Here is a 121,896-nt window from a genome sequence, read left to right on the forward strand (position 1 = left end):
CAATATAATACTGGACCCTGGTAGATGTGACTCAGTGGATTGAGTGCTGGCCTGAGAACCAAAAGGTCGCTGGTTAGATTCCCCACCAGGGCACATGCCTGGGTTCTGAGAGCAACCAATCAATATTTCTCTCCTGCTCTTTCTTTTTCCCTTTCCCTGTCTCTAAAAATAAAATAATTAATTAATTAATAATCTTTTTTTAAAAAGACAATATAATATTGGCTCAGACATAAATCATATAAGCAATGGAGAACATGATAGAAACTAGGAATATATGTGTGAAACTTTGGTATATGAGAGAGGTGACACTCCATCATTGAGAGGAAGGAAAGATGCTCCCACCATCAGATTAGGACAATTTGTTATTCATATGAAAAAAATATATAAAATTCCTACAAAATGCACCATTTTCAAAAGTTAGTTTTAGAGGTGTAAAACACACATGAGAGGCAAAATTTTAATTTTTCTATAAAGAAATATTGAGAATTAGGTTGATAATGTAACTATATAAAAAGTATTTTTAAAGATCTTATCATTAAAAGACACCATTAAGACAGGGAAAAAATATGTTACAAACTGGTAGCAAATATTTACTATATATAACCAATAAAATATTTTAATTAAGAATGAATTCTTAAAAAGAATGACTACTACAAAAATGAACATTAGAAAAATAAGCAAGAGATATTAACATACATTTAAAGAAGAGAAAAACAAATTATTAAAGAAAAAGAAAGATGTTCAAACTCCAACTTTAAACTTTAAACTTTAAAAATTTTAAAGTTTAAACTTTAAAAATTTTTAAAAATTTTTAAATTTTTAAACTTTTTGCACTGAGGTGTTTCATTCATGAAAATATTATAGCTCTCCAATTTTTCAGTTCTTTTTTATGTTCTTCAATGAAAGTTTTAAAGCTTTCACTACATATGCCTGTCTAATTTTAAACTTTCCTGATCCTAGATTGCAAAAAACACAAGAAATGGGACATTGCCAAGTATCAGTGAAAATACACAGCCACAGAAACCCTTACTAGTTGCCAATGGAAGTGTAACCCTTTGGAAGGTAATTTGGCATTATATATCAGAATTTAATGTAATGCATACATTTTGACCAACCAACCCTCTCAAAATCAAGGAAAAGCAAATAATAATGATGATGATGATGATGATGTGATGATGATGTTAATTATCAAGAAGCTAACTCAGAGGATGTACAGCTTCAGCCTCTGTTGTATGGAACTTTATTTAGTAGCTAAAGGTATACTAACAGGCAGTCTCTCACTTAAATACAAATGAAAAGGCAAAATTTTTCTCTTTTTTTGTTATTATTTAAAAGGGCTTTGGAAGTCAAATAAGATTCTAAATGCTATGTTGTGTTATAAATATTAGAAGGAGAAAGCATATTGTTATTATCTTCAGGCATGATTATCTACAATGAAAAATTTTAATCGTGAGTGGAAAATTTATTTTAAATTATAAACCCACTTAACAAGGTAGTACTGTAACAGGGAAGGTTGGCTCAAAGATTACTGGAAAGTAAGGGACCCCAATTCAAGCAACGGAACCCCAAACCCAGAACTAGAGCCTGCTCCCCATCCCAAGAAAAGGCAGGGAGACCAGGGGAGAGCTGCTGAGACTGCAGATTCAAGCAGGCTGCCCTCTCTGAGGCAGGGGAGAGCCCATGGAATAGAGGACACATTGCATGACAAAGGCAGCTATCAACTCTAAAGGACCTAGCACGACCAGACAACCAATGCCTTCCTACAGGGAGGGGCTGTGGGGAGGAAAGTCCTTGCTAGCAGCCTCACAGGAGGGGGAGCAAAAGTGGCCCAAAAAAGCCCTCAATTGTTGGAAATCTTGACATTCCCACTAGCTTCCAGAGTGTTTGGGATTATGGGAGAGAGGACTTTTAAACAGGAGGTGAGGAGAAGCTCACTCTCTTGGCTCTTGGTTCTTGGCTTTTGGTGCTTTGATTTGGGACCTTTGGTGACAGGTGCACTTGGATGCTCTGGGTCTCTGGCCCTTGCTCCTGGCACAGATGGGAGCTCTTGTGGGGCCTGCAGATGCCAGGGCCACCAGGGGCTTAGGTCCCACATGGTTGGAGGTCTGCTCCTGGAGGCAGGGCCCAACACTAGGACATGTGCCTCACCAGGCTCCAGCCTCTGGGACACTATGATCCAGTGCAGCATGGCACATGGTCCTGGGCTGCTACATGGAGACCGAGTAGCGCACCCAGATCCTGAAGCAGAGAGCTGCTACAGAAATATGACCACTCTGAAACCCACCAGTGCACATTCCAGAGAGGATGGAGATCTGTTTGTGTGGCCGCCTTAAGCGTCAAAGGACAGATAAGGAAATGGGGGATTTCTGGCCATGAATTTGGCTTGTAATCTTTTGGGGGGAGCAAGGGAAGTTCTGGGCCTCATGAGAGAGAAGGCTCAGAGCAGGAATGCTTGCAGCTCCCCCAGAATTGGAACCCTGTTAATAAAAACCTGTTTCTTTCTATCTGTTTCTTTCACACAAATCTTCAGGTCAGGTGTATACAAGGCTACAAGTGGCTGAGCCCCATGCTGCACAGTTACAGTACTTGTCCAAGACAAAAATAAACATACTAAAATGGATAGCATTTCTATAGTTCTTTAATAACCAGCAGGAAAATTTAATGAATATTTAGAAATAAATAGAAGAATCAAAAGTCCTCCAAAAATGTATAAAGTGTAGGAAAATAACACAAGAACTGGGCAGAGACATACTTGGCATGTTTGTGAGAGGACAGAATTAGTGCTGCAGAGATGCTATCTTTTCCCAAATGCAAGACAATTCAAATCAGAATCTCATTGCCTTAATCCAGCAAATTTATATTAAGTTTCTTCTGGAGGACAACAAAGAATGAGAATAATCAAGAAAATTTTGAAAAATATAGTAATGGAGAAAGACTTAACCTTTTATATTGTGAAATACACCACAAATCCATTGAATGATAACAATCTGAAACTGGCAGAGCAGTCGATCAATAGAACAGAGATAAAGGATCCAGAAACAGAGCCTCCTCACACGCAGGAACTTCCCTCCAGTGCTGGGTAAACATTAGCCAGGAGCTCATCTTCGGTGGGGGCTGTTTTCCCTGAGAGCCTGCGTACCTGCACTGTACATGGTGGAGCTGAAATTTAAACTAAGCACATCTAACTCCAAAACCGAAATAATCAAACACCACACAGCCCAACCCCTGATAAATGTGTGAGACTAACTAGTATTTTAGGGGGGAAAGGTAATTAAAAAGAGTCTACCAGACATCAAAATATGCATCTAGCTACAATAAGTAAAATAATGTGATTCATGTATCAGAACCCCTGGATCAGAACCTGGCACATTTTAAAGACTCAATAAATATTTGTTGAACAAATGAATTGACCCATCTCCCCACCTAGAATTCATTTAGCCCCGAGGATATAGACAAGTGTTTGTCAAACATTTTTCAGTGTGACCAGAATTCAGCTGGGGTGGTTAAAATGCAGATCTCTGCCCCTCCCTTCTCCTTCCCACTGCCAGGAGGCTCCTTCCATAGGATCAAGGCAAGAAATTTGAACTTTCAATGAGCTCCCAGTGATTTCTGATATGAATGGTCCCAGAAACACACCTTAAAATATTATTCTAGATTCAGGGCACAGGCAATCCAGCGGCGGTGAATATCTGCCAGACTGAGAGTTGTTTCATTTCCCATTGTATATACATATTAGTCACTATCTCCCACTGTACATATTGGTTTAAATTTAATAGTGTACTTGCCCCTCTGTCACTGCTTCTTTTCATTTATAAGTAACTAGTTTCAGAGAAAGCAATAAAGTAATTTTCCCCTACTCTCTACTCTTTGAAATTTCATCTTCTAGATTAGAAAATGTAGAGATTGTGAAACAATCGCATCATTCTTCTTCCAGATCCATTTACCAAAGACCCACGATTCCCTTCTGGCAAAAATGACATGAGTGACTGAATTAGTAGAACTCTGACTCAGGACCATTTATGCTCACTCATTCTCACTCTCCTTTTCACATGAAAAATATATTTCACTCTATTTGTTAAAGGAATTTGACCCATTAATTGATTATAAAACTAATTTAGTGGATCTTGAACAACATTATTTTTTCAAATGAAATAAAGCAGATTAAAATAGAAAATATATTACACTGCAAATAACTACAGTGAATTTTGTTTTAATTGCATACATACGTGAGTTGGTATGTGAGAATGTATGTGAGTTTGGGACAGGAAATGTATTTCTTGTTTTGAATCACTGTTAAAAATGTATGAAAACTTATGATTCAATAAAATTAGATGAATTTTGTGAGCTGCAACAGTTCTTATTTTCCTCTAACAAAATTTATATATGATTAGAGGGCTATTTCTATTGGTGGCTGACAACTTTGTCTCACTAATTTCTGATAACTTGATCATTTTCATTTAAAGCCCATCTCTTTTTTAAGTAGCCTCATGGCCAAATTCTAGGAATTCGTATTCCCCTGGAAATTTCTCTCCTTTCTTTTCCAAGGTAATCTAAGCTTAAGGGACTTTGGATATTTCCCTGGCATTTTAAGAAGGATGCCTGGTCTGTCCGACTTTCTGTGTCCTTGCTGGGGATCCACTGAGGTTGACTACCCCGTCCTTGTCAGTTGACAGCTTCTCTTGAAAGTTGTGACACCCACAAAGACCCGTTCTTACAGTCCGCATGCTCTGCCCTATCCAGGATGACTCTCAGCTCACCACTCATTCTTAGATATTTTAATGCCCTCTGTGGATGGAGGGGAAGGGGATACACTCTCTCTTTCAACGAGGCTTGAATTTGTAAGTCAGAAGGCTTTCAGATTCCTACATTTGTTATTTGCTTACAAAATGTATTCATAAATGTGTTCTTAGAGGCCAGCACTGTCTAGTTTCTGTGACAATGGAAATGTGGTGTGTGTAACTGCACTGTCCTATAAAGTAGCCATTGTTCACACGTGGCTCTTTAGCTCTTGCCCTGTGGTTCATGTGACTGAGGAACAGAATTTTGCATTTTATTTAATTCTAATTGAAATTCAAGTAGCCACATGTGGCAGGTGGCTTCTAACTTAGGTAGTACAGTGCTGGGCTGGATCTCTGCTACCCCTGATGGCTATTTTATAAAGAAGATATATCCTGGGGTAAGTGTAATGCACACAAGAAAAGGGAAAGGAAATAAACTTTTAATACCTCTCCGTATAATCTTGCCACATTAACTTACATTTTTCATCAGTTTTATTAAACCACAGATACAATTTACATATAAAAGATGTACCCTTTTTTAAATATATTGGGGTTACATGCATTATAAGTTTCAAGTTTACAATTCTGTAAGGCATCACCTGTTAGTACATTGTGTGTTCACCACCCTAAGTCTAGTCTCCTACCACTACCACATATTTGTCCCCCTTTACCGTCTTTAACCTCTCTCCACCCCACGGGCCCTCTGGTAACCACCAAAGAAAAACAGGACCCATTTTAACTGTACAGTTCAAAGAATTTTTACTAATACGTCTGGTAATGGTCATGTACAATTGCACATACAATGTACAATTGCACGTACAATGTACAATGGTCACCACAACTGAGATAAAGATTTTATTACTCCTAAATGTTCCTGCCCCTCCTCTCAGCCCCTGTGAAACATTGATCTGCTTTCCATCACTACTGTTTTGCCTTTTATGAAATTTCAAATAAATACAGTTATACATACACAGTTTTCTGTGCTTAGTTTCTTTCAACCACTATAATGATTTGAGATTTGTTGCTTACATATAGGAGTCTTTTTCTTTTCTTTTCTTTTCTTTTTTCTCTTCTTTTCTTTTGCTAAACTTATATTCCTGTGTGTGGCTATAATATAATTTACCCATTCATAAGTTGTTATAAGTTTTCTTTAGAATTTTGCTAGTAAGTCTCCTCAACATTTTAGAAGATTTTAATAAGCCTTTTGGGGACCATGTCAAATTAAAACTTTGATTATAGGTCAGTAAGCTTGTTAAAATTTTTAGCTCCCAAGAAAATCTTTAGAAAGGACTTTCTTACCTTAGTTATTTTTAAAGTGGACATATCTAAATTTCTACTGATTCAAGGATGGACTAGACACTAAGCATAAGGAAAAGAAATAAGAAGGCTCTTCACAAGCGATGCCTTCCGTGGTGTTAATGGATAAGGGCAGTGCTCGGCACAGCGGCACGACTCAGTGGTCAGCAGGACAGTGACCAGGCCAGCTGGGCCTGGGGTCCTGATTCTGCTGCCTGCTTGTTCCACCCCCTTAGATAACTTTCAGCCTGTCCACGCTTCACTTTCCCCACCCTTAAAGTGGAAATAGATCAATTACTTGATAGCATTGTAGAGATTAAGTGGAAAGTTCTTAGAACCGTTCTAGGCACATAAAAAGCTCTTCAAAAACAGACATTATGAAAAAAATGGAGATCTAGATAGGTTAGTGACTGTTTTCTGGTTAGAGAGCAGAATGTCTAGGATTCGAACCCAGGTCTCTGAACTCCTGATCTACAAGCTCAGACTAGGGTTGCTCATTGCTGCTCCCCAAAACTGTGTGACTAATTGTCGTGCTGAGTAATTAGTGAAAATTAATTTGGCACCTCTGCCAAGTCAGAAAGTTTTACTGAAAACTTTGAATGAGTGTTTGTTTGTTTGTTTGTTTGTTTGTTTAAATAAAGGGTTTGGTGGGGTAAGTGAACTCTCCTGAGACATTTAAACTTGTTGAAATAGGAAAAACTGCAAATGAGCAAGGGCCTGACGAACTGACTTCAATACTGGGACTCATGGATCGTTCTTTCAGGGACCCATTTTTCCCTCCAGGCCTGGAAGCCTTTGAAGGGCTATACTGGCAGCCCATGCTATTCATAACGTAGCAATAGTTTCTGTCTCGGCAAATTGATAGGCCAACAAGCAGAAAAATAATGTTATTATCTTTACTTTACTGCACAAGCCTTTGGGTCTCAGCAAAACACTTGCTGACGAGTGACTGCTTAAGACCCCACTGGTCTCCTCACTGGGCCACCAACACCGTTGTAGGTTGCTAGTCTTTATTCCCTAAAAGGGAAAGTTGGTTGTGACACAAACTCTTACTCAAACAAGACTGCATTTTTCATTGCTACCGGATGAGACAAGTAAACAGCAGACGTGACGGAAGTCTGGACGCAGCAGCACAGAGGGGAACGTAGGTTCCGGAAGATTCCTCCTTCAGTGACTCACTCAGGTGGGACCCGGCCGTCCACTGTCCCAGGCCGGCAGTCGCAGCCACGGTCCCATCGTGAACCCGGCGACTGATTATCTGAACAGTTCCACGTTATTTCCTGACCCTGGAGAATGCCCACGAGGGCCCCTGGGTCTAGTCTGAGTCTCTGTGACTCATTTTCCCACAGGTAGTTTTTGTGTAAAGAGAACAAATGAATCTCTAACAAACGTGTTTGATTTCCATTCACCCCACCCATCCTAACTTCCCAGAAAGCCAGCCCAACCTTGGCTTTGGTGATAAGTGAGCTCTCCAGACATGCTGACTATTCTGACAAAATCTGAGTAAGAGTTTGGGCTGCTGTCCCTCCACCCCAAAGAGGGTCTGCTTGACTAGAGAACTTGACTGATTACACCATTTGTTCCTGGACACAGCTTCCCTCTAGATAAATGATACATTCACCTGGGAAGCACTTTTTTAAAAAAGTCTGTTTGTCAGTGAAGGTAACCCAATCCAACAGTAATTACATATCCTTATCAAGGCCCAACTAACTAGATTCTACATCTTTACCTTGTCTCTCAAGTCACCTGTGTAACTGTTTACTAAGGATTCTGCCAGGAACAACCACAAGGTGTAATGTCCATAATTGTTGTTATCTATAGAATCCAAATAAAAATGATTGAGTGCTTAAATTATTTAAAAGTGAATCAAAGATTTTTCTTAAATGGGACTGTATTCACATAAAAACATAGGCGCACAAAGTCAGTTAGCTTAAGCACAATGCAAAATAGTACTGTTACAATGATGTAGAATTCACGAATAATGACAAGGGCTGGGAATTCTTTGGGAGTCATAAGAATATATTAAAATTCATACTTTATGGAATTTTCTATGATATATAATCAAAAAATAATATAGATGATTGAATGTATATCATTGAAAAATCATACATGTTATAGGAAAATTCCATAAAGTATAGAATTTAATTACAAAAAACAACTGATGTAGAAGATCTTTTAACCATTCAATTCTCTTAAACTGCAGACTTATTGTTACATACTTCACATTTATTCCCCATATCGGGGGCAGCCATACGTTGCTGAAAAGGACAGGCTTGCGGTCTGCCCTTACAGAGTTTGCAGTCTAGTGGAGAGTTAGTCAAGTTAACAGGCAATCCCATAATCACTTAGTACATGCTATGATGTGGGGTATGCACAGAGGACTCAGGGAACACACAGGATGCACACCGTGTGGATTTCAGGGGGCTCACTGAAGAGCAGAAGGAAACTCTGGGGAGGGTATAGAAGTAATCGGGCAAAGAAACCGGAGTGAAGGAAGGGGAAAGCTGTGTTCCAAGAAAATGGAAGGGCAAACACCTAGAAAAAGCAGATAATCAAGAATGCCTACACAGAGTCTCAGTTCAAGCCCCAGAGCAGTGGGACATGACCCACAAGATCACAGTCGCAAGAGAAGCAGTTGGAAGTTACTTTCTTCTGAGAGCGACACTCTTCATCCAAAAGGTTATCAGCACCAAGTGTTCTAATGCCGGGGACTGTGAAGATGCAGAGGCAGAAGTTAGGCATCTCATTTGAATGCCACTGAAGATGACACACAAAAGTGGCCAACCCCAAGGTTACCTCAATGGGTCTAACCCTCTCGGTCAGATGTCATGTACAAAGGAAATGACAAGATTCTTCTGAAGGGCGTTTCATGTATTTTCTTTGTTAGCTTAAATTTCCTGCTTCCCCAGTCACTGAAGCAACAGGTGTTATTGTGCACATATGACAGATAAGAGGAAACACGAAGGGATTAGGGGTCATAGATTTTGACCCCAAAGGGGATTATATTTTTCTTTGGAAAGAAGTTCAATTGACATAAGAAAGAAAGCAACTAGTTAATGTGTTAGGTCACCAGTTAGAAACCACTGTATCTGCTCTACAGCCTGTTGGTGTCTGGTTGCTAGTGACTGAGTTATACATGTTTTCCTTGAAAAAAAACTTTAGAACGAGGGGAGTTTGGACTGGTGGGAGAAGGGAGGCAGGAGCTGGAGGCAACACTCCAGATGAGGACGACAGAGCCGAGCTGCAGAGGCAGGCAGGGTTTGGCGCACACGTGCACCAGGGAGCCTGTCTGGAGCCCAGGAAGTGTGTGAGGACTTAGCAACCAGTCGCTTTGAATCCATAGGCTAGAATGAGATAGTGGAAAAGTCTGAAAAATAAGAGGCATACAGTTTGATACTTTAAGGAAAACAACATTGAGGAGTGTTCATGGAGGAAGTCTTTACTAGCTATTCTAGCGATATAGTGAAAGAAAAGTTAAGAAGAAAAGATTTCATAGCCACTGAGGTCAATGGAGAACTATTTTTTAGTCAAACGTGACTCAGTGGTGAGATCTTGAATGTGACATAAAAAAAGCAAGCATCAATATTGAAGGCATTTCAAAAGATAAAAATGAAAAACTCATTTGAGAATACTGGCTGCATAAAATAAGGACATGTAAGGTAGAACTGACTTAAGAATGATACTAAGTAGCTATGCAAATAGTGACTTCAGTTGGTAGAAGTAGGAAATAAAGATGGAGTAAGAAAAATGCTGTTTGATTTTTTGCCATTGAGTTTAATAATAACACATTTGAACAGAAATGTTTATTTACATGGTAAAAAAATCCTTGTACCTGGCTGGTGTAGCTCAGTGGGTTGAGCGAGGACTGCGAACCAAAGTGTCACAGGTTCGACTCCCAGTCAGGGTACATGCCTGGGTTGCAAGTCACGGCCCCAGCAACCACACATTGATGTTTCTCTCTCTCCCTCCCTCCCTCCCTCCCTTCCTTCTCTAAAAATAAATAAATAAAATCTTTATTAAAAAAATCCTTGTAGATCAAGTGAAATGACAGGTTTAGAGTCATGGGAGATATTGTTACATAGGTATCCTAGGGAAAAGGGTACACTAGAATCCTTTTAACTTTTTGTGTTTACTGCAGAATTCTTACTTCAAACAAAACCTAAACCAAATTCCAAATCTTTTTCTTTTTATAAACAAAAGAGAAAAACACTTTGCATGAGAGAATGTTCTAGAGCTTCTTTCTTCACAAAATCCGTTGCTTCGTAGTATCCCAGGGACTTAGAAGTACATGTAGGGGAACATCTATGGGAAGAAGTTGAACCAGCCCAGGAGAATGTCCTCACTGGAAGTAGGTGTGGCAATATGGAAACGAGGTGGGATCTGCCCAGAGAGAGCCCAGAAAGCAGAAAGCGCTGAGTGAGCAGAGCAGCCAGCCAGCACAGGGATGGGTTGGGCTCACTTCAAACGGAGCTGGCAGTCAAGAGTCCAGTGAGCAGTCAGCCTGAGTCACCATGTGCAGGTAGGTCAGACGAGGCAGTGGGTCAGAACCGGAAGGGCAGTGTGGAACCAGGACACCCAGGCTTGGCGAGAGGGGCACTGTTGGCATTGGTAATTAGTTCCCAGGCCACTAGGACACTCATTTATTCACTCATACCGAAAGGGCATCCACTGAGGGTGCTCTCCGCCAGGGGCTCTGCTCGCCTCAGAAACCAAGGGGAGAAAGAAACGGGCCCAGCTCCTTGTCTTCGTGCACTACTTACAAGGAAAGTGGTCAGGTCCAGAAAATTCTGCTCTGGAATTCCTCCTACCTCCAAGACACTTCCTATGACCTGCGCCTATTCAACTCCATGCTGTGAATTATACACTTTAAAAGAGTGAATTTTATAATATGTAAATTATGTATATTTCAATAAAGCTTAAAGAAAGCCCTAGCCTGCTATTTTCTAGCTGTGTGACTCCGGATAAGCTATTTAATCTCTGCATGCCTCAGTCCCCTCATCTGTAAAGTGGGGACAGTAACAACACTTGCCTCACTGAGTTGTTGTAAGAACTGAGTAAATTAATATGAGTAAAGGGCTCAGAAGAGTACCCGACACATTTCAAGCACTGGATACGTTTTGGTTTTAATGGTAACAGTAGCAAGAGGAGGATGGGACCTTTTACTTAGATGAGAGCACACAGTAAGTAAAATTGCATTATTAACATTTCCCATAACCAAAAGCAATCTTTGTGTCATTTTAAAAGATATGTCTTATTTTCTCAACTATTCCTCTACACTTAGGTCTTTAGGTTGTTTCAAGTTAGCAGCTATTTAAGTCATGCTGCAACAAGTATGTTTGTGTGCAAAGGTTTGTTTTTTAAATCACTCTCTTAAAACAGTCTCAGAAATGGAATTACTCTTTCAAAGGTATGACATCTTAGAGATTCTGTGTAAGAACTGCCCAAGATTTGTTGAAAACGTTTGTTCTAATTCAGTCTGTACAGGAATGCCTGCATAACCAAATGGTCGCACAGGCTGAGTGACCTCTGCTTTTACAGTTTTTGCTAAGTGTATCTCACTGTTCTTGCACATGGTGCTCAGCTCATTGTTACTGAGGTTGAATATTTTTTCAAACATTTTTGGTATTTTTTTTTGACCATTAACTGCCTATTCTTAGAAAAACTGAGAAAACTTAAGGTTTTTTTTCCCCCTTGGAGCTCCAGGAACTCTTTATACACTGGGTATATAATATATACCTTGCTATTTCACAGAATGCAACTTGAATTAAATAAAATACTTGGCATAAAAGTGAGTACAGAGCAGCTAGTTTTCATTCATGACCCTTGTGGTTTTTGAGCTGCTTATAAAACTGCAAGTAACTATTTTCCTCTTAAAAATCAAGTTCCAATTTTTTACTTTGTTGTCACTGTTCTTCAATAGAAAGTTCTTGAAAGATTAGACAATGCCTTGTTTGTGAGAAATTCTAATCAACCAGAAGTAAATATTGACATTGTATATGATGTCTTATTTTAATGCAAATTGTACCTGAGGAAGTGAGAACATTGTGTTTTTAGAGTGACATCAGATGCCTTTTAAGTCTCTTCTTTCCAAAGGCCTCTGCCTTTGCCGCCAGACGTCCAGGGGCAGGATTCCAGGGCTGCCCCAGGACTCCAATCTCTCTCTCTCTTCTCTCATGTTTTTATAGCTGTGTTCCCAGGGATCGTCCTGGAATGCGAGGTGAATACCCTCACATTTAATCGCTCTTCAGATAAACTTCATCTGGCTTGGCGGTTGTCATTTTAATGAGCTTGTTTGTTTTAACGACTGTTTTATCACTACAAAGGCGAGATGTGTGAGTAGCAAACTCTCTGTGATATAGGGCTGCACCCTTTTTTGTTGAAACACTTGCCGTGTTTTATTAATCAAGGAATGTTTGTTTAGCAAATCAAGGACTTTTATGAGCTATGATACATGTTTGAATGTAATGTAACATTTCTATGAATTTCTAAACACAAAGTCATCATTAAAGCAGCAGAGGTCCCCAGGTTTGTTTGGAAGGAAGAGTAATTAACTCTTAACCCAAGGCAACCTTGAACCAGGGACGCTCTTTAGGAACAAATGGCAGTTCCTTTTGTTGGGAATGATCAGCTGATTTTTTTTCTTTTCTCTCATTCTTTTTTTTAAAACAAAGTTGCTTTTGGCTTTGTTTTCTCTGCTTGCTTCATACTGAGTCTGTCCACGCTGAAGATATGGGTGGAAGTGAGGGAGGGTCTGGGAGTGGGGGAGAGGGCACTGGAGGAGCCATACATTGTTCTGATGACAAAGGTGGGCTAGTTAGAGCACTTGCCCAGGCTAAAGGAAAATGCAGTGCACTCCCTTTTCACAGTTGTTGGAGAGGAGGGTTGAACCGAATTTGAAATTATTTAGGTGTTGATATAGTCCTGGGTGTGAAGAAATGGATATTAATGATTTTTCAAAAGCTTAGCATCTAGGAACAAGAAGTCATAAACCCACTTATCCACTTGACCTCTACATTGTAACTACACGAGTCTGGCATTGTGCAGTATCAGGAGGATTCAAACATGATGAAGACCAAGTTGTTACAGAACAGGGCCAAGGGGGGTATGATATACTATTACTGAAAACACTCCCCACTAGGTTCACTATGCCCACCGCCAGAGGAAAGACGTATCTCAATGCCAGAGATTTGTGAAAAGGAAAGAAAATGTTTATTTAAAGCTATACAGACTTAAAGTAGTGACCCAATATCTTCATTAAAATATTAAAGTCTTTTAGGATACCTACAAATGCACAGAGTCCTTCCTTCTCCCTCTGCTCTAGTCTGGGGTACCGTATGTCAGGAAAAGAAGCAGAATTCCTTGATTCAGGCTCCCAGCACCAACAGCTGTGTTGCCGCCACAATCTCCAGTTAATCCAAAGCCATGTGGCACCTTTTCATGGCCCACCAGCAAGAGTCCTTTCACCCCTTTTCTTCCAGGCAAAGTCTCTTCTGCTTTCTAAGCCATGTAGCAAAAGGGAGCACCCCAAAGCCACGTGGTCCTCACTCTTTCCAAAGCTGCAGGGGGTCCCCACTCTGCCAAAGACGCATGGTTCTCTCTGCCGCATGGTTCTCTCTCTTGCATAGCTGCTGAGTCTGGGTTTAAATGCCCACGCCAACCTTCCTCTGCAGCCCCATCTCTGACTCCTCCTACAATCAGTTACACCTGCCAGCATTCCTGTGTTCTTCCAGGTTTACGGGGCTGCCATCATAAGTCCGGGCAGGTGTGGCCCCATGGTGTGGAGCCAATCTTCTCCAAGCTCTCATGCAGGCACCATAACCAGGGGGAGCTGCCCCTAGTTACATCTTGGGTAGAAGTCACTTTATCCCCCTGGCTGGAAGCTTGGCCACAGCTATTTAACATATCTATGCAACCAGTTAAAGGTTATAGGTATGTTAAATGACCGTGCCAGAGGTTAGCTGCAAAGCCCTTGCTGTGCAGAACAGCTCTGCATGTTCCTGCTCCATGTGTCCCTTCCCCCAACTCACACCTGTGGGGAAAGGAGGGGTGAGGGCATCCTATATATCTTTCTAATATTTCCTAGACACCTTGAGTTCTAGACCCCATTCCAAATCCCTATTTGGGCCCCCCTCTGGGCTGTACCCTGTTACGAAGTTACTTTCAAATCTACTGCTTCCTTCTCCATTCCCTTCCTCCCTCCCTCCCTCCCTTCCTTCCTTTCATTTACTTTCTATACTAAGAAGACAATTATAAGAGAATGACATAAGGACTCTGGCAAGATAGGGGAAGATGTTCCCATAAAACCCTAAACTCCTTTGGCCTCAGTTTCCTTAATGGTAAAACGGAAGTAACAATACCCAACACATAAGGGTACCTGAGAAATAAAGGAAACGCCTTCCAAGAGGTCTGCTCACACTAAGCACTCAATAAATGTAGGTTTAAAAAGATGACTTTCATTAGACAGGAAAGGGAGAAGGGTGTTCCAAGCTGATGTCCTGAGTAAAGGTGCCAGGACAGGAGATTTGGTTCAGAATCATCAGTGTTTCCTTACAGCCCTTGCTCAACTGGGAGGTGGTACGAGACGAATATGACACAGCAGGCAACTCTTACAGGCTTCATTTGACCTGCTGAGGAGCTTGGCTGTGATCCTGAAGGAGGAGGGACTGAACCAGGGAAGCTGCGTGATTCTGCGTTCCGGAGGCGAATGAGACTGCAGCCCGGTGGATCGGTTTGGGGTTCGCGAGAGGAGTGAGAGGCCCTGAGAGATGACGCTATGACAGGATCAGAAGGGATAGAGGGTTATGCGCTTTCAAGAGAGAAAAAATCACCCTTACAGAAAATATAGACGTTAAACAAATCTTATTTAAAGAAATCCACAGACGACCAAGAAAGGACTGAATGTCCAAGTCGCCCCCCCAACCCCCGCACGGGAGCTCCCCTGCCCCTTCGCCATTTCACCTCATCTCAGGGGAAGCTGAGAACTGTGAAAGGTTATTAGTGTGTTGGCTGTTTCACCATCTCCGTTGAGAAAGGTTGGTTCCTAAGATTCCACTTTGATTACAAGTATGGAATACAATGAATCCCTTGGGGTTTCTATACGAAAAGGTTTCAGCTTGGCTGGGCACAGCAAGCCTATGTGGTAGATGTTATCGGTACCAGCTCACAGATGAGGAATTTGAGGCTCAGAGAGGTTTGGTAACTTGGCTGCGGTCACCCAGTTAACAAGTGACAGAACCAGAATTCAGAGTCAGAGCTATGTGACTCCAAATGTTAAAATTTCTCCATCGCAAGGTACTATTTCAATATAGTCAAAGCCTTTGGATCCCAATGATGGCTGAGCATCAAAATCATGAGGGGATTTTTTTTTAAGCAAAGATGTGTAGGTACCATCATAGACTTACCAAATCAGGAATTCCTGGGAAAAGTAGGGGTGTATATGTTTTTAAAACATCTGGAGAAGTTCCGATGTGGAAGCTAAGTTGAGAAGTTAATCTACAGAGTTCAAGTGTGGCCCACACTGGAAAGTTAAATGAAACGAAGAGATTCACACCCCCGCTCATCACTGTCTAGGCCTTGGGTTCGCCCTCACAAGCTGACCGTACAGGGTCAGAAATGGTCAACTACGGACAGAAGGAAGTCTCACACCTTCTCATGCCAGCTTAGCTGACGAGTAAGTGTGTGGCATAGTACTCTGATCAATTTCAACTCAGACAGAAACTGATAGATGGAAAGGATGTCAATGTTCCAAAGAGACATACAAAACAGAAATGTATTCTTTGTTAACCCCTGTCAGTAGATGCTATAGTACGTTTATTGTAATTCTTTGATTGATTTCCTCTTTATCAAGGATCTAAACCAAAAGCTCTAAGTTTGGACTCAAGATTTCTCCCCTCCCTGTACTGTGCTCCCCTTGGCTCACTCCTGTTCACCCTTTATGAATCAACCCAGAGCAAGCCTAACCTGACACCCATACTGTTTCATAAGCCTCTCTTTCATGGTGTTGGCCCATAGTGTTCTATGTCTATTGTTATCGTGACTTAAACACACTACAGTGCAGTCATTGCTCGTATTGCTTGTCTCTGTCTGTAAGGTCCCTCAGGGTAAAGGCTGTTTCATATCCACCTTATATCTGCAGACCCTAACACAGAGCCTAACACAGAATAAGTGCTTGGCAAGTATTTGCAGAATGAATGAATAAAAGGAAGGAAAGGAGAAGAGGGAGGAGGGAGGGAAGGAGGGAAGGGAGGGTAAAATACAACAGGTAAGAAAGGAGGAAAGAAGGAAGGAAATCAAGTGGGCAACAAAAGATGAAAACTAGAAATTTCCTTTGAAGATTATTGTCAACAACTCTCCAACCTCAGCTGCTGCAAGATGAAAAGTATATTGCAAAACAATCGTTATAATAATTAAAATAAAGAAGCAATTGGCAAATCTACTATCTTAGGTCCCTAGCAATGTAATAAAGTTGAGCTTTCCTACAAAATTTCTTTTATTATTGCATATGAATTGCCTTCTATTCCAGCTAAATAACTTGAAGACATCAATGGGTAAGAAAAGGCAACAGTGCCCCCTACAGGCCAAAGGCAGGACCCTGTGAAACAGTCAAGATTCTTACAGGCGGAGTGCATAGAGGAGTCTATGAGGGAATGGCTGAGATAAAGGGCAGGCTCTGCAGCATGGAGGTGGAAGGGAGGGCATAAAGCAGTATACAAAAGGCTACTCTTCTCACATTACTTGTTTGTGTCTAGGGCACTAACTGCAGTTTAGTAACTCATAGAATACAGCCTCAGGGGTTGCAATTGAACAGCAGCACCAAAGATAGGACAAAGACCTGGATAAAACAAAAATATTTCACATGGGGTACATATTACACTAGTTGTTTAAAGTTACTATTAGACATATGGTAGATGTATGAGGTGAATTCCTGGGCCCACATCCACAAAAGTATTCACTTCGTGCAGGTGAGGACTGGCTTATCTACTTCTAGGTCCTCGTGGACTGTGGGAGTGCCTGGCATAGAGCATTCAGTAAACGAACGGTCACTGAATGCGTGAATAAATGAATGCATGCATGCATGCAAATGCATGCCTATATATGTCATTAAGATGAAACTAAGGCATACAGATAAGTGCTCTTATTTACCTGACAAGTAAACTGCTTCAGCTAAGGTACACCCCGATTTCTCTACTGGGAGACTTCCTGCTGAGCCTTTTCTGTTCTCAGCATCCCTGTTGATTATGTATGCTTTCTTATTCACAGGTTAAAACAGCAAAATAGCATTAACCACAATTATCCTTGGAAATAAGAGTAAGCCCAAGCACAATTTAGTGCTTACTAACAAACAGCTCATGAGGCAGACAGGAGTCATCAACACTAAGTAGCCCATTAGGTCCAGGGCATAATTGTGACAGAGACATCATCTCCTCCCCTGCCAGGTGTTAGTCACCTACTGGACTCCCGCTGTCGCACTCCTGTTAGAGGACAGTCGGGAGCTCCACTCCCTCAAGTCTCACACCCAGCCCTTGCTCCCTTCGGCTCAGCACGCAACCTTAACATTTACCTCTCCACAGAAATGCGGGCTGTCAGGGATCTCCTCTCCTCCTCGCTGTGCCCGACAAACGCGTCTTCTCTGTCCCTGTTTGTCCCAGAGGATGAGGAGCCCCTCCTCGACTGAGCTGCACACACTCAGCTCCAGTGCATTTGTTCTCAGTCCCAGCTCTTTTGGCTGCACTGGCTCATTCCTCAACAATACCTCGGCTTTCTCTGTCCTTAAAAATCTCTCCTTGACCCCTTGTCCTCACCTAGCTCTCTCCTCTCCTTAAATTTTCCAAAAGAGAAGACATCACAGTAGATCTCCTCTCCTGCCCCCTCCAGCCTCCCCCGAATCCTGGCACCCTGCATCTGTGTCCCTCATTGCACCAAGAGCACAATGACAAATGTTGGCAAGGACCCCCCTCAGCATCTATCCTTCCTGGCCTCGCTGTCCATGGCCCCGTGGCTGCTTCCCCGGCAGTGTGGTGTTCGAAAAGGGGACGCACACAGTCTCCTGCTCTCCCTCAACCCTGAACTCCCAGACAGAGCTGCTTGCCCTTATAAGCTCACAGATTTCTACTTACACACTTCTAAACTACACATTTCTTTGTATCTCTGCCCCTCTTTTCAGATGAGGAGCTTCTTGTATGCGGAGGAAATGTCTATTTATCCCTGTCTCACCAGTGCCTGGCATAGTCATACGTGGCACGTAGAAGGTGACCCACAGAATTTTAACAAAGGAAGAAAGGGATTAAACAGGTATCTAAATATATCCAGAGGATTTATGTAAATTCATTGATTTATAATGTTTGCAAACAAATAGAAGTACTATCCTATACCAGAGATGGCTTTGTGTTTTAGACATTACAAAATTTCAAGGCATGAAGTTACCTTAAAAATAAAAGTGAACAAAAAGAGTGACAGAGAGTTAAGGTTATCTGATAAAACCCACAGAGCTAATTAGTGGAAAAACTACATCAGGGACCCACAACTCCAAATCCAATACTGTTATTATTACATTACATATTTATTTCCTTAAATATTAATTGGCTAATTAACTGAGTAGTAAATATTTTAAAATATTGGTTGAATGCTTACGAAGTGTCGGCCTGTCAAGCATAAGCTGGGCATCTGTCCTCTGTGCCTCTCCACCGAGGCCCCAGTTCACAGTTTACTGACTGGGTGATTTCTAGACTAGGGTTTGGATGATAGAAACCCCACTATCCTCCCACTAAAGAGAAGGAGAATGGGAACTCACAGCAAGGCTGTGCACTCTACAGGGAATGCTCTTTACCAGTCTCATAGCCACAAACAGGCAGACACTTGCCGTCATCTCCCACCCTGTCTAAAGCCCTGGTCTAACTAAAGTGGCCAAAGATTTTGGATGGGTTCTCTGTGATCATTTTCTTTGAAAATATACATAGAAAGCGTGGGAAGTCAGCCTCACACTTTGATGCCTATTTGCACTGATGCTTTCAAGTACCTGAGTAAGTGGTGGCGTGTCCGCGGGAATCAATGGGGACGGCCTGTCTGCTCCTTCCAGGACTGTGTCCCGATGAGAACTATCGTCCCTTGCACACCTTTCAGGACCTGCTTCCTTTTCCTTTATTTGCCCAGTAATTACCAATTTTTATCAACCTATTTACAGTAGCTAAGAAAAGAACTAACTACAAACATATCCTTCAGAGCAAGCATTGTGTTTAAAAGGTGGTTTGTAAAAGAACATCATTTCCATTTACCTTTATATTCTTATTTGAAGTCCTCTCTGTATCTGCCCGGTGCTCCCTTTGCCCAAGTAATAGCTGGAATTATTCCGCCCTCTTGTGGTAACGTCCAAGTCCTGCAAGTGGGAGGACTTGCCGTCTGGTTTCTGTACCAGTTCCCATCTATATTTCACTCCTCTGAGTATGTTGGGGTCTACCTTATATATTCATGGTGAGACCAAACTTCAGTGATATAAGTTTTCTCAGTGGCATGATTTAAATCTGTATGTTTCATGTAACTTTTTAGCATTTGAAATAAACATTTCATCTGACATTAATGTTCACATCTCAGTTCAAAAGCCATTGCATGCATGTGCAATTTATCTATTGTTGCTGGTATCTTAACATTAAAAAGTAACCCATCCTCCGTTTTCCCAAAAATGCTTAACTTTTTATGAAACCTTTTATTCTGGGGTAATTATAAATTAACATTAATTTGTAAAAAATAACAGAGATCCTGTGTGCCTGTTACTCAGTTGTTGCCAGTGGGAACATCTCCAGAGCCATAGGACAGCATCACAACCATCACTGCAGAGACACAGGGACCTGTCATCAGGGCACAGGCCCTTCATTCTGCCCCCTCTAGGCCAACCCATCGCCCTCCTGCCCACGCCATCCACTCTCTGCAAGCCACTAGTCTGTCCTACACTTCTATAATTTGTCCTTTCAGGAATGTTATTGTGTAAATGGAATTGCAGTCTGTAACTTTTTGAAATTAACTTTTTCCCACTCATCAGGCTGGTCTGGACAATTGCCCAGATTGCTGTGTGCACCAGTCTGTCCTTGCTTCCCTTCAACAGGCCCTCATCACATGTGCTTTAGGGGTTTGGGGGTTGTTTGGGGAGTGCTGGGGGATTAAGTGTTTTCTTATTTTCTGGCTCTACAAGATGCAACAGGCTTCTCTTGTGTAATTTCTACCCCAGTCCTAGGATCAGCCATTTCTCCAATAATCCCTGGATCCTTTTATTAGAAAATGTTATTAGAAATTGATATTTAGGTGTTGAGTATGTTCAACATACTGTGGTCTTGTTGCTGCAAGCCCCTGTCAGCTTACAGAGCAAGGTCATATATGTGCATACATGAACTCAATGTGTCTGCATTTCCATAAATATTGCCGTGTGCATCCATCCACATCGATATCAATGCAAACAGGAGTTCTTGCTGAGGTCTCCGACTCTAACTCATTACTCCGTGCATCCTTCCAGCCTTCCCCTTGCCTGTCTGCAGCTTCTACTCCAACAATGAGAAGCGGGGGTGGACTTGGAAGCAGGGAGCAGCACTCTCCCTGCACCACGCTCCGAGTGCACCAGGGAGCTACCGTAGCTAAGAAGTCCTGCAGCAGGCACTTCCTAAGATGGACAAAAATTCACATCCTGTCGAAGTACGTGGAATGACATTATTTATAATTACAGTCTTTAAGGCCGATTCTTGTGATGGACCACACATCGAGCCTTCTAAGGAGCGCACAGAGGGCTCCTGGCAGCGGTGAGGCCAGGATCCAGGCTGCGATTCTGGCAGCCGGGCCGGAGCAGCCGAGACAGCCAGCTGAAGCAGGTTCTCCTGAAGAAAGGGACTTTCACAGAAGAAATGAGAAATTTCAGATGCAAGAAAAGACAACCTGCTGCTGTCTCTACTTTTGCTAACTGTGGACTAAAAATACCAAGTGAACATCAACAAACGCACGCGCCTCATCCATCTCTGTCCTCAGAGGAATGCCAGCAAACCTGCAAACCCTCCGCGAACAGTCTGACCAGAGACAGCAGGACTCCAGGGAGCCGAGTTGACAGGGAGGGGGCTTGGAAATCAGCCCAGACTAAGATTTTCAATGGAAAAAAAGGTTTCACTATCAAGTTTTAAAATGCCCTTTTAATTGAAAATCTGCAAATACTTATGAAATAGGTGTATTTTCAAAGGCATCTCTATAGCACTTCATTGAAAATAGAAGACAATTTATGGGCAATTTCAGAAGCTCTCAGCTTACCAGGTGAGGCAATAACTTTGGGGGGCACTTGCATACACATGGAAACATTAGAAGGGGTTTCGCTAAAGATGGCAAATGTGGGGGCTCCACAGACCCACAGTGGACAAACCACTAGCCATCCATCCTTTCGATGCCTTTCAATATCAAATGCTTACCACGCACAGTGCGCTCTTTTAGTCACTGCCTATACTCTGCTTTCCTGCTCTGGAGCAAAGCACTGACATGTAAACAACATGCAGTAACAGGCGTCTGTGCCCAATGTAATTGAAGAGCACAGGCATAATCAGTTCTGCAGGAATGGACTTGGGGAGGCTGTGCCACGTACAGCTTTCTTTGAAACATTGGTTTCCTTCGCAGGAAAATTCAGGGGCTCTTCACTTGCTGCCTGAATTGTACTCACCTTTCATACCCAGGTTATCTTCCATTAATTCCCATAAACAGTAGTTTAACCATATAGGAGCTTATTTTTGCCCCATAATAGTTAAGTGTGGATCTGGAGCAACTGCTTAATGATGGTGTAGCGACTCCTTCTACCTTCCTATTCCCCCCTTCTTAAATTTCACCTCCACTGTCGGCAAATGGCTGCCACACCTTCGGGTGTCATACATCTAGTCCAGACAAGAAGAAAAAGGATGGGGTCAGGCAAAACAGATGGAAGGGCTGAAGATGATGTTAGCCAGGTCTGTTCCTTAAAGGCCAATATTATTGGCTTTAAGGAAGTCTCAGCAGTAACTCGCACTTATGCCTCACTGGCCAGCTCAGGTTCACTCGGTTGCCCCAAGCTGCAAGCGTGCCAGGGAGGGTGTGTATTTTAGCTTTTCCAGCCTCAGTGATGGAGGGGGTCAAGGGGAAGAGCATGGTACATAGCCTTACCTGTTCCTCTGGCTACCTGCCACTCACAGAGGGCCTTCTTGCTAATCATTGAACATGATTTCCCCTTTTCCAGGGGAGACCACTCCACAGTCCCATCCAGTTAGCTGTCAAAGACTGCCCTCAGAAGGAAAATATTGCTTTGTGGAGACACAGCAGAGTTTACTTACACCAAGAGGGACAGCTTCTTGTCTGTGCCCTGTGACCTTGGTGACTGGCTTTGGAGCTTCTGACTACACCAAAATTCCCTGTATTAGTCAGGGTTTTCCGAAGGGAAAGAACCAATAGGATATACATGTATACATAGAATATAAATACTAATATAATATGTAAAACAAAGAATTATCTCACATAATTATGGATGCAAAGAAATTTCTACAGTCTGCTGGCTGCAAGCTGAACACCCAAGAAAGCTGGTGGTGTAATTCAGTCTGAGTCTGGAGGCCTGAGAACCAAGGAGGCCAGTGGTGTAAATCCAAGTAAGTCCAAGGGCAAGAGAAGATGAGATGTCTCAACTCGCCATGAGTGAGGAATAAAGCGGCAAATTCTTCTTTAATCTGCCTTATGTTCTATTCAGGTCCCCAAAGAATTGGATGATGACCCTCAACATTCAAGAGAAAACTTCCTTTACTGAGTCCAGCAATTCAAATGCTCACGTCTTTTGGAAACACCCTCACAGACATATATGTAATGTTCAATCAGACATAATATTCCATCTGAGCACCTGGTGGCCCAGTGAAGTTGACGCATACAATTAACCATCACACCCCTCAAAGCCTGTTCTTGTGGTACATTCATGGAGAAACCATACCAGTGTGAAGAGAGGCTTCCCAGTTTAAGTACCCCACCTTCTAACTCAAATAAAAGAGACACAGTACAGCTAAAGCATATTCCTAGGCTTCTTAACAGTATTTTCAAAATCTAGTTAAATGCTGTGTTTATGTGTAATATTACTAGATTTTTATTTGATAACATTTATGAGAATATTAGTTCAGAAATCAGTTCCTTCGTGTTCCCCTAACGGAGGAATTACACTCCCATTTAAAGATTATATCAGGGCAACTGTTCTCAAGTGCAATAAAGGAGCTAAGAAAAGCCACGTGGCATCCTTATGTCAACCTACAGGTTACACTGCCTTCCACTTGGATTGTCGTACCCCATGTAAGAAGCAAGAATAAAAGAAAAGAGAAGTCATTTCCAACTCTAAAACCTCCAACTTCCTACTCTAACAGTCACGGATTGTCCACGAACATGGACTGTTGATTTTATTGCCATGTATTTTGAACATTCACCTCAGGAAAAGTTTTATCACATAATGGATGCAACGAAATTGTTTAATTAAAGCTTTTATGACTCAGAAATGGAAAAACCCTAGATTAGAAAGCCTCACTTGCATTTCTGTGTCTATCTACTGGTGCCGTAAATGATTTCTCAAATGGACATTTACATTCCAAGCTGGGATTGCTCTTGGAGAATTCTGAAATGCTTTCTATATTTGGTAGAACTGTTCCAGAAACCAAAATATGCACATTTAATTAAAAAAAAAACATACCATGCTTTGCATGTAATTCTAGCTCCCTCTTCCCCTTATATTTTTCTTCCACAAGGGGGAAAAATGATTTTAAGCTATAGTTAACATTGGCCATTTGGCTGCAAACCAAAAATCTCCCACGACCTGTGGCTTCCTGGGAAAACAAGGCCACAGTCACCAGATGGCCTGGTTCAGAGGGCGAGGCACACAGAGTGACCCCGTGATGGGAGGGCCCTGGAGTCAAGATTATAATTTCTTCCCTCCCCACCTCATCGCCATTCTTAAGAAACACTCACACAAAACAGGGGCTGAGTAAATATTTAAGAATTAAGCAAATGTGCAAAGACTGCTAATTGTCTCCTAGTATCAACCCCCCTTCTTTGCATAACTGCCCTTCTGCAAGCTATTTCTCCCACTTCGATGAGCTCCTGTAGCCAGCTGGCGGCAAGTGGGGTATGAGTGCAAGTTATTCCTCAAAGGAAACTGCACGATCTCCAATTCTCCCTCTTCCTTTGAACTGAAGAATTCTGACCATGCTGATGAAGACAAATGTTTAGGAGGCAGTAAAGCCACAAGATGAAGGATCTCGGCTCCCTGAATGACATCATGGAGCAAAGCCCCCTACTTCTAGGATGTTACAGAGGAAAAAACTAAATCTCTGTTTTGTTTGAGTCACCATATTTGGGGGTTTCTTGATGGCAGCAGTTCAATTTGTGTCCCCACTTACACCTAAAGCAATTAATTCAACACATATTCCATCATCTTCATCCTCTGTGCCATTGTGCTATGCCTAGTGGGGAATAAGGAAGAAGAAAAAGCATTGTTCTTATCCTCAAGGAGCTTAAAAAGCAGCAAAAAAAAAAAAAAAAGACACAGACAGAAGGAACTCCAAAGCAAGGAGGACACAGTAGTGGTCGCTCAAGCTGCCAACCAACTGCGCCTCCTGAGCACCCACGATGTGGAATGACGAGCCATCTCCACAAAAACAAGAATGTGAAGCTTATTTTAACTCTTCTTTCCTGCCTGTTTTATGTTCTTCTCTCACTAGATGTTCAAAGAATTCACGCTGCTACAGGCCTCCCCTAAAGAGCCCCATCAGCTTCAGATGCTGCCCTATGTCCATGTTCTCATCAAAACATATTAGTCCGGTGTCCTTGTTCCTTGGGTTCTTACTACTTGGGTGACCTAAAAGGAGTCGGTATGAGCCCAGACATTAAAGTGTAATGGCTGCTTCTTCTCTAGTAATAACAGCTAACATTTAGTAAACACGTACTGTTCTGAGATGTTTATACGTAACTCATTTAAGATTCACAGCAGTCCTATGAGGAAGGTGCTGTTAATTAGAAAATTAATGCCCAGAGAGTTTCAGAAACTTACCCAAACAAACAGAGGAAATAAGTAGTCAGCATTTGAACCCAGGCAGTCTGATTCCCGTGCTTCTAGACTCTGTGCTTGTAACCATCACATTGTACAGCTTTTTAGCATTTTATCTGTCACCTTTGGAAATATTAGAGCTTTGAATACTAAGTGGTGTGATTGTAGGAGTTAAGGTGGCTTTGGCAGAGCTGTCAGGAGAAAGAATTTGGTTTGAAAAGATCCTCATATCAAATCTTACAGATAAGAACTTATAAATTATGTGTCAAACCAAGCCCACTGCCCCCTTTCAAAGTTAAATGAAGCCTCTCTGGGAGATGAAAGACAGCTTCCTCATCTAAGAACTTACTACCTGAAGGATACTTGCAGCATTTCTGTCTGTTCTGTGATGATCTGGTGATCCTTTAAGGAATGGGAGGGCTCCTATAGATGGAAGATAATTGGCTTAGGTACCGTTCTATGGGATGGTCATGTTTCCCAAAGTCAGAGAAGTATTTTGCTCAACTCCTCTTCACTCCGCTGGTGAGGGAAGCATTCCCTCCCTAGGATTACAGGATGGTTGAACATACAACACCTGACACTGGGTAGATGAGATCACAGCAGTTTATTATTGGCCGTACACGTAGAGCCAGGGGGTGGCAGGGAGAACACTGCATGCCACCTGGATGGTTCATGTGAGAACAGGATGAAAAAGCAGGGCTGTGGGAGGCAGGCTTTGCTGTAGCGAGTGGGTGAGGTGATCCCTGGTTTCTGTGGAAGGATGTGATTCTTGTTGTAATGATACAGCAGGCAGGCAGGGAACTGAAGCCTCTCACTGAGGAATAAGAAAGCACTGTGCTTGGCCATTGTGATAAGGAGGGTTGCTTGGCCAGGGGCCTTTATCCATAGAGTGGGAAAGGGGAGGTTGTGGTTGGCCATTCAAGGCCCTCCCAGTTTTAGACGTCCTAGCAGCATATGACAGGAGATCTCAATTTCAGGCCTTAGCTGCAAGAAACGAGGGAGGTCACGGGGGAGCAGGAAGATGTGTTCACATACACACCCATAATCACACTGAATCATCTGGTGAAAAAGTTACTCCCTTTCCAGGTCTTATTCAATCCTCGGATGTCGTCAAGGAGGACATTTGGGGTTAGTGCCAATGAGCATTTACCACCTCTCTAATGCCTACTCATGTCCCTTTCTAACAGTAACAGAGCAAGCCCAGCACCTACTTCTTGGACAGCTAATACTGTCTAGACAAAATTTAGAAATATTACTGCCTTTTCATTGCATTATTATTTGTTGTTGACCTCCTACTTTTAGTAGGTGATACTGAGTTTCCCATTCTATGGTAGTTGCCTTTTAAAATAAATATAAGTTGAAAATTCAAGCATTAAAAATATCAAATAAATACTACTACAGACAATAGTACAGACGGAAATAAAACTATTAAACACAGCACCAACATTTGGGAAATACTTCTGTAAAGGAGAGAGTGGTCTGTTCACTCTCAGCACAGTGCTAATGATTATTAACATTAACTGAATCCATCACATTTGGGTATTAATCCTCTTTAAAGAAGTTAATTTTTTATCATCTATGCTTGCCTTAATTCAATATATTGACTAAAAATATAGAATATTTTTGTATTTTCTTTACCTCTTGTTTTTATTTTTATTTATTTTTTAACTTTATTTGTATTGTTGGCACTATTATAGATGTCCCCCTATTTCCCCTGTTTACCCACATCCACCTAGCTCCCACCCCTTCCTTCTCTGAAGAAGGTATTTGTAATTCAATACGCTCAAAGACTAAAGACCACAAAAATGTTTAGTTGCAAAAATCAGAACCCATACTATGGAATTATATTATAGCTCAAACTTTGTAGCTGGACAGACTTGGGTTCAAATTCTGACTGACTACTCACTTGCTGGGTTACTTTGGGCCTTTCTGAACCTAAGTTTCCCATCTGTGAAATGAAATATCTCAGCCTTTCTGAACCTAATTTTCTCGTCTGTGAAGTGAGAACTATGCCTCATTTGAAGAGATGTTGTGAATATTAGAATGAATTCTTGAAAAGTACCCAGCAACCACAAATCCCTGAGAGGTGGCTGACACAGCCAATTGCTCAAAGTCTGGGCTGTAACGTGGTTCACTGCCTAGACTTTAGTCGACAGCATGTGCTTTGTTCTCTGTAATTCTCTTATTTGCTGGCAAAGAGACATGACACACAAGGACCCTATAGGAAAAAATCTTCTCCTTTGTTAATGCTCTCCAGCAAAATGCCTCTTAGAAAAATGCCTACTCCAGGTACAGTTACTGTGAGAGTATTTCTGTCAATCAGCCTGGCTACAGATAGGGAGAAACTCTCTCTCCTCAACTTTTATCTGTTATGAGCAATGTGCCCAAACTTGAAGCTTCTGAAAAGCACACAAGAAGGTTTGAGACTGGGAAAAAAATGTGTTGGTACCAACACACAAAAATAAAAATCTTACTAAATCAGAATTGATAAAAGTTAGTTAAGCAATGACAAAATGTAATATTATACTGTAATAGACTCAGTGTTAGTCCCAAAGACAATCAGATTCTAATCTTTAGTAGCCTATAAATACCACCTTATTTGGAAAGAAGATCTTTGTAGATATGAGTGAGTAAAAGATTCTGAGATGAGGGGATAGTCCTAGATAATCTGGGTGGTCTTTAGTAGGTTTTAAATGTTATCACAGATGTGTGTATAAAAGAGAGATAGAAGGAGATTACCCACCCAGTGAAGAAAGCAATGTGAAAATGGAGGCAAAGTTTGGAGTGATGTGGCTACAAGCCAAGGAATGCTGGCAGACTCCAGAAACCAGCAGAGTCAAGGAACAGATTCTGCCCTAGAGCTTCCACAGGCAGCATGTGCCTGCCAACACCTTGACTCTAACCCACTGAAACAGATTGGGGTTTCTGGACACCACACCTGTGAGAGAATACATTTCTACTGCTTTAAGTCATGCAGTTTGTTATGGCAACTACAGGAAACTAATGCATATGCCAACTTGTCATCTGCACCTCAACACTCATATAAACAATTGTGGGAGGAACTCCATCTAGTGGAGCTCTCCTGACTGCCGCAGATGAGAAATAAGGTGTCCCAGACACAATCTTCTTGTTCTCTGGCAGGAAAGGGGGTGGCTATTCCCTCTAGCAGGGAACGCCCTGAGCCCTTCTCCCAAATGACTTTTATTGGGAATGGTGTATGTAGGGGTATACAACATACCTAGCTCATCAATCAATGACAAAAGGTTATAGTCATACAAAAACAGGTATTATCTATAGATAACAATTGAAGGAACACAGAGATTTGTCACAGGTCAGGGTCTGCTAGTCACGCTGATGCCAGATGGTCTTTAAGACGTGTTTCATGAGATAAAGAGTGTCCTCCTTACACCTTGAACTTAAACATCCAGTTTATATCGACATGGCTATACAAAGCAAAGCAAGCTGCAATGGACAAAATGTATTTATCAGGTCTGATTCCCACAGGAACCCTTGGTGTTAGAGTTGGGTCACATCTGCTGCCTTAGTTACCTGGTTTTCCAGGGAGACTTACTAGCCCCTTTCAGCACCTGCATTTGAGGGGCTGCAATCTCCAATACCACACAGGGTGATCCCCAGCAAACAATAATAAAGTTTAAATCATAAGACCATGAGTTTTTAACAGCACCCAACTTTGTAAAAGTCATTTTATAAATTTTATAGTATAAAGTGGTATGTAATATTGTAATAGAGTAAAATGTTCTAACTCTCTGACTCCCCTTGTTCAAGTCTGTTTTGTTCCCAGGGCCTTCAGGCTTCTAGCTTCTGCTAGTTTTGCACAAACACATGCTAATTGTTGGAAGAATTTTGCTTGCAACTGGAGGAGATAAGGGAAGTATGTATTATTTGTCAACAGTGTTCAGGAACCCCATGACCAGATTCACATAAACTATTACAAACTTCCTTGAACCCCTGCTGGCACCCAAAGGTCAGAGGGGGTCAGACACCTCCTGCCCCTCCCATTTTCTTTCTTTGACATAAGAAAAGCCTAACTTCTGTACTTTCATAAAATGGAATTGAGGATTAGGTCTCCCATCTTCTTGGTTGGTGCCTTCCTGGTCGATAAATCTTCTCTTCAAACTCTGACATTTTGAGTTTCGGCCTTTTGAAGGACTGGGCACACAAACTTCCAGCTGGTTACAATATCAAAATTGAATTATGTTAATATGTGTGATACGGTGAAAAACGGAGTTCCTATGAAACTGAGCATCTGAAATGTTCCTAGATTTGAGTCCTGAGAACTCCCTAATTATTCAGAAACACTTCAGTGGCAACTCTCATGATAAGTAATCGGTATAAAAGGCTAATTTACTATTTAGCTATAGATCCCTTTCCCTCCCTCTCAAATACCAAAAAAAGGAGATCAAGCACATGGCTAGAAAAAAATAACAAATGTACTTTGGATGAGAATAACATCTGTTGCCTAGCTTCACTATTAATTATTTGTCTTATGAAGACTCTGTTCAAGTTGTAACATTCCTTTAGGTAATCACAATCACAACAGTTCAGGTTTCATCTGGAACTTAGAATATGTTTTCTTTCTGCAAGTTGTTGTTCTCTGAGACATCTTCAGGATTGGAAGATTTAATGATTTCTCCGGAATGATCAGAAGACAAAGTAAGTGAACACGAGAGGCGGAGCCACGCTGCGCAGAGCATCCTGGGTGAGCGGTCAGAGAACTCGGGCGCACTGTCTGCCAGGGCTCGGAGCAGGCTCGCCTGCCTGCACACGGTCCCCGCCTGCCAAACGAGGGGCTGGCACGCTGATCTCTAAGGATGTCCTTCCCGCCAAAAACTCCAACTCTGGTGCTTCAGAAACCAGTTTGACATCACCTCTGGCTGATAATAATGGATGATTTTGCCCATCTTACACCTTTTTGTAAACTTGAAATTTTTGACAATGAACAATATTCTCCTTTAAAGTCAGAAAACAGGAGTCAAAGAGGCCCCTTAAACTGCATTCAGTTTGCGTTTGTGTTCTAAAACGGAAGCCTGGGCCCTGGTGTCTTCACTTAGGTGCTTACTGACCATCAAAGTCTCCCTCTTGGCATTGACTGAGTCCCAGACCTGGTCCAAGGTTCGCTGGCAAAGAGCCTGTCTGCACAAGTGAATTCCCCTTTACTCGGCATTGTTCCTCTCTCCTACAATGGGAGCTTTACAGCATGGCTTATGAAAGTCTTTACCTGTCGAGATGAAACTGAGTGAGTCAGCACTGAAAGACAGGTTCTAACAACACCTGCCATTTACAGAGTGACATCTTTTTAACTGAGACTAATTTAATTCTTAGTTTTCCTTTGACTTGTGAGTTGATGACCCAAAGAAATTTGCTTCAACTCCAGATGATTGTAAATAATTACAAATCTTTATTATTCTTATCCAGCCCTCGCATGTGACCTCTTACTCAGGTAGAAACTAATCTGCAGGTTTGTCAGCTTACATCTGGAGAAAGGTAATTTACCTTTCTAAAGAATTTCAGTTTTACCATCACAAGCACCATTAGGCTCACCTTGTAATGAAGGCAAGGTTCACCCAGCTAATTATTCAAAACTCAGATGTTTAGCTTTGTCCTTTCTCTCTTCTCTCCCCTGCCTAGGTGGTTGAGAAACGCAAACCCCCAGACATATTCGGAAGCTATCACAGATCTTTGTCTACTATCAACTGCACCGAAAAGCACTGTTGCCATGGGGACAGATTCTTTCTGTACCTTTCTTTTCAACTGAAGCCTGACTAGAATAATTTTAGTGGTGGATAGCAAAATCTGTTTATTAAAATTTGTTATTAATTTGGGCAAACAAATTTCTGTGGGTTTAAAGCAACTGTGAATCACACATACCCATATTGACTAAAGGTTGTTTTTTCTTTATCTGTTACTAGATCATATGTGAGTTATTTCCTTCCAAAGCTAATTACTGAAGGAAATGCCAGGATGAAAAAAGAAACAGCCAAGAAGTAAGAAAAAAAGAAAAAAGGAAAAATGGGCTAAGATTTTTCTTGGGATCCAAGAAACCTCCATCACGTAACCATGGTTTTTATCCGGCTCTGAGAATAATGACTTTCACTAACTTAAGGGAGCTGCTTCGGAAGAGAACCGGGTTCTTCAGTCAGTGAATCACGATTGCCTCTGCCCCCAGTTCTCGCAGCTGCAGGTGAGGCCTCCAACCAGCTGGCTGGTCTCCAGGCTGCACTCAGGCATTTCAGGGGGCTCTGAGCACAAGCCTCAGGTGCACTTGGGGTCCCCACCCTTCAACATTAACCCGCATAAGATTTTGCTAGAAAGAGGTAGGAACCAGGGGATTTTATTATTTGTTTAAGAAGAATTGAAAAATGAGGCTGGTTGATGGTAGTTGTAATAACATAATGTATTGTTTTACATTTTATGATGCTTGGCCGCATCAACTCTTCACATCAACACCTGTCAGTTCTAATCTTCACAACAACACTGCAGGAGGTGGGGTATTATTTCCTTTGTACAGAAGAGACTGATGACCACTCCCCACCACACACAGTCCCCTTCCCTCCTCATATGCTATTCAGAATGCCTCAAGCTATAGACAGTGAATAGCAAGTAACCCATCTCCATGACCAGCACCTCTATTTTCCCATATAATTTCCTATATACACACACGTATATATGTGTGTATGTATATGTGTGTGTGTGTATATATAATTTTACTGCTTCTCTCTTTCAAGAAACTTAGGATACATCCCCCTAGGACTGATCCAGAGACCCACTGCCCAGATTAACTCCCCTCACTAAGTATAAATCATTGACCTAAAACAGACCCTGCATATGCAGATTCTCATATGTCAAATAGATATTTAACAGTTATTCATTCCAAAAAGACATGGAAGATATAGGTCTCTGTATAGATATGTAGATATATAGAAATATATAAAACTAGATATCGATATATAGAGAGAAGTAAAAATATAGTTATAGCTCTATAGATATAGATACATAAATGATGTGCTTCCAAATGCTATTTAAACATTCCTCTATATACATACACACACACACACACACACACACACACACCCCTCTAGCACATGGGTGTGGCATAAGATGCCACCTCTTGAGATGCTATCTCTTTTCTGCATTAAAGTTGCCATCAAAAGGGAGAAAACTGTACTTGAACAATGATTAAAATAAAATTTAAAAAAATTTGAAAAATAAAGTTGCCATCAGCTCTGTAGTCCTGAACATTTCATCTATGAATTGGCCTCCACTAGACCATAAAATAACAGTTAGAAATGTGAATGGCCTGACACTCCTCCCAAGTTCTAACAACAATGTCTTCTGAAAGCCAAGTCAAAGTTCCAGAATGGAAATAAACTAGTCAAATAAGTGATAAAAGGTACATTAATTCAATTTTTTATGACATTTGTTAGTGATGGTTCAGAAATGACATATCCATAGTCATGGCACCTTTAAATATGGAAGGGTTACTAATGAACTGAAACCAGTCCCTTCAAGTCACAGACAAGGAAACTGAGGACAAAAGAAGTGCCTTGCTCAAGGTCACACCACTAGTAAGGGGCAAAGCCAAATTCAAATCTAGTACTAGATTAGAGTTCTTAAAAAACACACACAAATTCTATCTCCTAGCTCCAGAATCCTTTAAAACTACTGTAAACTTCAGTTCCATGAAACATTCAACCATGGTAGTCTTTCTCCTGCCAACTGGTTGAATTTTATGAAGCATCCAAATAGCATGAATTGTGTTTATCATATGTTATCACAATATTGTGTGAGGATAATTATTTAAGGGTCTTCTCCCGGCACACCCATTTCATGAGGTTTTGCCTGCCGCCTTTACTTTCCAAGTCTTAATCCTTTCTAGACTAGGTACCTGTATCATAATGGAAGCTGACTTTACTGAATATACTCAGATTAAGTTTGGCCAAGCTACAAGCTGAGTGCCAGCTTTAATATTTTTAATAGTCAATTCAAAAATAGCTTAGACACAGACCTTCAAATGGGAAACATGAATATTTTACAGCATCTACTTTTTAAAAATTTTTATTCTATTTTCTTCATTACCACTCAGTCCCCTTTTACTCCTCTCCCCCTTCACACTGTTGTCCATGTCCATGAGTGCTTTTTCCTGTTTGTTCAATCCTCCCACCCCCTAATCTCTCCTCCCCCTTAGTTGGCATCCTGCTCTCCATCTATGAGTCTGTTTCTATTTTCCTTGCTAGTTCAGTTTGTTCATTAGATTCCACATATGAGTGAAATCATATGGTATTTGTCTTTCTCTGACTGGCTTACTTCGCTTAGCATAGTGTTCTTCAGGTCCATTCATACTATCACAAAGGATAAAATTTTCTTCTTTTTTCTTTTTATGGCCAAGTAGGATCTATTGTATAACAAAAGCTATAATCTTGAAATTGTACTTTGATGTAAAAATATGAAAATAGAAAGAGTAATAGAAGATTATCTATTTCATACAATTTATTTAAATCAGTTATGTTAAATTGTGTCTGTTTTGATGGAACAATCCCCAACCAGGAAAGCCTGTTTTTGGACCTAGCTCCACCACCAATAAGCATATGAACTTGGACAATCTGATCCTCCATGGACGACCTGGCATGTGTGTGTTTTATTTCTGCACATCAAGAGAAAAGGGGACTAGAACTGATGATCTCTCAATTTCCTTCCAGCCCTAAAATGCTATGTCTTGTGAGTATTACATACTGTGAAGAAAAAAGGAGAAGGGAACTGCCGGGGTCCAGCCTTGGCAGGCTCTCAGAGTCCCAGAAGGATGCACGGCCCAGGCGAAGAGACTGAAGCGAGACACCCAGTGGGGTGCCGGAGAACAGCCAGGCTTTTTGGGCCCAACTGACTCACCGAGAAGAATCAATCTTTATTTTTATAAGGGAGGTTATACAACATTCAATGCATAGTGTGATTATTAAAACAGAAACAGTTACCATAGAAATAATTTAGAAAAATATGGAAGGCTTCACAGATCAATCATGTTAAACAAAGAAATAACCAAAAAGTACAGGAGGTCCCACAGATCAACCATATTAAACAAAGGTTATTTTGACCAAGAGGGTTATTAATCAGATAGCCAATGAAGCCATATGGGCACAAACTTTCAGGTGCCAATTAGTAACTAGATGTCTATTAAGATTCTAGGGATTGGTCTAAGTTAAAAGGGTGCAAGGGGTGATTTATAGGTATATAGAAATCAACTATTGTCCGTTGAGGTTAGATTTGTCTAGGTTAGGTAACTGGTTTTTTGCCTAGGTTTTTTGATTTATACATCTTGGGGGGGGGCATGTTTTGTATTCGTTTCCATGTATTGAGATTATTATTTTCAACTAGAACTCCTTGCTTCTTTACACTCCTGTCCAGGGTATGGGAGGGGTAGTAGCTCTAATAAATCTTAAGCTTTTAAGTGGTGACTCCTTAAGAAACATTCTTAGCAACAGCTTCCTCCAGCGTTCTGGCAGTTGGTCTGCCCATAGTTTAATTTTTGTCCTTAACTTCCCAGGTGGGGGAAGTAGGCAGCATTAGGGTTGTTAGGGATTTCTGTTCTGTGGTCAGCAAATCATTTCACACAGAATCAGAGGCATCATGCAGAATTTTTGTTATAACACACAGGTATCTAAAAATCCCACCACCTACTGCTAGCAGGGACAGGCATACAGGAAGAGATGGACAGGAGATCTGGCCACAGTCACCTCTGCTGTGCAGATGCATCTCATCAGACCTGACAGTGTCAAGGGTCAGCTGTTGGTCGGCTCCCAACAGGGAACCTTATATGTATTCAAATGCTAAAATGCAAAACCCAACTCTGAGCCTAAACCCCAAATATATTTCTTTTTTTTCTTATGGTATTTTTTGTGTTGAATAAAATCTATTTGTGACCCTTTTTGTCACAAACAGTAGGTATATATGCCCAAATATAACAAGCGACTAGAAAAATAAATTGTGTATCAGGACAGCTACCTGCCCTCAGGAAAGAGTACGACAAATGATCTTCCCCCACTATTAGTTTCACTGCTTTTCAAATTAAAGCCCTCAAAGAAGTCCATTCACATCCCTTGAGGCACCTGTTAGCACAAAAATCCTACACCTTTTTTTTTTACCTAATCAATCAAAACATTGGCTAGAGTAGGGGAGGGAAAAGATGTCCTATTCAGCCCAGGCTTCATTAACAAAATGCCATAGACTTTATGACTAAACAACAAAAATTTATTTTCTCACAGTTCCGAGGTGGGGAAGTCCAAGATCAAGGTGCTGGTCAATTTGGTTTCTGGGGAGAGCTCTCCTTCTGGCTTGCAAATGGCAGCCTTCCCACTGGGTCTTCTCATGGCCTTTCCTCAAGGCATGTGCACAGTGCGAGCTTTCTCTCTTGTCCCCTCTTCTTATAAAACCACTAACCCGTTTGAATTAGGACTGCCATCTGACCTCATTTATCCTTAATTGCCTGCTAAAAGCCCTATCTCCTAATTCATTGGTTAGGGCTTCAGCATACAGATTTTGATGGGACACAATTCAACCCATATAGGAAAAATCTCCAATTTTAACAAACTCTCCAGGTTATTCTTTTGCACACAAATATCTGAGAACCACTGACTGATGAGGCTCCAAAAAGAATTAATTTATCCTTAAACAGCAAATTTTGAGATCATTCATTCTTTCCAATTTCTAGATCACAATGAATTTTTAAAAATTGAAAGAGTAAGAGAGAAACAGGCAAAGACAGTGACAGGATCAGGGACAGAGAGAGAATATACTAAGTTAAAATGAGATTTATATAAAGCTTGTCTTTTAAAAGCTTATGAGCAAATGAAAGACCCCACAATGAAGTGGCCATGGCAAGGGGACACAGGGGTCCCTTGAAGGAGCTCCTGCGGCCGAGATGGAACAATTTAAGCAACCCAATGAGTGAGCAGGGTTGTGTTATAATGCAAAGTATAAAATAAATACTCATGAACCCATACTAACATAAACAAGTGATAATAAATAAAGACTAGACAAACACCCCACATAGAAGAATTTTAAAAGAATGTATGTAGATATTTCACCCTCAGGTTGGAGGAGCATTAACTCCCCACCCCTTATGTGTGGGGATCACATAGTGACTTTCTTCCACAGGCCACACTATGGAAAAGGTAAAAAGAGAAGTAACTTTACTGTGAAGAAACCTGACAAACACCATGTCAGCCAGATGACCAAGGTCAACAGCAACACTGAAAAGTCATATTGATAGTATGTACCCTTGACACAATGCCATGAAAATGGCACTTTACCTGGGTGGCCTGCTGACAGCCCATGATCCCAGTTTAATCATAAGAAAAACACTAGACATGTCCCAACTGAGGGACATTCTACAGAACATCTCAATCCTTTACTCTTCCCAGATCATTAAAAACAAGAAGGCTGAGAAATTGTCACAGCCAAGAGGAGCCTAAAGAAACATGATGATAAAATATAGTGTTTTATGCTGGATGTCAACCTAGAACAAGCAAACAAAGAGACATTAAGCAAAAGCAGAGGCAGTCAGAATAAAGCATGGACTCTTAGTTAATAATATATTAATATAGATTCATTAATTATAACAATTGTACCTTCCAAACTAATATAACATGTTAATAGTAGGAGAAACTGAGTGTGGGAATATATGAGAATCCTCTGTAGTATCCTCACAATTTCTTTGTAAATATTTGTTCCAAAAATATTTTATTTTTAGAAGTGATTTAAATAAATCAGACTCAAAATATGAAGAAGTTTTAAGAATAATTTAATTAATTAAATTTGCCTAATTCTTAGAGAGCTCTTGGAATAGGAATAAAGAATTGTATATAACAAGGGAAAAATAAGCCTTAAGGAAAAAAAAGTGTAATGCCTCCTTAACCTGAAAAGCAAGAAAGCATACTAAATTGCAAAAGTCAGATAAAAGTATTCCCTTTATATCAGAGAGTATATTGCAAGTACATTTAAAATTATCAAGGCATAACACTATTTCATTGACATCTGTCTTCCAAAGAGCTCACAATGTTTGAGCATCAATGAAAATGATGCACGTGAAATATTTCATGAAGTGAATTTACTTTGAAATTTCTGCCTGTGAACTCTAGGACCTTGGGCAAGCTCCCTGAGGGCAGATTCAGACCCTGTGTCCTTCTCTGCAGAATAGTGTCAGTATAGGACCTGTACCATAGAGTTTGTATGAGGAACCAATTAGATTTTATTTATAAAGTGTTTAATAATGAATCTAAAACATTAGTAAATACTTAAAAAATGTTTTCTAGTGATGGTAACAGCCTGGAGCCTGACTTTTGGGTCCTGGATTTGCCACTTAAGCAGCTCCTTGATCTCGAGCAAGATACTCACCTCCTATCCTTCAGCCTCCCCTGCAGGATGACACTAACCACCTGGGCAGAGGGCTGCTGGGAGGATCCTGTGAGCTCCTCTGTGAAGCATTGTTGCGCGTGGGTCACCGGCCAGCAGTGACCACGGAACGCTGTGGATGGCTCGACAATAAACACGCGAGAAATAACAACATGCACAGAGACAGACTAGTTTCTGTGGGGAAGTAGGGACAGAATGGCCACCCCCCCTAGTGGGGAGCGCGCCGATTTACAGTCCATACCTGCTTTTATTGGGCTCATTTTGCATAATAACTCAGGTAACGTACAATACTCATTAGGGGAAGTAACAAAGAACTCTGCCGGTCTATTGAGTTGGGGGTCAAAGAGCTGTAAGGCTGAGGAACAAACTAGCTTCCTCCTAAGACCCTCCTCATTCAACTGAGAGCGTTCTTAAACAAAGAAGGTTTCACAATAATTTACATGTTCTTTCTTAGGCCTGATCACCCCGGGAAATCCCCACTTCCCAGTACCGAGCTGTACTTCCCCGTCATTGTTTCAGGCTTAGGTGGAGCGCGGGAACTAAGGCCACCGAGAGATAAGGAGATTTTCTTCCAGACGCTGAGAACTCAGACTTTGTCAAAGCCGAGGAGTGAGGGTCCATCACTCCCTTTTGCTGCAGCCCCCCAAGTCCTTCCTTTGGGGGGCCTCCCAAAGTGATCGTGCCTGGCTTGGGTTGTTCCCCCCGTGGGGAATCTTACCCGTCTTTGGCTAACCGACCAAGCTTTTTGGGGTTCAGTCATGAATAAAGCAGCAGAAGCAGCATTCCTGCCAGGGAGATAAGCTTTTGTCTCCTTGCTGGCTCACGGTTCCAAGGGCATTCCCTTAGCCTTAGCTATGCGGGGGTTTCAGCTTCTAATACCAGTCAGGGCGGTTCCCAACAAAGCATAAACATGGCATTCTGCACATAATGTGTGCTACATGAATGCTAGCTTGTAGTGAGAACAAGGAAACCTCACAACAGTCCAATTAGGCTTTTATAAACCACTCTATGTCTTTTAAGTAAATTGAGACTTAAAAAGTGTAAGGAGCTGCCCAAGTTGACTTAATTAACAAATTCCATGATCTGAAATTCAAGCACACAATTTCTGACTCTAACCTCACTCCATGAGGTTTCCCTAAGGTCCAGTAAAAATCACCTTCTTGAAAACTCAAGGAACATCTCCTGACTATTGACATAATATTACCATTGCTAATAATGCCTCTTGGTCCTTTCCAAATCAGTGAAGATGAAATTCCTGAGAAGTTTTTTAGCTCTGGGGAAATAGGCAAAATTCTTGTCATTTTGGATTACTTTTATAAGAATACTTCAGCCATAGCACTAAGTAAATTATGTTTATTAACAGGAAATAAGTCTCAGATTTGAATATGAGTAATAAGAAATGCAGAGAAAAATTCACTGGTCCTTGAATCACACTTCATCTTTTAAAGACAAACTGAGAGCTTTTCAACTTACAAAATAAATTGTCAAGATACCTAACATAATAAGAGTCTCCCATGTCAAAATGCTGATGAGAAAACACCACCACAGAGCTGAACTGCTCACCCAGTCCTGACTCCAAATCCCTTGTCCTGTCCGCCACTCCCCAGTGCATGCTGCTACCAGAGGTCCTGTGCAAATTGCTGTTTTACAAGCTTTTGGAAGAGAGAAGAGCAAGAGGAGGGGCTGGTAAAAAAGCACTGAAATGTACAGACGCACAGGGTTAGGCCCAGCTTTGGGACTCGCCTGGTACATCTCTGAAAGGCCACTGTGGTCCACATTGTCACAGACCGAAATGTTCAGATCCGCAAAGGTAGTCACTAAGGCTACACAAATCCTTAATATTTAGCCTCATCTTTCTATTCTCTATTGGCTTGGTTCCCGTAGCAACCTACATTTACTGAGCAACTTTGTGTTTACTTGCTGAAGGCAGGTGATAGCTTTTGCTCAACTTACCCAGGAGAAAGCAGTCTGAGAGACATCCTTCAGAAGAAAACATGACATTTTGTGGGAACTCTCTGACCAAGGGCTTTGAAATTAACTGAGTCAATTTCTCAAGCTTTGTGGAAAGATTTAGCTGAAGCATAAATTAAATTAAAATTAATTGTAAGAAAAACAAGAAGTGGGGAAGGAAAGAGAGAGACACACACACACACACACAAAGAGGGAGAGAAGATGAAAGGGAGGGTGGGGTGAGAAGGAGGACGGGAATAAACAGGGCTGTGCTGTGTGGGTATTCTCAGAGGACCCAGGCCAAGTTCTAGCCATTTTCACCACTTGCCTGCACACTCCCAGGGCACTAGTGCCCATCCTCTCCCCGCCTTTCTCAGCCTTCTGCAGCCTGACTTCACTCCTGTCACTGCACTGAAGAGACAGGCGGGCCGACTTGCAGGGAACCCATGTCCACACACCATCACCACCATCTGGTGGTCAGCCCCGCAGATCCAGAAACTCCACCTCCCACCTCAGTGCGTCCAAATCTCCACCCGACGGCTTTCTGCACATGGAGGGGGGTTGCTCTGCTTGTGAGCGGGACATCTGGAAAGCACAGGAGATGTAACATCACCCTCAGTGGTAGCACTCAATCAACAAGGGGCTGGTGTCTGCGGATAAAATCTCTACTTGACACAAGCCTTGGTGGAACACTTCTGAGGGGCGCTCTACATGGTTCCTCAAAGGAACCCCAGTGGGAATAAGCTGAGTTGTGCAAAGCCACAGTTCTGTCACTTGCCCACCTTTCTGGAGCTCCTCCCCTTCTCAGTGTCGTTTCTCCTCCCCTCCTACTTGTGTACCTGGACCTAGTTCCCAGCTAAACACTTGCTCCCAAGTACTTGTGTCAAAGTCTGCTTTTAAGGGTATGGAGCCTAGGATACTAAGGTATCCCCTTCTTGGTGTCAACATATCTGGAAAATAATATTAATAATTAATATTAACTATTGTTAATAATAAAAGCAGACAGAAGTAACATTTTTGAGGCTTTCTCCTCCCCAATTCCTCATTCTTGGATCCAACAGAGAAGTAGAACCTGCCTGGGTTTCCATGTTGGAGGAGTTGTACTGTGGGTATCAAAGGCCAGGAGAGCCACTGCCAGAAGCACGTGAGTCTCAGGAATGCACCTGAAAGCCACTGCAAACCTTTCAACTGCACCCGTCCAGACATAAGCTTACAACTGCCATCCGCTGGGGAGTAGCAGCTTTTTTCTTCTACCTTCTGAACTATGGGCAGACTTGAAGATTCTCATCTAGAAGTTTAAGAGGAAAAGGATTCTTAAAACCAGGGTCCCACATCTGTGCCCTAAATGCAGGTGGGAATATAGAAAAGGAGGTGGTCATGCTAAGGCTATGGCAGACAATTCAGCATGTGCAGACGCTTGCTTTCCAGGATGCCCTGCAGAGGCCGGAGCTGACAGCGGGCTGGGCTGGACAAACACCGACACACAAACTCATGCTACCCAGTTTCTTCTCTTGCTGTTTCCATGAGGACCAACACATGTTATACCTTTTGATGTAATATGATTAAGCAGAGAGGTTGCAGTTAACTAGATAAATCAGAGACTTTTATAACAACAAGCCCGTGCTAAACTTATTCGCCAGTCATGCTGGTTTCTCCGAAGTCTCTACCTAGGGCTCCCAGCTAAGCAGTCACAAAACAACTCAACATTTACAAAACATCTTCCAAATCTTAAATCATTTTCACCGCCCTGTCCCACTGTGGCCACCATCACCACTCATGCCTGCGTCCTGCTCCTTCTCCTGGCTAAGTTAAAGCAGCATATTAAGTATACACTTGTGCATATTCCTGAAGTCATCTAATCAGGGTTGACTCTGCAAGCTTTACTGCATGGGGCCCATGTGCAGTCGGTGGGAAACTGCAACTTCCAATATTATCTAGAAAAGAGATTGCCTCTGACCTGTTGAAGCCTCTGGTTTTCCTCAGTTCCATCCTGTGGCAGACGCCACCACGGGGCACTTCTCAGTTCATTTCCTTCCTCTTTTCCTGTGGTTTTTCTTCCAGTGCACTTTCTTTGTTCCCCTCCCACCTCTGCCTTTCTTTCTGTCCTTGGCGGGGGCCCCTCTTTCTTCTCATTTGCTTACTCCATTCAAGGCCTTACCCAAACTTTTCCACCTTTATCTCTGTGGGGTTCTTAACTCTTAAGGGCATCAGAGATCACCTGAGAGTCTGATAAACCTAAAGACCCTCAACTGAGGAACATGCACATGGTATGCAGTGCAGGGGGTATTCGTTTTAAACTTTAATTTTCTTTTCTGGCTTTCCTGAGTATACAACCCTGCCCTAGTCTTCCCTGGCCATGATAGCCACCTCCAATCAGGAAGCTTAGATTTCTTGCTGCCTCTGATTTTCTGGTCTGGATGCTGACTGAGAACGAGAACCCCTGCCTTCACAGGGGCCAACGCAGCAGAGTGAGATGACACCGGGGAGGCCTTGAGGGACCACTGGTCAGCGGCCAGATGGAGGCTGAGGGGACAGAAGCCAATAAGGTACGAGACATCAAGTCAGCAAGGACAGGGTGGTCCCTGCTCCCTGGGATCATGCCTGGGCCAGAAGACAGGACCATGAGGCCACCTGCCTCAGAATGCAGCATCCAGGGCCAGCACAACACAGAGTGGGTGTGCCAGGAGTCCCTAACCCTGATAGCAGTGGCTGCTGCCAGAACAACCCAAGGGTCCCCAGGAGGCCTAAGCCCCCTTCCTCACCCCTGCTCACCACCTTTGTGAGAGAAACAGGAGGGGGTGGAGGCTCTCAGAGACCCTGGGTTGTATATTCCTAGGAGCCAGGAATTTCAGGAAGAGATTCTTTATATTACTTACTTTGGCTAAGTTTAAATCAGACTGGGCCTTTAATTAGTTTTCCTGCTTACTAATATACTATATGAGCATTCAGGAGAGAAAAACTAATTAGTAGTAGACTCTATTAATTTATCAAGTATTTTCTGCATAACCAATTTAGAGTGTGAGTAGCATTTTTTCACTGAAACACACACATTTCATTTCTTTTCAAGGACTTCACAGAATCTCTGAGGGTGAAGACTTCTACTCTATATCTATACCTTCAGAAATACAAATCATGGGTGGGGCTCCACCACTGTTTATGTATATACATATACACATTCATCCCTTGCGTATAATGTATGTATTGCAACCACTAGTTAACTTAGATATTCCATCGGCGGCCTGAAACTCAGCGTGCGTGTGGAAGAACCTGCCTCATCTCCCTACAGTCAGCCCCCGTCTCACCCTGCTCTTGCTGTCAGGAGCGTGGCATTTCCGTGTTCCTGTCCTTCTTGCTCATGGAACCAAAGGTACCTGTCTATGTTCCCCCCTTTCTTAGTCATTCTCAACTGCACCTAGTGCCAAATCCTGCTATTTTCCCTTTTGAAGTGGATCTAGGTTTTACCCCTTATCTCTCCAGTCCCCCGTGTACGTTAGTGTTGCACATGAAGGCACTGCAAGTCAGGAGACGACTTCTCCTCACGACACAGGCTCTGGGCCCTTTGGTCCATCGCCAGTACTCTTGGTGATTCTTTTCAAAGGTGTGATTTCATGGTGTCTGTCCCTGCTCAAGGCTCTTCTTTTTTTGACCTGGACTTTTCCTGAACTCCAGGTGCACATTCACAATTGCTTCTGGATCCTCTGCATCACAGGTGGCAAACACAAGGCCCGTAGGCCAAATATGGCCCCCACCTTGATTTATCTGGCCCCGCACCTTGTTTCTACTGAGCTCTCGCTTAACTGTAGGGAGTAGTTACATTTATACAGTCCTAAAATTACATTCGCAACCATGAGGCTGATGTGGCCCCCCGGTGAAAATGAGTTTGACACCCCTGCTCTACATAGATATTGCCAAAGTTCAAATGTCAGGGGTTTTTTTTTTAAACCAAAGTCATTATCTCTACCACCTCATGCAGTCCTTCACCACCAGCCTGCTCCTGCACCTCCGATCCACATCTCAGTTCCCACACCAGGGCCTGCCTGGGTGCCAGTTTGCAGCTGTCAGTCTTCTCTGACTCTTCCCTCTCTCGAGTCCCGGGATTCAGCACATCACAGAATTATGCTGATTCTTTAAACCGAATGTCCTGAGTAGTTCAGTCTTTATATTTCCACCTCCCTGTTACACATCCTACCATTTTTCCTGCCATTTTCTCTCAGTTTTTCAATTTAATCTTTACAATGCCTGCAGAGTTTTCTTCCTAAATGACATGCCACATCACTTACCTGCTCAAAACATTTTGTGTTCCCCATTCAGCAAATCCAAGGATTCTCAGCACGGCTTTAGCTGCGCTGTGATCTTGTCTTGCTCCCACCTGACAGCCTCGTCTTAAAATCCATTCCCCGTGATACCCTATGCTCCACTCTTCCATCTAGGGTTGTCAGAATTAGCACTTGAACAGCAATGTGTGAAACATATTTATGCAAAAATGTCATTCTCTGACTAGGTGTCTCTCTCTTATCTGGTAATATTGTTCCATGCCTTTTCCAAATGTGCCTCTTCCTTATAAATCCATGTGATCTTATTTGTAATGATCGTGCACATCAATTGGAGTTCTTCACCCTGCTCCCTCATTTCTTGGTCTCCGAGTCCATCCTGTAGGTCTCTTACCAGTAGAAAAGATGTAGATTTTTCCCTCTGGGACATGGACATTATCTTAGCCCTGTGGTGGGGTGAATTCACTTTCCCCTCCTCTCCCCTAAGATGCTCTTTATTAAGAGAGAAATCTTGGGGAAGGAGCAGCAGGCTAGGGGTGAGAGGCAGGAATGCTTGCACAGCATAATAATGCCAAGGTATTAGTTTTCAAGAAATAGAGTAAAAACTTTGCTTATAAAAGGGACACAGATTTCTTTTGGAGGGGCATGGTGGAGAATGGAGAAGTTTTATTGGTAAGGTTGGCTTCTTTAGATATTTAATAAAGAAGTAGTAGAAGCCATCCATTTTTTGCCACCTTGCCTAGGGACAGGGTGGAAAAGACAGCAGACCCCAGACAAAGCCCATCCCCTTTTGTGAAAAGACTCCTGCATCTAATGACTAAGGCTGATAAACCTGTGGGACTCCAGAAAGACCCAAGGAGACTGAGACTTGATTAGGAAAGTGGAACGGGATGCCAGTGGAGACAGAGGAGGGAGAGCACCTGAAGGGGAATGCTGGGAGCAGGGAAGTAGAGAGAAGAGAGTTAGGGCCTGGGAGCCCTCTGAAGCACTAGGATGACCTTGATGGGATCTGAACTCTTCCCTTCTTCTTCTTAAATTGGATGGAATTGGAACAATCACTGAAATCTCTTTGAAGAGTAAATAAGTACCCTGTGGAGGTGTTTAATAAAGATTCACTTTCAGAGGAGGCAGCGTGCAGACAAGGAAGAGTTGACCACCCTCTATCTAGGTCACAGGCTGACTGGCCACCTCTGCCAGGTGGGCTACTGAGATTACTTTGAGCATTTCCACCCAGGCAGTGACCCAGCAGAGAAAGGGTTAGTTTGATCTCAGCTTGAACCTTGAAATGTCTTCTGGCCTATATTGCCTATCACATCCCACTCATTCTTCCAGGCCTAGATAAATGCCACCTCTTCGTGAAGTCCTCTCCAATTCCTTCAGTCCCTAGTCCATACTAGCAAGGTATTATGTGTACATGTAAACACTCATCCTCTCTACTAAACGACAAAATTCTTCAGGATATGGACTAAGTCTAGTTCATTCTTCTATCCAGAGTTCTTGGCACTATGCTATGCATAGAGTAAATGCTGAATATGCATTGGACGAATGAATGGACTTATGACACTTTTTATTATAGCTATTATAAATGTCTTTTCTCTTACTTAAAAAATTTCACCATCTCTTATTCTCCTCTCTATGCTCCCTGCCATTTGAACACTTTTGTGTGTGTGCTCATTGTCAACATTCAGTCATATTTAATTAGTTGGCTTAGAATCTGAAGGTAGTTTACAAAAATGATGAATTTGATTTCAAACATGTAACTGATGTCACCTACAGTGATGATATTACCATGAAAAAAGAAAAGATGCTGCTTCCGTAACATAATTTTCAATGTATTGGAAAGGTTTATAACACTGATATTTCTCCTATGATTTTTAAAAAAATACTCTTTCTTAGTTATTGTGAAAGCAAACATCTACCCACATCCGTGCTTGAATGATGACAAGCCTGGAGCAGTGTGTTTTAAGTTAATGAAGTTCCATTAAATTCAAATAACTTGAGCAATGTGGAGTTAATTTTGGTTATCAGAAAAATATTGTCAAATTACATCCATTTGTATAAAACATTACCACTTCTAAAAGCTTCAGGAGCAACAAAATACTTCCCAGGCTATTTATCTTCTCATATCCTCTGCTGTTAGAAAAATTATTTAGACCTCACCAAATTAAATACTCCCTAATAAGAGCATGACACTAAGTCAGTGTGAACATGCCACATTGCTCACTTTGTGTACATTTTCCGAATGCCCTTTTCTCCTATTCTCAGGTATTGCAACCTCAGAAATACAGCTAAGACTGTTAATCTGACTGAAAGGTTGAATTTTAAAAACAAAGCACTCATCAGCTGATTGCTACAGAATGCTCTTATGTTATTTCTGTTCAGCTTTTTTTTCTTTTAAAAATGTTTCAAAGCTTTGTCAACCACATAGTCTTAGCTGTCATTTATTTAGCCAGTTGGCAGAGTCCACAACAACATATTTCTGTTTTCTTTTTTGTTGTTTCTTTTTTAATTTGGAAAGAAAACAATTTCAGTGCACTTTTATTTCTAAGTCTAAGATACCAAAGTAAAGAAGCAGATGACAATGCTTTACTAGTAATTTGGTGTGTCAGGGTACCTAAGCTTCCTGAGCCTAAGGCTTACCATCAAGTGAATGGGTGTGATAATTCTTACTGCACAAGCATATCGCACATAACAAATATGAGAGATTATTCCTGGTTTCTGGCCAAAGCTGTTTTTGACATAACCAATGATGTTGAGGCCACAGGTAGTGAAGTCAGACCCCACCTCCCAAAACAGCTAACTTATCTCAGCATAATTAAAAAATTATTTGGTTTTTAATTATTTTCAATATCACTTATTCTTTAATTTTCTCACTGGGTACTTTCAAGAAGGGAGTAGGGAAGGGAGAGAACAAGATTATAGAGAGAAAAATTAAGAAATTTTATAGGGCCCATCATAGAGTTGGAATTCTTTATCTAACCATGGCTTGTTCAGAAAATAATAGAAAAACATTATTTCCACAGGGATCACAAATCCCTAAAAATATAAGGAACTTTCACCGCATCAGTGGAGTGACTTAACCTAGAAACTAATTTCTTGTTTTCCATGAGACTGATTAGAGAACATTGTGATCATCATCATCATCATTATCATTCTTATTCTTGATACTCCTAATGATAGCTAACATTAACTGGAATCTTATCTAGAGAGGGCTTTAAGTATTCCAGGTGCTGTAATTAACTCATCTAATCCACCCAGCCCACACTGTTTATTATGTATTTTCACCTTGTTAGTGAGAACAGAAGAGGGGTTCAGTGACTTGCCCAGGGCCTCCCAGTAAATGACAGACCTGGGACAAAAGCCCAGATCTGTCTGAGTGAAGATTCTGTGCCCATTTAGCCTGTGCATTATAATAGCCCAGCAGCCAGTTCCTCCCATTCCTACACCATTTACAGAGTGATCAGGAGCACTGGTTTGGTTGAGAGTTCAGATACTGCTGGGCATCTAAAGTCAGGAGGCCGAGGGGTGGTGGCAAGTACCCCAGACTAGATTAATGTTAAGAATAAAGCCAGCCAGCAAACAAAACACACTGTGTAAGTAAATTTTTTAGAATTGCTAGTTCCAGTTCATTGAGTAAACAAATGCTCCTAGGTTGTTAAGAAATATGCTAGAAATAGTTTTATTAAAACTTGACACATTGTAATATTTTAACAATGGTTTTACAGAGCGAGTAAAGTAAAGGTTCCCTCTCACTCATCCCTAAAACCCAGCATATGACAAACTGTCACTCAGCTTGGGTTACAGAGTTTCAAATCATTTTTTATTCTTCACATGTCTCACAGGAATAACTACACTTGCCACAGCCAGCAATGTTGAGCTCTGTGCTTGTGAGAAATTCGGTTTGTTTAACTTTTTTTAAACAAACTGAAGATGACAAAAAAAGAAAACACCTCTTGAGGTACCCCTGTTGTTGCACAGTTTTTATTTTTTTGTAACTTAAACAAGTAAGAATAATAAAACTTGGAAGAAAAAGTCCTTAAAAGTACTTTTGGTTAACATTTATTTATCCTACAAGTACTGAGTGTAAACATACCTAGATATCCACATTTTGAATTTTTCAATAGCAGAAACATTCCTAACAATTTCTTTTTTGAATATAATGGCTGAAGTCATTTTTGTTCTTACATAGTTTATTTAGCTTCTTAATATAGAATTTCAGACCGCTTCAAACGCCAATGGCTGACAGGTCCTGGGGAAGAGTGAGTTCATAGAAGTGCCAAGTAGATGGCATTATAAGATACACATTCCCAGGAACATTAGCAAACAGGCAAGAATAGCCTACTGCACGTTATGTTCTGGCATTAACTAACACTCGGCTGCCAAAGCTGATCACATGGAACAGGTTCCTTTGCAGAAAAATGCTTTGAAGCATGAAGGATTCGCTGAAGAAGAACAGACGCCCAAATGCAGTACCCACAGTCATCAACCACAGCAAAAAGAAAAAAAATGCATAAACCAAGATTTTTACCCCAAAGAAACACAGTTAGCCTTTTTTGCTCTTGAGTCATTACTAAAATACTCGCATGTAAATTATTTTGCGTCCAGAGAAACCTGCTGCTCCCACCACACACTGAGTTCTCCTGTGAGTGCCCATCTGGAGTTCCAGTCTCCAAGACAGTGGGACAGGTCAGAAGTCTGGTGACAAAGTCCTCTGGGCAACAGAACTTCTTGGACAAGCCTGGCTTAAGTTCCATGCTATGAAAGGTTATATCCACTAGAACATGAGCTGCATGAGGTGACAGATTTTTTCACCATTTTGTTCATTGATATAGCCCCAGTACCTAAGGTACTTGGCACTTAGTAGGTACTTAATAAATATTTTTAATGAATTCATATCCAGGTATAAGCAGAATATACTACAAGGAGGTTCTCCTTAATGTAATAGCTAGATCTTAAAGCCATGAGCACTGAAATATGTCCTGGACTTCCTTCACAAAATGTGGTGCAAACCAGGGCCTTATCCAAATAACAAGTTATGTGGTACAAGCCAAGTCATTTACAAATCAGACTGGTATGCATTATTTAGATATAAACAAGAAATAGTGAGGTGTGGGAACACATCTAAGAAAACCAGGAGAGCCTCTGGATATGTTCATTAATCTGCCAGATCCATTAAGAAATGTGTTCGGTATCTGGACTGCAGTTCAGTTTCTTCAAGTATAATTCAAAATTAATGTAGTAAGCCAGGCCATTTCCCAGGTCTGCCCAACTGAAGCTCTGCTCCAAGCCTGGAATTATAAAAACTGATTTTTTTTTTGCCATAAAGGAGGCAAAATGCAAAACATATCTTTTGATGTTACAGCTAGAAGGAATCCTACAGATTCCTTCTGGTTTTGCCGAGACCGGCGCAGCTGTATAGGTCAGCTTTTTAGTGAAGGTGATGGGGGATTGAGAAATAAAGAGACAGAGTCAAAGCAGGGTCAGGTGGAGTCCCTTCTCTGGGATGCAGAGGAGGGAACTGTTTATTGGTCAAGTCAGGCTGTATATATTGAGCCAGCTTTGAAACAGAGGGTGAGAAAGAAACACTGCAAGGCTAGGTACATTGTATTTTTTAAGAACATTTGCTGCTCCTTCTTGGTACAGTGATATAGCAAGCAGCCCAGTCATTGTTTTCTTACAACAACCTATCAGGCAGCCATCCGTGGCCTGGGGCAGCTGTGCTGAACCCGAGGCCTGCTTCCCACTCCCTTGGCACGCATTATCCTGCTTGGCTCTCCCCGGGTTTAATCCTCTAATTTTACAGAAAATAAAATTAAAGGTCTAAGATGTTAAAAAAGTGTCCAAGGTGTCAAAGATAGTCACCGGCAGAGCTGGGACAACCATTAAAGGCTCCCAGGAGCTCCGGTTTTCGTCCATGAAAGTCGTGAAGAAAGGAGCCGTGAGACGCCCTCTCCGGGTCGGTCCCACAGACCACAGGTGCTGAATGTGTGGACGAGGGTAGGAGACTGGGCTGGCCTCTCCACACTGGAACACAGCACTTGAAGGAAACGCCCGTTTAGCATGCTACCTGGCAGTCCTGGTCCGAAATAATTTAATGGGTTTCAAAAAAAAAACCTACTTTGAGTTTTGTACCAAGCCACTCTGTCTCAGAGAAAAAGCAAGGTATTTTTTGATTTCCCAAAGTGGTGGTATATAATGAAAATTAAAATTCAAGGACAAGCCTGTGATCATCTTTTGTGAATTAAATTTATTACTTTAAATTTTTCAAGAAAAAATCTTTTTGTTTCTATCTTTCAGAGTTATTCTGCCATGATATGGCTTGAGAAAATGTCTTATTTAGCCTAACAAAGTCATATAAGAAATGACTGACTTTGGGACCAAATAATTGTTTTCTTTGAATTAGGAGATGTATACAAATTTCATCTTAAATTATAGTACTTCTGCTCATTAAAATGAAAAATATCATGTACCTTAAGTTTTAATATAAATAAATACTTCAATGTAAATTATGGCAATCCTAAGAAAGTGTTTTATTGAAATCAAGGCAAAAAAGAGTCAACAGGATACCTACCATTTCTCAGGTTTACTTAAAATTAAATTGAAAACACTCACTGACAGCATGTGCAGACACCAACCACCAGAATGATCAATGTCACCACAACTGCTGTCAAAGAAATCACCCAAATCCGTCCTGTGTCTCCTTGTAGGTAAAGAAGGTCACCTCTCTCACATCTTCCCCAGAGTAGCCCTCATCACAGCTATAAAAATGAACAAGAACACAAGGTGACAAGGGCAAAAATTTTAGGAATCACTAGTATTTTTTAAAAGAAACTAATGACATTTTCACTACTCGAAATTAATAAAAGACACAATTCCTTAAAAAAAATTTAAGCTGTACACCACTGGGTTCACGAGTAATTTCCTTTTCTTTGCTTTGCTGAAAACCTATCATCACTTGAACATTATTAACAACATGTCTAACATAAATACACTGAGATGTTGACAATTTACTAAACTTTAGTTTGAAATTTTAGATTCTGAGCTTTAAAGAAAGGGTGTAAAAATTTCCTCCACAATGTTCTCAAGCCCTTAAATACCTGTGACAAGGAATTCAAAATCCTTAGGATTTCCCATTTTATCATACAGCAATATGAACAGTTTCAGTGCACCCCCAATCCTGCTCTCTTTATTTTTTAGTTTTTTTATTGTTGTTCAATTACAGTTGTCTCCATCCCCCCCCATTATTTCCCCTGGCATACCCACCCCCCACCTCCCACATTCAGTCCTCCCCCACTGTTGTCTTTGTCTGCATGTCCTTTATGCATGTTCCTCGACTTGACCCTTCCCCTTCTTTCCTCCATTACCCCTCTCCCCACTCCCTTCTGGCTACTGTCAGTTTGTACTTTATTTCCATGTCTCTGGTTCTATTTTGCTCACTTGTTTGTTTTGTTGATTAGGTTCTACTTATAGGTGAGATAATATGGTATTTGTCTTTCACTACCTGGTTTATTTCACTTAGCATATGCTCTCTAGTTCCATCTATGCTCTTGTGAAAGGTAGGAGTTCCTTCTTCTGTTCTGCTGTGTAGTATTCCATCGTGTAAATGTACCACAGTTTTTTTATTCACTCATTTACTGATGAGCACTTAGGCTGTTTCCAGTACTTGGCTGCTGTAAATTGCGCTGCTGTGTACATTGGGGTGCAGAGGTTCTTTTGAATTGGTATTTCAGGGTTTTTAGGGTATAATCCCAGTGGTGGAATTGCAGGGTCAAAAGGCAATTCCATTTTTAGTTTTCTGAGGAAATTCCATACTGTTTTCCACAGTGGCTGCACCAGTCTGCATTCCCACCAACAGTGCACTAGGGTTCCCTTTTCTCCACATCCTCTCCAACACTTGTGGTTTGTTGATTTGTTTATGATGGCCATTCTCGGTGTGAAGTGATATCTCATTGTGGTTTTAATTTGCATCTCTCTGATGGCTAGTGGTGCTGAGCACACTTTTATATGTCTCTGAACTCTCTGTATGTCCTCCTTGGAGAAGTGTCTATTCAAGTCCTTTGCCCATTTCTTAATTGGGTTGTTTGTCTTTCTGGAGTGGAGTCATGTGAATTTATTATATATTTTGGAGATCAAACCCTTGTCCCAGGTACCATTGACAAATATGTTTTCCCATATGATTGGTTCCCTGTTCATTTTGCTGATGTTTTCTTTAGCCATGTAGAAGCTTTTTTAATTTGATGAAGTCCCATTTATTTATTCTTTCCTTTATATCCCTTGCTTCAGGGGACTTATCAGTGAAAATATTGCTTGTGATAAATTATCTTATTATAATTTATTTTAAAATTATATCCTGCTTTGTATGATCCAACATGGTAGTGTGTGTGAAAGTTCATGGACACCTGACTATACTTAGAAAGCTTAATAAATGTTATTCAACAGGATTCACTTCAAAATACCCCCACCTCTCTCTCTCTCTCTCTCTCTCTCTCTCTCTCTCTCTCTCTCTTGCATCCATCAGTTCTAGTCCCACTGATTGCAGGTGTCACACGTTAGGTAATGCTCTTCTGTTGCTCTTCTAGTCACTACCTCTCCAACTACACCCCTCCACAGAGAATAAGAGAGACCTTATTCTCTCTGGTCTCTTTATCTGATCCTCTAAGAGTGTATAGCCACATCCTCTCTAATCCTATAATGACTTCCCTTTCTCCATGGCCCTCATAAAATTCAGTGACCAGAATTCACCAAGTTTTCCCAGTGGAGCTAACTCATTTTCTCAACTATCAATACAGTCTCAGGATCCATCTCAATTCAGCTGATGCCCCAAGTCTGAGGTTAGAGTTTAGGGTATACTTGACCAAGCCAAGGCTTGCCTGAGCAAACTCAGTAAGCTCAAGGGTCAGTGATACGGGGACAATCTTTACTATTCTCTGAAGTGTGTCAGACACTTAAAAGTACAGAACAAGTGTGAGGACACTTAAAACCAAAATTACATGTAGTGATAGCAGTGTCTTTGAATTAGGAAATTTTTTCTCCTCAGATTCATTGAAAACACAAAAGAGTATTGGTCATACAGATCGTTATTTAAATGTGAAAAAAACAAGTTCTGTCCTGACCTGGGTGTCTTGGTTGGGCTTCAGTTGTCCCACAAAGTGGAAGGTCACTGGTCAGTTCCTGGTCAGGGCACATGCCGGGCTTTAGGCTCATCCTAGACCCGGCGTGGGCAAGAGGCAACCTATCAATGTCTCTCTCACATCAACGTTTCTCTCCCCTCTTTCTCTCTGTCTTCCCCCCTCTCTGGAATCAATAAAAGAAAAAAGTTTACTTTAAATAAATAAATAAATAAATAAATTCTGCTTCTTGAAGAGATTTCTATGCAACCTATTTCATTTTATTTTGTTTCGATTTGTTTTTAGCTTCTTTTAAAGAAGAAATCAACTGTCAGGTTGTTCTATAGTTGATGTTTGACAAGAGCCAAGACAGTTCACTTCCACAAAGTTTATATTTCACAAATAAAGAGATCCCTTAATGCCAATATCATAGCAGAAACATTGCTACAAAAGTAAACAACCAAACAAAAGCAAGCTCAGCCACAACCATGAGTTGAAAGGTGAGGCTCAGTGCAGGCACAGAAAAAGACACCTAATGCCACCTACAGCCACAGGCCCCCAGTTGTAGGAGAGAAAACTGTTTCCTGCAGGAGAGCTAGTTACATTCTCTGCAAAATTAAAACAAAAGGAATAGAGCTTATAAATATCTTGAAATGCCAGAAATATTTTGCACATAGAACTGGACCTGGGGGGGGGGGGGGATCACTTTTAATTGCATATGCAGTATAAAGATTTTATAATGAGTTTTTTATACAGTCATAATTAAAATCTTACAAACACAGTCTCTTCCAATTAGCTTAAATGTTTCTCTAACAAGTTTACTAAATGTGGCATTTGTAAACAATAATTTTGCCCATTGAATACACAGCAATTACTTGATGCTCTTTTAGAATGTTTTTCTAACTGTAAATTTTGGGTTCTGTGGCTTAACAACACTTTAGTTGAATTTCTCAGTGAGCAGTACTTCCTGCTCACTTATAACCCATGAGCCATGCTACAGGGTGAAGTCTTACCAGTTACAGTGGCTCTCATGTTATTTCATTCTCATCAAATCAATAATGTGCTAATAATTATTTCAATGGGAGAGAATGAGGCAAAGGGTACCAGTTCCTGGAAGATGCTTATTAAATTCTGAATAAATAAATTTTTATTTCATAAGCATCAATCAAATAAAATCTAAAATAAATGTTAAAGATGCTCATGACCCTTATGGACTCTACAAAGTCAGATTTGAGAACACTGTTCTGAAATCATCAACAGACAATTTTCCAGGAGATTTATAACTATTCATTCAAGTGATTCTTAACCTTTGAGGCAGGTCCAATTATTAATTCATTTTACAGATGCAGAAACTGAGCTATAGAGAAAGTGAGTGAGTGGGGCTGGGACTCAAATGCAGGAAATTAGCTCCCAAGTTCATGCCTCAGCCTACATCTAATACCGGTTAAGTGAAGTGTGCTGCATAAATAAATAAAAATCATGTCTCTGGAACCAAATCACCCGCATTCCAAGAAAATACTGAAGAGGCTAATAGAGGATTGAACTTACTTGAAACACACTGTGGTATTTATCTAAAAACAAGAATCCACAAACTCTCGTGATTCTAAGCAAAAGGAGATATTTCTGATTCTCACATAGTACATCACCACACGCTGGACAGTTTTGCCTGAATCCGTGCTACTCCAAGTCACCTAGAAGGTGGTTGGGTTAGGGGGCATTTATATTTTTAAAACTCAATATACACTCTAGTAAACAATTCATTTTTTTAAATGTTCACTCTATCTTTCCCAACACACACACTCACAGGCCCATTTTCCTTATTTCCTTACATTAAAAAAGCTTATTCACCTCTAAGAATTATCCACACAAATTTATTGTTTAATTTAAATTTAAATATAAGTAAATTTCAAAGAAGTTTATGACTCTTAAACTTTACACTAAACTAAAGTTTGGAATCACCGCTCTGAGATGCTTATGAAAAAATGTTTAGTAGGCGACTTACACAGACTGTAGAGATTCTGTGAATTTTAGTTCAAAATTATGCTTAAAATGACCTTGCTCCTCTATGAGGTAAGGTCTCAGAGCACTTTAGAGAGACATCTCCTTAGATGAAAATGAATATTTAAATTATGCAGAAATATTACTTGTGCCTGAGTGAAATTAAACTTGGACTCTTAATCTACTAACAGAGGAAAAGAGAACTTTTTTCCAATTCCCTGCCCCACTAAATAAGCTTTGCAAATCTCTTTATAAATAGGATTCATTTCCTTACACTTTGTTGACATCTGCAAAAGTAACTATTTTTTAAATATTTTATTTATTTTTAGAGAAGGGAAAGAAAGGAGAAAGAGAAGGAGAGAAACATCAATGTGTGGTTGCCTCTCACGTACTCCCAACTGGGGATCTGACCCTCAACCCAGGCATGTGCCCTGACTGGGAATTGAACCGATGACCATCTGGTTTGCAGGCTGGTACTCAATCCATTGAGCCACACCAGCCAAGTCTGCAAAAGTAAGTTTTAACATGACAGAAACACCATCATATTTAAATTAGTCACACACCATAAACTAATGCAAGAAGAATCTGTTTCCATAGAAACACAGGAGAGATGAATTGACCTATTAAAAACATTAACACTGGACAGAAGCAGTCTTGCTTGGCTAGGGCAGCCGAGGACGCAGCCCTGCATACAAGCAAATCTGGACACTCTGACATGGGTCAGTCTCTCCATAAGCAGCCTTTGAAGGGGCCCCCAAACAAGTCACTGGGGCAGGGCCAGGGGAATCGTGAACTGCCAGCAGCTTGATTGCCTCCCACTTTCCAGTCCTGCTGAGCCCCAGGCCAGCACCATGCTGCTCCCCCTTGCGTACAGGCTCAGGGCCTCCACTTACAGGCAGAAGGGTGTCTACAGGGCCCCCATGAAGCAGCATCGCCCATTGATGCAGTAATGCTCATATCTCTTGGGGCATCAAGAGTAGTAATCGCTGCACTTTGTGTGGTGGCAGGTTAAAAATGGAAAAAATTTAATAAATCTTCTCACTTTAACTACACATTCGTAAGTAAAATCATAATCCTAACTTTGCTGCCAGGATTTCTGTAGAATATACTCTCATCTCTGCTTTTCCTTCCCTCTGTACTAGGATAAAAGTCATCCTTTTGTGGCCCCAAGATAGTTCTAGAGACTGGTAATGGGGATTATCATGAGAACATTTCATATTTTAATTGGATTTATGTCCAACCTACTCTCAGAAATGCTGGTACTATTTAAAGGGTAAAGCATAGGAAGAATAAGAGAGAAGTCTACCTTTTGTGAAGATTGTCAGTGCCATGGGCTGCAGGCATTAAAAAGATAGCAATGTTTTCTTTCATTGCTTTTTTTGTTTAACTTACACACTTACATTGCACCCACTGAGTGCCAGGTGCTGCTCTGTTAACTTTATACATATTAATTCATTTAATGCTCATAACAGCCATGCGACGTCATCACCATTCTAACACCTTGCTTATAGAAGAGCAAAGCACAACCCACCGAGGCTAAGGCACTTTCCAGAACCACACAGCTAGTGCGGGGCAGGCATGGGACTCACACTCAGGCCCTTCTGCCCCAGAGTCCTTGCTCTTGGCCCCTCCACGCTGGCACTCCATCACCCAGCTGTGCGGCAGGTAGCTGCCACTTGCTCTCAGCCTGAGGCCAACGCATGCCTCCTGAATGGCACACCCTCCCTCGAATTTGGCCCCCAGAAGGTTTCTCATTCCCTGAAGGAGAAAATTCTGAAAGCTCAGTATCTAGGATTTCAGTCCTGCAATGCACTGACCTTCTTGTCTAACCTTTCAAAGTAGTGGCTGCCTAATTTTTAGCTGGGGATAGTAACATGTAACAATTTCCTTGCCATAGAAAGTGTTAATAAACAAGGATTGTCCAGAGGAACAGTGCAGAAACTCTAAGCAGCCATTCCCGGAGTTGGTTCACAACAGACAAGGGGAGCAGCCCGCGCCCAGGGAAAACAGCTGACCAGCAGCACCAGGCCAGGGCGGGCTTGCTGCCTTCACGTCACCACCAGCAGCTCGCAGGACTCACACACCTGTGCAGCCAGAAGGACCACAGTGTGCACTTCAGGAGGGCATTCCACACTAGGTGTGGTGTGGCACCTGGCACCCCGATGACATCAAGCAATCCCTTTGATTGATAGCAGCAACCACTAAACTTCCTTCATATTATATAATGAGTACACATAATTGCTCAAGGCCACCAGAGAGAGGAATTGCAAAGGGCTCGGCATGATCTGCACATAGCACATGCCGGTGATGCCAGCTCACAGCCTTCGGGTGGCAAAATGTTGCTGAGCAACTGGCTGACCTGGTTTTGCTTGGTGACTTAATGACCAGCCGTGCTCACTGCTGGTCTGTGCTAGATATTTCTGCACGCATGCCAATCAATGGGACTTTTGTTGAAACTGCTGCCAGAAATAACTGCAAATTACCTCAAAGGCAAAGATCGGTGTATTTTGGCAAATAAATTGATCAGTCAGCTTTCATTTGTCAAGTACTTTCTATTTCCAGAGCCCTGTGGTAGGCATTGGAAAATATCAAAGAAATAAAGGATATTCTATCTCTCTCTTTAAATTGGTACAGTAAAACAAATTCAAGACAATAATGAGCAACTGACAAGCAAAAACAGCCATAGCAACTGTATAAACAGTTGTGGCCTTCTGGAAACCCTGGAAAGAACACTGCATTGGGAGGAAGAAAATTAGTGTTTAATTTTCAGCTCTGCCTTTCGTTATCCACATATGTCTGGGAGGAAAATTAAGCTGCCCGAGCCTCATTTCCTCATCTGCAAACTGAAGATGCTAACATTTACCTTGTTCAGAGGCTCTAAGAGAAAGTACATGTGGAATTCCAGCTCAGTGCCTGGGCAACAAAGTCCTCAATAAATGAGTTGATTCCAGAATCTTCAAAACTTGGTAACTCTAAGAAAATTCTTATATCAGTGCAAAGGTGCTTATTTAACTAAGGAAAAATTTCTGGAAAATGCAGATTTTTAAAAAAGTTTACAGTAGATCGGTAAGCAATTAAGGTATGAAAAATGTCAAGATCAAAAGCTCAGGATCAGGTATGTACAAACTTTATGTGAGGGGCAGATTTAATGGCAACAATGGAAGAGACATGAAGGGGAGCAGCCAAGGAGGCTGTGAATGGAGGTTAGAGACCTCAAATTGTCAGTGGGCTGAAGAGTTTACACTGAAACTTAAGGCAGCAGAGAACTGAAGAAGGTTCTTACGGATTAAATGGAATGGTACATGTAACAGCTGAACTGGAAAGCACTTTATGAATGTATGAGCTGGGAGAGAGCAGACTGGATCAGAGAAGGAAGATGACAGGTCAGGGAGAAAACCGAGGCCCCCTGAGCCTGGCAGACACATGTGTTGTGCGCCTGGGGGAGGGGAGAGGGCAAGGAGAGGTGTTAAAGAAGAAACAGGACTTGATGACAGATCCACTGTGCTCCTGAAAGGTCTTTCCTACTTTTCAAAGCACACCTGACTTAAATATAAGCTGTGCTCCCTTAAACGTCGTCAACCTTCCATAAACGCCCACAAAGCAGGACTCCAAAAGCAGCCTGAACCAGCAGCTGCTGGCTGCAGTGATTGTTCAGCCTCAGTTCATTCAGCAACACACACCTGTGCCAGGAAAATGGTTGCCAGGCCCTGCTTTGGTACCTCACAGGGCTCTGTTCTTTGCCAAGTAAATATGCTCTTAACTATGCTCAGCAGTATTTGGATTTAAAAACACTTCCATGGCAGAAAATGTCCAGTGATTTCTCTATGAAACTTTAAAACGTGAAAAGAAAAATAAATCACACACACTGCCCCCACTAAAAGCCAGAGAGATCCTCCATTCCTGTCCCCTGGAAATTAATGGCTTATCAGCATTGCCCCTTTGGAAATACACCTAAAATTCCAGTTGCTTTCATTCAAAGTTCGTGAAGGTCACATTAGTTCCAATGGTGGAAAGAAGGGGAAGGGACTAGACAAAGAACATGCATCAATGACCCACAGATGGACAACCGTGTGGGAACTGATTGTGGGAGCGGGAGTGGAGGTGGGATAGATGGAGGAAGGCAGAGGGGGGAAAATTGAGACAACTGTAATAGAATAAGAATAAAAATTATTTAAAGAAACAGAAAATGGTATATTCTTTGGAGATAAATGATTTCCCATAAAGTAAATAAATAATTTATGTTCAGTGTGAAAAAAAAAAGTTAAACGGTTGTGAAATCTAACATTTTCTGCCTTTCATGAGACTTGAGGACTCAAGGTCGGGGTGGGAGGATGGCAAAATCATGCTATTCCATTCCAGGAAGGTGTCCTGAGAAGAAGGAAAAGTTAATCCTCTGATAAAATAAGATTAGGTCCTTGTATTGGGATATCTGTTGAGAATTCTATGGCATAGTTTTGAAAATGTCAAAGGCCTAAACTAAAAGACTCCCCTGATTCTGGGGGTGGTGGAATTAATTGGTATTTTGTCCTCCCACCTTCCTCACTCCCACCTGCCTCTTTTCCAGCCCATGTGCCCCAAACTGAAACACTCCTTTGGGAGTGAGCCTCTCCCACAAAACTGCACTGGAAAACTACATCCACTGGTGGATGTAGCCAGGTCACCACAGTCTCAGATGTGGGTGGGCACCATGGGTGATATATCTCAATCTCTTCCTGAGACACTATATTCCAAAGATTCTAAAGCCAATGAAGTGAGAAACCACAGGGGTTGCTACAGGTCAATGTATGTCTGAATTTGATTCTAAGAGTGAGCAAGAAGGATCAGAAGGAAGAACAACTTTCGTCGACCATGGGGGCAGATGGACAAGAAGTGGATCTTCTTTAGGTGATGTGGATGGTTAGATGAGAGGGGATGGATTCTCCTCTTGAGCCAAACTCAGCTGGAGGACTACAGCAGACACCACATCATTTTGTTTAAGCATGGACTTTCCCTCAATTTGGTAGATGCTGTGATTAAGCAGCCTTGCTCCCTGGTCTTACTGTACATGATTCTTATTCTCAAGCCAAACCAGGCTTTGTGATGTCTTGGTGATGAAAACTCTTTAGATTTGGAACATTGGATCTATTTTTCATAGAACCCTAACTTATTTATTCTAATATGCTCATTATAAATTTCCTTAACAACTTTGTGAATTATATTAATATCAACAACTATTCTGAAAACAACTCTAAGGGTAATAACTGTTATTTTTACGATGCTTTTTGGTAAGTGTCTGTACACTGTTTAAACCTCATGGTATATGTGACCCCTGGTTAGATACAGGGTCCAGCAGAAGTAACGCCATTGAGCATAGTTGGTAGGGTATGTGAATGTCTTGCACCAGATAGACAGCAATTTGAACATTTCACCCAAAATGTTGTATGGTGTGTTTGAGCGTGATATTGTTATGTTACAGAATTATATGCTTATGATTTTGTAATGAAAGATATTTATGTAAAAAAAGGAAGTGTTCTTTGTGCCAGACCCTAAAGGTAGTTTAATCTCTGTGTCAGAGACTGAAAAGTGTGGTTTCAGTGTTGAGATACATGTCCCACAAGTATTAACAAGGGAGGAAGGGAAATAAATACCCATAAATTCGTCTTCCCCCACAGATACCTGCCTGACAAAGGATGCACCTAGTGCGCAGGAGAGTCAAAGTGGCCCCAGCAGACTTTGGAGAGGTTTCTCCTGGGTCTGTGCAGTACAGCCTAAGGCTTCAGTCTTCTGCCCTCAGCTTCCAGGCAACTTCCCAGCAGGGTTTCCTCATTTGACAATACTTTTAAGCCAAGGGGTAAAGAAGAAAGTTTTGAATTTCTAAGATTACTTTTCCTTCTATTCTTGCAATCTGTCTCCCTGAGACAAGGGAATGTAAATTCATGATGCCCTTGAAGAAGTGCAGATTTGACATTTATTGTAATTGAGGACTCCCATTCATCTCACGTCCCAATGTCATTTCCTATAGAAATGTGAAAGGGTTGGTTACTCCAGGATAAGAAAAATAGATCTCACTGAGGTTCTCGTTGCCCTTCCTGGCTTCCAGAATGTGCTCCTACAGGGGACTAATCAGACCCCAGCAGCTTGCCTTTTAACCTGGGGCTGTGCCAACCATTTCTGACCTGATTAGTGTGGCTGTCACTGAGAGCTGCCCTCTTCCTTTCTGTATCTTTCAAGGAAAAAAGAACCCAGTGTTGAAATGTAAGTGTATTTGCATATATTTAAAAATATTCAGCCCTGGCTAGCATAGCTCAGTGGATTGAGCACAGGCTGCTAACTCAAGGGTCACAGGTTCAATTCCAAGTCAGGACACATGCCTGGGTTGTGGGTCAGGTCCCCAGTGGGGGCCACGTGAGAGGCAACCACACACTGATGTTTCTCTCTGTTTCTCCCTCCCTTCCCCTCAAGAAAGAAAGAAAGAAAGAAAGAAAGAAAGAAAGAAAGAAAGAAAGAAAGAAAGAAAGAAAGAAAGAAAGAAAGAAAGAAAGAAAGAAAGAAAGAAAATATTTAAAAAATAAAATAAAATAATTTATAGTTGTGAGGCAAATGAAAAGAAGACTGGGCAGGAGGAAAACTTGTATTTCTTTCTGTTTTTCGAAAGTGCACACTGTGGAATTGTTCTGCCTGTGGTGCCCTCTTTGCTCATTCTCCTCTGCTTTCTCAGCTCCCCCAGCCTCTAAATTTTGCAGTGTGTTGGGGCACAATGCTGTGTTATCTTTTCTCCTCCTTCCACTCCCTCCCTCAGTGTTTCCTGGCTTGAAACACCTTTACAGGAACAATTCCCACCCCAGATCTCTTTTCTCAATGTCAACTGTCCAACTAACATCTTCACTTGGATGTCTAACTGGCATTTCGACTTTAACGCTTCCAAAACAGAACACTTGATTTCCTCCCTCAAATCAGCTTTTTCCTCCTGTCAGTGAATCATATCTACATTCTTTCTGTTATTTGGGCCAAAAATTTTGAGGTCATCCTAACTTCTTTCTCTTTTACTTACAATCAGTTAATCAGAAAAATCAATTGGGTTTGTTTTAAAATATACGCAGAATTGTTCCTTCATCTCCATTACCCTGTCCAGCATCCTCTCCAGGCTGGAAGTAGTCTCCATGGCAACAACCCATAACTAGTCTCCCTTGCTATAATACTATAACAACTATAATACACTGAATAATTTCTAATACCCAAGATTCTTGTCTTAGAGGTATATAGCATTGCAAATCATGAAAGCTGTGCAAATCATTCCTGTCACATTTGATAGGTAATAAAACGGAGGCTTAGAGAGGTGAATAATTTGTGATCCAGACATTTTGAGGCACAGCTCTAGTTTGAACAAACTCCTAAAACAATTTTACATAATATTCTACCTCTGTTGTCCCACCCAGAGGACTGTCTGCATTGATGGGAATCTGGAGCCATGTAGGTTGAGGCCACTGTGGCAGGTGTGTTAGGTAGGGGTGTTCAGGGCCGTGTCACATTATAGCATTAAAGTCATGCCATTTAGGTGCTTTCCTACTTAGCCTACAACCAGGGCCGCCACTGAAGCGCAGATCTGTTTGTTTAAATCAGAAATTGTCTTTCTGGAATATGTATGAATATAGTCAAAGGAAAATATGATAATGGTGAGCTGAAACTAGTAGATATAATATTATAGAGAAAATACATCTGAGATTTACTAAACTTACATTGAGTTGCCAATTAAAAAGAGTGAGCAAGCCAAACAGATTGAGTCATACATCTGAAAGAATGGATCCACCAAACACTGAAAAGAAAGGTATAATGAAATAGGTAAGAAAAAAACAGTAATAATCCCTTTCCCCAGAAAAACTAGATTATAAAACAAAATCCCTTGAATATAGCTTTTGACTAGTATTTTTTTCACTGGATTTCCTTAGACACTAATTCAATAGTTTCAAATAGAATATTTGAAAGCCCTCTACACACATTGTAATATTAATTTTTAATAATTTATAATGTTTAATGTGTGTCTTTACTATAAAAACATTTTAAAAGTCCTTCATCATTCATATTTCTTTTCATGCACCCACTCTTATTGAATTAAATAATGTACATTACCAGGAGGATGTCTCTCTACACTACCAAATGCCATAAAGTGATAATTTGGAGAACACAGGCTGACCTAGAATGAATATATTCAAAATTTTCCTTTCTACCCCTACATGTGTGTCTGTTTGTATCATGCCCCACAAATAACCACAAGCTTATATTGTCCTGTCCACAGGGTGGGAGGGGGAGTGTTCCTGCTAAAGTCTGCTCTGCGTAGGAGGAGAAGAGATTGATGCTTACAAGTCTGCCAAAGGAATTCACTTAAGCTTCATACCGAATTTGGGAGGGCTGGTTTTACCTGCCTGAAGCTGGAATGGACAAGACACCATTGGAACCATCCCTAGGCTGGGGACACAAGTTCTACCTCATGACTCCAGCGCAGCTCCGACCCACTCTTCTCTTAGCAACAGCTCCATTTACAATGTAAAGCATTGAGACACACTTTGTCACAAGAATGAGGCCCCAGGAAGGTCAATTCTTACTTTCTTCTCTTCCAAAGCTTATGGTTGGATACCAGATTTACCTTCCTCCATGAGTAAATGAAGAGAGAGAGAGGTGAGGAGGGGGAGAAAAGAAGGAGGAAGAGGAAGAAGAGAAGGAGAAAAAGAGGGAGGGAGGGAAGGAGAGAGGGATAAGGAAGTTGCTGGATCTTAACGAGATTGAACCTCTGGTGTCAGGAAATTTGGAAGGCATATTCTCCAGGGTACTTATTTTATTTCTGATAGTAAATAAAGCCCCTAAGGAAGGCTATTAATTTACTTGGCCTATTTAGTATATTAAATTACACTATTTCATAATCTAGTGTCCTGAAAAAGTTAATTTACCATTTGAATAGCATGAATGATGAATATTTACACCAAGTTGTGGCACTTCCCAATACTAAACAAAGATTTAGTATTTTTCACTTAGGTGTGCTTTATTTTTTATTAGCATCAGTGGAAAAAATAAAATAATAACGTTCTGTTGGGAGGACAGCGGGATTGTTGCTGGTTAGGGTGTCATCTCAGAGCGAAAGATGCCTTAACGTAGGGCCCTGATCCTCAGGGGCGAGAGAACATCAGAGAGGAAGAGGGAGGGAGGCGGTACTGAACCCGGGGCTTCTCGTGCTCCTCCTCCTTTCATCTGGGCGCAGCCACAGTCTACCCCACCACCTTGGGTTTTCTAAACCCCAAGATAACCCTGGATGCTGATTTCTGTCTTTTAAAGCTCTGAGGATGCCTTTCTGTTCCAAAAAACTCTTGGACTGGATTCCACTTCTGCAGAAGAGAGGACGTGTGGTGAGATAGGCACAGGCAAAAACGCACTCTCCTTATTTTTACAGGTCTAATAAATGAATTGAATAAATCACTGAAAATACAATGAATAAATGGATAAATTAAAATTAAAATTAAGTTTCTAAGAAGTAGCTCTTGGTGAGTCCAAACTCCCAGTTAGCCAACAAATGATATGTAAATGAAAAGGCCTGCAAATTGTCAAATGCCTGCGGTTAACCACAGTGCTTCTTGGATCTGATCCCTCTAAGAGACCAGTAATTGGCTGAAATAAAGGAAGTTAGAAATTCCAGAGCACATCTGGGTCTCTGATTCTGCCTGGCGGGTTCCTGGAGTTCGGCGCACGCTTCTCACCGGGCTGCCTGCAGGCCCGGTCGGGCACAGCGGCCACCCCTCCAGTGAATTCTTTCCTGCTGCTTCCCTGTTTACTCCCCAAGGCGGAGGGACTGGAACAGTCAGGTGCGACCCAGCAGGTGGAGTGGCTGAGCTGGCCCGAGGGCAGCCCCAATATGAACTTGAGTGTGGGTGTGGGTTAATTTGGGTGGGAACAACCTGGAGACTACCACCAACACGTCCTGCGCCTCGCTGGTGGGGTGTGTGCAAAGCAGCAGAATAAATAGGAGACTCCCTCCTCCCAGAGACACTCAGGGAGCTGCTGGCCGCCGCCCTGGGTGTTTGCCTGCCCTGTAGCCAGGGTTCCAGCCTGAAGAGTAGTTTCGTTTCCTACTGGCTCCGGGATTCGTTTCCAGGCGCCCCCTTGGACGCTGGTGGCCTGGAAAAGCCGCACAGAAAGAGGCGGGCGGCTGGTCTAGGGCCTGCCCGGCCCCGCAGCCCGGGTTTGATGGACCCCACCGCCCCGGACAGTGGCGCCAACTCCCTGCCACGGCTCCTGGCCTTGGGTAAGTGGCCGCGCTGGGCGCTGGAGACCCAGGAGGAAAGTCTGGGGTGGAGTCACAGGCGGAGGGAACTCTGATCCGCGCTGGCATCTGGACCCGAGGGCGGTCTGTAGCTGACAAGGACAGGCCAGAGAACTTGGACCACTGCGAAAGGGCGAAGTTAAGGGTCCGGCAGTTGGGCACCTGTCAGGGCTGTCTCTGGGCGAGCGGGGCGGTCCAAGGGAGAAAGCGACCCAGGGCGCAGCTACTGGTGCTACAGATTGTAGGCGCACAGAGGAGGACCGGGGTAACCGTGCGGGGTGCCCTCAAAGCCTTGGGGTGCAGTGGGGTCGCCATGCTGAGAGTGAGAACTGGTGGGAGGGAAAGCTACCAAAGAAGGAGCATAGGAGACTGGACGAGAAAGATATCCCGGGCAGAGTCGGAAAAGGAATTCCTTGGCTTACAGGGTGGGTTGGGAGTGAGGGCTGGGTGTAGGGATCTTTGCTTGGTGTGTGTGCCAGAGGTAGGAGAGAGAGGACTTCTGGAGAAAGTAGAACTGGCCATGGCTTGGGAATGAATTATTACACCTATTTCTTGCTGGGGCAATTGGAAAAAGCAAGAGGAGAAAAGACAGCTTCTGAGACCTGAAACTCCTGTTGCTGATAGGGAAGCAAAGGAAAAAAAAAATGACATGTTTCACTAGGTCATCACCAATGAAATACATGGATCATTTCTTGAAATGCAGTCAAGTGCTGCTTAGATCAGGATGTGCATTCTGGGACATAGTTGTTGGTGGATTTCATCATCATGTGAATATCACAGAGCACACTCACACAAACCTAGGTGGTAGAGCTTACTACATACTTGGGCTATATGGCATACCTAGGTGCGAAGCCTGTACAGCATGTTACTGTACACAACACCAGATTAAATCAAACACAAGGGGAAATCATGCAATCAAGACACTTGGTGAACATAAGATGTGTGAGGTTTCTGCCAGTGTAGCAAAGCATATTGTTTTACAGCAAACTCTTTTTAATGAATAGAAAGAGCAAACTCTAAAAGAATGATTAAAAGTGCAGTATAGGCTCTGGTTGGTGTGGCTTAGTGGACTGAGCACTGGCCTGTAAACCAAAGGGTTGCAGGTTTGATTCCCAGTCAGGGCACATGCCTGGGCTGTGGGCCAGGCCCCTAGTAGAGGGTGTGTGAGAGACAACCACACATTGATGTTTCTGTCCCTCTCTTTGTCCCTTCATTCCCTCTCTCTAAAAAAAAAATCAATAAAATCTTTTTAAAAATGTAGTATAGGTAATACATAAACTAGTAACACTTATTATCATTATCATTATCATTATCAAGTGTTCTGTATGTGCTATACTTTTATAAGACTGGCAGGGCAGGTTTGTTTATACCAGCATCACCACAAACACATGAGTAATGTGTTACTCTATGACATTATGATGGCTGCGAAGACACTGGGTGATGGGAATTTTTCAGCTCCATTATAGTTGTATGGGGCACTGTCAATATGTAGTCTGTTGACTGAAACTCCTTAGGTGGTGTGTGACTGTACAAGGGGGGATCCCCAAAACTAAAATTTATTTCTAAGAATTGTGTATTTATTCTTACATGTTTGAATTTCAGTCACCTTCAAAGTACTCTCCATTTGATGCAATATACCAACCAAGACTTTTTCCCACTGCTCAAAACAATGTTTGAAATTATTGATTTTGATGCCTTTTAGTGCTCTTGCTGTTTTTTGTTTCACCTCTTCCACATCAGCAAAACTTTTTCCTTTGAGGACTTTTTTCATCCAGAGAAACAAACAAAAAAAGTTGCATAGTGTGAGATCAGGTGAATAGGGTGGCTGGGGCATGGGGTCATGCCATTTTGATCAAAAACTGCTGAACGCTCAGCATGGTGCGGGCAGGTGCACATCATGAAATGGGAAAACACATTCACAGAGTCTTCAAAAAAAATTCACTGGAGCCTGATCGCAGCCTCTCACAATGATGCCAGCTGGCATACTGATGCAGATGGGTTTCTGGAACACTCACCTAGCAGGGGAAGCCTGTACTTATAAGAGGCATGTCTTCTGGAAGATGATTCTGGGTTTTTTGGGGGTCCCCCTTTGATATTCTTTGTTACTTTAAAGAGAAATTACAGGAGGCAAAACTTTTCTTAACTTCCAAGGTTTAATCTGGGTTATTAGGTTAAGGACCACTAGGAGTGGCCACCTGGTGTGAAGGGAGAGTGGCTGGTAGGAGGAGAAGTTGCAGGATGCCTGGAACCCGCTAGAGGCTGGGAGTCAGTGCTGGCAGAGAGACAGCTGGAGTTTCAGGTGCTGGGGTAGGTTTCTGCAGCTGGGAGCCAGGCTCGCTTCCCTCTCCAGTGTGATAAGGTAGCAGGAAAATCCTACTACTTCAAGGCATCCCATCCACATCCTGGTCATTTTGAGGGCATGAAGAGAAGGAAAACTAGCAGTATTTTGTAGCTTAGCTGGGGTGAGGCATAGGGATACCTGGGCTTGGGGCATTAATGTGAGAGGAGGAGTCTTCACAGCTGAAGTGTCTGCAGCTGCAAGTCTAAGGAGGCCTGGGATTTCTTATGGAGGGAAACAAAGTGGAATGTAAATGGAAACTTTCATTTGGCTGTGTTCTTGGAGGAAGAGAGGTGGCTAAATAGGTGTTGTGACCTTGGTTGGAAGTGGATCAGACTTCCAGCCAAGGTTAGAGAGAAAAGGCTGATTTAACAAATCCTGCAGAGGAGTAAGAAGTCAGGAACAATTAAGTGGTGGAGTGATGATGTGGAGCCTCAAGAAAAGCAATGGGCCTGAAAGTTAGTCCCAGAACCAGTACTGACACTTTATCAGTACTGGGTGAAGGTGGCATTTTCTCCTTACACCTCATCTGGACTGTCCAACACTCAAAGTATTTACTGAGACTCTGCCACAGTCAGCAAGATGCTAGAGCATATGGGAATGGGGGTGGGATGAGGGCTTAAGACATACTTTCTAAGATGTGATTTCTTCCCTAAAAGAAGTTATGCTGAAATTGAGAATACAAGACTGACAGATATGACACAATAAGGGAAAAATTCATGAAGCCAGGAAAGGGAGAGCTGCCTCCTACCAAAGCTTCAACAGTGAGAAATGGGGTGGTACAGATCTGCCGCTTGGAGGATGTGAGTGGGTGCCTTGAAGCTTGGGTAGGATTGGAAAGAGTAGTGAAAAGAGGCCAACGATAGAGGCGGGAAATAGCGTTTAGTGAAGGGCCGGTAATGGAAATCAGACAGTCAGTCAGCCTGCCAGAAAGTAGAATTTATGAGAGGCAGACAGGTTATGAAGAGCCAAAAAAAGCTCCATTAAAATATTTGGACAGGAATCAATAAACAGTTAAACACACATCATCATAGGTCTTGGGTATGGGAGTGATATGATGCAAACGAAGATTTAGGGTGGTCAGTCTGTCATTGGGGAGGAGTGTGTGGTGGGGAGGGGCTGTGGGCCAGAGGCCTGGTAGTCTCCTAGCTGTGATCCAGGTACCAGCTAATTCAAGCCTAACTTGGGGATATGTGTCGGCAGAAATGTTATCGTAGAAATGATTATTGCAGGTAAATGGGTATCCTTCCACCTTTACTGCCACACAGTGCTTTATTTCTCCTCAAACCCTGTCAAAAAGCAGAAATGAAAAACAACAAAACTCTAATCTAGTGCTATTGTGCACTCAGGGCTACCTAAATGCACAACTGCCCTGTTGAATGTCTGACATAGGGAATTGAATTCAGTCTTTAGAATCCCCCAAAGTTCCACTCTTTGCAAGATGACAAAGGATATAATTTGCTGGCGCTGGCATCAGTGTTTCCATAAAGTGGTCCTCTTTCCTTCTCACACACTTTACTTTTAAGTCTCATTCCTACTTTAAGTCACATCTTATTTTCTTTTTTGAAAGGCATGTGAGCAATGTTCTGTGTGATGCACTGGCGTGCGTGCATGTGCATGTGTGTGAGGGTGAAAAGTGCCTGGAGAACTGGCACTGAGCAGACGCAAGACCTGGTTCCAACTCTGCCGTTCATTCCCTGACTCTGAGATGTCTGCAAGTTAGAGGTTTCAGGGCTTTGTTTTTCTCATTTGTAAAATGAAGGGGTTGCTTCAGGTGAGACTAAGGTTCTTACCAACTTGACACTGTACTGATCTTTAACCAACATTTCCATTGGGAAATTTAAAAGGAAATCTTTTTACCATAGTATTTAACGTCCATTTACTTTGTCGCGGGATCTTTGTTTCACGTGAACATTACCATCAGGCAGAAAATCAGGAGGCTTGATCCTGGGAGGGCAATGACTTTCTTTAAAGTGAGTTTTTCATCTTAAAGAAATTGGATCATTCTCTGCAATTCTGTTTATAGTTTCTCCCTCTCATCCACTTGCTATACAACAATAATGCTAAAATTATAACAAGTGAAAAAGGGGAAAATGTTTCTTTTCAAAAAATGAGTGAGGTTTAAAGTAAAAAATATATTTTCATTATTGAAATCTAAAACATTAATATTTGTAAGCCGGTTTTAAGTTCTACTGAAAGCACGAATGTCTTCATGATGTAATATCTAGCTCTGGAGTTACAAAGCAGGAGGTGGCAGCAGGTAAAATCCCCATCATTCAAACGAAGCAACTGAAGCCCCAAATACTGGAAGATTTTAGGATTTGCCTCTTCAACTGTACTTTGGACTTAAAAGAAAGTTTGGAGTTTTTTTAGCTTCCCCCCTCTTTTCTAAAACCTCAGGTTTCACAGGCCATACTTGCATATTAACAATTGTTACACACCAGTTTTTGCCATTTGTCTATTCTATCTTGCTGTGTGGAAATTCCCCAAAATTTCTGGAAGACCCCAGTACCTCTGGCATACTTTGCAGTGCCCTGCTGGTGTTTGGCCTGCAAATGTCTGTGCCAAAACTGAAGGTGCCAAGGACAGGAGTCCTTATGTCCATCCCAGCGGCCCAGACCTCTGGCATGCTTCTTCTCTGGGGAGACCACTCTTCCCAGGGCTCCTGTGCTCCTTAAGTGCACAGACAGCCTGGTGGGAACACTTCATCTTATTTTCTTTCTCACCCTTTCATTGTAGTCAGCTCATGTCAGGACACAGACATGAATGTCACTAGGAGGCTGGGCCAGAGGACAGTCAGAGGGACAGGCACCAAGCTGTACCCCCAGGTCACCCTCTGTGATCCATGAACTATGCTTGTAAACATCTCCATTAGGATCAGTGACTTCCCAGGAGGGTCCAGACAAGCCCAAGTCCGGGCTGCATGCAGTTCAGGTTTAAGCCATGGCCACGATACACTTCCAAAATTGTTCCGACAGACCCCCGGATCCACAAAGAATCTGCAGTCCCATTGGTCAGGAGTACTCCCAACTACAATTTAAGAAGGAAGCTGTCTTTTTGAAATGGGTATGCTTTGTATTGCTAATGACTGTGAGCTTTCCCAGGCATATCTGTATCTGGAAAAAGAAATCTTGTAGCTCAAATGAATTCTAATTACTAGAATCCAAAGAAATAGGGAGACAATTTTTTAGAAGGTTGAAGAGAGACAGGGTGTTTAATCTTAATTCACATCAATTAGATAATAACATACTTTGTTTATCACCAAGGCTAAGTCAAATGGCCATGAAGTACTTGTATTCATTCTTTACATTTTTTGAGGATATGTAGTATATTATTTATCCGACCTATAGATTAGAAGCTTTGACTCCAAAACAGTGACAAAAAGGTTGAATAATATTTATGTTCAGCCTTATTTGGTGCCCAATTTGGTTGTATAACAGGCTGAGTTACTAGAATGGTATTTTCCTCTTTGGAAAATCATGGGTTTATTTATTCATTTAGCTGTACTTAACTTAATATTGTCATGTCAGAGGGCTTCTTTCTTAGACTTGCAGTGCTAATGGATAATGGGTAGCTATTGTAGTATTTTTCAGTAGGGGAATAATACAGAGCATGTGGTGGTTTAAATACTGGTTTTAGTGTGCAGAGTAGATAAGAAAAAGAGAGATTAATATAATAAGAGGCAAGTAAAGAGAAAGCTGCTGTTAACTAGCCCAGAAAGTCTGGACCAGGCAATGAAGAGAAAGAAATAAATTCAATAGGATATAATGGCAAGCCATGTGTAGGTAAGAAAGGGGGAGAAAGAAGTAAAACTGTCTCTGAGACTGCTAACCTGAGAGAAATGAACACTTTATGATACATATGTAAATTAGAGCAGCCTTTTCCCCCTGTGGGGATGTGAACTATTTTGGAAACATTCAAATGTCTGTGAACATTTGGAAGTATGCATAGAAGCTGACTTCAAATAGAGCAGAGGTGGAACCCAAACCTGACTGCTCTCACTAAGAATATAAAAAGCACGTCATAAGGCTTCTCCCCAGACCTACTAAAGCCTGGCAAATATATTCCTATAAATATAACTGTATAAAGACTTTCCAGGAGAAGAAAAAAATTTCCTTACAGAATAATTGCAAATCGTGTATGTAGAAACTGCCTCTTCAGAATGTGGAGCTTAATTCCTTGTCCTCTTTGAATATACGCTGGACTTAGTTACTCGCTTCCAAAGAATAGGGCATAAAAAGGAAAAAAATAATAACTTTCAAGTGCAAAAATCTGGCAAACAGTACCTTCACCAAGTGGTCAGGGTTAACATCACCAGTGATACCATGTAGTTATCACGTACTCCTCATACGATGTGATGAGAGGTACATTTCTTTGTAGTATTCACTCTGAAAACCCAAAACTCTGGTCCAATATTTACAAAAACATCAGACAAACTCAAAATTGACAGCTATTCTACAACATATCTGACCAGCACTCTTTAAAATTGTTAATAAATTCATAAAAAAATAAAGGAAGACTGAGCCCCTGTCACAGACCAGAGGACACTAGGAATCTTGACACAGGAAAATGATATTGATAGAAAATTGGTGAAAACAGAATAAAGCCTCGAGTTTAGTCACTAGTAATGCATCAATGTTGGTTCTTAGTTTTGATAAATGTACCATGATAATTCAGGATGATGCATCAGAGGAAAGAAAAGTACATGAGGGTGTACAGGAATGCTCTATACTTAGCACCTTCCTGTAAATCTAAAATTACAGGTATCCTTCACTTTTCAAAAGTTCACTTTATACTACCTCATGTTTACAAAAGAGATACATTAGTACCTGTTTTTGATAAGTGAGAGAAATTCAAAGGTTTTTGCTTTTGTGAAAAAGGTGAAAAGTGAAAATAGCATTTAGTGTTTTGCAGCCAGCCCTTACAGTGGAAGAAGCAGTGAGAGTGCCACCAAGCTTCTCACCCCAGAACTACAGGAACTACATGCACCATCTTAGCTTCAAGCCCCTGTAGCTTTTTACTGTGTCTGTGAGCATCTGTGCTTCATCTCGATTTATTCTGTATATCCATGAGCAAGGTGTGTTCTAAGGTCATTGCTTCTTTACTCTATGCCATTTCAGCTTATGAAAGTTTTCATAAGAATATTCTACTTTTAGATAGTGGGGGAGACCTGTCTTTCAAAATAAAGTTTATTATTATTATTTTTAAAAACCTTTATAGAAGATTCTAATGACTAGCCTGTTTGGACACTCACCTACTTAGAAAATAAGAATGAAAATATAAATGAATAATTTAGTTCACTGTAATTTCAGGATCTAACACAATGTCTACCACACAATAAATCCTCAGGAAATATTTGTTCAGATACTTAGTTCATGGGTATTTTGTGATTGAATAGCATTATATAAAAAGGAGACAAAATCAAAATCATAGAGACAGAAAGTAGGAAGTTGGTTGCCAGGAGAGGAGAGATTTGGGAGTTATTATTTAGTGGGTCTAGAGACTCAGTTTTGCAAAATGAAGAAGTTTCTGGAGATGGGTGGTGGTGATGGTTAAACAACAGTATGAATGATACTACTGAACCATGCATTTAAAAATGGTTAAGATAATACATTTTATGTTACATTTATTTTAACACAATAAGAAAATGAAAAAAGTACTGAGAGTAGAGTGCTGATGGAACCCATATTTATGGTGTGGAAGTCAGAAAAAGAGCTGACAGAGTTGAGTGAAAAGGGAAGGACAATTCAGGAATCCAAAAGTGGAGGTGGATTGTAAATGTAAGAGTTGGGAAGGTCAACTATATCAAATACTGTGGAGATGGAGGAGGCTGAGGCTCAAGAAATGCCACTGATGAGTGAGCTATGAGGAAATGATTGGGACTCTTAAAAGATGAGAGACGAGTGATTGGTGGTGACTGAAGAGGACAAACACACAGACACACACACAGACACATGGGGCTGAGAGAATAGAAGCTGGAGTGGGCGGTAGGAAAGAGAATGTTGTGGTTTATGAGAGCCAACTTCAAATAGTTAAAAATTTATCTTAACAAAGTTTCTCTCTGTTTAATTCTGAGGGCACAACTTGTATTAATTAATTCCAGGAAGGCAAATGTCACATTTATGTAGGAGGAATTTTCTTCCAAGCAGAGCCTTAAAAAAGTGAAACCCACTGACTTGGGATGTGCTGAGCTTCCCGTGCCTGGCATGTGTGTCTGGATGGCACTGACAGGAAATTGTACAGAGGAGATTCCTCAGTGAGATAGGAGGTGAGCTGAATGACGACTAAGGATTCTCACATCTCTAAGAAATCAGGATGATGTTACAGCACTTCAGGAATGCTCTGGAAATTGGTAGGTGGAAGTTCAAACTAAGAAATTGTCAGCAGATTTCTCTGGGAAGAAATAGAAAGCTAGGGCACTTGGGGGCCCGGGAAATCAAAGGATCTTTTAAAAATCAGTTAAGATTTCCCCCTCAAAACTAGGTTAAGTGACCATGTTTTCTCATGATCCTCATCTTGGGGTACAGTACCAATCCTATGCTCCAGGCTCAGTTTTTGCCTTAAAATCTCAGCATTCTTTGTATCTTACTAAATATTAGGGTAATAATTATCAATTGGGATCCAATTGTGAAGGGAAAAATCCCCAGCATGACTATAATTGATAAATTATATTAACAAAATTTCAAATATTTCAGAAGGCACATTTCTAACATTGCCATCTATTAATAGAAAACATCTGTGAGAAAATCCTCTAATTTTTCTTAAACAAATGACAATTTACAGTGGAGTGTAAAAAGAGTGACTGGAAGTGTCATTTAGATTTGAGATAAAACTACACACAAGAATAATAAACTATACTTCTCATTTGCCTTTGCAAAAGCATAACTAAGAAAACATATCCCATTCTTTGGTAACTAATTTTATCCAACAGCATTCACCACAATTAAATACTTAATGAATGGTTTTCTAGACTAGTCACATCCTTAACTGGGGATCTGTCTTTCAGGATGTGGCGAACAGACATTGTAAAGCTTCATCTGGAAAAATGTGACTATTTCTTAATGAGTCTTACTTTCACAGGTCACACAAGGAAATCAGTTGAATTATTTCACATCCTCACTGGACATATCAAGAAGGCCCTTGTTTCTTAATTCTCCTTTGTATAATTTTTTACCTCAGTGGGACAGCTTTATTCATTGCCTCCCAAACATACTGAGCCCATCTCTATGTCATTCATTACCTTTGTTCCTGTGTAGTTACCAGCTTCAGTGAAACTTTCCCCTATGTTTTCATTTAACACATTGCCTCTTTTTAGAATTCCTGTAGAATTCACTTTTTTGTATACCTAGCACTTAAGATATATTAAGATATATTAAAAATAGTTATTTGTTCATCTGTTTGCTTATATCTGGTCTCTACAGATAGTTTAATCAACAAAGATAGTAATGAATTAACATTAAATTGGGTTGGCTTATCCTAACTCAGTTTTATGGACCTAAAATCTGTATTTTGTTTGTTTTGTCTCTTAGGGTTAGTTAAGCAGCTATTCCAAACCCTATGGTCTTTTCTTTACCATTAAGTCTGATGACTGTTTCCTCGTGGGTCAAAGGCTGTGTTACCGCTAGATCCAAAGGCCAGCTCCACTATTCCTCCTCACTTTGCACTTGGAGAATCCTCCCAAGCAAACTACTCTTTTTCCTTAGTACTTTTTGCCTCTTCCATTTGAACTACTATGGAATTCATTGAGCCCTCAAGCTTTTCATTTAAACTATCACAATGTCTGACTGTCTGATCTGGTATTATCATAAAGGAATAGGAATCAAAAAGTCAAATTTTGACACCTGATGATTTCTAAGAAACTAGCTCTAGATTATTATGGCATCCCATTCAGTTTAGTCATTGTTGTCACAGATTTAGTAACAACCATGGTGAAAACAAAAGAGGTTGATTTACTGGCAGATGCGTTATTGTGGTCCTGACAGTTTTCAGACATATGAGTTAGTTTACATCTGACAGGTTGCTAAATTACTTCCCACTCTGAGCTTTAAAAATACGATCATGGAGTACTTTTGTGAGTTAAGAAAAAGTGTTATCCATCATTCTTAGCCTTTCTTAAACAGCAAGTATTGATTCTACTATTTGGAATAGAATTTTACATTGGAGGAGAAAGTAGCTCATATTCTACTTTTCTAATTTTGAATGGACATGAACTATTTCTGGAAATCCTCTTCTTGTTTCTCTGTCCTTGTCTCTGCTTCCCTTCCTGACCCTGAAAATCCAGAGGCCTGTCTCTCAGTTTCACTGAATAGGCAGTTCATGGGGGCCTGTGATTTTCCCCCCAAATCCCTCCTTGACCTGGAACATGGTTCTCTATGAGATGCCCCAAAACCTCACTGTGTTGGAACACCAATATTGTGTACCTCTTAAGACCCTTTCAACTACCTCCATTGTCTCCTTCTCTGTCCCCTACCCATACCAAGTCACCCCTCTTTGTGGACTTGGATACAACATCATGTCCCAGGACATGAGTTCTGGTTTCTCACTCACTGTGGAACCGGAGTGAGCACCCTACAAGGGAAATTTTGTCCAGTAGGAAATGGATGATGAAAGTGATTGCAACAGACAAATTCCTCCTTTGTTCTTTTTCCATGGACTCACTCAAGGCACAGTTCCTTTTTGAATGTGTTACAGAGCTGTGTGAGTGAACATGTCATCTGAGCAAATTTCTGTCTCTGTGGTTCACTTTGGAGCTGTCCGAAGCATGATGGGTGCTCACATTGCATTGTTCTGCCTCCTTCTTTTTACTTCATTTCCTCTTTCCTCATTCTTACAGCCCAGAGCTTGTAACTCCAAAATAAGTGATAACCCCTTAATCTGTATCTCAGACTCTGCTTTCCAGAAGACCCAGGTTGGGGCACTTGATTTTAGTGTATTTCTTTTCAGGTACTTAATTTGTCCGCTTTGCAGGTCTGCTTTAAAGTCAAATACAATTAGAAAGGGAAATATATTAAATAATTATGCTCTATTCGGGGGATTGTTAAAATAGTATGAGGATGTGGCGTATAGGAGAGTAAAAAACAACAACAACAAAAGATTACAGAAAAAATGGAGAACACCAATGTCAAATTTCACCTATCTCACACTGACTGTCCCAGCCAACCACAAGCCCAATGTTAAACATCATTTCTACCCCCTGGTATTTTTGTCACCTGCATGTTAGATGCTATCTTTTTGGAGTTGGAAAATGCTCTGTGTATGGTATGCATACTCAGGGTTCTGTTTTTATTCTTGACAATAAAGATGTAATGGGAAAATTCCCCAGATGCTTATAGTTTTTATTCTAAATGTTGATTTAAACTTTAAAAACATAATTTTTCCAAAATCAGAGTATACGCTTTATAATCCAGTTGGTTTTTAAATAGTTCCATCTAAGATCTGACTTTATCTGCTATATTTGTGTCACTGAATCACTTAACCAACTAACTGAATCAGTAATCTCATCTGATATAAACAGTAGGCTGAGTCACTGGCAGAACCATACTGAGAATACAAAGAACCATACACGTAGAAGACACCATGTCATTATTAGTCAGTTGAGGCGCATTCACTTCAAACCTCTTTAAAACACACACACACACACTGGAAAGAAACAGCATGTGGAAAGACCAGTTTAGGTACAAACAGTTTTGCCTCACAAAGCACATACATAGAAACACACTGCCTACTATAAATTACATATGTATGTGTATTTGTCTTTTGTAGTTTATTTCATAAACATGTTTTTTTGTTTTTTTTAAGATTTTATTTATTTACTTTTAGAAAGGGAAGGGAGAGAGATAGCGAGAGAGAGAAACATCAATGTGTGGTTGCTGGGTGTCATGGCCTGCAACCTAGGCATGTACCCTGACTGGGAATCGAACCTATGACACTTTGGTTCGCAGCTCGCGCTCAATCCACTGAGGTACACCAGCCAGGTCATAAACATGTTTTATACACAAATCAAATCACACCATAAACATAGAAATTTGTCAATAGTCATTTATGACAGTGGAAATCTGTTTTACTGGAGTAATTAGTGTTCTTTTTTCTTATTTCCGGTCTCTTATAGCTGCTATTTTGTTGAGTGACTACCTTGTGCCAAACATTACCAAGGTTAATAATTCATAATTTATTTTTTCATTTCTTTAAGCACATAGCTAAGTCTTTACCATCTAAGTTATATATTGTGAGCCTCAGTTTACCAGGAGGGACCTCTGCAGCTTATTGTTGAATAACTTAATCATAATCACAAAACTAGTGATTAAAAGCCACATCCAGGATTCAAATTCATTTCATTTGTCTCCAAACCTATCCTTGTATCACTAATCTATACAGCTTCCTTCTAAGATAAATTAAAGTTTATTTCACTATAAAATACTCTTCCAACTTCTGCTTATATTCAAAGATAGATAAATTCACCATGGATTCACAGTTAGATTTTCTGATGGGGAATGGAATGAGGTTCAAATACTAAAATAAAATTGATATGATGTAATAGGAAGTCACTGGGCCTGTTAGACACAAGTAGACATCAGGATATCTAAAAATATGCCGTAAATCATCAGAATATGGATTAATGGACACTTTATGATAATGATGTATTTATTTTTAAAATACAGGGTTGGATAAAAGTAAGTTTGCTGTTGTGAGTACATAAGACACAGCTTATTCTTGTATCATCATTTATTAATTATTATATTATTTTTCATATGAACAACTGTAAACCTACTTTTGTCCCACCCTGCATAAAATACATTTGGCTCTAAAAATGGAAAATTCAGCTCAGAGATGAAGTAAATACAACGTGCAAGACTGTTTAGGTTGGTCACATTTGATCTTTTTAAATAGTTGACCCAGCTGGTGTACAACTTACCTCAGCTTTAGCTGTGACTTTGAGACCGTGGGTCATGCTCCTTGTCATGCTGTGTCTCTTTCAATGCTTGTATTGTTTCCAATGACTTCATTCCCCATCCTGGCTGATGGGGATAATAACACTTTTAATACATTCTGTAATTTTTAATTTTTGAATCTCAAAGGGCACAAAGTAAATGGAGCTTTGACTCACTGAAGGAGAAATGGGTTTCTTTTTCCTTTTTGTTTGTAATTTTATGAGTGAAGTTGATATTTAAAAACTAATAAGCAAAATAGAGACAGACTCACAGGTCGTGAACAAGCTGACAGACCTGGGGTTGAGCAAAAAAGAAAAGAACTCATGGACGTGGACAAAAGTGTGGACATGGCAGGGGTGGAGGAGGGTGGATGGAGGAGGAAGAGAGTATGGGGAGATAAACAGTAATGGAAAAAATACACTAAAAAATTAACTATTAAAATTTAAAAAGTAAAGTGAAATAACTAATCCTGGAAATAGCGACTCAATTTTCAGTCACTTAGTAAATAAGCTAATATAACATTATTTTGGGTTTTTTTTGCTTTAATTCATCTGAGAAATTCTTCAGGTCATGTGAAGCAGGGAGGTATGATTGAATGAAAGAATAAGAAAACAAAAAATTGTGAAATAATTTGAATGATGAGTGAAATCTAACACAGTAACTTTTCAAAGAGCCAAGTGCAAAATCTTTTTTTAGGTAAAAAATAAAAATGAAGGCCCTGGCTGGCATAGCTCAGTGGATTGAGCACTGGCTGCGAACCAAAGTGTCACAGGTTCGATTCCCAGTCAGGGCACATGCCTGGGTTGCAGGGCACGGCCCCCAGCAACTGCACGTTGATGTTTCTCTCTCTCTCTTTCTCCCTCCCTTCCCTCTCTAAAAATAAATAAATAAAATCTTAAAAAAATAAAAATGAAAATGAAACAGAACAGAACAAATAAACCTATTAATACACTGCTTTCCAGCAGTACAAAAAAAATAGTAACTTAATTTTAATATAAGCTAAATAAACCCCCAGTATTTAATGAGACAACTAATGAAAGCAGATTCAATGGGACTGCATTATCAGAAATATGGTGACCACAATGGGAAAACTAAGGGCCCCACTTATTCTGTCTTTGATAGACCATGTGCAATAACACTAATTCTGACCTTGCATTTAGGGAACAGTGACAAGGCTTACAAGGGTCTTGATGATGTCAGGTAAAATACAGTTGAAGGAACCAAGACATCCTAAAGAAGAGAAATTCTTTCAGGAAAAGTTGATAGTTGGCTTCAAATATATGAAAATCTCTCATGCAAAATAAGATATTAAACTTATTCCAAGTGATTGTAATGAGCAGAGTAAAATTACAGAAGGGCAAAACCAGCTCAACATCAAGACGCATTTGTAGACCTTAAGAAATAGGTGCTTAATAAATTCTTGAATGTACGAATGGTTGTGATTGAAAGACTGAATGAATGGTCTCACTGAAATTAGATGTCTTAGAAGAGAGTGAAATCTCTGTACTGACATTTAAAAGATGGGATTGATTAGTTCTCCCAAGAGATAATTTTAGGGGAATTGAGATTTGGTGGGTAACAGATCTTAATGCCTCTAATGTTCTTACTAATTCTGAAATATAAAATGAGTGGCCCTCTTGAATGAAAATCTTGTTTTTCACATCCAAGTACCATATTTTCTCTAAGATATAATCCATACTTTCTCTAATAAAGATAACTATTATTGTAATAATGTTTGTTCCTTTACAAATAATTTTACTATATTTTTAAATTTGATTTTCATTAATTAGATGGTAGGATGGGCAGGAAACTTATGATTCTAATCTTTTCTTTTTTAGGAAAAGGTCAGGATAGTTCATTAATTAACTCAGATCACTTAGTGAGTTGAAAATGAGTCTGATGATCTTTTCACAATATAATGATACTTTCCCTAATAAAATTTTTAAGATGTCAAAATTTGAGACTTTGGAAATGTGCAACTGACTTAAAACAGTAGAATCAAAATGAAAGCCATATATTGAATTAAAAATACTGAAGCAGTTTAGAGAGAATTACAATGGCTCCAAATCACAGAAATTTTTCTCCCAGGAACACTTGGAAACATCTGGAGACATTTTGGGTTGCAACAACTGAAGAGTAAAGGGAGGGGTGGTGGTGGGATATTACTAGCATCTAGAGGGTAAAAGTCAGGGATACTACAAATCACTCCACAATGCACAGCCTCCTGCAATAAAGAATTAGCCCAAAGTGGCAGTAGTGTAAAAACTGAGAAACCCATTGGATGTTTCCCATTCATTTAAGCCAGAACTTGGATTTCCTTCAATAATGAGGTAAGATGTACAGAATATAAAGTAAGTTTAAGCTCTTATTCTCTGAAGGCTTTTCATTCACTCTAAATAAATTTATGTTTGGCAGAATTGCTAACTTTGATTGCAAAGGACTTTACAGTGGTCCCCTCTTATCCAAAGTTGTTTTCTGTGCTTTTAGTTACCTGCAGTCAACTGCAGTCCAAAAATACTAAATTGAACATTCTAGAAATAACTAATTTATAAATTTTAAATTGCTTGTCACTCGGAATAGCATGATAACACCTTGTGCCTTGCTCTTTTGTCCTGCCTGGAGAAGCGAGTCATCCCTTTGTCCAGCCAGTCTGCACTGTGGACACGTCCCACCCATTAGTCCCTTAGTAGCAGTCTCAGTTATTAATTCAACTACAGATATATCACATTGCTAACTTACTTAATAATGCCAATGTAACTTTCATTACAGTATATTGTTATAACTGTTCTATTTTATTGTTGTTGTCATTAATATCTTACTGTGTCTAATTTATAAATTAAACTTTATGTATGGGAGAAAATAAAGTTTTTGGTACTATCTGAGGTTTCAGGCACCCACGAGTCTTGGACTGTTCTCCGTGGATAAGGGGGAGGGATACTATAACTGGAAGGGAGGCCTTGACTTGCTGCTAAACTTCCCCAGTTTTTCTGCATCTACTGATAATTCATTCTTCACCTCTCATCTATACCTTTGGCTTCTTTTTGTCAATTTTCTCTCACATTTGAAATGAAAACAAAGTAACTTACTTTTTCCTGTGCATATTGACTAATCTATCACTCCCTTTTTAATTTCAACATCTCTGAAGCACAATCTGCAATTATTTGCATCCTCTACATGCCACTAATATTTTTCTAGCAATATATTAATAGTGCTTTTTGGTTACAAATCCAAAGAATGTGTTTCAGTTCTTATCTTTAATTACCCTTCAGGTTTTTTTACACTGTTGATCAAATTCTTGTAGAAAAACCCAGTGGCTACTCCTTCTCAATCAATTGAGGACATTTCTCTTTCTGCCCCTCTGTCGTATTGGTGTTCTTCAAGATTCTGTCCTTAATTTCCTTTCTTTTTTTCAAATGGCTCCATCTGAGAGACCCACTTCCATGGCATGAAATTCCCGTTTATTTCCCATGACTCCCAAATGTAGAACCTGTAGCTTTGACTTCCCTGTAGAGTTCTGGGTGTCCAACCTTTTGGTGTTTCTGGGACACAGTGGAAGAAGAGTTGTCTTGGGCCACGCATTAAATACAGTAACAGTAACAGTAACAAAAACTGCTGAGCAAAAAAAAGGTGTTAAGTAAATTTATGATTTTGTGTTGGGCTGCATTCATAGCCATCTGGGCTGCATGCAGCCTGCAAGCTGCAGGTTGGACACCTGATAATATATCCTAGACAAGCCACAGTCATTTCAAGTCTCAGAGTGTCCAAAGTTGAATTTTATTGTCTATTCCTGTCTTACCCACTTTTGGCTGCTATAACAAAATACCATAGACTGGGCAAACAACAAACATTTATTTGTCACAGTTGTGGAGGCTGCAAATTTCCAAATGAGGGCACTGGCAGATTCAGTGTCTGGAAAGGACCTGCTTCTTGATTTATAGACAAATACCTTCCCTCTGCTCACATGGCAGAAGAGACAAAGGATTTCTCAGGGTCTGTATTACAAGGCCCCTGATTCCATTCATGAAGGCTCCACCCTCATGACCTAATCACCCCCAAAGTCCCCATCTCCCAACACCATCACATTGACATTCAGGTTCCAAGAAAAATAATAGTCTATAGCAACTCGCAACCTGTTTGTCTTTTTGCATGCCGTATATCTGTGAGTGACTCCACAATCCAGCCAATCACTAAAGCTGCAGACTCTGGAGTCATCCTGTGTCCCCTTTTCTTCACTTCCCACCCCATCCTACCGGTCACCGCGTCTTGTATACTTCACTGTGTGTGGTGATCTTTCACACTCATTTCTTCTCCTCCATACCCAGTGCCACCACCTTGAGTTTGATGTGTCTGAGTCACCTGTTTGGTAGTAAAGTAAACTCTTCCATGTAAAAAAAAAAAGTGGTTAGATGATTACGTTGTTTCTCACTTAAAACTTTTCCATGACCCATTTTACCTGCATAACAGAATTCGAACAGTTTAATTTGGGTCTTGGGCCATTGTTTCCTCCTGCTTTCCAGCCCCCCTTCCACCACAGTGCCACCCACCCCTCAGACAAGCCGGATGCATTGCGCCACTTTTGCCACATCTTTTTCCAAGCTGTCCCTTTTGTGTGGAGTGTCCTGGTAATTACGACTGGATCCCTTTCTCAAAAACTAACTTTATTTTTAATAGTGTCATAAATATGTGTAGATTTTAAAAAATCAAATCATATAGTACTAAAAAGTTTATGACAGCAAATAGCATAGCATTGCACTGTATTTTCCTGCCTCTTTACACCCCTAGCAGGAGCTATTTTTTTTAACTTTCAGGTGTCTATTCTATATTCACCTCTGCCTTACTAAATAATTTACTTGTAATGCTATTTCTTAACTTATCAAGTTTAGACTTTACCTATTAGGTTTCTGTCCTCTCATAATTCAAGTACAATTACTATAGGGGTGATAATCAAAAAACAGTTAGGACCTGGTACAGCACAGACTCTGATTAATCACAACTAGTTTCCCTTCAATGGTGTGTGTGGGCAAAATTACTGGCCCTGATTTTATGGCATGTTTTTGTTGAATTGTCAGTATTTACATTATTACTACCATGTAAAGATGGTCTACTGTTGAAACTGATAATGTACTATGATTATGTTATCTTGCTTACACAGTTTTTATTTTCTAGAAGTGATTAATTGATGTCTGAAATAATCATTTATTCCTCATTAAAAAACCCTCACCTTCTCCATGAAGTCTTTGCTGCTAGGCAGAGTTCATTCTCCACCTTGAGTTACTCCTGTATTTCCTCTGTTGCTGTGCTTATTACACGATACTTTAAAGATTTGTGTGTCTCTCTTCATTGCCAGAATGTGTTTCTTGAGGCTAGTGATATCTGTTATCCTTAAACCTTCGGTGTCTTGCTCCAGTGGCAAACACGTAGTGTTTAATATATTTATTGAGTAATAGATGGAACAGGAGTATCCTTTCTCTCTGAAGCAGGCTTCAGTATTGATTAGATGGTTTTGTGAGCATATCTCTGATTTCTGAGTCGTTTCACACAGATTACAAGTTGAAATGCCTGTTGGGGTCTAGGCAGTTAAAAAGAATGAGTGTGGCAAGCCTGAGGGGGTCTGTGGGATCAAACAGTGTCACCAGCTACTTAGTTCCATCCAGTTTTATCATGAAGGTATTTCAGACCTATGTTACCAGATCTTCTGTTTTTTCAATGAAAGCAGAAAAATCCATGTTTAACATGAATTGCCTTGATTCAATTTTTTAAACCATAGACAAAGAAAATGGTTCTTTAGGCTGGATTTGGTTCATGGCCACCAGGTTATGACATGAATGTAGTTGGGTGAGCATAGGAGGGATAGTGTTTGGAGTCTGGCTTGCCCTTGAATGTCTCTTCCCCATGGGTCCCTTCCAGGGGTTCTTCCCAGGGGTGTACATTTGCCAGCTAATGCTAGCATGTGGGGTGAACTTTAGCAGAACAGAGAAAGGGCACAAGCTTCAGCCAACCAGAAGGTTCAGAGGCCCAGGGAAGCATTTCAATGGAATCAGAACGCTCTTTGTTATGTAGAAGTGGAGAATGATGGATTATATTATAAACAATAGTGGGAAAGGGGGCGAATAGACTACAAATTGTATGCTATGTGCCAAATCATGTGCCTTTTCTTATGTTATTTCAATATTTACAATAACCTTGAGGAGGTATTGTCATCCCCAATTTGCAGATGTTGAATCTCTATGAGATTTAGTGTTTGTTTGTTTGTTTGTTTGTTTGTTTGTTTTTAATTCCCACCATCAAAACAAATTAACTGCAGACTTAAGGCCACCTGACTCTGCCCATGAAGAAAGCCCATGTATGAGATTTTTAAAAATGAATTAAACCTGTTTTATAATAGTAAAGAAACTGGTTAATGTTTTACTATAAATTTATATTGGGATTTTTCAGTTTGAAGGTTTTGTTTCTTTATTTATGGATTAATTTATTCATCCTTTCAACATTTGTTGAATATTCATTGTGTTCTATGTTAGACACCAAAATTAGAAAGATGAGTATCATATAATTCCTGTGCTTGAAAAGCCTGACATGATTGTTTCTGGTTTGCTCCAAGTGTGAAAAGAGGTGGCTAGGTGTTGGGATAAACAATATGAAAAATCCAGAAATTTGGTGGCCAAACTGTGCTTTAAAGAAAAAAGAGCCACTCCCTTTTTTCTTGTTGCAACATAGAAAACATGCTAGTAGCAAAATTAGAAAGTGCAAATAGGGAAAATTTGGACCATCTATATGGGTCTTTTGACCCTTATCACTCACACATGCAGACAAACACACAGATCACAGCACGTTTTTGTTCTAGCACCTGCTTGTCTTACTTAGGAATGTACTGAAATGTTCTGTTAATGTTCAAAAATTATTTTTATGGCTGAATAGCATTTTACTGCATGAAAATAGTTCCATATGTTTAGTCAATTCTCTGTGGTTAGATATTTAGGTAATTCCTATTTTTTAAAACCCATTTCATGTAGAGAATTTTTGTAGCTAAATCGTTTTATGTATCTTGAATTATTTTGTTAGAAAAAAATTACTAGACCAAAAATTACTAGATTTAAGCATGTATATGTTTTTTGCATTTTTTGTTTTGTTTTGTTTTGTTTGCTTTTAGCACACAGAATGCTGGATTTTGCTCTAAAAGGAAGCAGGAATTCACTCGTCACCAGTGGATTTCAGTCTCCATTTCTCTTTACTGTTTCCAATGCTAGTTACCACCTTTCAAAAAATAAATAACTTTCTAACTTGATAAATGGAAAAGAATCTCTCTTTTGAACGGCTTCTTTTTTGAAACTAATAATCTTTGAGCTGACTAGATACTACTGTTCTCTGCTGCAGTACTATCACTTGTATTATGGTTAATTGGTTGGCTGATTACCTGCCTTAGTAGCTTTGGAACAGTTTGAGGGTAGAGCATATTCTAACGACCTGTGTGTTTCTGGATACTCATGGATGTTTGTTGAACTGACCTGAATCAGAAGACACATGCAGTTAAACCATTGGCTAGATGTATAAATGTCAACCTGACAAGTAAGCAAGCTGTTCTATGACTGCCAGTTACATAATAATGAGCAATTTAATTGAGAATTGATTACATGTCAGCACTGTTAAGTGCTTTGTATGCTTACCTGGTTGAACCCACACAACAATCTTCTAAAGAAGAGAAAATAATTATCTTCACTTTGCCAAAGACAAAACTGAGAAATCATGAAGCCTACCAATGCAATGGCTGCAACATGACAAAAACAGCTCATGACCTCAGGACCAGGTAACTCCCAAGCCACCTTATCTCCACCCTCCCAGGCGCCCCTCTTCTCCAACTTCTTTTATTTAAATCATTTTTTTATTTTTTAATTACAGTGGACATACATTATTATATTAGTTTCAGGTGTACATGCCAGTGATTAGACATTATATAACTTACAGAGTGGTCATCCTGCTAATCTTATACCCATGCGACATCATACATAGCTATTAGAACATTATTGACTATATTCCCTAGGTTCTGCTTTACAATCTCATGACTATTCTATTAGTCCCAATTTGTACTTCTTAATCCCTCCACCTTTTTCATCCAACCCCACAAGATGTTCTCTGTATTGTATCTATGAGTCTGTTTCTGGTCTGCTTGTTTGTTTTGTTTTTCAGATTCAATTGTAGGTAGACATATATTTATTGCCATTTTATTGTTCATATTTTTTATCTTCTTTTTCCCTTTTCTTCTTCTTTTTTTAAAGAAGACTCTTTAACATTTCATGTAATATTGGTTTGGTGGTGATGAACTCCTTTAGCTTTTTTTTTTCTGGGAAGCTCTTCATCTGTCCTTTGATTCTAAATGATAGCTTTGCTAGGTAGAGTAATCTTGGTTGTAGGTCCTTGCTTTTCATCACTTTGAATAGTTCTTGCCGATCCCTCTAGCCTGCAAATTTTCTGTTGATAAATCAACTGACAGTCTTATAAGAGCTCCCTTGTAGGTTACTAACAGTCTCTCCCTCGCTGCTTTTAAGATTCTCTCTTTGTCTTTAACCTTTGGCATTTTAATTACAGTGTGTCTTAGTGTGGGCCTCTCTGAGTCCATCTACTTTTCTCCTAAGTTCATTGGCATCCTTATAACCAGTGTTTTGAACTCTGCATCTAGTAGATTGCTTGTCTCTACTTTGTCTAGTTCTTTTTCTGGAGTTTTGTTCTATTCTTTCATTTGGGCCATGTTTCTTTGTCTCCTCATTTTGGCAGCCTCTTTGTGTCTGTTTCCAGCTACATCTCCCAGGCTTAGTAGAGTACCTCATGTAATAGGTGTCTTGTAGGGTCCAGTGACACAGCCTCCCTGTCCACCCAAGCTGAGCACTCCAGGCGTGCCCCCCACCACTATGTGGGCTGTATACACACTACTATTATAGTTGGACATTAATTAATGTTGGTACATCAATGGGAGAGATTTTCCCCCAGGCTGATCAGCTGCAAGGACTGGCTGTGACCACCGAGGAGGATCAGCTATACAGGGGCTTACCCCAGGCAGCAGGACTTACTTTAGTGGGACTCTAATGCCCGCTGAGTCTGCCCCTTGAGTGTGTTGCTTGTGGAAGTGGTTGGGTGGTGTTCCAACATGGTCTGAACCTATCTACTAAGTGTGCTAGCTCTCAGGTCTCCCAAGAGGTACAGGCAAAGATCAGCCACTGCCTGTGTTCTGCCTGAGGTCATCCAGCATGAGCTACAAGTGATCTGCAGATGGATGCTATTTTTGTTGGGCTTGGAGCTTCGCAGGAGAGGCCAAACTGCAAACCAAAACTAGCTGCTACAGTGCCAGGCCTGGGGCCACTTAGCAAGTGGTACAGGGCATACTGAGGCCAGATGCTGCTTGTTTGAGAGGCTTTAGAAAAGCCTGAAGCATGAGCCAGGATAGGCCATTTGTATGGAAAAGCCACTGGAAATAGCTTGGGTGGGCCTACCCGTTGTTGGGGTTGGGTCTCAGGGAATCACTGGGGCAGGGAAAACCATGATAGTCAGGTCGATGGAGACTCAGGTACAACCCCTCACAGCTGTATGTGAGAGAAGAGCTCAGAAAAGGAACAATGGCTTCTGCCAGAACTTCTGTTGGGACAAAACTGTCCCTCTAATTCTCGACCTGATGCCAGATACGTCAGTTCCTTCCCCTATGTCCCTGATACTTTTTAAGCTGCTGCCTCAACACTGGAACTCTGAGTCAGTGAGTCTGAGTAAGTCCAAGCATTGGCTCAGACTCATTCTCCACTGGTTTTTATAGCCAGGAGTTATAAGGGCTTCTCTTCCCAGTACTGGAACCCTGGGCTGGGAGTATGGTTTAGGGTTGGGACCTCTCACTCCTGTGGGGAGACCTCCACAGCTAAAATATCACTCCCAATGTGTATACACCACACATGCATGTGAGACCAGCTTGTTTTGTGTCTCCGCCCCTCCTACCAGACTCGATGTGGCTTCTTTATATCCTTAGTTGTAGGATATCTGTTCAGCTAGATTTCACATGGTATTCACTGAATGATGGTTATTCTCTAGTTTAGTTGTATTTTTGATGTGGTTGTGGGATGATGCAAGTACTGCATTTACCTACATGCCAACTTGACCAGAAGGTGACCTACAACTTCTTTTTATAAACATGTACCCATATACATAAAAGTAGAGAGAACAGCATGGTGAATCTTGATATGCCCACCACCCAACTTCAACAGTTATTAATTTGTGCCCAATCTTGTGTTATGTATAATGTTGCCTCATTGTCTTGCACCCCCTTTCCTTATGGGGTTATTTTAAAGCAAATCTCAGACACACTAATTTTATTAATAAATATTTAAATATAAGTATCTAAGATATATGGACTCTTTTCTAACCTAAACCACAGTATCACTGTCACACTTTAAACTATAATAATTTCTTACTATATCTAATGTTCAGTCAATGCCAAATGTCATTGATTAACTAATAAGTGGTTGTTTACAGTTAGTTTGTTTGGATCAGGTCCATGTAAAAAATACACATTGTGTTTTAAGCTGATTCAATCATGTACAGGGTTTCTTGTTCCTCGTACCTTTCTGTGAGGCCTGTCTTTTCCAGAGACAGAAATAAGTCACAGAGAAACCTGAAGTTTTAAAATAACTCCTATGAATTGAATATATAGGTCAATTCCCAGGAGGAAGGACACTAAACAGTTGATACTGGAGAAATAGTGGGTTTGTGTGGAATGGAGAAAGTGTGTTGCCATATGGGTTTGTCATCCATTCTCCCTGGAAATTTTCATGTATTCACCCAGTGGCTGAGAACTCCATTTTCTGTTTGTACGATAAGCGTCCCTTACAAGTTATGGTCAAGTTTCCTCACTTAAGGTGCTTAGTTATGATAGCTTGAAGATTCTGACTTCAGCACTGAGCTTGAAAAGCAAGACAGGCTGGCCTGTGCACACGTCCCTCACTGCGGGGACGAACTAGAGATGGAAGCCACAGGCTTGTGATTTCTATCAGTGGGTCAGCACTTTGATAAGAGTGTTTCACATGGAGGAAATTTTCAAGTTTTCATGTTTGTTTTGGTTCTGTTTTGGACTTGAAGGTCTAGTGATCCTCCACTGTGTTGTGGCAGATGGGAATTCAACCAGAAGTCCTGAAAATGATGGCCTTCTCTGTGGAGGTACTGGAGAAAACTGTGCAGGTAATGCTGATCGCGTGACGTGTTTCTGTTCACTCAGCTTTCTCTTCAGTCTTGGAAAGCTGTTTCCCTAAGTCTAATTTTTTGATAATACAGTAATCATAAAAACAAGTAGTTTTTTGAGCACATACAAATGTAACAGATACTGTGCTAAGTGCTTTACATACAGTAATTCACTTCCTCTCAATGAGCTGGACAATATTTTTTACTTTATTTCCAGGTGAAGCCTAGAAAGATTAAGTAATATGCCAAGGGTGACACAGCTGGTGAAGAGCAAATCCAGGATTCACACTCAGCTCTTTCTGATTCTAGTGCTCTCATTCGTAATCATGATGCTACGTTAGTGTCATAGATGTGTGCTCCACACTCGAGCGTGTGCTAGTGTAGGCTAGATTCATACAAAGTGGGCATGTTCTATTAAAATTAATTTTTTTCCTCTTCTACCACTTCAGAAAAGTGGAGAAGGCAATAATTTTTACATATTTTACCTTGGAGATGCTTGAATTACTATTCTCCAAATTATTAGTCTAAAAGGGGTCAGCCTATAAAAAGCCAGATAATAATTATCTTAGGCTTTGTGAACCATGAGTCTTTGCTGCAGCTAATCAACTCTGATGTTTCACTGTAAGAGCAGCCATAGACACTAGGCAAACAAGTAGCCTTGCATTTGTTTCAATAAAACTTTATTTAGAGAAACAGGCTGTGGACCAGATTTGGCCATTGGGCCATAGTTTGCTGACTTCTGGTCTAAGGTTCTGTCTATGCTTTATAGATTGTGTAGTCTGGTCTTCTACACGAGTTGTTTCTAACTTAAAACAAAACACAGGCCAATTCCAAATACAGGGTGGAGTGGAGAAGAACCTCCTGTATTCCCTGGAAATTTTGCCAGGCTGGGAGTGTGGTGACTTGGTGGCAACTGTGCCTTTCCTAACACCCTGGCAAAGTTGTAATTGAGCCAGGAACATGCTGAGCAAGTTGTCCTGATGTGAGTCATCGATTCCAGCTTGATCTTCCTCTTCCCTCATATTAGTGGGCGGTCTAGAGAGTATCCATAGGCTGAGGAATCCACCCGTGTCTTAGGTCATGCTTGTGTGGGTCTTGTCATCTATGTAGGGAGAAGAACAAGGCCAACTCTATGTATTTCTGTGCTTTTCTTCAGTCAGGTTTCAAATGATTTAAAGGGTGGCATTCTCACATTTCCTTTGGGAGATTATTCCATAATTTGAATATGAAAAGTTATAAACAATCTGCCACATCATATCCTAAATGTGTTTTCTAATTTTTAAAAAAGATTTTACTTATTTTTAGAGAGATGGAGAGGGAGGGAGAAAGAGAGAGAGAGAAACATCAATGTGTGGTTACCTCTCATGTGGCCCCTGCTGGGGACCTGGCCTGTAATCCAGGCATGTGCCCTGACTGGGAAGCAAACTGGCGACACCATGGTTCATAGCCCATGCTCAATCCACTGAGCTATGCAAGCCAGGGCTTGTTTTCTAATTTTTTATTACAGTAAAAACATTTAACATGAGACCTACCCCTTAACAAAAATTTTAATGTACAATACACTATTATTAACTAGATTATTTATCTTGTGTAACTAAAATTTTATACACACTGAACAAAAATTCCACATTTTCCCCTCCCTCAGTCCCCTGGCAACCACCATTCTACTTTCTGCTCCCACAGATTTGGTTATTTAGATACTGTAAATAAGTGGAATCATGTACTATTTGTCTTTCTGTGACAGGCTCATTTCACTAAGCATACTGTTCTCCAGGTCTATTCACATTGTTGCATATTGAAGGATTTCCTTCTTTTTAAAGTTCTGAATAATATCCCATTGTACTGATACAACATATTTTCTTTATCCAGTCATCTGTTGATGGATATTTAAGTTGTTTTTGCATCTTGGCCTTTGTGAATAATTCTGCAATGAATATGGGAGTATATATATCACTTTGAGATACTGATTTTAATTCTTTCAGATTAATATCCAGAACTGGGATTGCTGAATCATATGTTTGATGTATTTTTAATTTTCTGAAGAAACTACATACTATTTTCCATAGCAGCTATAAGTTGCCTTTTTTAGTCTGTTAACTCTTTCTTTACTATGCAGAACATTTTTAGTTGAAAGTCACACAGTGAGCAGAGTAGACTGTGTAGGGGTCAAAAAATTAATTTCTCTCCCACCTTTCTAAGTTTTTCTGCCTGGGCAAATAATCAAATTTACATGAGAAAGATTAACATGAGAAAATAGCCAAACTTCATATGTATGTACATCCATGAGTGCCATAAGAACGCGAGACTCAGTGACACACTGGGCAGTTGGGCCATTCTGGAGCTACGGAGAAGGAAAACGTTCAGGTTTGGGACTTCAAAGGGCAGGAAGGAAATTCACATGGGTGTAGAAGAGCAAATATTTGGTAAATAAATGCTTGCTGGGCCATCTTTCACAATGAGACATGGAAAGGACTTTGATCAAACAGGCCTTTTCAGGTTCCTCCCTCTTTCATGCACTAGTTCATATAAAACTCTGATTATCTGTAATGATTTATATCTCTTTTCCTGGAGCACATCCTCTATCTAAATTCCTTTTAGGCAATAAAGGGTGAGGCTCAAAAGTTTGTTCTGAGTCTTTTCCCCCTTAATTACCAGCTTAAAATCAATATCCCAAAAGGAATATTTGGGAGGCGGCAAATCTTTAATCCCACTCAGGAAACATGAATTCAGAGAGACTGGCTCTGGAATGTGTGTTCTTAGTCACCATGCTAAGTGCTAGAATCATGTGGGAAATTTTCAAAAACAATTGCTTGAAAGTAAAGTCCAGATAAGGACCAAAGTGTCTTGAGAGAGAAATTAATCTGGAACAAGATCAGATTTTCTCTATTGTCTGACCGAGCATCTTGGGTAAGTAACTTAAGCTTTTGAAGACTCAGTCTTTAACCTATAAAATGAAAATATGAATCAGATAATCTTTAGGAATTTTCCTGTTTCTAAATAATTTTATAATTTTATCTCAAATAGCCCCAGGGTTTAAGTATTCCATTTTTAGTTTGTCACTTTCTATTTTGAGCAAGGAATGTATGCATTCCACTGATACTTCTGAGCACCTGCTCTGCCACAGGCTCTGTTACAGGGAACAAGAGCACAGCAATGAACGCAACGGTCAAAGATGGCATCAGAGAGGATATGGGAAAGAGAGATAATGGGTAGTATAACCCAGAGTCTTGGTGAGCAGGTTAGAGCCTTCAGCTGTGACTCTCAGTAAGTTTTAATAGCATCCACCTGGTTTCTGTGTATTGCCACTAGACAGTTAAAGGGGAAAAAGCAGAGAGACTACTTAGAGGCTGTTTCCGTGGAGACTACTTCCAGCCTAGAGAGGATGGTGGGCTTATACTGGGGTAGTGGAAATGGAGTGACAGTTCTGCATACTTTGAATACAACTAGTGCAACTTTCTGATGAACTGGATGTACAGTACCAGAGAATGAAGTCAAGATGATCCCAACATTTTTGGCCTGAATTACAAAGGGAATGTAAATACCTACCAAGATAAGCAAACACCTGATTTGAGGGAAAAAATGGGTGTTCCATTTTGGAAGTGTTAAGTTGAAATGCCAGTTAGACATCCAATTGGATTTATAGGTTTGACAATTGGCACTGAGGAAAAAAAGATCTAGAACGAAATCACGAATTTGGGAATTATTACTCTAAAGGTGTTTCAAGCCAAGAAACACTGAGGGAGGGAGTGGAAGGAGGGGAAAAGATAACACAGCATTGAGCCCCAACACACTCCAAAATTTAGAGGCTGGGGGAGCTGAGAAAGAACCAGCAGAGGAGGATGAGCAAAGAGGGCACCACAGGCAGAACAATTCCATAGTGTGCACTCCCGAAAAACAAATACAAGTTTTCCTCCTGCCCAGTCTTCTTTTCATTTGCCTCACAACTATGAATAATTTTAAATATATGCAAATACACTTACATTTCAACACTGGATTCTTTTTTCCTTGAAAGATATAGAAAGGAAGAGGGCAGCTCTCAGTGACAGCCACACTAATCAGGTCAGAAATGGTTGGCACAGCCCCAGGTTAAAAGGCAAGCTGCTGGGGTCTGATTAGTCCCCTGTAGGAGCACATTCTGGAAGCCAGGAGGGGCAACGAGAACCTCGGTGAGATCTATTTTTCTTATCCTGGAGTAACCAACCCTTTCACATTTCTATAGGAAATGACATTGGACGTGAGATGAATGGGAGTCCTCAATTACAATAAATGTCAAATCTGCACTTCTTCAAGGGCATCATGAATTTACATTCCCTTGTCTCAGGGAGACAGATTGCAAGAATAGAAGGAAAAGTAATCTTAGAAATTCAAAACTTTCTTCTTTACCCCTTGGCTTAAAAGTATTGTCAAATGAGGAAACCCTGCTGGGAAGTTGCCTGGAAGCTGAGGGCAGAAGACTGAAGCCTTAGGCTGTACTGCACAGACCCAGGAGAAACCTCTCCAAAGTCTGCTGGGGCCACTTTGACTCTCCTGCGCACTAGGTGCATCCTTTGTCAGGCAGGTATCTGTGGGGGAAGACGAATTTATGGGTATTTATTTCCCTTCCTCCCTTGTTAATACTTGTGGGGCATGTATCTCAACACTGAAACCACACTTTTCAGTCTCTGACACAGAGATTTAACTATGTATTTAACGAGAGGTCAGATGTACCATGAGGTTTATACAGTGTACTGAAATTTACCAAAAAAAATAGTACTGTAATAATAATTGTACATGACCTTTAGAGTTGTTTTCAGAAGAGCTACTGATATTAACATTATTACAAAATCATTACATAGATTTGTACTAAGTATTTTTGGAATAAGTAAGTGAAGGTTTTATGAAAAATAAACCTAAAGATTTAAAACTGAAGAGTTTTCATCACCAAGACATCACAAAGCCTGGTTTGGCTTGAGAATAAGAATCATGTACAGTAAGACCAGGGAGCAAGGCTGCTTAATCACAGCATCTACCAAATTGAGGGAAAGTCCATGCTTAAACAAAATGATGTGGTGTCTGCTGTAGTCCTCCAACTGAGTTTGGCTCAAGAGGAGATTCCATCCCCTCTCATCTAACCATCCACATCACCTAAAGATCCACTTCTTGTCCATCTGCCCCCATGGTCGACGAAAGTTGTTCTTCCTTCTGATCCTTCTGCTCACTCTTAGAATCAAATTCAGACATACATTGACCTGTAGCAACCCCTGTGGTTTCTCACTTCGTTGGCTTTAGAATCTTTGGAATATGGTGTCTTATGAAGAGATTGAGATATATCACCCATGCTGCCCACCCTTTTCAGAGACTGTGGTGACCTGGCTACATCCACCAATGGATGTAGTTTTCCAGTGCAGTTTTGTGGGAGAGACTCACCCCAAAGGAATGTTTCGGTTTGGGGCACATGGGCTGGAAAAGAGGAAGGTGGGAGTGAGGAAGGTGGAATTAAATACCAATTAATTCCACCACCCCCAGAATCAGGGGAGTCTTTTAGTTTAAGCCTTTGACATTTTCAAAACTATGCCATTAAATTCTCAACAGATATCCCAATACAAGGACCTAGTCTTATTTTATCAGAGGAGAAAACTTTTAACTTTTCCTTCTTCTCGGGACACCTTCCTGGAATGGAATAGTATGATTTTGCCATCTTCCCACCCCGACCTTGAGTCCTCAAGTCTCATGAAAGGCAGAAAATGTTAGATTTCACAACTGTTTAACTTTCAAATAATGTAACCTTCACGAACTTTAGATGAAAGCAACTGGAATTTTAGATGTATTTCCAAAGGGGCAATACTGATAAGTCATTAATTTCCAGGAGAGAGGATCTCTCTGACTTTTGTGGGGGCAGTATGTGTGATTTATTTTTCTTTCAGGTTTTAAAGTTCCATAGAGAAATCACTGGATTTTTTCTGTGTGGTAGTATGCAAGTGTTTTAAAATCAGAATACTGCTGCCATTGTTTAAGAGCATGCTTATTTGACAAAGAGTTCTGCAAATTGTCTAAACAGGGCCTGGCAACCATTTTCCTGGCAAAGGTATGTGTTGCTGGATGAACTAAGGCTGAACAATCACTGCAGCCAGCAGCTGCTTTTAGGTAGTTTGGTGGATCATGGTCCGTTTGGCCTTTATGAGAACACTGACTATACTTAAGAGGGCATGGCGACTAAAGGTATTGGTCGAGGTCAGGATGCAGAGACGCACAGCTTCTACTTAAAGTCAGGTGTGTTTTGCAAAGTAGGAAAGACCTTTCAGGAGCACAATGGATCTGTCATCAAGTCCTGTTTCTTCTTAAAGACCTCTCCTTGCCCTCCTCTCTCCCCCAGGCACACAACACATGTGTCTGCCAGGCTCAGGGGGCCTCGGTTTTCTCCCTGACCTGTCATCTTCCTTCTCTGATCCGGTCCACTCTCTCCCAGCTCATACATTCATAAAGTGCTTCCCAGTTCAGCTGTTACATGTACCATTCCATTTAATCCGTAAGAACCTTCTTCAACTGTCACCTGCCTTGGATGTCCAGTGTAAACTCTTCAGCCCACTGACAATTTGAGGTCTCTAATCTCCATTCACAGCCTCCTTGGCTGCTCCCCTTCATGTCTCTTCCATTGTTGCCATTAAATCTGCCCCTCGCATAAAGTTTGTACATACCTGACCCTGAGCTTTTGATCCTGAGATTCCCCATACCTTAACTGCTTGCCCACCTCCACAAAAAAACAAATAAATAAATAAATAATTTCAAAAATCTTCATTTTCCAGAAAGTTTTCTTAACTAAATAAGCACCTTTCTATTGATATAAGAACTTTCTTAGAATTGCCAAGATTTTCAAGATTCTCAAATCAACTCATTTACAGAGAACTTCATTGTCCAAGCACTCCGCTGGGAATTTCCACATGCATTTTTTTCCCTTTTATGAGCCTTCCAACAGCCCTTTTAGGTCCATGTTAGCATCTTCAGTTAACAGATGAACCTGAGGCTCAGGCAGCTTCATTCACATTGCCAGGCCATTTGGCTAATGAAAGGGCTGAAAATGAAACAGTCACATCTTTGCTCCTAACCCAGTGTTCTTTCTAGTGTTTCCAGGGGACCAAAACTGTTTATGCAGTTACTATGGTTGTTTTTACTGTTACTTGGTCATTATTTTCTTGAATTTATTCCATTTTGCTGATTTAGAGAGATCACATATCTTTTATTTCTTTGATGTTTTCCAATGCCTACCACAGGGCTCTGGAAATAGAAAGTACTTGACAAATGAAAGCTGACTGATCAATTTATTTGCCAAAATACACCGATCTTTGCCTTTGAGGTAATTTGCAGTTATTTGTGGCAGCAGTTTCAACAAGAGTCCCATTGATTGGCATGCGTGCAGAAATATCTAGCACAGACCAGCAGTGAGCACGGCTGGTCATTAAGTCACCAAGCAAAACCAGGTCAGCCGGTTGCTCAGCAACATTCTGCCACCCGAAGGCTGTGAGCTGGCATCACCGGCATGTGCTGTGTGCAGACCATGCCGAGCTCTTTGCGATTCCTCTCTCTGGTGGCCCTGAGCAATTATGTGTACTCATTACATAATATGAAGGAAGAAGTTTAGTGGTTGCTGCTATCAATCAAAGGGATTGCTTGATGTCATCAGGGTGCCAGGTGCCACACCACACCTAGTGTGGAATGCCCTCCTGAAGTGCACACTGTGGTCCTTCTGGCTGCACAGGTGTGTGAGTCCTGCGAGCTGTTGGTGGTGACGTGAAGGCAGCAAGCCCACCCTGGCCTGGTGCTGCTGGTCAGCTGTTTTCCCTGGGTGCGGGCTGCTCCCCTTGTCTGTTGTGAACCAACTCGGGGAACGGCTGCTTAGAGTTTCTGCACTGTTCCTCTGGACAATCCTTGTTTATTAACACTTTCTATGGCAAGGAAATTGTTACATGTTACTATCCCCAGCTAAAAATTAGGCAGCCACTACTTTGAAAGGTTAGACAAGAAGGTCAGTGCATTGCAGGACTGAAATCCTAGATACTGAGCTTTCAGAATTTTCTCCTTCAGGGAATGAGAAACCTTCTGGGGGCCAAATTCGAGGGAGGGTGTGCCATTCAGGAGGCATGCGTTGGCCTCAGGCTGAGAGCAGGTGGCAGCTACCTGCCGGACAGCTGGGTGATGGACTGCCAGCGTGGAGGGGCCAAGAGCAAGGACTCTGGGGCAGAAGGGCCTGAGTGTGAGTCCCATGCCTGCCCCGTGCTAGCTGTGTTGTTCTGTAAGGTGCCTTAACCTCAATGTGTGTGCTTTTCTCTTCCGTAAACAAGGTGTTAGAATGGTGATGACGTCACAAGGCTGTTATGAGCATTAAATGAATTAATCTGTAGAAAGTGTACAGAGCAGCCCCTGGCACTCAGTAAGTGCTATGAAAGTGTGTAAGTTAAAATAATTTTTAAAAACACAAAAGGAAGGGGGAAAGTGTACTTTTCTCTTCAATGCCACCAGCTCGGTGGCTCTAATAATCTTCATGGCAAAAAAACTTCTCCCTTATCACAACTATTCTCTACCTTTTAAACAACGCCAACATTTCTGAGCTGTACGTTAGACATAAATCTAATTAAAACATGAGATGTTCCCATGATAATCCCTATTACCCAATCCCTAAAGCTATTTTGGGACCATGAAAGTGTGACTTTTATCCCAGTGTAGAGTAGGAGATATGAGAGATTGTAGTACTTTCTACAAAAAGCCAGGCAATAAAGATAAGAATATAATACTACTTACTAATGTGTGTTTAAAATGAGTTGATTTATTGAGCTTTTTATTACTTTTCAGCTACTACCACACAATCAAAGTGGAATGACTACTTCTCTCCATGTCCCAAGAAATACGAGCAGTACTGCATCAGTGGGCGATGCCGCTTCGTGGGGGCCCTGCAAAAACCCTCCTGCCTGTAAGTGGAGCCCCTGAGCCTATACACAAAGGGGAGCAGCAAGGTGCTGGCCTGGGGGCTCAGCAGGACTGGAAAGTGGGAGCTAATCAAGCCACCTGTTAGGACACAGTTCCCCTGGTCCTGCCCCAGCAACCTGTGACTTGTTTTGGGGTACCTTCGACAGTGGCTTATGGAGAAACTGATGCACATCGGAGTGTCCAGATTTGCTTGCAGGCAGGGCTGTGCTCTCTGCTGCCTTAGCCAAGCAAGACTGTTCCTGTCCAATGTTAAGAATGCTTTTATTTTTTTGTCTTTCTGTATAGAGTTTTATTATTATTTATTATTCAGTCACATTTACATTCAGTATTATTTTTTATTAGGTTCAGGTGTACAGCACAGTGGTTAGACAATCATACACTTTACAAAGTGGTCCCCCACTAGCAAGTCACCATCTCACACCGTACATGGTTACTACAATATTATTGACTATGTTTCTTATGCCGTACTTTATATTCCCATGACTATTTTGTAACTACCAATTTATAACTCTTAATCCCTCGTCTATTTCCCCCAGTCCCTCAATTCTTCCTTTCTGGCAACCATCAGTCTTTTCCCTGTATCTGTGAATCTATTTCTGTTTTGTTAGTTCTTTTATATTGTTCTTTAGATTTTACACACAAGCAAAACCATATGGTACTTGTCTTTCTCTGACTGACTAATTTCATTTAGCATAAGACCCTCTAGGTCCATCCATGCTGTTGAAAATAATAAGATTTCATTCTTTTTTCCTGGCCCAGTAACTAAGACTCCACTGTGTAAATGTACCACAGCAATTTTATCCACTCATCTATTGGTGGGCATCTGGGTTGTTTCGATGGCCCCGCGGTTAATGGTTAGCATGATGGACTTTGAATTCAGGGATCTGAGTGCAGGCCTCCATGGGATTTGACTCTGTTTTGGTGACATCCTCCCACATGCCTCTTTCCAGTAGCTGGTGCCTCTCAGTCTATGCATACAACCCTTACACAGGGGGCCTTCTTCCCACATCACGTAAGTCCTTACTCTAAAGCTGTCTTGTTTCTGTGGTGTAGTGGTTATCACACCAGCCACACTCGAGGATGCTTCCAAAAGCTGTTTATCTCCCATGTGTTTTGCATGGAAACAAATTTTTCTGCCATTTGTTATGTGGTTTGTAATTCACATAAATATGAAGGAATTTATGCTGAATTAAAAGTTATTTTTGCAGGTGTCAATATAAGTGCAAGGGCATCAGTCTTGTTTATAAATAGAGTTTTGCGTGAAATTGAAAGAAAAGATTTCTTTTGAACTATTAGTAGATTAAGAGTCCAAGTGTAGCCCTGGCAGGTATGGCTCAGTGGATTGAGTGCCAGCCTGCAAACCAGAGGGTTACCGGTTCGATTCCCAGTCAGGGCACATGCCTGGGTTGCAGGCCAGGTCTCCAGTGAGGGGTGTGCAAGAGGTAACCACACACTAATGTTTCTCTCCCTCTCATTCTCCCTGCCTTCTACTCTCTATAAATAAATAAATAAAATCTTTTTAAAAAAAGAGTCCAAGTTTAATTTTACTCAGGCAAAACTAGTGTTTTTTCATAACTTAAATATTCATTTTCTTCCAAAGAAATGTCCCTCTCAAGTGCTCTGAGACCTTACCTGATAGAAGAGCAAGATGATTTTTATGTATAATTTTCACATTAAATTCATAGATTGTTTATATTCTCTGCATTTTCCCAGCACACATTTTAAAAAAAAAATAAGTATCTCAGAATAGTACTTCCAATCCCTAATTTAGTGGAATGTTTGAGTCATGGATTCTTCAAAATTTAATTATATTTAAATTTAATTAAAAAATAAATATATAAGGATCATACTTAGAGGGAAATAAGAATTGCTAATGTAATGAAATAAGAAAACTGTGCCTTTGTGCATTGGGAAAGATAGAGTTGATTTGTTTTTTTTTAATTTCATTTAATTGCTCACGGGTCTGGGAGAACATATTAAGTTTTAAGAATATAAGTGCCCCTAACCCAAGCACATTTCTCTGACTGGTTCCTGTGTCTGCACATTTATTGGTCTTTAACACTGCTGCCCTCTGAAATGATCACCACAGTGTGTGGTCTACTCCCCTAAGATCAGTACTCACCTGTCCCTTCCATCTGAGGTGAAAATGTATTTCCTTGGCCTCCAAACTTCCTCTGATCCTGGCTTAACTTTCCAACCACATTGCCATGACAGAGGCAAATGTTTCTCTGAAGTTCTACATTCCACTGCATGGCATAAGGCACAAGCTCTGCTAATGACATGCAAAGTGCGTTTTGACTGATGTGTTACAGGCAACTCAGACATTGGCTATTCCTGGACACGTGCTTTAATGTCCCTCTTCTCAGACACACATTCGGGTGTGAGCCCGATGTCCTTTCTCTGTGGTCCAGTCCCAGTTCTGTGGAAACTCTTTTCTCCTGGAACATAAATGTTTGTTTCTTTAAATGTCCCTTCTGTGATGGTGAGCACCTAGAGGACAGGGCTCATGCATGGCTCACTCATTTTTGCGCTCCTGTGCCAAGCACCATGCCTAGAATTTACAGGTGCTCAAGGAATGACTGGTGCATAAATGACCAAGTCTCTCTCATGGTCCATCTAGTACTATGCCGAGTGTCCAAACCAAAGCCTTAACCAGGAGCACCATCTTGGTGAAATGACACAGAATCAATGGGAAGTGGGAAAGCACAGGCGTCAGGACACAGATTTTGGAGTCAGACCTAAGTTAGGATTTTGTTTCCACCAGTAATGGGCAGTTTCAACAATGGGTCAGTTACCCTTCCTGAGCCTCAGCTTTTTAAAAAAGTATATTTTATTGATTATGCTATTGCATTTGTCCCATTTTTCCTCTTAATCCCCCTTCACACTGTACCCCCTTCCATCCAGCATTCCCCTCTTAGTTCAAGTCCATGGGTTGCACATATAAGTTCTTTGGCTTTTCCAGTTCCTGTACTATTCTTAACTTCCCCCTGTCTATTTTATGCCTACCAATTATACTTCAAATCCCTTCACTTTTTCTCTCATTCTTCCCCTTCCCCCTCCCCACTGATAATCCTCTATGTGATCTCCATTTCTGTGATTCTGTTCCTCTTCTAGTTGTTTGTTTAATTTGTTTTTGTTTTTGTTTTTTACGTTCAGTTGTTGATAGTTGTGAGTTTGTTGTCATTTTACTGTTCATAGCTTTGACCATCTTTTTCTTAGATAAGTCCCTGTAACAATTCTAAGGGTTTAGTGATGATGAACTCCTTTAACTTTATGTTATCTGGAAAGCACTTTATCTGCTCTTCCATTCTAAATGAAAGCTTTGCTGGATAGAGCAATCTTGGATGTAGGTCCTTGCCTTTCATGACTGAATACTTCTTTCTAGCCCCTTCTGGCCTGCAAGGTTTCTTTTGAGAAATCAGTTGATAGTAGGTACTCTTTGTAGGTAACTGTCTCCTTTTCTCTTGCTGCTTTTAAGATTCTCTCCTTATCTTTAATCTTGGGTAATTTAATTATGATGTGTCTTGGTATGTTCCTCCTTGGGTCCAACTTCTTTGGGACTGTATGAGCTTCCTAGACTGCCTGGAAATCTATTTCCTTCACCAGGTTGGGGATGTTTTCCTTCATTATTTTTTCAAATAAGTTTTTAATTTCCTGCTCTTCCTCTTCTCCTTCTGGCATCCCTATAATCTGGATGTTGGAACGTTCAAAGTTCAAAGTTGTCCCAGAGGTTCCTAAGCCTCTGCTCATATTTTAAACTTCTTGTTTCTTCATTCTGTTCCAGTCAAATGTTTATTTCTTCCTTCTGGTCCAAGTCATTGATTTGAGTCCTGGTTTTCTTCCTTTCACTGTTGGTTCCCTATATATTTTCCTTTATTTCACTTTGTATAGTCTTTATTTCTTCCTTTATTTTTCATCTGTACTCAATCATTTCTGTGAGCATCCTGATTACCAGTGTTTTGAACTTTGCATCTGATAGGTTGGCTATTTCCCTGTTGCTTAGTAGTTTTTCTGGAGTTTTGATTTGTTCTTTCATTTGAGCCATATTTCTTTGTCACAGGGCATCTGTTATGTTATAAGAGGGGTGGAGCCTTAGGTATTGACCAGAGCAACACAACCCACTTCTCTGCGTTGTGGCACTGTGTGGGGGGGAAGGGTCTGAGAGGGAACAATGCTGCTTGCCCCACTCTCACCCCACTTTCAGCCACTTCCCCCACTACCCACATACAAATTGCTGATTCCCTGGTGAGTGTGCTTGTGTCTGTTCTAGGACCCCATGGGTCCTCCGAATGGACCCTCCTGTGAGACTGAGTTTCTCCTGCCACTGCAACCTCCACAGGTTTTTACAGCCAGAGACTTTGAAGCCTTATTTCCCTGCACTGGAACCCTGGGTTTCGTAGTCTGTCTCATTCCCCAGTTATTCTTCCTGGCTTATCCTCTCATGAGTGTGGGACCACCTGGTCAGCCAGCCACCACCTTGCCTCAGTCCTCTCCGGCCCTGGCTGCCTGTCTCCTCCCCTCCTACCAGTCTGGATGAATGTTTCTTCTTTAACTCCTTTGTTGTCAGACATCCATACAGTTCAATTTTCTGGCAATTCTGGTTGTTTTTGTTTTTAAATTGGTTGTTGTCCTTCTTTGGTTGTGCAAGGAGGCAAAGTGTATCTACCTATACCTCCATCTTGGCTGGACCTGAGCCTCAGTTTTATCATCTATAAAATGGGCTGATAACATCTTTCTCTGAGGTATTGAAAATTAAGCAAAATAAACACATTATGCAAAATTGCTTATTATGGTACCAAGCACAGAGTAAATGTTCTGTAAATTGTACCATGAGATGAGTGGGAGATATTGAACCTAGTAGTTCTGACCTTCTAGGTGACTTGGAGTAGCACGGATTCAGGCTTGTGGTGACTGTGCTATTGTGGGAACCAAAAATATCTCCTTTTGCTTGGAATCACAGGAGTTTGTGGATTCCTGTTTTTAGATAAATACCACAATGTGTTTCAAGTAACTTTAATCCTCTATTAGCCTCTTCTGTATTTTCTTGGAATGCAGGTGATTTGGTTCCAGAGACATGATATTTACTTATTTACGCAGCACACTTCACTTAAGCGGTATTAGATGTAGGCTGAGGCATGAACTTGGGAGCTAACTTCCTGCATTTGAGTCCCAGCTCCACTCATTCCATTTCTCTATAGCTCAGTTTCTGCATCTGTAAAATGGATTAGTAATTGGTCCTACCTCAAAGGTTTTTCTAAGAATCACTTGAATTAATACTTATAAATCTCCTGGAAAAGTGTCTGTAGGTTATTTCAGAACAGTGATCCCAAATCTGATTTCGCAGAGTCCATAAGGGTCATGAGCATCTTTAAAATTTATTTTAGATTTTATTTGATTAATCTTTATTATAATAACTCATTTATTCATCATTTACTAAACATCTACTAGGAAATTATACCCTTGCCTCATTCTCCCCCATTGAAATAACCATCAGCACGTAGATTATGACAGGTCTGATGAGAATGAAATAACATGAGAGTCACTGTAACTGGTAAGACTTCACCCTGTAGCATGGCTCATGGGTTATAACTTGCAGGAAGTACTGCTCACTGAGAAATTCAACTAAAGTGTGGTTAAGCCACAGAACCCAGAGTTTACAGTTAGAAAAACATTCTAAAAGAGCATCAAGTAATTGCTGTGTATTCAATGGGAAAAATTATTGCTTAAAAATGCCACATTTAGTAAACTTGTTAGAGAAACATTTAAGCTAATTGGAAAACACTATATTTATAGGATTTTAGTTACAGTCTTAAAAAAAGAATCTTTAAAAAACTTCATCCTACATATGCTATTAAAAGTGATTTTGCCCCAGTGCCAGGTCCATGTGCAAGAGGTTTTCAATATTTCAAAATATTTCTCAGTCTTTTTCCATTATTTTAACCTTGCAGTGATGATACCTAGCTCTCTTGCAGACAGAAGTTTTCTATCACAGATCCCGGGGCCTGCTGGCAGTAGGTGGCATTAGGTGCCTTTTCTACAGAGCCTGCATCAAATCTCACCTTTCAACCATGGTTGTGACTGAGCTTCTTTTTTGTTTCATTTTGTTTATTTTTTGTAGCATTGTATCAGCTACAATATTGACATTAAGGGATCTCCTTATTTGTGAATACAGGCTCTGCGGGAACTCACTGTCCTGGCTCTTGTCAAACATACAGTGTGGAGCAGCCTGGAAGTTGATCTTTTCTTACAAAACAAAAAGTAAAACAAAACAAAACAAAGATTGCACAGAAGTTTTTTTCATTTTTTTAAAGAAGTCAGGGATATCTGAATGTAGAAACTGTATTAATGTAATAAAAGTTAAAAATATCTTTTAAAAAGAAACTTAATTTCCTCCTTTTCACACTTACCATATTTTGCCTTGTATAATGTTCACTTTTTGGCCCAAATTTATGAGAGAAAAATAAGGATGCACATTATACATGGGTTGTACTAATTCTGTATCTATCAATGTTTTAAATTCTTTTATTTATGCTTAGGCATTAAAAGTATTTAACTCTAGAAAGCAATAATGATGTCTGTATGCAAAATAATACCCTAGAACATGATAACCAGTTTTGTTTCTAAATATAAATAAATAAATAATTGAATTAAAAAATTAAAATGGAAGGTTTTTTTCCTGAAAGCCTGAACCAAAAACATGGGTGCACATTACACAAAAGTGCATTAATACACAGCAAAATACAGTATGTAACATGACCAATATCTCTGTGTTTTGAATGTATCTGAAAGATAAAAGGAAAATACTTTTAACTGATGTTATAGCATATAATTTCAGCTTCAAATGTCCTCAAACTTCTTACATTCCTTGTAAGCGCATGACACACTTCTTCAGAGAACAGTGTGGATAGTCCCCACATCACTGAGCCTTGAGATTCTTGAGTATTGCTCACACAAGACTTAGCTTGTCAGAAAGACCCTTAACTATCACCACAGACCTGGGGCATCAGGTGAGCTGAAGTGAATTCTAAGACTGTATTGGTAGAGACTTGAGAAAAGGAGGAAAGTGAAAGCTCCATGGGGATACTTGTTGACTTCTGGTCACTGCACTTTGTTGGCTCATGGAGAAAGGGAGAGCATTTAGAAGACAGTAGAGGGAATGGTGTCCAGATCTGAAAATGTAACCTTAGAGGATCAGTAAAGGAAGTAGAAACCAGTGTTCAGGGGGATGTAGTTGGAGAGGTGGTGACTAGGAGAGTAACCGAAGAGCATTACCTGATGTGTAACACCTGCAAGCAGTGGGACTGGAACTGATGGATGCAAGTCACACACACACACACACACACACACACACACACACACACAGATTCTGTTGAATAATACTTATGGAACTTCTATATGTAGGCAGATGTCTATGAACTTTCACACATACTACCATGTTTGATCATGTAAAACAGTATAATTTTTAAATAAATTATATTAAGAGAACTTGGGTACACTGAAATTGTTTATATGCTCTATGATGAAATGGGAAATTCTCAGGATTTTGAGGTATTTAAGTGCTCAGGAATGTTGTGGAGGGAATTTTATCATCCCATCCTCATAGCTCAGAATCTAAAATTTCAAACTAATTATAGAAAATTGCCAACATCCTTATTTATTTATATAAGACATATTGTTAATAATGTTCAAGTGATGCTATTTTCATCAAAGAAAGAGAAATTACTTGTGAACACAATGACATTTATTTAACATTTTAAAAGCAATTGTATTCTCTATTAATTACAAGTAATGAAAACAGTTTGTTCAAAAAAGAAGTAGAGATTCCTAAAAGTCGTATTTTTCACCGTGTCGTGTTCTTCTTTTATTTTTATAGCTGTAATGAGGGCTACACTGGGGAAAGATGTGAGAGAGTTGACTTTTTTTACCTACGAGGAGACACAGGACGGATTTTGGTGATTTCTTTGACAGCAGTTATGGTGACATTGATCGTTCTGGTGGTTGGTGTCTGCACGTGCTGTCAGTAAGTATTTTCCATTTAACTTTAAACCTAAGAAACTGTATCTTCCTGACTCCTTCTTTCCTTTCTCCTTTCTTTCCCTCTCCCATTCCTAACTTTTCTCTTTTCTTTTTGTTTTGATTTAAATATTAACTCACTTTCCCAGGTTTGCCATCATTTATATTAAAGTATTTATTTATGATAAAACACATGATGTATGATATTTGTCATTTTACTGAGCACAATTATTATAATTTAAAGTAAAATTTGTATAAATCTCCTAATTTAAGGACAACAATGATTTAGTTCTAAAGTTAATCATGTTTTATGTGAGTTTGTTAGTAGGCTACATAAGACTTTATTTTCTCAAGCTGTACCATGACAAACTAACTTTGAAAGGTGGAAACACACAAACACAATTTTTTTCTGGGCCACATCAAAATAATGAATTGAATTTACAAATGATAATTACACCCTTGTTCTTCCCTATTACTTTTCACTATATACCACAATTTTTGGACTCAAGAAACATTTTGCTTTTTGTTTGTGAGAGAGTGGCTTGGTCCAAAATTTAAGGTACTTTTGGAAACCCATTGAACTGTCAGGCTCCCTGGTAGTAGGCTGAAAAGTCTTCAGGAGCTATCTTCCTGTCTAGAGAAGCTAGTGCCCTCTGGAATGGCTAGAGTTTCTTCTGGTCCACAGCACAGACCAATGAGGGCATCTCGTGACTCATTTTCTTCCCAACCTTCAGGAGGGGGAAATTCAAGCAGAGGTCCTGGGAGGCGTTGATTTTTGTCCCTGCCACTGAATATCTTTGAGACCTTGGACAAATTTCTTAACATCTTAAACCTTTAGTTTTATTTCTGTAAAAAGAAAAGATTAAACCAGATCACTTGCAGGATTCCTTTTAGCTATAAAATTGAATGTTATTTTTTTATTTTACCTTTTTAATGGCAAAAAGGAGATGTTGTCGTTGTTGTTGTTGTTGTTTAATTTTATTTTAATTGTTGTTCAAAACATAATCAAAGACACTGAAATAGAGAACAGGCTGACAGTGACCAGAGGGGGTAGGGGAGGGAATTTCAGGGGAAAAGAGGAAGGGTTTCCAGGAGCAAACGGGAGTTTTTATAACGCCAGGTTTGGAGCAGAGCAGCTGTTGGACAGAAGTGGGAAATGGCCTATTTTATTACATTAATTTAAAAAAAATTTTAATAGTTCATTTTATTATATTTTTTCCACTACTATTTATGTCCTCTTCCACCTCTGCACTTCCCCTCTCCCTCGCAATCACTACACTCTTGTTCATGTCCGCGAGTTCTTTTTTTTTTGCTCGATTCCTCTACCTCCTCAGTTCCTGCCTAGAGCTGTCAGCCTGCTCTCCAGCTGAGTCTGTGTCTGTTTTCCCAGTTAGTTCAGTTTGTTCATTAGATTCCACATATGAGTGAAATCATATTTGTCTTTCTCTGACTGGCTTATTTCACTGAGCATTATGTTCTCCAGGTCCACCCATGCTGTTGCAAAGGGTAAAGTTTTCTTCTCTTTTACAGCCAAGTATGTTCCATTGTGTAAATGTCCCATAGTTGTTTTATTCCCTCATCTGATAGACACTTGAGCTGCTTCCAAATTTTGGCTATTGTAAATAATGCTGCAGTGAGCATGGAGGTGTTGAATTTGATTTAAGAAAATGGGACTGCAGTCCAACTTTCTTAATGAATCTGGCAGTTTAACTAATATATCCAGAAGTGCTCTTGGTTTTCTTATGTCTATTTCCAATGTGCACTATATCATATTTACACATTAAATAATGCTCTATCAGTTTTTGTAAAATAACTTGTTCTGAAAAATGTTCTTGTACTAACCAAGCTCCATCAACACTCTGGTACCATACTCTTTCTATTTATATATAGCTATGCTCTATCCCACTTTTGTTTACTGTAGCTATCAACAGCCTAGGAAAAGAGATGGTTTGAGGGAAAATCTCAAATATTTAAGATAAAAAGAACCTATGCACTCTTAACAGTATAGAAATAAAGTCATAGGCTGCTCTCTTGATGATTAATTTTGTCTTCACATGAACTAACAGGCCCATGCTAATTTCTAACACCATTTTCCAAGTCCTCTTCGAAGGAAAAAGAAAGAAGATATAACAAATCTTGGTAAAGATTTAACTCCTGTAAATGAAGATATTCAAGAGACTAGTATTGCTTAATGGTGAGTATGATAAACTTGTTAGATGGGAAACTATTCAGGTGACATTTCTGGGGAAATGGGGTTTAATTACATCTAGTAAATCATTGATTGGAGCTTACATTTAAAACATCTAAAAATAAATATATTTTTTCATAGACTCTGAATTCGAATAAAAAATTTCCCATGTATTTCTTTGGCATGTTATCACAGAAATGCATGCACGTGGGAGAGAAGGCTTCTTTATACTTTCTCCAATGTACAAGATCAATCAGTTTTCTAAGTTGGCACGGTTGTATAGTTATTTTATATTTTTCTTCCTCATTTTGGGGCACAAGGACCAGGTATTTTAGTTTAGTCATCTCACATTGAAAGGAAATAACAATAGCAATGTTAGATTAATAGCTTCGTTTATCAAGCAGTTACCATATGCCAAACCCTGTCCTGCAGTCTTTAAATGTTGTATCATTTAGTGTCCCAGCAGGAATCACAGATCCTCTGGGATGATCCAACAAAGAGATTTCAGTGAAGGGACTGGGGTAGGCATTGGGGTAGGGTTGGAGAAACCCACAGGAACATAGAGGCTCCTGGAGCCCAACCACGGCAAGAGGCCCCACCCCTCCCATGCCCACAAGGGCTGGGGTTGTGTTCCCTTGACATTGAGAGGTAGGATGCTAGAAGGCCCACTAGGCAGGAGCTGTTGCTGTGGAAGGAAATGGCCACTGCTGGAGCCTGAGCAAGGAGGGAGGCAGGAAATGGAGAAAATACCCCAAACTTTCTCTTTTTCTCCCTTCAGGTCTTCAGCAGGTGCCTCCCACTGACTAAACCCAACAAGAACCAGGAATGCAAGGGAGCCCTTGTAATGCAGTCTGTAGAGTAAGCCCCCAGGAGGGCACAGTCGAGGAGAGAAGGACAGCAAGGGAGCAAAGTGAACACAGCCAGCACAACCAGCCACGGTCAAGTTGGCTGTAATAGCATCAAACACAACCAAAGTGATTTAAAATAAGGAAGTGTTTGGTTCACATGAGCTGGCAATCCAAAGGGAGAGTAGTCTTCATGTTTGGTTAAATCAGAGGCCTCCACACAGGAAAACATGATTTCTTTCTATCTGCTCACTGTCTGAAGAGGTGGCTTCAACCTTGACTAGTTCCTGTTAGGCCAATAGTAATCTGGTCTACGTGCTTCCTCATTCACATTTGGCCAGAGAGAGGCCGTGACTTTCCACAGCTCTCCCAGCTTCACAAAGAATCTTCTCTCCCAGAAACTCCCAGATGATTAACGGGGCATAATAAATGCTTCATAGGAAATTATAATGTTCTCTTATACTAATGAATTGGAAACAGAAACACTGGGTCTAGATTTTTTTTGGAATACATAGTACATTTCTTTTAAATAGCTTGCTCTTTTATTCTTTTTCCTAGAGTCTATGGAGGCACCTTCAGGCTGGTGGCAAGATACAAAATGCCTTGTTCAACTGAAAATGGACAGAATGTATCTCAGGAAATGAGCTAACAAAATGAATTTTAAGTGATGTATTTACATTTGTAATAGATTGTGCTGTTTACTATTGTTTTTATAATAATAATAAATTTATTATTGTTTAGTAATTGGGAAAAAGCACCCAGTTAATAAGAGAAATATTTATAAACTTCCACTTAAGTTTTGTCACCAGGATCACTAGTTAAACAAAAAAGAAAAGTAGGACGGAGTTTAGATCTTAAAAATTGCATTAACAATACATCCCCCATTTATCCAACACCATGTGCTGAGAGTTTGAAATATATTATTTCCTTTAATCCTTTCAAGAACCTCTTAGATATCTAGTATGATCCTCATTTCCCATCTATGGAAACAGACCCAAAGAAGTCAAATAATTTAATCCAGATTTGCAGAGTTAGGAATTGGTAGAGCTGAATGTGAAACCAAGTTTACCCAATTCAACATATGTGCTCTGAACCATCATTTTTGTTCATCAGACTTGCTGCAACCTAATTCACTAATATAAACCCAACACTTTCCACTGAACTGTGTTTTGCTGTGACTGAGATGCTGAGGTCATTTTCCTGCAGAAACTGAGAATACAGAGACCTGAACATACATTACTGTTAACCACTGTGTTTTCTGTATCACTGACTTTTATTGTGTTTCTTTGCTCCCTTATAAATGCTCAGAGACATGAATAAATTCTTATGTTAGTAAAGCAAACAGATTTTTGCCCCCTGACTAAGGTAATGAATAGAGAGAGGTATGCAAAGGAAGTACCTGACAGCCTTTAAGCCCCAGTGCTCATGCTCACTAAAGTATCAACAGCATCACTGGAAGATGCTGTTGAAACCAAGATAAAGGTCAATGAGAGGATAGCAGAGCCCAGGCAGAGATTGGTTATAACCACATCCTCATTTTTGTTCTTCTAATAAGCAGAAACTGCATTTACTCTCAGGTGAATATTGTTGCAATAAAATCAGGTCTCTACATCTATTACTTGAGACCATCTTGTCAAATGTTCCTTTAACTCCTTAGTATACTTAATAACGACTCTTTAAAAACTGAAAAAGCAAAATCTACATTTAGAATATGGAACTTTCTACACTGACTGGGTAGATCTTTTACAAAAACAGATGGAAGATGTCCCCAAATTGCTGTGCCTTGGCTGTTGCACCTGTCAGCCAAGCAGCTTATTTTCCGGAATCTCTGTAAATTTTACTGTACAGTGTAGACTTCATGTACAAAGTGAAGTGGAGAATTCAGACAAAAGGTGAAGTTGTGTACCACCTTCTATCCCACATCATGTTTCACATGAGACTGAGGCTGTGCCTCTATGTAACACAGATACAGCTCCAATATCAATGAGAGCTAAGTCAAACAACAGATAAAGTACTAAATCTATTTTTTGTCCTGACTGAATAACCATCCTTACAACAGGGTTATATAAAACTGCTTCATGTTGTAAATGTTTTATTTTTAAGTCTCCTTATGGACTAATTTCATGCCCTTTCTTTGACACTAAGAATGCTCACAAATGCTTACTTAAGCATTTAAAAACAACAAGGTATAAATGTTTCTTCTTTCCTGAACACATGTTGGTTGACCAATGGAATCTCTCAAGACAGTTCAGACTGGAGAATTTCATTTTGTTTCTGAATTGTTAATGTTATCTTTTGAAAGTTGGTAGGTCTGATGTCAATGAAGAACTCAAAGGGCTTTCATATCTTTTCAACATGTATTTATAATTATTTTGCATATATTAAATGACCTTGGGTATATAAACTGTCAATATTATCAAATAATAAAATAAATTTATTTTTAAAACAAAGTGAACACATATGTACTTGTGAATTTTCTATTGGTATGATGCATATTAGAATAATATGCATACATAAATTTGAGAAATAAATTTGAATATTAGTGCTTTGAAAAATTTTATATGTTATAGGTACTACCATCAATACATTTGAAATAGTCCATTCTGACCATATATTTTCCTTAGAAACTATAGAATTTGAAAGTGTGGTGGACACACCTATGGGATTGTCTTCCCAACAAGCTGGCCATATTTTAAGCCCTACTTCCAGTTGCATTTGGCTGGTCTAAGGTGAGCATTTAATAAAGATGGGCCAACTGAAGTCATTCCTAGGAGGACTGGGAACTTGAACTGAAGTTAGTCTCTTTTGGGTCCTTGGAGTATAATAAAACTGCATTTTGAAGCTATGGGGAGTCAGGTTTTTCCTTACATGGATCAGAGAAGCAAAGAAAGCTGATCAGAGAGTACAGAGAAGAGACTCAAGTTTCCCAACAGTCTAGTCCCTAGTACATGTATTCTCAAAGTTTAGCCTCATTCTGTTCTGTCTGTGGTCTCTTGGAGACATGTTATCTTTCTAATAAATTCCACATTTGGCTTAAGCTAGTTCTATTTGGGTTTCTGTAACCTGGAATGAAGATCCTAATTTTAGTGCATGATGAGATTGTGGACAACAGTTTCTTAAAACAGAAATAATGTCCTCATTTAAAGAGAATGTCAGACTTCTGGCAAGATGGAGGCATAGGTGGACGCACCGTACCTCCGTGCACAGCCAAGATTAGAACAACAACAACTTAGAGTCAGGACAACACCCAGAACTGATAGAGAATTTATCTGAATGGAAGTCAGACAGCCAAGAAGTTGAAATATAGACCCGTTCATCCAGGCCGGTAGGAGGGGCAGAGAGAGCAGCCGGGCGCGGGTCTGGGTGTGCAGAGAACAGGGAGAACTGGGTGCATAAGGCATCTGGGAGTGTGTAAGGCATCTGGGGCACACAAGATCGCAGCGGGTGGACCCTGAGTATGCAAGCAGCAGCTGGCGGACCCAGTGAGGCGGCGATTGTGGACCAGGGCAGAGCGTGCAACCCAGGATCCCAGAGAAGGGACTGAGGTCCCAGGAGATCAGAGCTACCACCATTGTTTCCTCCCGCCCCTGCCCCCGCCCCCACATACAACGTCACAATCTAGCAACTGGGGTGCCCAGCCCCGGTGAACACCTAAGGCTCTGCCCCTCACCATAACAGTAGCAACCAGAACCCCCCCCCCCCAAAAAGAGAGAGAGAGACATGTCTCAAACAGAAGAACAGATCAATGCCCCAGGACTCATCCTTTTGAACGACCAAGAGATAGCCAATCTATCATTTGCACAGTTCAAAACACTGGTAATCAGGAAGCTCACAGAATTGGTTGATTTTGGGTGCAAATTAGATTAAAAAAATGCAGGTTACCATAAAGTAGATAAAGGAAGATGCACAGAGAACCAATAGTGATGAGAAGGAAACTAGGACTCAAAACAATAGAGTGGACCAGAAGGAAGAAAAAAACAACCAAACAGGGAAGAATGGAGAAATAAGTATTCAAAGAAATGAAGAGAAGCTTAGGAACCTCCAGGACATCTTTAAACATTCCAACATCCAAATTATAGGGGTACCAGAAGGGGAAGAGGAAAAGCAACAGATTGAACATGTATTTGAACAAATAATAAAGGAGAACTTCCCCATTCTGGCAAAGGAAATAGACTTCCAGAAAATCCAGGAAGCTCAGAGAGCCCCAAAGAAGTTGGACCCAAGAAGAAACACACCAAGGCACATCATAATTACATTAGCCAAGGTAAAAATGAAGGAGAGAATCCTAGAAGCAGCAAGAAATAAGGGGACAGTAACCTACAAAGGAGTTCCCATCAGACTGTCAGCTGATTTCTCAAAAGAGACCTTACAGGCAAGAAGGGGCTGGAAAGAAATATTCCAAGTCATGAAAGACAAGGACCTATATCCCAGATTACTCTATCCAGCAAAGCTTTCATTTAGAATGGAAGGACAGATAAAGTGCTTCTCAGATAAGGTCAAGTTAAAGGAGTTCATCATCACCAAGCCCTTATTTTATGAAATGTTAAAGGGACTTATCTAAGAAAAGAAGATAAAGAAAAAACATGTATAGTAAAAGGACAGCAAACTCACATTTATTAACAACCACACCTAAAGCAAAACCAAAAGAAACTAAAACAACTAGAACAGGAACAGAACCACAGAAATGGAGATCACATGGAGGGTTAGCAACAGGGAAGTGGGAAGAGGAGAGACGGGGAAAAGGTACAGAGAATAAGTAGCATAGAATGTAGGTTGAAAATAGATAGGGGGAGGGTAAGAATAGTATGGGAAATGTAGAAGCTAAAGAACTTATAAGTATGACACATGGACATGACTAAAGGGGGAGATATGGGTGGGAGAGGGTGTACAGGGTGGAGGGGAGTGAAGGGGGGAAAATGGGACAACTGTAATAGCACAATCAATAAAATATATTAAAAAATAAATAAAATAAAGAGAACGTCAAATAATTAACATAGTGCCTTCAATTGTATTAGAGGAACATTTCCTATATTCTACCTTCACATACAGCCAACGAAGATGACAGCTGTAGGAGGGCATGGAGACAGAGCAGGGAGCTCAGCAAGCACTGTTGTATTCCAGGCAACATGCTTCCCCCGATGACAAATGCTAAGGAGGAGTAAGACGTGGTCCCTTAGCAAGCTTATAGTTTAGTGGGAGAAGCAGCTGCTCATTGATCATTTCCATTCAACTTGGTGCTCGAAAAGAGGCCGAAGGTATGATGGGATCAGAGAGGAGAATGACTAAGTCAAGCAAGCTTGGAAGAAACAGGGAAGGCTCCTGAAGGAAATTATATCTGAACTGGACTGGCTATGGGATGTAAAGGTCTCTGCTCCAAATTCTGGGTAAGGGCAGATATTTCTTGGATCCTTGTCAAATTCTACAGAGTTTCTCTTAAATCCTACCAGTGGAGGGACCAGCAATGTTGCTAGAAGGGAATAAAAGAACAGAAGAAATCAAGGTCTCACACCTTGTTCTAGAATACTCTGGGCATGACAAGGTAATATATATGGGCATGAGTTGTTCCTGGTCCCAATGATGTTACATTGTTAAGTGATGGGCTGAGGTAGGGGAGCGCTATTTATTTTTTTTGAAGTGGATTATTGGGTCTTTCACATTTTCTACTTCATGTCACTGCTCATGATATAGGCAAGTCACAGAGAGAGTGGAGTAAAATGTTCTGGGTCAGATAACTTTGATAAGGCCCTGGTTTGCACCACATTTTGTGAAGGAAGTCCAGGACATATTTCAGTGCTCATGGCTTTAAGATCTAGCTATTACATTAAGGAGAACTTCTTTGTAGTATATTCTGCTTATACTTTGATATGAATTCATTAAAAAATGTTTATTAAGTACCTACTAAGTGCCAAGCACCTTAGGTACCGGGGCTACATCAATGAACAAAATGGTGAAAAAATCTGTCACCTCATGCAGCTCATGTTCTAGTGGTATAACCTTTCATAGCACAGAACTTAAGCCAGGCTTGTCCAAGAAGTTCTGTTACCCAGAGGACTTTGTCACCAGACTCCTGACCTGTCCCACTGTCTTGGAGACTGGAACTCCAGATGGGCACTCACAGGAGAACTCAGTGTGTGGTGGGAGCAGCAGGTTTCCCTGGACGCAAAATAATTTACATGCGAGTATTTTAGTAATGACTCTCAAGAGCAAAAAAAAGGCTAACTGTATTTCTTTGGGGTAAAAATCTTGGTTTATACATTTTTTCTTTTTGCTGTGGTTGATGACTGTGGGTACTGCATTTGGGCATCTGTTCTTCTTCAGCAAATCCTTCATGCTTCAAAGCATTTTTCTGCAAAGGAACCTGTTCCATGTGATCAGCTTTGGCAGCCGAGTGTTAGTTAATGCCAGAACATAATGTGCAGTAGGCTATTCTTGCCTGTTTGCTAATGTTCCTGGGAATGTGTATCTTATAATGCCATCTAGTTGGCACTTCTATGAACTCACTCTTCCCCAGGACCTGTCAGCCATTGGCATTTGAAGCGGTCTGAAATTCTATATTAGCAACTAAATAAACTATATGCTCCCCAAAGCAACTTCAGTAATTATGTCAGAGAGATAAATTGTTAGGAATGTTTCTGCTATTGAAAATTTCAAAATATAGATATCTGGGTATGTATATTTTACAATTACTGTCAGCATGATTATAAGAAATGTTAATAAAACATGTGTTTTTAAAGATTTGTTTTCTCCATGTATTTTTATTCTTACAATTTTAAGTTATAAAAAATAACAGTAAATGTGTGACAGAGGTACTTCAAGAGGTATTTTCTTTGTTTTTATTCAGTTTGTTTAAAAGAAGTCAAATAGCCCTGGCTGGGTAGCTCAGTGGTCTGGAGCACTGTTTTGTACCTCCAAAGGTGGGTTCGAGTCCCATCAGGGCACATCCCTCAGCGGAGGGTTCCATCCCCAAGCAGTGCACCCACGGGAGACAACCAATCAATTTTTCTCACATGGATGTTTCTCTCTCTCTCATTCTCTCTTTCTCTCATATCAATAAACATATCATCAGATGAAGATAAAAAATAAAAATAAAAGAAGTCAAATAAAATTCTTCATAAACACAGAACTTCCTAAGGTTGCTTTTTGTAACATATATAGTTATTCTTAGCAGATGTATGCAGAATAATAAAATACTTTGAAACTCTGCAATCCAAACTAGACAACATTTTGTCATATGCTCACTTTTAGTAAGAAGTGAGAGAGCTTTTATCTGACTTGCTCTGTAAAACCTTTTTTTTAAATATTAGAACGTGTCAACTTTTAATAAAACTATTTCTAGCATATTTCTTAACAACCTAGGAGCATTTGTTCACTCAATGAACTGAAACTAGCAGTTTTAAAAAAAATTACTTACACAGTGTGTTTTGTTTGCTGGCTGACTTTATTCTTAACATTAATCTAGTCTGGAGTACTTGCCACCACCCCTCGGCCTCCTGACTTTAGATGCCCAGCAGTATCTGAACTCTCAACCAAAACAGTGCTCCTGATCACTCTGTAAATGGCATAGGGATGGGAGGAACTTGCTGCTGAGCTATTATAATGCACAGGCTAAATGGGCAGAGTCTTCACTCAGACAGATCTGGGCTTTTGTCCCAGGTCTGTCATTTACTGGGAGGCCCTGGGCAAGTCACTGAACCCCTCTCCTGTTCTCACTAACAAGGTGAAAATACATAATAAACAGTGTGGGCTGGGTGGATTAGATGAGGTAATTACAGCACCTGGAATACTTGAAGCACTCACTGGATCAGGTTTCAATCAGTGTTAGTCTTTATTAGTATGATCAATGATAAGAGTGATGATGATGTGATAGTGATAATAAGACCAATAAGTCTTAACTGAAAACAAGTAATTCTATTCTAAGCTAAGTCACTGCTCTAATACAGTGAAAAATCACTGTGTTTTGAAAGATTCATGATCTCCTTGGAAAGAATGTCTTCCTACTCTTGCCTGGACAGCCAAGGTTAGGTGATGAATTCCCACACAGTGACAGGCCCAATAGAACTGCCTCATTTCTCTCCCAATATTCGTTCTTTCTCCCTCCAAGCTGCCCCCTTGAAAGTATCCAATGAGAAAATTAAGAAAGAATTACTACATTGCTATTTAAAATAAATAAAGGCCTAGTCAGTTTTAAATAATGCTGAGATAAGTTAGCTATTGTGGGAGGTGGAGTCTGACTGCACTACCTGTGGCCTCAACATCCTTGGTTGTGTTAAAAATAGCTTCGGCCAGAAACTAGGAATGATCTCTCGCATTTGTTATGCGCAATGTGCTTGCACAGTAAGAATTATCACACCCATTTACTCGATGAAAAACATGAGGCTCAGGAAGCTTAGGTTTTTAAATTACTATTAAATCATTGTCATCTGCCTCTTAACTTTGGTATTTCAGGTGTTGAAATTAAAGTGCACTGAAATTACCCACTTTCCGAATTGAAAAAAATGGAAATGTGTTGTTCCAGACTCTGCCAATTGGCTAAATAAATGATTGCTAAGACTATATGGTTGCCAAAGCTTTGAAACATTTTAAAAACTTAAAAAAAAGAGCAGGAATAAAGTAACAGGATTTTATAGGAACCAGCTGATTAGTGTTCTGTTTGCCTGACTGTTTTTATAATTCAACCTTACAGCCCAATTTAACAGGCTCAGCTATTTTTTCTTAAGTTCAAATATCTAAAAATAGGAGAACAAGACATTAAATAAAACATACATTGAGTGAGCAATATGGCAGGTACACTAACTTAATATCATGCTTTTATTGGACAGTATTTAATTTGGTGAGACCAAAACAATTTTTCAAACCACAAAGGATATGAAGAGGTAATAGTTTGGTTGTTCCTGAAGCTTTTACAAATAGTAAAGTTTTATACAAATTGATGTCATTTAAAAAATATTTTTCTGATAACCAAAATTAATGCCACATTGCTTGAGTCTCTTAAATTGGAAGGAATTTTGTTAACATAAATCCTTCCAACCTAGAATTTGTCATGACTCGGGCATGGACTAGGCACCTGTTTACCTTCATGAAACCAAAAGATAGTACTTTTTAGAAAATCATAGGGAAATAGCAATGTCAAAAACCTCAACATACTGAAAATCACACTACAGAAGCAGCACCTTTTTCTGTGGTAATATTATCACCTCATGTGACTTCAGCTACATGTTTGAAATCAAACTCATCATTTTTGTAAACTACCTTCAGATCCCAAATTCAACTGATTAAGTATCTCCAAAATCTGACAAAGAGCAACACACAATAGTGTTTAAAGTGAAAGTAGGTAAAGAGAAAAATAGAAGGCAGTGAATTATTTCAAGTAAGAAAAATGACATATAGTTATAACAATAATTATAATAAAAAGCTTCATAAGTTCGTTCATTCATGCAATGCACAATCAGTATTTACTGTATGCATAAAATAGTGCCAAGAACTGAGGATTTCAGAATAAATTAGACTCAGTCCATGCCCCCCCATTTATTATTCAGTAAAGAAGATGAGCATATACATGTATAAATAATGCCTTGCTAGTATGAACTAGGGATTGAAGAGATTAGAGAGGACTTCTCAGAAGAGGTGGCATTTATCTAGGCCTGGAAGAATGAGTGGGATGTGACAGGCAAGTACTTACAAAACATTCCAAGGTTCAAGCTGATAGCAAACTAACCCTTTTCCCCACTGAGTCACTGTCTCTGTGGAGATTCTTCTAGTAACCTCAGTAGCCTACCTTGAAGACGTAGCCCATCAGGTCAGCCTGTGACCAGGAAAAAGGGTATAGTAACCTCTTCCTGGTTCAAATACTGCCTCCCCTCCTTTTCCTAAAAGTGAATCTTTACCAGACACTTCCATAGCATACCCATTTTGTCCCTGGAAAGGTTTCAGGGGGTGTTCCTAAACTGATCAAGTTAAGAACAGGTAAGGAGAAATTTGGACCCAATCAGGATCATCTCAGGCCTTCAGTGGGACTCCTAGGCCCCAAGTCTCTTCCCTCTATTTCCTCCCTCACACTATTCTCCCTTCAAGTACCCTGACCCTCCCTGTTTTCTGGGCTCCAGTTTCTCTGTCCTAACCAAGTCTCAGCTTCCTTTTATAGAGGATTCAGCAAGCAATGGGGGATGTACACCTGGAGTTCAAGAAAAGTCCAGGTCAAAAAAAGAAGAAGAGCCTTGAGCAGGGAAAGACACCATGAAATCACACCTTTAAGAAGAATCACCAAGAGTACTGGCGATGGACCAAAGGGCCCAGAGCCTGAGGTCGTGAGAAATTGTCTCCTAACTTGCAGTGCCTTCATGTGCAACACTAACGTACACGGGGGACTGGAGAGATAAGGGGTAAAACCTAGATCCACTTCAAAGAAAAACTAGCTGGTATTGATGGAAATAAATGAGACAGGGAAGAGACATAGGTATCTTTGATTCCCTGAGCAAAAAGAGACTAGAACACAGAAATGCCATGGTCGTGACAGCAAGAGCAGGGTGAGACGGGGGCTGACTTTAGGGAGATAAGGCAGGTTCTACCACACGAGCACTGAGTTTCAGGCTACAGATGGAACATCTAAGTTAAGATGTCTTGCTAGTTATTTCAATATATATACATTGTACACAGGGTTAAAATACAAAATTTTGCAAAGAAGTAGAACCACAAGTGAATTATGTTTCCAAAGATATGATTATAGAGAAGTAATCTTTGCCCTCAGAGATGCTGTAAAATCCTTGAAAAGCAATGCAAATTTGTATGTGTGGGTTTCAGGAAAAAAAATGCATGCAACTCACTCCAAATGCTTGTGCAGAAAAAAATGTAATAAATTAATGTGGTCCACTACTAATTAGATTTCTCTCCTGAATATTCATATTCCAGGAAGTATAAAAACAAACTAATTAATTGTCCAATCTGGTTTTAACTAATGTAGAGAGTCCCTTCCTGAAATTCCTGGCTCCTAGGAATACAAAACCCAGGGTCTCTGAGAGCCTCCACCCCCTCCTGTTTCTCTCACAAAGGTGGTGAGCAGGGGTGAGGAAGGGGGCTTAGGCCTCCTGGGGACCCTTGGGTTGTTCTGGCAGCAGCCACTGCTATCAGGGTTAGGACTCCTGGCACACCCACTCTGTGTTGTGCTGGCCCTGGATGCTGCATTCTGAGGCAGGTGGCCTCATGGTCCTGTCTTCTGGCCCAGGCATGATCCCAGGGAGCAGGGACCACCCTGTCCTTGCTGACTTGATGTCTCGTACCTTATTGGCTTCTGTCCCCTCAGCCTCCATCTGGCCGCTGACCAGTGGTCCCTCAAGGCCTCCCCGGTGTCATCTCACTCTGCTGCGTTGGCCCCTGTGAAGGCAGGGGTTCTCGTTCTCAGTCAGCATCCAGACCAGAAAATCAGAGGCAGCAAGAAATCTAAGCTTCCTGATTGGAGGTGGCTATCATGGCCAGGGAAGACTAGGGCAGGGTTGTATACTCAGGAAAGCCAGAAAAGAAAATTAAAGTTTAAAACGAATACCCCCTGCACTGCATACCATGTGCATGTTCCTCAGTTGAGGGTCTTTAGGTTTATCAGACTCTCAGGTGATCTCTGATGCCCTTAAGAGTTAAGAACCCCACAGAGATAAAGGTGGAAAAGTTTGGGTAAGGCCTTGAATGGAGTAAGCAAATGAAAAGAAAGAGGGGCCCCGCCAAGGACAGAAAGAAAGGCAGAGGTGGGAGGGGAACAAAGAAAGTGCACTGGAAGAAAAACCACAGGAAAAGAGGAAGGAAATGAACTGAGAAGTGCCCCGTGGTGGCGTCTGCCACAGGATGGAACTGAGGAAAACCAGAGGCTTCAACAGGTCAGAGGCAATGATCTCTTCTCTAGATAATATTGGAAGTTGCAGTTTCCCACCGACTGCACATGGGCCCCATGCAGTAAAGCTTGCAGAGTCAACCCTGATTAGATGACTTCAGGAATATGCACAAGTGTATACTTAATATGCTGCTTTAACTTAGCCAGGAGAAGGAGCAGGACGCAGGCATGAGTGGTGATGGTGGCCACAGTGGAACAGGGCGGTGAAAATGATTTAAGATTTGGAAGATGTTTTGTAAATGTTGAGTTGTTTTGTGACTGCTTAGCTGGGAGCCCTAGGTAGAGACTTAGAAGAAGCCAGCACGACTGGCGAATAAGTTTAGCATGGGCTTGTTGTTATAAAAGTCTCTGATTTATCTAGTTAACTGCAACCTCTCTGCTTAATCA

The 121,896-nt window shown here is 40.6% G+C and overlaps 1 protein-coding gene across 2 annotated transcripts; it reads left to right on the forward strand.

The window, feature by feature from the left end:
- The first annotated feature begins 64,630 nt into the window (after window positions 1-64,630).
- BTC (betacellulin) lies at window positions 64,631-112,084 on the forward strand. 2 transcript variants are annotated; one of them, XM_045857897.1, is made up of 6 exons: window positions 64,634-65,141; window positions 89,532-89,630; window positions 98,454-98,571; window positions 106,462-106,608; window positions 108,700-108,795; window positions 110,193-112,084. In XM_045857897.1, exons 1-5 carry the CDS (start codon window positions 65,084-65,086, stop codon window positions 108,791-108,793), a joined length of 516 nt encoding a protein of 171 aa, XP_045713853.1. In that variant the 5' UTR covers window positions 64,634-65,083; the 3' UTR covers window positions 108,794-108,795; window positions 110,193-112,084. The 2 variants fall into 2 exon arrangements, with proteins under 2 accessions (XP_045713854.1, XP_045713853.1); XM_045857898.1 differs by lacking the exon at window positions 89,532-89,630 and having other exon boundaries at window positions 64,631-65,141.
- The last annotated feature ends 9,812 nt before the right edge of the window (window positions 112,085-121,896 follow it).

The sequence above is a fragment of the Phyllostomus hastatus genome, unplaced genomic scaffold, assembly GCF_019186645.2.
Source record: "Phyllostomus hastatus isolate PE091 unplaced genomic scaffold, TTU_PhHast_1.1 phas_scaffold_1674, whole genome shotgun sequence".
NCBI lineage: Eukaryota > Metazoa > Chordata > Mammalia > Chiroptera > Phyllostomidae > Phyllostomus > Phyllostomus hastatus.

Excerpts from the sequence above, each read along its gene's own strand:
- BTC (XM_045857897.1), top strand. The coding sequence starts at position 65,084 with ATGGACCCCACCGCCCCGGACAGTGGCGCCAACTCCCTGCCACGGCTC. Across the intron at positions 65,142-89,531 it reads GCCACGGCTCCTGGCCTTGG|GTCTAGTGATCCTCCACTGT; the intron begins GTAAGTGGCCGC and ends TTGGACTTGAAG. Across the intron at positions 98,572-106,461 it reads CTGCAAAAACCCTCCTGCCT|CTGTAATGAGGGCTACACTG; the intron begins GTAAGTGGAGCC and ends TTATTTTTATAG.